The sequence below is a fragment of the Adiantum capillus-veneris genome, chromosome 13 (genome assembly GCF_014529385.1).
Source record: "Adiantum capillus-veneris isolate H3 chromosome 13, ASM1452938v2, whole genome shotgun sequence".
Classification (NCBI taxonomy): Eukaryota; Viridiplantae; Streptophyta; class Polypodiopsida; order Polypodiales; family Pteridaceae; genus Adiantum; species Adiantum capillus-veneris.
This window is the reverse complement of record NC_140943.1, coordinates 98,592,593-98,729,991: the sequence shown is the minus strand read 5'-3', so window position 1 is coordinate 98,729,991 and position 137,399 is coordinate 98,592,593. Positions and strand designations below refer to the sequence as shown.

At 42.5% G+C, this 137,399-nt stretch overlaps 2 protein-coding genes and 1 non-coding gene across 4 annotated transcripts; 2 read left to right on the top strand and 1 right to left on the bottom strand.

Annotated features, from left to right (window-relative positions):
• Positions 1 to 43,907: 43,907 nt before the first annotated feature.
• On the top strand, positions 43,908 to 99,793 carry LOC147444506 (protein TIC 22, chloroplastic-like). 2 transcript variants are annotated; one of them, XM_086527100.1, is made up of 9 exons: positions 43,908 to 44,452; positions 44,543 to 44,605; positions 45,076 to 45,150; positions 45,725 to 45,781; positions 94,848 to 94,907; positions 95,034 to 95,117; positions 96,063 to 96,098; positions 96,183 to 96,268; positions 99,751 to 99,793. In XM_086527100.1, exons 1-9 carry the CDS (start codon positions 43,973 to 43,975, stop codon positions 99,776 to 99,778), a joined length of 969 nt encoding a protein of 322 aa, XP_086383226.1. In that variant the 5' UTR covers positions 43,908 to 43,972; the 3' UTR covers positions 99,779 to 99,793. The 2 variants fall into 2 exon arrangements, with proteins under 2 accessions (XP_086383226.1, XP_086383225.1); XM_086527099.1 differs by lacking the exon at positions 99,751 to 99,793 and adding an exon at positions 96,375 to 96,638.
• A 3,238-nt stretch (positions 99,794 to 103,031) lies between these two features.
• Positions 103,032 to 103,103, top strand: TRNAT-CGU (transfer RNA threonine (anticodon CGU)). Its single transcript has one exon. It is a non-coding gene; the product is annotated as a tRNA-Thr (tRNA).
• Positions 103,104 to 105,441: 2,338 nt separating this feature from the next.
• Positions 105,442 to 108,923, bottom strand: LOC147444504 (pentatricopeptide repeat-containing protein At1g03540-like). The gene is made up of 2 exons (XM_086527098.1): positions 106,585 to 108,923; positions 105,442 to 106,490 (listed from the first exon to the last, which is right to left on the bottom strand). The coding sequence occupies exon 1, from the start codon at positions 108,690 to 108,692 to the stop codon at positions 107,355 to 107,357; it is 1,338 nt and encodes a 445-aa protein (XP_086383224.1). The 5' UTR covers positions 108,693 to 108,923; the 3' UTR covers positions 105,442 to 106,490; positions 106,585 to 107,354.
• Positions 108,924 to 137,399: the final 28,476 nt, after the last annotated feature.

The window sequence follows — 137,399 nt, the reverse complement described above, 5'->3', positions numbered from 1 at the left end:
AAGAGACCAAAACCAAAGATGACAAAATTGGAATGGAAAACAAAATATAAGGAATTGAAAGAGGTTTGGATGACAAAGATGGAAGAAGATTCAAAGTCCAATCAGATAAGCGTTCCATCTCATTAAAAGAAAAAACACTCCAAGATTAAAGGATTATGATACAACAACCGATGAGAGATCTTAAAGAATAAGAAATATCTTATGATGGACATGAGAAATAAAGAAAAGAGTGACCTAGAAAAACCTAGAAAAGAAGTAGTATCTGCATATATTGCTTATGATTTGACACTGAAGGGAAAGAAACCCTTATAGAAATGCTCAAGGAGTATAGATACGGCCTTTCTTGGTAGATACGCATACAGAGTTATGTCATTTGGCTTCACTAATGAACCATTTACCTTTGAGAAACTAATGAGCCACATGTTTAGAGAATACATGCAAATATTTTTTGAGATTTACATGGGTGTCCTATGAATTCACTTCTTGTTGAGAGAAGATCACATAGAGCATATACAAAAAGTGTTTGAGAAGTGTAAAACCTACAAAATTTGTGTAAATCTTGAGAAATGTGTCTTCATCGTAAAACAAGACAAGATTCTTAGTCACAAAGTACCTAAGAATAGCATTTTCCCGGATTTGGAGAAAATCTAGGTGATTGTAGAATTACCTAGACCTACGATAGTGAAAGAGGAACAAACCTTTATGGGCCATTGTCTCAGGGTATTCACTAAATGTCACCACATGGCGGCCAATGAGTGTACAATAGGGGGGTTAAAGGCAAAAAAGATAGATTTCACAAAAGAAGGAACCGTGTATAGAGGTAAATAAGGCAATTTTAGTACATGCATGGGACGTCTCCCTATTTCTAATAGTGAATTCCTTGGGGCCATTATCGATATTATCAACAATTCATCTACATATATGCAATAGTTACAAAACCTCTTCACCAATGATTACAAATTTTGCTTGGATAGAAGAATGAAAAAAAAAATGTCGACTTAAAAGCTTCTTGATTTCTTTTATGATTTTGAAAAAAAAAATTGTCAACTTAAAAGCTTCTTGATTTCCTTTCCAATCATAAAAGCTCCTAATTGGACAAAGATTTTTCATATCAACATCAATGCATCAGCCTTTGCTATTGGATGCATACTAGACTAGCCAAGTGATGGTAACATGGATCTCCCCATTTGCTACGTTAGTTGACAATTGAATAGTGTTGAGCAAAACTGCACCACTACAAAATGAAAAGGACTATGTATGATATATGTTGTTAAGAAGTTTTGATACTACTTACTAGCTAGTTGATTCATATTTTTTTGGATCATCAAGCTTTGCTTTATTTGGTGAACAAACACTACAACATAGGACATGTAAGGGCCTTCTCCTAGCCCTTACGCAAGGCCAACACATCTAAGCCACCGACCTAAAAGAGGAAAAACAAAAAGAAAATTGAAGAAAAAAAAATGTTCGAAAAAAATTTGGGTTCAATTTAAGCACCAAAGTATACTCACGAGACACTTCCGGCTTATGCGATGGGAACATGGACATAACCAATGCATAAGAAATTAGCTTTTCATTTTGAGAAAATTAGCATAAAGGAAAAGATAAGATAAGAAAAAAGAAAAAAGAAAAAGTTAAAGAAGAAAAGAGAAGATAAAGATAAGGTGAGTAAGTAAATTGTTGAGAAAGTTTTGATAAGTAAGATAAGTTATCAAAGAAGGATAAGTTATCAAGATAAGAAAGATAAGTGAAAGAACTTATCAAAAATGTGCATAAAAAGAGGGCTTTTCTTCTCATTTTTCACTTCTCTCCTTCATTTTCTCAAGGTGCAAACTTGAGAAATCCATAGCCAAACCTCTTTCACACACACACCTTCTACACACGCACACATCTCTCCAAGAGAAGCCATGGGCAAAACCCTAATCAAGTTTGTCAAAAACTTGATCTTTTTCTTCCACTACCCTCTCCCTCTCCTCTCTCTTAATTCTCAAGATTTCCATAGCTTGAATCCCCTTTGCCTCTTACCATTCTCTCCGTCCAAGTAGCCAAATTGGTGATCTTCAAGCGAAGTGATAACTTGAAACTTACGTCAAGACAAAAGCTTAAACTCCCAAGAAACTCGTTGTATTTCTTAAGGTCTTGTTTGATTAAAGATTAAAATGAACTAAGAACCGAGAGATTATAGCTCAAGGAACTGAATCTAAATTTAAACTAGGATTAAAACTTTACCGAGAAGATTTGACGTGGATAGCCCTACCATAGCATAGAGGATTTAAGTGTGAACTTTGTTTTACATGCTTGGAAAAGGCCGACGCAGGTGTTTACCTGTGGGATACAACGGGAGATAGTCCTTTTCGGCTAGGACTGATAACCTTTGGTTTATGTTTTGAGCTCGGGTTCATTCACTGTCCTAGAAATGGGATTGAATGGGAGTGAGTCTCGGTCGAGTGATAGAGACCCGCAGATGCGTCTGGAAATCGGCCTAGTCCGGGTAGGCCTGACGCCAATGGGAAAAAGAGGAAGGAAAATGGATCAATGAAGGGATCAGGATAAGGGAGGAGGATGTGATTTAATTAAGGAACTCTTCTAATTGTTTGGTTATAAGAAACCTTGGAAAGGCTAGGAAGCTAAGTGGGCTATTCCGCAATTGTCCTCATCACCCGGACCTTTGCTCTGCTTCTTGGATTATTGATTTAAAAAGAACTAGAGTAGACTATTTTTGTAAGCCTTTCCCACACAAGGTAAAGAAAAATAAAAATTGAAAATTGTGTCAAGGCGCCGCCTCCACACATGGCGAGACAGGATACCCAAGTCCTAGGACGAGGATAGGGACATGCCTAGAGGAGTATATGTGATTGCTTGAAAGATAACTAGATAATTTTACTAATACTAAAGGAAAAAAGAAGTAAAATATTCTAAAAAAGAAAAAGGTGGGAACGACTTGATAAATGCACACTTGCAAGGATATGCAAGAGTTTGCATGCTGCTTTCAAATGCTTGAAATGTATTCTTGGTTTTACATGATTGGAATATTGTTTTCTAGTATCATAGTACTACCTTGGGAAGGTGCATTTATCAAACTGTTCGGTGGATGGGTGGATTTTGGAGGGTTAATTTGTTGACCGGAAAGTTGAACCCAATTTTATGTTGTCCATTAAGTTAAGATCTGGGGAAAAGGATCCTAATCTACGGAGTGGTAATCAAACTCGGGAACAAGGATTTGTGTACTTAGTATATACACTCATCTAGGGGAACGTATTGACGGCTGTGCTCGGTCATAGATAGGAAAAAAGCGTCAGTGACCTTGAACCAAGGATGAATTAGAGGACTCCCACCAGCTGACCCTGGAAGGTTGAGTTCACATTTAGTATGATGACTTCGAATAGGAATTTCAAAGTAATAAGGAAAGATATTTTGAGGTTAAGGGTTTTGTAAGAGAAAAGTGAATGTCATTACCCCCTTGAGTTGGCATCGAAGAGCAGGAGGAGTCCTGTCTTGGTGTCGATCTCAAGCAGGAGGGATGTCAAGAATTGTGGTGTATCTATTTGGAGATGGTGCAGGCACAACGGTCCCTGGCATGGCCCTCACATGATATATTGTTTGATGGTATATAATATTGCTTGAATTTGGATTTATAATTAGAAATAACGCACCAAAGGGTTGTTCACCTTTCATGAATGTTGCATGGAGAAGGACCCATTGGATGGATGAGGATCTATCAAATTCATTCCTTTTTAACAAAGAAACGGTGTTGAAATGGAGTGAAGATATTAATACTCTTCTCACCATAGGACATTGGTGCATGCAAAGTTGGTTGGAGCTAAAAGTGGTACCAAGTGGTGCAAAGAGTGCCTACAGGTGTAGGGCCGAGTGTTTAAGCTAGTATACAAGGCCTAGGAAGGCAAAGGCTAGTGGAAATGTATGCATAATGTGGTTTTTTGGGCCAAGAAGACTTGGGAAAATCAGGTCCAAGTGTTTGAAGGGCCACTCTAATGCCCAAGAATGTAATGTTCAAAGTGCTCTAGAAGCCCGTCAAAACAGCTCGTCAAACGGAGTCCTGGTGTGAAAGATATCAAAATTTAAAGTTAGAAGGCTTTGCAGATCCCCGACGGGTAGCACAAATGAGAAAAAATGGCCAAAGATAATGACAACAGATAGGGTTGAAGAGCTCGAGTTATGGAGTGTGCCGGTCTTCTCGGATTATCAATCAAAGCTCCAGGGAGAAAGTTATGGCCAATTGAATATTTGTCGGGGGCCAATTATGGACCAAATTGCTTGCCTTGGAAAGCATGCCTACTAGGATATTTTGACCTTGTCCAGGATCCCGAATGTTATATGCATGGTATGGGGTTAGCTAAAATTGATGGCTCGTCAAACGGGATCACGAGGGCCAAGATATGGCTTGTTGAAGTTTGGTCTAGTTGGCGGCAATGTGATGCCATATTGCTTTTTCAATTTTTTATCGGCCTGGTTGGAAGACTCAAGAAAGTTGGAGGGTAGTCGAGATGGAGGGGCTCAATGCTGGCAACATAGTTTTTAGGGGTGCTTTTCGGCTCAATGATTGGAGTTGCAGGCAAGGTATGGCAAACAGTGGAAGTTGGTGGACCTCCCTAAAGGCCATCCAATAGCATGCAGGCACACCATGAGGGCAGCATGGGTAGGGTCTTGACATCTGGCCTTATTTCCTCTTGAGTCTTGGGCTTGCCTTGAGTGTGTGTGTGTGTGTGTGTGTGTGTGTGTGTGTGTGTGTGTGTGTGTGTGTGTGTGTGTGTGTGTGTGTGTGTGTGTGTGTGTGTGTGTGTGTGTGCGCGCGCGCGCGCGTTATCTCTCATGCCCCTACCTTTAGGGCTCGCCCCCTCCTTTGTGGGGATTCTTTTTTACTTGTGCACCACAAGCACCTTGGTCATCAAGCACCTCAAGCACGTTAGTCATCAAGCACGACAAGCACCTCAAGCACTTGCCTAGCTTGCCTAAGGTCTAAAGTACCTAAAGGTCTTAGGTCTAAGAACTTTTAACACTAACCTTTGGATGTCTTTAATGAAGCTAACCCTGAGGTCTTTTAAGCTCCATTACCTGCTCATTGCTCTTTGGTAGACTATCTCTCTTTTGGACCCTTCATGAAATGTAGCCTTCTCTCCCTTTGGTCCCATGCTGAGATAGGTCTAAAAGCACATCTCTATATTCTAACTCTTGTTCCCATTTAGTTTCCCACATTAAATGATCAGTTCAATATGAGAAAATCATTTGGGATAGCTAGATATTAGATTTTATGACATGTTTTCCCATTCTGGCTTGCTCTCCCCCTTCCGTGCACACACAAAGCATGGGTCGTAGCCCTCACAACTAAAATTAGAGCACTCTCTGACTACGAGCCCGCCTCTCCCCCCCCCCCCCATGCATGTGCAACTCCCCTTGGAGCTTGGGAGAATTAGATCAGCAAGAGAATCGAGGAGGATTGAATTGAGGAGAAGAATCAAAAGCGAACATAGCAAGTTGAATTGAGCAGGGTTGAATCAGCAAGAGAATTGAGGAGGGTTGAATCGAGTAGGAGAATGAGAAGCGAACAGAGCAAGGTGAATCGGCTACCGAAAGAGACTCTAAGCTGAGATTTGAAAAGAGTAGAGAAAAATCAAGGGTTGTGTGGTTGTGTGTGTACACACGCACACACGTGCACACACACACACACATTGGAAAATTCTACAGTGGTGGAATCTACAGCAAGTCCGAAGGCAAGTAAAATTAAGCAGAGGGCAGTGTTGGAATCGAAAGGGGTTGGAGCCATTGAACCCCTACAACAAATCGAGGGTTGTGTGTACACACACACACACACACACACACAATGCCACAAAACCCTGTAGCATTGAATCTTGCAGAAATCGGGCATTGTGGCACTCCTTAAAAAGCTTGGCAAACACAAAATAAAAATAAAATTAAGGTAGCATTTCATTGAACCTATACAATCAAGGAAAATTGGCCAAGGAAAGGAGGCAGCAGCTTACATGCCATAGCGCCCATTGACTGAAAACTTGGCACCCGCACACACATAGACACCTCTAGGTACACGTTTCCAGTCAACATCTTTGAGCATTGCCGAGCTCAACCTTGGCATCAAGAATTTACCCTTGGCAATAAGGATAGTCAAGTTACACTAGATCATGCATATTTCTTCGGCATCCTCAAACATCGGAGGCCTCTTCATCAGTTGCATCTAGGCCATCCCTAGCCTCCACACACACACACATACACACACACACACACACACACAGGGATTTGACCTCTCTTCGACACTCACCATTGATACCGTCTCCTAGCATCACGGCTTCCCACGACCTCGAATTGAGAGAGAGTGGCATCAGCTCTCCTCTAGTCCACATTCGGAGCACCCCCTAGCTCCGTCGTACTCTCCTTGGTGACTACCTCTACATTGACACTCAGGCATGGCATAGACTACCCTCAACATTTTCACGGCATCCCACATACTAGGTGGTGGATTTTCGACATCCATCCCCCTACATCGTCTAGTGTACTTGCATATGCACACACACATAGGTACCCTATTTTTCAGAGAGTGTGCTTTCATATGTGTGCACACATAGGTACCCTATTTTTTAGCTACATATTGGCTTCGAGCATTGGCATTTTTTGGCACTCTCGTCCGATGACAAAATTCGGCATCAAATTCCAATCTACATTGACATGCTAACTTTCTCACAACAGGTTTACATGGGGGCTTTTGAGCTCACAAGCACCTACTCTCCTTGTGGCTCGACACACATTGATGGGTTTTCATGTGCATACATCTCTCTCTAGGTTTTAGACACACACAGGTACAATGCCTTCACATGCATTCTTGATCGTGGTTCTAGCAGTAATTTTCACTAGGGGACATTATGCATTGACAATGTGTTTTTTCATGAGCACTCAAGAGTGCCATTGAACTCTTTTGAGAGAATATATACCCGGAAGGATTTTGTCTACTATTTGCATCAATTTTTGGCACATATTTGTGCACAGTTTCTTAGTCATGTATGTTGAATTCTAGATATTGCCCATTGTACACTATGTGGAGCCATTTCTTGGCATTTTTTGGAAGCTTCCTAGCCCTTTCTAATACTTGGATTGGAAGAGCCCTTTCTAAGATTGTGGCTAGTGTTTTGTGTCTACTTAGCGTTTTGGAGGCTCCTGTGTCGTGAGGTTTCATTCAGCTGAGGTATTCTCGAATGTTGAGATACCTTTGGTGATACAAATTGCTAGAGTTCCCCATTTCGGTATCCTCGTCATAGGTTATGTATCTGATGTGATATTTTGCTTGATGTCATGTATGGCAATCGTTTATAAGTGATAGTTGATAGTTTAGGCACATAATTACTATTTTGAGTTGATTTTATGCGATTTAAGCATCATTTAAGTGAGATTTCACTCCTCGTACAAAGGAGACTTCATCGAATTTTTTAGCGAGTCTATCTATTTGAGCACCATTTTAACTTGAGATTTCACCCTTGTTACAAAGGAGATTTTGTCAAAATCTCACTAAGTTTTCTCGTCATAACTTTTGGCATTCTCGACATAGTGCTCAAGTCTTGTAAAAATGGCATCTTTTGCTAATAAGGACATTTACAATATTACAAAATTCAATGGCACAAATTTTTCTTGTGAAAATAGCAAATCCAAAAGGGTCAATTGGAGCCAATCTTTGAGCGTGCAAAGGGAGATGGCTATACAAAAGCAAAATGGAAGAGGCTAGATGCAGAAGCTAGGTCCACTATAGGCTTATGCTTAGTTGAATATGTGGATTTCACCATCATGGATAAAGCTACTGTTAAATACTACAACACCAAGTCTAGCAAGTGCAGATACAGATAAAAGATTCTTCTTGATCCTAGGTACATAAAGTGCATCAACAAGTGTGAAAGAACTGCCATTTGCAGCAGTAAGCACAATATTTCCAACTCCTTGAACCAGACAAGATGCATTGTTGGCACGTGACTGAATTCCCATGAGGGACACACTCGAGAGAGGTGAACAATTCATGATGTGAGGTAATGTGCTTTGTAGCACCACTGTCAAAATACCACACATGTGAATCTGCAGCAACTGACATGCATGCATCATGGACATCAAGATTGTAAGTGCACTCTGCACTAAAAGCCCATTCTGCATCAACATCAGCATCACAGTCTCCTTTCACAAAAGACTCAACAATGGCTGCATTTGTAGTGGAACCAACATTTGCAATGGAACCACGCTCTTTCTTCTTAGCCTCTTTGGCCTTAACTTAGGACACTGCTTGATTAAGTGATCATTAGCTTTACAATAATGGCAACACATCTTCTTTTTGCCCTTATCACCAGAATTTCTAGACGAACTGTTGCCAGCAAAAGCATTAGTAATATGTGATTTTCCTCGCAGAAGAACCATAAGAAGTGGCTGCATTGTTGTTACCAACCTTTCTTTGAGCAGCAATAAAAGTCTGCTCAATTGCACGTTGTCTAGTCCTAGGTTTTTTGGAAAGTGACTCTTGCAACAGCAATGTGCACAATGCATCAAACTTGACAACTTCAAGATTTCCTTGGGTCATGAGTCTCCAAGTACTAGCAAAAGTCTAGTAAGAGTTTGGCAAAGCATCAAGAACATTTTGCACAAGAGAACTATCTGAAATGACTTCACCTACAGAAATAAGTTGCTCATTGATATCCTTGACACCAGCAAGAAAATTGTCCATATCATCTTCCTCATGCATAATCTTCAACTCCCGCTCTATAAGCAGCATTGCAATTTTTGCTCATTGCGGCTTGCATAAAGACCAACCATAATATCCCAAGCATGTTTTACAGATTTTGCTAAACGAATGTGAGGAGTAATGGTGCGCTTCACTAACAACGCAATCAGCACATGAGCCCGCGCATCCTTTACATCCCAAGGAGCTTGTTCTGTCGTAGGCAAAACAACTCTATCAGTAGCAATCCTTGCAGCAAGACCTGCAACATCCTCAACATCGTCTACATCCTCAGAACCAGGACGTACATCAATGCTCTGCACAATATCCAGATGCCCTTTGACACAAGAACATGCTGCATCATGTAAGCCCACATAGGATAATTGTTCCCATCCAATCTGTCCTCAGCAACAAACATCTTGAACACATCTGTGTTGTTGTCAGCCATGGTAAATGTTGCACTTGATGTGAAAACTGTCCAAAAAGAGGAGAAACAAAGCAAGAACAACACGTGCTATATAACACAAACTATAGAAGACTGTAAGGGACCTGTTATGCACTAATAAAAATTCTGCACAAAATGATGAAATAGCTTGTGTAGTACTGAATGTAGTGGAAATGGAGGCCAAAATGAGTCCGAATCAAAAATCTGAGGAGACTCTACTCTACGAGCCATCCCGAAATTTTTGCCGACCTGTGAACGCTTGCCAAAGCTCACTAAAATCTAAGAAGGTGAGCAGGCGTATGCTGGAGCAGCTAGCGACTAAGCCCGAGAGGACACAACCTACTCTGATACCAATTGTTGGAATTAGGGTTGCAAGAAAACACACACAGCTTGGAGAAGACGAAGAAAGCTCAAGGCACACAATAGAGAGTGTATTACTTAGTGTGAAATGGAAAGATAGATAGCCCTAGAGTGATGGGCGTATGTACAATGCACGGGGGGGGAAACCTCCTAAAGAGGGGGAAAATTCCCCGGATGTCCTAAGTGTGTTCACACACATCACTACCACATGTACATGGTAACATTTATGGGATATATTTTGCAAAATGATTAGCAACTCTAGGCTTGAGGAAAATTTCGCCTACGATGTTGTAGTTTCCAATCTACTCAGTGAAGAGATACATAGGAAGTCTATGGAGTTTGCAAAGCAAGGTGATGCATATGTTGCTAGTGGCAAAGGTCAGAGAGGTTGCACTCATAACCATACCAAAAGAAAAGATCATGAAAATTCTAGAAGCAAATCTAGAGGTTCTTTGTGCAATGTCGAGTGCTGCCATTGCCACAAGAAAGGACATTTAAACAAAGATTGTTGTACATGGCAAAGAAAGAAGAAAAAGTCTAAAGACAAAAAAAAGTCGATGACGGCAAGGGAAAAGCTAAGATTGAGGAGCTCAATGTGTTGGAGTCTCCTTAGATTGCACGTGTGCCTGAGGTCCATAGCTCCTCATATGTTCTAGTCTTCATAGCATATCTTAGTCAGATGCTCTTATTGCATAAGATGTTAGCTTTGATCATAATTGGCTCATAAATTATGGAGCCAATTTCCATGTGACACCTTGTAGAGAATGGTTCTCTATGTGTGAAAATACTCGTGGAAAATTAAAGCTCGGTGATGCCAATGAGCTTGAGATACATGGTGTTGAAGACATCGAGCTAGTCATGCACAATCACATGGAATTCATAGTCAAGAATGTCATACATGTTCCCAAGTTAGCAAAGAGTATGATATCTACTGGTCAGCTTGATGACTTGGGTTACATAACCATGTTTGAAATGGTTCATGGTCAATCAGAAAGGTAAATCTTATGATTCTCAAGGCATGGAACGCTTTACTTCATGTTTTGTGTGTAAAGAGGATTGTATATCCATAGCTTAGCTATTGTCTACTGAGTTGTGGCATAGCTGGCTAGGCCATATGAGCCAAAAGGAGATGAAAACACTAGATCTTTTTGGTTACTTGGCTGTGTTAAATAATTTTGATTTTTCTATGTGTGAGCATTGCATCTATGAAACAAACTAGTACCACCTCATCACCATTGAATAAGAAGCATTTGCAGCCACTAGAGCTTGTCTGTAGTGATGTTTGCAGGTCTATGCTGACCACATCTCTAGGGGGAGCTACTATTTTATGACCTTTACGATCCACTAGGAACGTGTGGGCTTATCCTTTGCATCAGAAGGATCAAGTTTTCTCTGCTTTTTAGCACTGGTAGAAAATCAATCTAGCAAGAAGACCAAAATCTGGAGGATTGATAATGGTGGAGAATATATCTCCAAGGAGTTTGAGAATTTCTATAGCAAGAGAGGTATTAAGAGGTTGCTTACTACACCTTACACAACTAATCATAATGAATTGTAGAAAAGATGAATCAAACAATTCAAGAACAAGTCACAACCATGATATCCATGGAAAATCTGACTCAAGGATTTTGGGCAGAGGCAATAGTGATAACAGTACATATCATCGACTAGTACGCCATTGACGTACTAGATTTCAGAGGAGCTGTGGTCCAAAAATAAGCCACATTATGATCATTTGTGTGTCTTTGGATGTGAGACATGTGCAGGTGTCCAAAGAGCTTCAAAAAAAGTAGACCCAAAGTCACACAAATGTGTTTTCCTTGGTTATAGTGGAGATGGAGAGATGGGATATCATCTTTGGCACCCAAAATCTAGCAAAGTAATTTTCCATTCATAATTTATCTTCAACGAATCAAAGATGCACAAGAAACTTATCAAAGAGGTTGAGGACATTGTCTCATAATTTATGAAAACTCAAAAGACTAGTGATGTACCTTCCACTAGTAGGGCTCCACTTGACAAGGCAGAGAGTAGTAGTCAAGCTTTGAGACGATCTACTAGATCATCATTGTCATAATAATCAATATCTAATTCTCCTAAATGATTTTCTCATATTAAACTGATCATTTAATGTGGGGAAGGCCAGGGGAGAAAAAGCTAGAATATTGGTTAAGCTAGCAGACCGACCACAGTAGGGATCCAAAGGAGGGAAAATAGGGATCCAAAGGGGGGGCCATCTGCAAAAGAGCCATGTGCAACAATGGGCTAAAAAGACCCTAAGGTTCAGCCCATTAAGACTTCCAAAATGCTAAGGTTCCAAAATTCAAAGGTTGTGTCCAAAAGGTCAACCCTAGGGAAAATTGGATGCTTAGTGTGTGTACAAAAGTCTTCTTCAAAGCCTACAAAGGAGGGGGCGAGCCCATTTAGTAGGGGATGAGAGAGAAAGCCACACACACACACACAGGCTCCCTTTACACAAAGGGAATTAGGGACACATGTCAGCTCCCTAGGCCAGATGCCCACAAGGTGTGCCTGATTCCTATTGGCCAAGAGGCAAAGGGGTCCAATGAGAGTTTAGTTTAATTATTTAATTACCTAAAGCTCTCACAAAAGGGGAAAGGGGGACACATGTCAGAAGGCTATCTCTTATGCTACTTAACACCCATTGGCTTGACTTGGGGAGGTCCAATGAGGCAAAAGCCAGACCAATTTAGCAGGAAGGGCTCGCCCAAGAGAGAGGGGGGGCTGATTTTTGCTTGGTATTGACACACACACAATCACACTTGACCATGTGTGAAGAAAGAATACTCTATCTTCTCCCAAGCTTTAATGGAGAGCTCATCACCTACTCCAAGCTTGTGAGATAGAAGCCTACATCAACACTCTCTTGGCATGTGGATGCAAATCCAACCAAGAGCCAAGCTTCAATGCATGCTCATCTTCTCTACCAAGCTAATTACTAAGCTAAGCTATGTTAATATGAGTGATTATGTGAGGAGATGTACATCTTTCTCGTAAGATACTCCTTCTTCCTCTCAATCTACTCTCATACCCTGCTAGCTCTCACCATCTTCGAAGGTGTGTGAGGTCTTGGGTCTGAGAACGGGGATAATTCAAGTTGTGTTTGATTAAGTGTTTTACTTAGTGCATGAAGCTTCCATCTTCATTGCACTAGCTAGTCTTGAAGGAACACAAGGAATTGTATTGTACAATGTCTCTCTTGATGGGAGAAACCATAATACAAAGCCTTTTGGAGGGGGGACCGGCTCCATGCAAATCCGGTCCTCAAATGTTGTCAATAGCTTAATTTCTCTCTCTTTTGAAAGTATTGTTGATGCTATCTAACTAGGTGTTATGCTTTTTGTTGCTCTCTCCACCCAAGCACTCTTGTAATTCTCATTAGGAATCTATTCTAATGAAATGCCCACTATGTTCATGCTAATTTCCGTTACACATAAGTTATTAGGCCATTAAATGTTACATTGGTATCAGAGCTCAAGGTTTCTCTTTTCTTGGTCAAGAAGGGAGGTCCTCAAGCTAGCTACAAATGGTTGGTATTATTAATTGCCTGTGAGTAAGTAGAATAGGGATTTTTCAGCCTTGCAGTGCGCCTGCCTTCGTGCAGTTAACGGGGCATCACTGTCGAGAGCTATGGTCTTAATAGTGGAGTCCTACGGGGCTTGCCTACGGCTTAACCACTATTGAGCTATTAGAAGCTTGACAGGAGCCGGTGCTGTTTTGGTGTCGAAAGACCCTCTCTTCTATTCCTTGCAATTAATGGTATTCGAGCCGCGGGTACAGTAGGTTGAGTGCTTTTTCTAAAGGGGTAAAGAGGAGTAGCAACTGGGGCTTGAAGTGCCAAAGTACACCTAAAAAGTTTACACCTAAAAGTTGTTAGAATGGCTGACAATAGTAAAGAGAGTGAAATTAATGTTGATAACTTTGATTTTGCTCATGAGCAAGCTACTAATGATGCTTCAATGCTTGTTAACTATCTTGTTTCTAGGCTTCAACAAGCCATGGGCAATCCATCTCTCCAAAGTGAAGTGCAACGGCAGCTCCGTGCTCACGGGATTCTCCAAGCTAATCACCATGACGAGAGAACACCTATGAAGCCTCCTTGTGAGACTACCAAAAGAGGTCTCTCTCTGATTCGGGAAGAAGAAGAGAATCCTTATGAAGGGATCAAGAATTTACTTCTTGATGATGTATCTCCTTCCCAAAGGAGAACTCAAGAGCCTCCACTGAAGGAACGAGAAAGAAGCGAATCTCTCGCCACCTCAGCGGAGATGGCTCCACAAAGACGGCGGGCTAAACGCTCTCCATCACCACCAAAGCGGAGAAGACCATCATATTCTTCTCCCCACCACAATTCAAAGAGGGATGATAAAAAGCAAGAGAAGAAAAAGGCGAGAAAGAGGACACCCTCTTCTCCATCTTCTTCATCCTCTTCCTCTTATGAAAACTATGGTGAAGATGACAAAGATCAAGACAAGAAAAAGGTGAGAAAGAGGTCACCCTCTTCTCCACCTTCTTCAAATTCTTCACCCTCTGAAGAAAGTGATGGTGCAACCTTTGAACCATCAAAAAGAAGAGGCCATAGGAAATCCTATGCCGCATCGAAGAGGTCGTCCAAGTTGAAGAAATTCAAAGAGGGAGGGAAGAGCATCTCTTTCCTTACCTATGATGGTACCTTTGGTGCTACAGACAAAGTCTTGGCCTTTATCCAGCAATTCGATGCAGCGTTTGGAGATGAGGGCTTCACGGAGTCCTCTAAGCTACGCCATGTAGCTATGCACTTTCAAAAGTCCGCCAGACAATGGTGGTCTAGCCTACGAGCCAATGGTGAAGCTCCACGAACATGGAAGGCTTTAAGAGCTTCCATTATGAAGCAATTTTTGGCCACCGATGCCAAAGAAAAAGTACTCACCGAATGGCGAAGCTTAAAGCTCTCTCCCAATGAATCCATCCACAAATATGTAGACAAGTTTCGGGACCTACAACTCAAAGCCATTGTCTTCAAAAGGTTGGATTTTAGAGAGCAAAAGCAACAATTTTGTGCGGGCTTAACCGAAGAAATGGCGGAGTATGTCAACTCCCAAAGACCACGTACCATATCGGCGGTAATACACCACACTATGGTCGCCTCTCGAATCAATTTCCAAACGGGGGCAAAAAGAAATAATAAGCCCCCGGAAAACAAGGGTTCCAATGAGCCTAAGGGGAAGGACAATGTCCAAAAGTCTCCTAAGGGCAACTCCAACAAAGCTAAAGAGAAGGGAGTTTACAAAGGTAAGAATAAACTCTCTCCTGAAGAGCTTGAGCGTTATCGTAAGGATAACCGGTGTTTCAAGTGCGGCGAACAAGGGCATGCGTACCACGCTTGTCCCCAAAAGAACAACCGCCAAGACCCTCCTAGAGCTTCCTTGGTTGAAATCCAAGAGGATGAGACTCACCAAACTCACCACAAAGGATCTCCTCTATGCCATGCTTGGGGAAAGGTAAGAGAACATGATGCTTTTATTTTCTTTGACCCTGGTTCTACTCACAATTTTATATCTATGGAGTTAGCCACCAAGCTAGGCATACAATCCTACGAGATGGCAGATGTCCTACCCGCAGACAGTGCCTTCAAGGGGCAAGAAGCTTCAGTCACTCCCTTAATTGGGAAATTGAGGCTTCATGTCCAAGGCTATGTGGACAAAGAGGACTTCTTTATCTCTCCTCTCAAGCATGAGGATGTAATCCTAGGGGCACCATGGTTTGACCGCCTGGCTGCCGATGTTAAATTTCCTGAAAGGAGAATCTCCTTTAAGTTCAGGGAAAAAGACATGTATATAGATGCTAAGGAAATGGGTAACACCATCCCCATTGTACATACACCAGCTTTCAACAAGTCAATAAAGAGCTCTATTTCTGTGTACATGATTTTTGTTAAAGATTCTCAAAATGAACCTAATGCTTTAACAAACGAAAATAAAAGCAACCAAAAGGAATTAGAGTTATCCAATTTTCTCAAGGGGTTTCAAGATGTTTTTATTGACGACATCCCTTGTGAGCTACCTCCTAAACGAGGTAATGATGACCATGCAATTGAACTTCTTCCAGGAAGTTCACCACCTAATAAACCTCCTTATAGAGTTTCTCAAGCTCAACAAGAGGAGATTATGCGGCAAGTGCATGAGTTAGTTGAGAAGGGCATGGTTAGGCCTAGCTCATCTCCATTTTGCTCACCTGTGCTATTAGTGCAAAAGAAAGACGGCACATATCGTATGTGTGTCGACTATAGAGCACTAAATAGGATCACTATCAAGAATAGGTTTCCCGTTCCACGGGTAGAAGACCTATTTGATAAGCTACAAGGATCGACCTACTTCAGTAGGGTTGACCTAAAGAGTGGCTATCATCAAATAAGGATAGTTGATCAAGACATTGTAAAGACCTCGTTTCGCACTACATTTGGTCTTTACGAATACATTGTCATGCCTTTTGGCTTGACCAATGCACCAGCCACATTCAACCGCTTGATGGAGAAGCTGTTCAGGCCTCATCGAACCTTCACTGGAGTGTTCTTTGATGATATTATCATCTACTCTAATTCATTGGAGGAACACAAGCAACACCTCCAGGTAATATTTCAAGTTTTAAGAGAGAATAAACTTTATGTTAATCGAAAGAAAAGTGAATTTTTCTTGCAAGAGATTCAGTATTTAGGTCACATTATCTCTCAAGATGGCATCCAAATGGATCCATCCAAGTTAGAGGTAATAAAAGGATGGCCTAAACCAAGGAATCTTCATGAACTAAGAAGCTTTATAGGTATGTGTGCATACTATAGACGCTTCATAGAAAAGTTCTCACAAATTGCGGGACCATTACATGACCTAACAAAGAAAAGCGTTAGGTATACATGGTCTGCTAAGGAGAACAATGCTTTTGAAAAGCTTAAAGAAAAGCTTATCTCTCAACCTGTGCTTACACTACCGGATCTCTCAAAACCATTTGAGGTCCAATGTGATGTTTGTGGTGATTGCCTTGGAGCTGTTTTGCTCCAAGAAGGGCACACCATAGGCTATGAGAGCCGAAGGCTCGACCCTGTTGAGCAAGCTCTATGCATATACGAAAAGGAACTCCTTGCAGTTCTACATGCCTTAGACTCATGGAAGCACTATTTATTGGGGACTCCTTTCATTCTGCGAACGGATCACCAAAGTCTTAAGTACTTCATGACGCAGACCAAGCTCTCTGACAAACAAATGAGGTGGGCAAATTTTCTTTCGCAATTTCATTTTCATATTGCTCACATTGCTGGCAAGCATAATCAAGTAGCCGATGCACTCTCAAGACGGCCGAGAGTGAATGCGGTTTCCATAGCAACTCACAATGATCTATCTTCAATGATAGATGAGTATGCTATTGATCCCGATTTTAGAGATGTGATTTCAGCCCTTACATTAGGGAAGAAAGAAGAACCATTTACTTTACAAGATGGTTATCTTCTCTATGGCAATAGACTATGCGTTACTAACTCTCTGCGTGAGAAAGTAATGTATGAATCTCATGCTCCCCCGTATGCGGGGCATAGAGGGATTCAGTCTACCTTAAAGGGAATTGAAACATATTTCTATTGGCCTACCATGAAAGTGAACATACAAGAGTATGTTTCCAAATGTGTGGTATGTCAAAAGACAAAATTTGATAGAGGGAAGCAACCTGGATTGCTTCAACCCTTGCCAATCCCTAATTCACCATGGGAGAGCATATCCATGGATTTTATCTTTGGATTGCCTAAGTCTATTTATGGGAATACGGGAATATGGACGATAGTAGACAGGTTCAGTAAACAAGCTCATTTTATACCTGTCAAAAAGACTATCAAAGCCCATCAAATGGCAACCCTCTTCATTTCACAAATTTTCAAATACCATTTCACAAATTTTCAAATACCATGGCTTGCCAATGTCCATAGTGTCGGATAGAGATCCTAGAATGACCAGTAATTTCTGGAAGGGTCTCTTTGAGAATTTAGGGACAAGGCTAAATTTCTCTTCGGCCTATCATCCAAAAACGAATGGCCAAAGTGAAATAGCTAACCTAACAATTCTCGATCTACTAAAAGCCTATGTAACGGAAGTAGATCAAAGATCCCAATGGGAGAAGTACTTACCCTTAGTGGAGTATGCTTACAATAACAGTGTACATACTTCCACGGGAAAAGCACCTTTCGAGGTAATTGAGGGAAGATCAAAAAGTCCCTTGCTACTTAAGGTACATGGGAAGATCTTCGCTGCAGATGAGTATAGCCGAGACCTACAAGAATCTTTTCAAAAGATTAAAGATGTTATCTCTATCTCACAGCAAAGGCAAAAGGCTGCTGCTGACAAGCACAGAAGAGCCCAAGCCTTTAAAGAAAACGATTGGGTCTTGTTAAAGTTTCCCAAGGCTCGATTAAGGCACACGACGGGCAAGAATCCTACGGGCCACCAAAAGTACTCTGCTAAATTAGCAAAAAGGTACTATGGTCCCTTCCAGATTCTTAGGCCAATCAATGACATGGCCTATCAACTTAAGTTGCCCAATCATTGGCTCATACACAATGCTTTTCATGTGAGCCTATTAAAGCCTTACAAAGGAGAGCCACCTCAAGAACCAACTATTGAAGACCCACCGGAGATCGAGGACCAAGAGGAGGTGCTGCAACCCGAGTCCATTCTCCGACATGAAGACAAGGTATTAAGAGGCGGTAAGACTATCCGACGATATCTTATTAAATTTAAGAATTATCCTTTTGAAGATGCTAGATGGATGCAAGGCATACAATTAAAGGATAACCTAAACCTTGTCAATGCTTACAATGCTTCCCAAGAGTAAGCAAATGTACAAAATGTTAAAAATGAACAAAATTTTTGTCTTATAAGACTCTCTTTTTCTTTATTTGTGCACAAAAATGAAGTAGTATGCATGCTTAGATCAAGTTTGTGGAGACGACGTCTCCCAAACACCAAGTAGAGCTTGTCACTCTACTATGGAAGACTGATGTGCAGACATGCTTGCGGCAGCCTCAGGCTCTCAAGCGCTGTTAAGGCGGTTACGCCGCTAGCGGAAGCTAAATAGCGAGAACTCAACCAACAACAGAATTTGTCAGACGAGGACGGAGCTTGACCCGCAGGCGCATGGAAACAACTAGGTGGGTGTCAAATCACCTACTCGACCTTCTAATGACAATCACTACTAAGGAAATCAAATCTAAGTTCTAAAATACGCAAGTGACTGAAATCCGTACTACGAACGAATGCTATACGAAACAGGATCTAGAATCATTGAATCAATCTCAAACTCAAGGGGAAGTCTATGCACTAGGTAAGAACAACACCCTAAAGACTTGAACTGCAAAATCAACCTATAACCACTCCGTGCGGTAAACGCGTATAAAGACAGGCCGAAAAATACAGGTGACCAAAACTTGACCCCGATGGTACTAATGTGTAGCTCTACTCGTTGTGGTTCTATAGATATGTTGCATGCTCTATTCCGACACACGAGTTGGAAGAAAACTCACACCGAAGCTCGTAGGAACTTACCACACATAGAAGCCGATAGTGCGCACTCTTGGTATCAGTGCGTAGCTCTCGCCGTTGCTAACACAATGGCGGTGTCGCTTCTCCAATGGCGGCTCCGTAGCTCGCGTAGCAAGTAGATAAGACTCTCTCTCTCTCTCTCTCTCTCTCTCTCTCTCTCTCTCTCTCTCTCTCTCTCTCTCTCTCTCTCTCTCTCTCTCTCTCTCTCTGACACAGTCACGGCGCTCAAAAACTCACCTTGATTAATAATCTGAATCTCTTTTTAGGTTACAAAACTTTGGCTTATATACATCAGCCTTGGAGGTGAGAACATCTCTAACTAATTACATCAGCGAGTGAAATTACTTCGGGATTACAAGTTGGAAACTCAATTGAGTCCCGTTACTTAATGAATGGCTCAATTCAAAATCAATGTCGGAAAGACATTTATTACAATCAATGGTTACAAAAATGATGAGTGTGAGCAAAAATGTGGGTGTGATCCTCTGTTGGCTCAACACTCCCCCCCTCCGCGTTCATGTCGTCCCTGACATGACTTTTATGCTTGGTCAATAAAGTCCTGTCGTCTTGAGCATCTGCAAATGTGATTCGTATCGTAGGTTGCCGATGGTCAAGGTTGGGCCGAATATTTTACTTTTGTGGGTGAAAAAGCCGGTGTAGAAAGCTTCTTCGAATGTTTGCATGTGGAAGCTAGGCAAAAACATAATCCTCTGGTATAGGAGGTGCAACACTTTTGGAGAAGGCTGCAATGAAAGATCATACATCATATCAGTCACTGTGTCTGCCATCGATAGTAGACTCGAGGTCGTGGTTTTATCTGGCGCGAACACTTCAATGCAAGCTAAGAGAGTCCTGCAAATTTTCTTGAGCATCTGACACGAAAGGTCAGGAGAGCCAGTAAAGAGCTTGATGGTGCCCGTTAGGGTTTTCACCATGTAGGCTTTACCTATTCTCTCTCCTGCCTTTGGTCCTGGCATCCTGGGGTAATTAAGCCAATTTGGCTTCTTTTCTGCAATCCTGCCATGCTCTTTCCAGCTTCTGACTCTTGGCACCGGGCAGAAGGTTGCATCCTCCCGAATCTCCTTTGGTGCCTCTACCAAGTAGATGAGGTAGGCTGGGTATTTGTTCAGCCAACCTTTCCTCCATCTAGGCTGCGAATCTACAATCTTCTTTGATTGTTCCTCTTTTGTGATGTCGCCTTCGTAAAGAGCGACATACTGCTCCTCCTCTATTCTCTTTTTCGTTTTTATCACTTCAAACTTCATCAAAGGGAAAGGCAGGCTGGGTTGCATCCACTCTTCATGGAGCACTTTTGTGTCTAATCCCTGAAGTCTAATGGAGATTAAGAGTCTCCTCTCCCATTCCATTTCCGCCTTGGCACTCTCCTCTGTTGACTTTGCTATTTGGTCATGGAGCCTTTGTTCTTCTTCTTCAGAGATTCCTGAAGTCGAGGCCACCTCGTGAACTGGGGCTGGATCTTCAATTGTGGTTGCCTCTCCAGTTTCTGGTAGCTCTATGGCTGCTCCACCTGATTCTTCTTGTGGTGTCTCTGTCTCTCTTCTTTATTGCTCTTGTAGATCTTGGAGCTGTTTGCGGAGGGTCTCATTCTCTGTTCTTAGTTTTGATTTTCTAAAGTGAGCCTCTCCTCTGCTGCCAATGATCCCTCCGCAATGTGCAACCTTTGCAATTGCTCTAATCTTAGCTCTCTTTGTAAGCTTCGGACCTGGTCTTCCAGAGCTGGTACAAGAGCTCCCTCTTGTTCGGTTCCTGCTCTGCTAGCTCTAGGGGTAGTCCTGAGTCTAGTGATTGTTCTTTCTTGGAGCTCGACTCTTTCCCTTAGCTCAATGAGCTCATCTTTAGCCGCCTCCAAGTCGTCTTCCATCCGCTCCCTTGCTTCCTGTGCACTTGTTACTTCTCTTGAAGCCTCGGCTAGCTAGAGTATCAAGCCGTCTCTCTCGTTTTCCGCGTCGTAGAGTGATGCTTTATGACTTTCAGATTCAGTCATAGCATCCTCTAATTTCCTCTGCAACTCGGCTTCCCTTTGTTTGGATGTCTCAATCTCCACTTCCTTTGCCTTGGATCTTTCTTTGATCTTGTTGAGCAGTTCATGCACCATGTGCATGTCTTTTTCATCTTCATCTGTCAACTCTAAAGCCTTTTCTGCCACAACCTCCACTGGCTTCGGCTCTTCTAGTACGTTCTGCTCGTCCAGTTTCTCTTCACTCTCTTTTGTACTCTTTATTTTTTCCTCTGTCCCTCTCCGATCATCTTGTTTTTGTAGGTGGATCCCATAGACCGCCTCAAGGGCCTCTTCTTCAGTGTACCCTATCGCTACCAGATCCTCATAATCGTTTTTCTTTTGCTGAATTGGATCTATCTCCTTTTCCTTGGTCCCGGCCTCCGGCTTTTCCATACCAGCCGTGTCCATCTCTACTGTGGTCTCTTCCACAATGATTTCCGTCTTCTTCGAGCTTGGTACATCAGTAAAGGAGGGCTGATTTTCCTCAGTCATCTTGGCTTTCCCTTTGTTTGCTTGCCCGTCTTTCTCTTGAGGTTCAGTAGACTCATCTACTTTCTTCTTCCCCTTGTCGTCCTTTTTCAGCTCAGCTTTTAAAAGCTGTACTTCCTCTTCAGTGTATGGCTCGACAAGTTGCTGCTCCAGTATAGCCTCTGACTCCTCATAAGCTCTAATATATTGATCATATTGATCAACATGTGGCCTGGCTGAGCTAGTTCCAACTTTAGTGGGGTCTGGAACCCACTTTTCTTCAAAGTCCCCTTTTAGAGCTCTTTCCGCTCTAAACTGTTCCACCAGTCTTTCCATTCTTGCCGCTTTCTGACTTTTGGTTTGCTTGGGAGCAACCTTCTTCTTTGCTTTCTTCATAAGTGGCTCGTCCACATCCTCTTCAGGTTCTGAAACTATTTCTAGTTTCCTGCGTGCTCTTGTGGACGCCCTCTTGGATACTTCAGGCTGTTCTTCCTTCTCATCGGCTTCTCTGAGCCACTCATTCTGGGAGGGAACCTTTGGCCATTGATCTCTGGCTCCAATAGCTTCATAAGCTATTCTTGTCAGAACTTCAGCTCCTCCTATATACTTTGGCTTCTCGTTGTGCATGGCAATTACTTGCTCGTGGATGTGTTGAGCCTAATTCACCTCCTTTGGCATATTGCTCTTCAATGCCCATGTGATGGTAGTTGCAATGGCATGGGGTGGTGTCGTATACTTTTGCGGTCTTTTACTGCAAATATGGAGAAACTGGTTGTACAGTCGGCAAAGGGTTGCTGCTCTTTGGTCTGCCATATCTCCATAGGTTGCATTCTGTTTCTTGGACCCATAAACCTCTATAGCCTCCCTTCTTTCCCTGACAGAGCTCCCTTTGTTGTGCAGCTTCAATGCATCTGCAATGAGCTGTGGAGTGATCTGTACCTCTACTTTCTCTCCATCTATTGCTGTCAATGTGGCTTTCCCATCCTTCTAAATGGAGGTTGCTAACTCATACACTCTTCTTGTATCTACACCTGATGGTCTCGAGGTAAAGAATCTGTGCAAGTCTGCCCTTTCCAGGTACCTGTTGATGTTCTCTGACCTGCTATAATCCACCAATTCTTGTGGGATCATCGGTATATCCACTGCTTGCCCTTGAGGATCTCTGAAAGTCCCCTGGTAGATCTTTATTCCCTCTTGTTCCAAAACTGCTTGCTCCACCCAAGTTTTGGTTGGCTTGAGGGTTTCTGTTGGAATGTCAAAGGGTTCTGCTTCTGCAAGAGCATCTTTGATTGTCGGTCTTTTTCTCTTTGTTGCTGATGACTTGGCAGAATCCATGGATCCTGTAACTCCAATTTCAGAAGTTAGCGTCTTTTTAGTACTGAAAGCCAAAATGAAGCTTTTAACTATTCAAATGACTTGAAAATTGAAACATGAGCTATTCAGGGCCTAAGGATGCAGGGTAGGTGAAAAAAATATGCAAACTGGGCTCAAAATCATGCTGGAGACATCATACGCGTATGATGTCTTTTGTGTCAAAATGACTTCATATTGGTTGTGCTTGTAGCTGATAGTGTATACATGAGTATCATATGCTTGGATTTGAGTTTGGATCCCATTTGGTCAAGTTTTGGCCAGTTTAGTCCAATTCAGGCTCCTGGCAAAATTTTGAAAGGGAATTGGATTTTATGATCCAAATTGGATAAAACTTGGTGGTTCACCTTCAAATGGCATGTAGATCACTTCTGTTTGGTGGTTGAAGCCCTGAGGTGCCAAAATCACATAGTGAGACATTATACGCGTATGATGTCTTTTAGTGTATTTTTGGACCAAATTTCTCTATAAGTTTGGATTTGGCTTTAGATAGGCTTATTCAGTGGATTTATGAAGTTTGGATAGATTTTGGGCTAAAAATGGCTCTGGAGACATCATACGCGTATGATGTCTTTTTCATCAATTTTTCATGGGATTGGTTATGTGGACTCCCCATGTACTAGTGAAGGACTATATCTACTCAAATCTTGGTTTGGACTTGAGTATGTTGGATTTGGGCTAAAATAGGCTTTGGATGAAGGATTTTCCCTCAATTGGGCTATTGGGGTGATCCACTTGACCAAATGGTTCCAAACTTCATATGTAGCATGTATTAGATATATATAATGGATGTATGATGACAAATGAGCAGTTTTGGCTCTGTAAGTGCAAATAGACATCATACGCGTATGATGTCTTTTGTGTCAAAATGGTGCTTTTTGGTTCCAGATAGCTTGTAGATGTGTTAATCAACAATCCTACAAAGTTTCATTGAGTTTGGAGTTATTTTGACAAAATTAGGACCAAAAATCAATTTTATGGCCTAATTTGCGTCTTTTTGGTTTTCCTTGGGTTTTCTAACTCCAATTCTCATGATACTTGGTTCATAGGATGTGATTAACATGTGGAATGAGGCTATGCACTCAAATGTTGAAATGGATGTGAAATTCATGCTGTGAGACATCATATGCGTATGATGTCTTTTCTTGAAATGTTGGTCTTTTTGTGCAAAGAATGCTTTGTGCTAGTGCCCTAAGCCCTGCTAACTAGTTTTCAACTTAAAAAAATCATCAGTTTAGCTAAAAAGCCCCCTTATAGGCATTTCAGTCTCCGAAGTCGTCTTTTTGCCTTGTAGTTGAATTTCTTCAACTTTTCTTCTCGAAAGTTGCATTTCCAGCTCATTGGATATGTTGTGAAGCCACCTATTTGGTTGAACTTGACTTTGGCTCCCCATTCTCCATCTTTCTCTATTTGGTTGTCCGAAAGCGTCTTTTTCACCATCGGTAAGTGAATCAGCTTTCTTTTGGGTTTTTCTTGCAAACATAAGTCATCCATGTATATTTGAAGCTGCTTGTGAAGTTTCATGTCATTTGGTCGTCAATTTTAGCCGTTATGCCAAAATGACGCTTTGTGTGTCCGCAACCGAATCGGTTGTTCCGACCTACTTTTGGTGATCCAAACCTGGAGATACTCCATGGTTGCATTGTCCTAAAAACTACAATGAGTCTACCTCTCATGTCTGGTGTCCTCTAAGCTCTCGTAGCAGTCGTAGAAGACCGTAGAAGGTTGGATGCTCCTGTGTGCTCTTTGCTCTCTCTAAGAAGGTAATAGTGGAAATGAGCTTGAAAGTGAAGTGAAAAATACTTAACTTCGGACTTCCCGGATCACTTGTTACCAAATTTGACATGTGCTCCTATCTCGTCGTGAAATGCACTTTAGGATTTGAAATTTCTCAATTTGGACTCCGTTTGACCTGTTTCTGAGAAATCTGTCCACTTTGCCAAAATTCTGTCATTTCGGGCTTTCCGCAACTTTTTCAGAATTGTACCCAATTTTTACCATGGGTTGCCCTTGTCATTAGGACCATCACCGTCTATTCTTTTCTTTTTTCCGATCTCATTGTACCTGCTATTTTATTTTTCTTTTACTTTTATTAAGAAAATCATAAAAAATAAAGAAAAATAGCAAATTGAAGCCAAAAAATTCCAAACAAACATGATAAATAGCTGGTAACCCTGTGTATATGAATATACACTTATTTGTGATTTCTGGATTTGGATTACCACTTTTTTCCACTTTTTAGCTCCAAAAACACTCTTATTTAGTGATATTTACACGTCTAGAGACCCAAATTCATCATTTGATCTCTTCTTGTTGCAAAACAAGGTATATAAGGGCATAAATATTATCAATATCCGCAATCAAACATAAAAATTGCAAAATCATGTAAGACACTGTCCTTATAATATAATTTTTGTTTTTCTTTGTTTTTGGCGCTTGTAGCTGCTTTGTAACTCCTGTATACCTGTATACCTCCCCCCCTCCTAGTCTGAGTCCTCCCGGACGACTATGAAGTGTCTGTGGGCGAAGCATTGTAGTTGTTTTGGTCATAAGTTCCCAATGCAATTGCAGAGCGATGATACAACAGTCTTTCCAATAAAGCTGCTCTTTGTTTGATTGAAAGATTGTTGGTCGGGTTTTGGGTTGGTTTTGGCACTTCGGTAGTAGAATCAGTAGATGGATTCTTCTTTACCTTGTTGTTCTTTTTCACAATCCAAATCTGCTTCCGCTTTGCTTGTGCTTGCCACAAACTCTTTGCGACCCAAACTTGCTTTGTTTTTTGTGTTGATTTCCTCGCCTTGAAATACCTAGGAGTTTCCGTTGATTGTACCGAAGGGAGTTCCTGTTTACAAATCTTTGGGATCCAAATTTGCTTGCTATGGCTTTGTGTCGTCATGAATTTCTTTGGAATCCAGATCTGTTTCACTGTCCTTGATTGTCTGGAATCACTCTGTTGTCGGGTATTGAAGACTCTGTTTTTCACCTTTGTTTTCTCTGGCACCACCTTTTTTGGTCTCCATATCAACTTTGATTCCTTTTTTTTCCAAGGTTGAGCTGTTATATTATTGCTTATCTTCCTTATCCAATGTTGAGAGTTCCTCGTCGAAGAGCAATCCAGTTGTGTAGAAACTTTTGGTTGCCATTGCTTCTTCTTTTTCTCTGGTTGTTGTTTGCTCTTGTTCGTGGATTCTTCCTTTGGAGTTGGCTCTGCTCCTTTGGTGAACTTAACTGATTGACTTTCACCTTCGTATTTGATAAGCACTGATTCAGAACTCCAGTCAATCATTGCATTGTATTGCTTCTGCCATGGTTGTCCTAGCAATAATGGATGTTGTGTAGCTTGGTCTTCAACCACGTAAAACATATTAGGATACACATACTGGTTAATCTATATATGTAAAACTGTGCATCCGACAGTTTTGATTGAATTCTCAGAGTAACTCTTTAACTCTTGCTTGGCAGTTTGTAGTTTAGTGTCATTTGTCAATTGTCTATACAAACTGAGTGAAAGTAGGTTAGCTTGAGCTCCTGAATCCAATAGTGCTCTGGCTTTGATTTGGTTGGTTCCTACTTTGCATTCAATGATGGGTTCTTCTTTGTCATTATCCATTTCTGTTATACTGACTGCGTTTATTCGTATTGCTCCTTCATTGCGCTATTTCTGATGTAGTAGTCTTCTTTTCTCCATTCTTTCCTTCACCTCGGCTTGCGCTTCCTCCAAAATCATTTTCTTTTTCTGGACACGCAGCTTTTCTTGATGTATTTTGAGAAGCATGTCTTGGGTTAGCGGCAAAAGATACTTTTTCACTCTGCATCCACTAATCCAATTGGGCATTTCTTCTCCGTCTAATGTAGCAAGCTTGACGGCTCCACTTGGTGATAGATCTTTAATCACCAGAGGGCCCATCCCTCGCTTTTTAAGCTTCTTAGCATGCTGTTTCAGAGTGTAAACTAGGACATAGTCCCCAACCTTAAACTCTTTAGTCCGCACATGCTTATCAAAAAATTCTTTTTGTCGCCTTTTTTGAGCGTAGATAGAAGCTACTGCTTTTAGGCGAAGCTCGTCTAGCTTTTCCAGGTCAACTATTCTATCAGAAAGCTCGTGCCCTGTCCACTCTAGATCCTTAGCCACCCTTAAGGTTGAAATCAAGAATTCTATTGGTAAGATAGCATTTAGCCCAAAAACCATGTTATATGGGGTCGTTCCTATTGATGTTTTATATGCTACCCTATATGCCCATAATGTTGAATGCAACTTCTGGTCCCAGTCAGTTCTCGACTTAGATACAATCTTCGTAAGGACCGTGCATATGGTTTTGTTTGTTGCCTCAGCTTGTCCGTTTGCTTGTGGATGATACGAGGCTGATTTCCTATGGATTACCATGAATTCATTTAGAAGGATCTCTATCACTTCATTTATAAAATGTGTGCCTCGATCACTCACAATTTCTTTTGGCAATCCATATCGTACAAAGACGTATTCATATAGAAATTGTGCCGTGGTCCTGGCATCTGCTTTTTGAGTTGCCTTTGCTTCGACCCACTTTGTTAGATAGTCTGTAGCCACAACGATGTATTGTGCATGAGTCTTAAATGCAGGAGGTGAAATGGGTCCGACATAATCAATCCCCCATTTTGCAAAAGCTCTTGCCCCCATCATTGGTCTAAGCGGCATATCATCTCTTTTAAGTGGTACTTTGGTCCGCTGACAGTCATCACACCGTTTAACGTATTCCTCAGCGTCCATATGTAATGTTGGCCACCATATTCCTGCGGCTAAGACAAGTTTTGTTGTCTTATCACCTGAGAAATGGCCTCCACCTACTCCTCCATGAGCTTGCTCTAGGATTATCACATACTCAGACTCTGATGCGCAAATCCTAAGCTGGTTGTCTTTACATCTCTTATAGAGTTGATCTCCTATTAAAGCGTAATCTCTAGCTTCTGTCTCTACAGATTTCTGACGAGCTTTTGACGTTCCTTCTGGGAAAGTTCTATTTGTGAGATATTCAACAATATACTGACTCCATTCTGGAGCGATCATTATCTGATATAATGTCGAATACTCTGCTGGCGGTTTTGATGAACATACAATACATACAGTGACATATTCATGTACGCTTTCTTTCATTCCTGGCCAATAGACTCCCAATTGTAACAAATTCCTATATGTGTTCCTTCTTGAACAATGAAATGCACATTCCTGAACATGTGCTTCGCGCAGATATATATTATATTCCTCAGGATTGATGCATAGTCGTAAAACATGATCATTTCCAATTGATACAACCTTCCTGCAACCAATTGAAGATTCTTGGATTGCTGAATAGCAATATGTTTCTGGTTGTATTCTCTTCTATCGAACTCTCCTCCATAGGTTAATAGGTTAACGACATTTTGAGACCACTTCGGTATCATTTCTATGTTGAACAAGTACGCGTTGGCATGTCGTCATCTACTCCTATAGGGTCTTCTCCATTCGTCAATCGCGAAAGATGATCAGCTCTAAGATGTGTTTTTCCTTTCTTTACTACTACCGTGAAGTCGAATTCCAGTAAGATAATGAACCATCTCACTATTCTCCCGGTATTGCATGGTTTATTCACTAGGTAGAGCAAGGCTTGGTGATCCGTAAAAAACACAAACTTGTTGGCTAGAAGATAATGCCAAATTTCTTCACAGCATATATCATTCCTAATCCTTCTCGCTCTGTTGTGGTGTAATTCTTCTCTGCATTGTTGAGCTGTCGACTGGCGTAACAGATAGGAAAATCCATGTTTCCTTCTTCTGGCTGAGCCAGAATGCATCCTATTGCATATGCCGAAGCATCTATATGCACATGGAATATCTTCTCCCAATCTGGTGATTTCAAGACTGGAGCAGTAATGAGTGCCTCTTTCAATTTCTTGAACGATTCCTCACACTCCTCTGTCCATTCAAAGTTCACTATTAGCCTGTAAAGTGGTTGGCCTATTATAGCGTACATGTAAATGAATCGTCTATAATATCCGCAATGTCCCATAAAGCTCTGTACTTGTTTCGCATTGGTTGGTCTAGGCATATCCACTATAACTTTTATCTTCTCTAAATCCGTGGATATTCCGTTTTGTGAGACAATATGTCCCAGAATTCTGCCCTGTCGGACCATAAACACACATTTCTCAGGATTGAGACAAATGCGATATGTCCTACATTTCTCAAATACTTTTCTTAGGTGTTCTAGATGCTCATCTCTCAGAAGAGAATGTACACATAAGTCATCCATGTATATTTCTAGAAACAACCTTAAGTATTCTTTGAAAGCATGCGTCATCAGCCTCTGGAAGGTTGCGGGAGCATTGGTTAGACCAAAAGGCATAACCCGATAAGCATAAATTCCCCACTCCGTTGCAAAAGCTGTTTTATGTTGATCTTCCAGTGCTATGGCTAGCTGGTTATATCCTGAAAAACCATCAAGAAAAGAGTATGTTGTTTTCCCTGATACACGCTCTAGAACATGATCAGTTATCGGCAGGGGATAATTGTCCCTGATTGTTGCAGCATTCACTTTCTTTAAGTTGACACACACTCGGAGTTTTCCGTTCTTCTTGGGTACTACCACAATCGGAGATACCCAATCGGTGTGTTCAATCTCGTATATGAATTCAGCTTCCATTAGCTTATCTATCTCTTCTTTGATTCGCTTAGCAAATGTATCATTATATGTGTATGGTCTCTGTCTGCTAGGCTTTGCGTCTTGTTTCAGTGGGATTGTGTGTTGGCATATCGATGGGTCAACTCCCTTTAAGTCCTTATAAGACCATGCAAACACATCCCTATACTCTCTGAGAAGACTCAAAAGTCTCTCTTCCTCGCCTGGAGACAAATCTGTGGCTATGTACACCGGTCTAGGTGTCTCACCTGGAGCTGCTAAATCAACTTTTTTTGCATCCTCCGGTCCGTCATAAGATTCGTTCTCCCTTCTCTCTCGAATAGGTTGAGTTAATACCACCTTCCTATCCTCTATTGTGAATTTCCTATAGTGAGAGGGAACATCCATGTTTTCTTTGATTTTGGCATTTTCGTCCTCGCCACTCTCAAATTCTGTCATCCAAACTTCTTTCAGAGTTTTCTTGAGCTCTCTGTACTTGTTTCTACGTTCTAACTTGGACTCCGTGTGTTCTCTGTTGCGCTTGTTCTTTTCTGATTTTTCTGTTTCTGTTTTCGTTCCATTCCTTTGAACTTGATTTCTTGAGCCTCTTTTGTCTTTTCGTAAGCTCTTTTGATCATTGCCTCTCATTCTTCCAGAAATCTTGTCTTTAACACAATCTTCCGCCTTTACTAGCATTAGGAATTGATTTTTTCTTCTTATTCTAGGCATCGGATTGGTTCTAACCCCCTTTGTTTTTCTCTTTGCTCTATAGCGTTCCTGGCGTTGTTTAGTTTGGTTCGGAAAATCATAAAATCGGACATCCGTTATAGTTTCTTCGTTTCCACTTGAATTGTCCGTTGACTCGTTGTCTGCTTCATTTCCCCACTCTGGATGATCGGGAATGTCATGAAACACCTCTTCTTCATCTTCCTTTTCCAGTGTATCGTTCTTTTCAGTTTCTTTTTCGAGTATAGTTCTCAACATGAAGTACGAAACCACGTCGTACCCGTCCTTGTCGCAAAATTTCGTTGTGGGACCATCCGGAATTGCACAAACATCTAGGGTTGCTAGAATGTGTGTCCATTCTAATGGTTCAAGCGTGTCCTCTGGAAAGGGTTCTCCTATATAAGTTTCGTCTTCGATAGCCCTTTTTAAAACACATTCTTCTCGTTTCAGACTTCCACATTTCGAAGCTCCACACATCCATAACTCCTTGGGTTTACCTAACCAAGCTGGAAATTCGGATCCCGCCAAAGTAGCTGAATCAAACTCCTCCACCGGTGTTCGGTTCACATCTTTGTAGCTATGGTCTTTCAGGTTCACACGTGTAGTGGTTTCCATATTTCTCAGGTATATGTGATCGTAGCCCCAATCCTGGACCATTTTCAACTGTCTCATGAATGGTCTTCCCAGTATGATATCATAGTTATTCTCCTTGCCAAAATCGACAATAGCAAAAGTATGTTCGTATTCAATGCCGCAAGAAGTCACTACGACTTTCTCTAATAACCCCATAGGTTTCTCCATGTGTCCATCTGCTAATTGGAGTTTCAACCTAGTCTTCCTTATTGCTGGTTTCCCCCATTTTTTCCAGATTTCTTTTGTAGCAATGGCTACCCCAGCTCCGCTGTCTAGTATTGCCATCGTGTTCACTCCTTGGAATTCAACTGGTAAGGTTGTATTCCCCTCTTCACCTTCGCAATACTCTCCGACCTTGTTTAAGGGTACAGGCTTAGCGTTCTTTTGTGGTTTGCTCAGCTCTTGTATACCCTCTTGCAGTCTCGATGTTGGGTCTTTTATCCCAAATTTCTCCAAGCATTTTCCTACAGTGGTCCACATATGTGGTCTTAGCCTCAAAAGCTCAGCTAGAGTGATAGTGCATGTCACTGGTGTTGACAAGATCTCTATCAATCCTTGCGAGTCCATGACTTTTCTGATGAGATTCTTCGTGAGGGAAGTGCTCTAATCTCGGATTTTGCTTCATACTCTCCTAAGTATGAAGGTAAGGTTTTCAGTGAGTGAGGTTTGCTCTCCATTGTTCTAACAGAGCCCCCATCTCCCCAGTAAGATTGCAGATCCAAGTCCACTTGAGATCCTGCCTCAAATTCCACTATGGGAGGATTCCTGATGTCCTTTTCCCAATTTGTCTGATTAGCTTGGCAACTTAGCTCGTTTGCAAAGTTTGCCTCTCTCACTTGTTTCCAAAATTCATTGTAATCCTCATCTCTTCGTAAGACCTCTGTATGACTGGATGAAAACTCTCTATCTCCTGATCGGTTGTGTTCAACACTATGCGGTCATCCTTGTGTGTATTTTCAGGCTTTTGTGCACTGGGAGTCTTTTCAGCTACCCGTGAAACGATAGTCTCTTGCTGAATTGGGTTTTCCGTTCCACAATTCATTGTTTCTCTTGGTGGTTCTAATAAGGCTTGTGCAGTCTCGATCATTCTCTGGCACATTTCAAGTCTCTGCTTTTCCAATTCCGTGTTTGGGTATGTCATCCACCTCTGTTCTTGTGTTTGGTTGTTCTTTAACCTAGCTTCGTAAGCTCTCATCAGTGCGTCCAATGGTTCGTGTACTTTGTCGACTAGCACTGATCCCCCTGAGCTTAAGCTCGTTGTTTCTTTGATACTCTTTTGTTTCGTTCTTTCCGGGCTCATCTCTCGTTTCCCGTTTTGACTCTCAAGTTTTTCTAATCTATCTTTAGTTCGCTTTAGTTCCTCAGCTAAATAGCGTCTTCACGTTCTTTTCTCAACTTCATGCGTGCTTTTCTAGCTTTCCATGTGTTTTTCTGACTCCGCGGTCCTTGACTAACCATTTCAGTCGCTAACTTTCCATTCTCAGGTTCTCTAGTGGTTTTCTTAGCTTGAGCTCTAGTAACAACTTGCGTTGGTATCAGAGTTTCATTTTCAGACCCACTGCTGGTAGGAATAGTTTCTAGCATATTCAATGTCGTCTTTTGCACTTTGTTTGGATTCTTTGAACAATCCTCAATGAAGTGAGTAACCCCACACTCAGTGCAATAAGCGTTAATTCTAATGATTTCCGTATGTGGACAAACATTCATCAGATGGTCACCTCCACACTTGTAACAGGGTCCTAGTGTTGGTCTTGGTCCCATTTGATTCGTCCTTTGTGGATAGGATGGTCTTTGTCCTGTTAACCCTCCATGAGCTATGAACATCAATGTTCTTGCGTCCAAATTGTATCTCTCTTCATCAGAAGCACTTGTAACTGTTGGTGTTCCAACATTCCCAATCATGTCCCATGGTTCTGGTTGTTTGGGTTCTTCTGGTGGGTAATACACAGTTGGAGACATGTGTGCACCAGATTCTTCGTAATAGGCTTGAACAGGCACTAGGGCTTGTTCTTCCTGATTCTCTAAGGTTGGTGCATATCTAATGCCCACTGGTCTTGCTCTTGGTAAAGGTGGTTGTTGTCCCAATACCGGTTGCGGTCTTTCTATCCCCATAGGTCCTGGTATATTTCCCGTTGGGTATCGAGGTACTGGATGTACTTGAGGTGGTGCTAATTGAGCAGGAGGTGCATACTGACACTCCCTTACATACCCTTTGTTGTAATAGCACTCCTCTGTTGGATGGTTTGTCCATTTTTGTTCAATAGCACACCATTTCAGTGTTTTTGGCAATGGTTTTTGGTATGGTGCCATCCTTTTTAGAGCATCTTCTATCATTTGCTCTACATTTGGCATGGTTGTTGTTTGAACATTCTTTTTAGTGGTAGTCTTACTCGCTACGGAGGAAGAGCTACTGGATGCAAAATCTGTATCTGCTGACACCTCAATGTACAGTTATCCACTAAGTACAATGCTTCTCTCGTTACTTGCTCGAGTGTCAAGTTTCTCAGTCCCTCAATAAAGAGAACAAATAGTCTGTCATCTTGTGGTCGTTCACGTACTGGACATCTCTCAATGTATTGTTTGAAGCGAAGTGAAGCTTCCTTCACTTTTTCGTGTTCTCTCTGTTTAAAAGCATATATTTGTGAGACCGTATTGTGCTTAATCCCTCGTTTTGAGAATTCCTCAGCAAACTCTCTTAGCAAATGGTCAATGTCATGGAATCCCCCTATGTTCAGTGGTTGAAACCATGTCAATGCCGTACCTTCTAGAGTAAGACCAAATCCCTCGTATTGTGTATGGAAATCTGTTATCTGCTCAGCTCTTAAGACTTGCTTAAAGAGTGACACATGTGCATACGGATCTCCTGAACCACCATACTTCTTTGGCATACACTTCGCTACTTGAGATGGTCTCATACGTCTATGTTCTGCTACCAATCTCATTGCTCCTGTGTCCCGACTAAAGCTTTCTCTAGCATCATGGACTTCATGGGTTACCCTTGTCGGTTCCCCTGCCCTGCTCTAATCTGTGATGGTTCCGCTTCGAACCTTAGACCTGGAGTGGTATACGTGGGGATTGGAACTGCACTACCTAGATTCGTATCCATTGACTCTCTGGAATGTAATGATCCCATTGGTCCGGGTTTCGAGTACTGAGGTTGACTGAAAGAGTCAGCAGCCTGAGTTCTTTGTCCTCCTGTCGTCATTGGGTTTTGCACTCTATTTGTTGGTGCTGGTCTTTGTGAGCTAGAAGTAACATAATACTGATGTAGTGGTCCCCCAAAGTATGTATATCCTTCTAATTCTTTCTTGCCCATTGTTGAGTATTGCCTCCCATACTTGTCGTAAGCGGCAATTTTCACTTCCGATCCCTTTGTGTAGGTAAAGACATAAAGTCTTTTTCGGTCTGTCAACTCTCCAGTGTAGGGTTCTTCACATCTATAATAGAGATCCTGCTCCCCATTATTATATTTGTATAGCCCCACATAGATGTTATCACTGTTGATCCTTGTAGTTTCATTTTCTCTTCTTAACCTCGCATCAGGGAAGTTCATTATTGGTGCTTTCTCCTCAAGTTCTTCATCTACTTTGGCTTTGGTACCCATCAAACCCCACTTGTCCACAATGTTAGGGTTTAGGACTACCAAGTACATGGTACCCTCGTCATCTAGATATCTATCTCCGCTATAGCTCACAGGCACTAAGTCCTTGAACTCACTAGGTCTATCTTCTATCTTCACACAATAGCGGTCCATTCCATCCTTGTAGATCTTGGCACCTTGCTCATTGTCGTACTGATATTTTATGAACAATAGCTTCATTGTGGCGGAAGGGTTTGATGATCCTGCTGCCATATTTTCTCAGTTGTTCAGGTTCAAGTGTTCCAAGTGTTCGGTGAAAATCTCGTAAGAGATCTCCGAAGAAGTATCAGAGACACTTCCTTCAAAGATCGGCTCTAATGGTTGCACCCAACTTTGGTTTACACTTCCCTCGGTTGATATGACACTTGTTGGTTCCCCTTGTTTTGGTTGGTTATTCTGGAGGTTCCTGCCCGATCTCAAATTCATCAATTCCCCTAAAGGACTTTAACTTTTCCATCTCGGCAATTTGTTTTCCTCAAGTTTTTGTGGTCAGAATTGATCCAAACTGATTGATACTTTGTCAATTGTTTAATCTTGTCAGTTGGACAACTTCTGTTTCATCAAGTGAGAATTTTATTGCAGTTATGCTGAAAAAGACATTATACGCGTATGATGTCTTTTTTCACAGATTTAGACTATTTTGGTTATGCTCACTCTCAGTAGCTCCCTTATGCTCTTTCCACTCACAAAATTTAGTTTGAACTCTGTTTGAGCAAGTTATGGGTAATTTAGGCTTTTCTTGGCAATTTTCCGCTTTTGACTTGTTTTTTTGGGTCAATTGTGATCCAAATGGGATGAAACTTGAAATATAACCTCTAGACAGCTATTACAATGGATCTATGTTGGCAAAGTATCAAAATATGTCCAAAATTAGGTCAAAGACATTATACGCGTATGATGTCTTTTTCATCAATTTGGGTCAAAACTTGATATTTATGCTTCCTACAATGCTTGCAACAATCTTGTCAGGTCAGATATAAAAAATAAGCAGTGGATGTGCTAAAAAACATTATACGCGTATGATGTCTTTTGTCCCAGATTTTGACTATTCTTGGTTTTAAGCCTTCTTCAATGTTTATAATTGAGCTTCAAGTGTTTTTGTTAGGTTTGAATGTAAAAACAAGATCTGAATCCAAAATTTCCTCTTCTTTGCGTTTCTTGGACTCCGACTTGTCTTTTTGGGTTTCTTTGAGTGTTAATGCTCTTGTTTTAAGTTGAAATTAGGGTATAACCCCCCTTTTGAACACTCTGGTAAAGTCAAAATTTTTGTTTTGGTCTCTGTTTGGTCATTTAGACATCATACGGGTATGATGTCTAAAGTTGCAGATCTCTAGTTTTTTGGCACAGAATCCTTCCTAAAGCTGTCTCTAGTGCTCAACAACTCCCAGATACACAGAAAATTTCTCTGACTTTTGTTTATTGCAAGTTTCACTACTAACTTGACGGTTTAGTGATCTAACATGCAATCAACCATATCAAGCAAATACTCCAATGATTACTAGCTCTAGATCATGATCAAATGAAGTCCTACCTAAGCTATTCCTAATCATAAAATGGGTTTGGTAATTGTGATTTTAAAGATATCCACTGTCACTCACGGACTAGCAAATTCTTCTTCTATCAACAACTACACAACACCAACAAAACAACAAACAAATCTAAGCTAAACTAAAAATACTGTCAACACGGAAGACCCAGGAATACCCCACTTCCTAGTATCTCTCAATATCTTCGGAGTCCACCACTCCTAGATCTTTTCTAACTAAAGTATACAAAGTAGTTTATACGACTCACCTCGTAGGATTAGTCTAAGGTCACCTACTTAGGGCTCTCGTCCCCGACAGCGGCGCCAAATGTTAAGGCGGTTACGCCGCTAGCGGAAGCTAAATAGCGAGAACTCAACCAACAACAGAATTTGTCAGACGAGGACGGAGCTTGACCCGCAGGCGCATGGAAACAACTAGGTGGGTGTCAAATCACCTACTCGACCTTCTAATGACAATCACTACTAAGGAAATCAAATCTAAGTTCTAAAATACGCAAGTGACTGAAATCCGTACTACGAACGAATGCTATACGAAACAGGATCTAGAATCATTGAATCAATCTCAAACTCAAGGGGAAGTCTATGCACTAGGTAAGAACAACACCCTAAAGACTTGAACTGCAAAATCAACCTATAACCACTCCGTGCGGTAAACGCATATGAAGACAGGCCGAAAAATACAGGTGACCGAAACTTGACCCCGATGGTACTAATGTGTAGCTCTACTCGTTGTGGTTCTATAGATATGCTGCATGCTCTATTCCGACACACGAGTTGGAAGAAAACTCACACCGAAGCTCGTAGGAACTTACCACACATAGAAGCCGATAGCACGCACTCTTGGTATCAGTGCGTAGCTCTCGCCGTTGCTAACACAATGGCGGTGTCGCTTCTCCAATGGCGGCTCCGTAGCTCGCGTAGCAAGTAGATAAGACTCTCTCTCTCTCTCTCTCTCTCTCTCTCTCTCTCTCTCTCTCTCTCTCTCTCTCTCTCAGACACAGTCACGGCGCTCAAAAACTCACCTTGATTAATAATCTGAATCTCTTTTTAGGTTACAAAACTTTGGCTTATATACATTAGCCTTGGAGGTGAGAACATCTCTAACTAATTACATCAGCGAGTGAAATTACTTCGGGATTACAAGCTGGAAACTCAATTGAGTCCCGTTACTTAATGAATGGCTCAATTCAAAATCAATGTCGGAAAGACATTTATTACAATCAATGGTTACAAAAATGATGAGTGTGAGCAAAAATGTGGGTGTGATCCTCTGCTGGCTCTGCTGGCTCAACAAGCGCCAAATGGACTAGTCATCCATTATGGAATGATGTCGTAGGGTAACATAGGGATCCTCTACCCGCTAAGAAAAGGACTCATGAACATGCTTTATCTTCTCTACACCATAGTCGAGGACGACTATGATTTCAAGAGAGAGGTAATGTCATAATAATCAATATCTAATTCTCTTAAATGATTTTCTCATATTAAACTGATCATTTAATGTGGGGAAGGCCAGGGGAGAAAAAGCTAGAATATTGGTTAAGCTAGCAGACCGACCACAGTAGGGATCCAAAGGAGAGAAAATAGGGATCCAAAGGGGGGGCCATCTACAAAAGAGCCATGTGCAACAATGGGCTAAAAAGACCTTAAGGTTCAGCCCATTAAGACTTCCAAAATGCTAAGGTTCCAAAATTCAAAGGTTGTGTCCAAAAGGTCAACCCTAGGGAAAATTGGATGCTTAGTTTGTGTACAAAAGTCTTCTTCAAAGCCTACAAAGGAGGGGGCGAGCCCATTTAGTAGGGGATGAGAGAGAAAGCCACACACACACACACAGGCTCCCTTTACACAAAGGGAATTAGGGACACATGTCAGCTCCCTAGGCCATATGCCCACAAGGTGTGCCTGATTCCTATTGGCCAGGAGGCAAAGGGGTCCAATGAGAGTTTAGTTTAATTATTTAATTACCTAAAGCTCTCACAAAAGGGGAAAGGGGGACACATGTCAGAAGGCTATCTCTTATGCTGCTTAACACCCATTGGCTTGACTTGGGGAGGTCCAATGAGGCAAAAGCCAGACCAATTTAGCAGGAAGGGCTCGCCCAAGAGAGAGGGGGGGCTGATTTTTGCTTGGTATTGACACACACACAATCACACTTGACCATGTGTGAAGAAAGAATACTCTATCTCCTCCCAAGCTTTAATGGAGAGCTCATCACCTACTCCAAGCTTGTGAGATAGAAGCCTACATCAACACTCTCTTGGCATGTGGATGCAAATCCAACCAAGAGCCAAGCTTCAATGCATGCTCATCTTCTCTACCAAGCTAATTACTAAGCTAAGCTATGTTAATATGAGTGATTATGTGAGGAGATGTACATCTTTCTCGTAAGATACTGCTTCTTCCTCTCAATCTACTCTCATACCCTGCTAGCTCTCACCATCTTCGAAGGTGTGTGAGGTCTTGGGTCTGAGAACGGGGATAATTCAAGTTGTGTTTGATTAAGTGTTTTGCTTAGTGCATGAAGCTTCCATCTTCATTGCACTAGCTAGTCTTGAAGAAACACAAAGAATTGTATTGTACAATGTCTCTCTTGATGGGAGAAACCATAATACAAAGCCTTTTGGAGGGGGGACCGGCTCCATCCAAATCCGGTCCTCAAATGTTGTCAATAGCTTAATTTCTCTCTCTTTTGAAAGTATTGTTGATGCTATCTAACTAGGTGTTATGCTTTTTGTTGCTCTCCCCACCCAAGCACTCTTGTAATTCTCATTAGGAATCTATTCTAATGAAATGCCCACTATGTTCATGCTAATTTCCGCTACACATAAGTTATTAGGCCATTAAATGTTACAATCATACACACCTGAGCAGTTTCAACCAGGGTTGGGGACTATGTTATGTTGATCGACTGCGGCAAGCCATATTGTTATAAAGAAGCCATGCAAATGGATGACAAGGTCAAGTGGGAGCACTAGGCCATGCAAACTGAGTACAACTCGATCGTTAACAATGAGACATGGGACTTGGTTAAATTTCCAGAAGGCAAGCAATCCTTACCTTGCAAATGGGATTAAAAGAAGAAGTTTACATCGATGATCCCAAACCTAAGTACATGGCTAGATTGGTTGCTAAGGGAGATAAGCAGTAGATGGAAGTTGATTTCGATGAAATCTTCTCACTTGTAGTCAAGATGACTACACTGCACACAATGCTTAGTTTAATAGCCATTGAGGACATGGAACTCATCCGAATGGATACGAAGACATCTTTTCTTCATGAGGATCTAGAAGAAGATGTTTACACGGAGCAAACTGAAGATTTTGAACAACCTAGCAGAGAGAAGCTTGTATGCAAACTCAAAAAAGTACTTTATGGCTTAAAATAGGGTTCAAGGTAGTGGTATCAAAAGCTTGACACTTTTATGTAGTCCCAGGGTTTTAGAAGGAATCAATAATATCACTATTTGTATATAAAGAAACTTAGTGATGGTTCTTTAGTCATTCTCATTTTATAGATAGATGACATGCTCATTACAGGAAAGTGCACTAAGAAGATTTCCAAATTGAAGTAAATGTTGAGCAAAAACTTTGCTATGAAGAATTTGGACAAAGCAAATCATTTTCTTGGTATGCATATCAAGAGAGACAAGAAAAAGGGAATTCTTGAGTTGTCTCAAAAATCCTATATTCACAAGATCTTGCAATGTTTTAATATGTAGGGGGGGAAGGCAGTGAGTACCCCACTTTCATCATATTTGAAACTTAGCAAGGAAGATTCTCCCAAATCAGATGTTGAGAGAGCAAAAATGGCAAGTGTGCCATTTTCTTTAGTTGTAGGCAATCTTTATGTATGCTTTGGTAGCTATGAGGCAAAACATTGCTTTTGCAGTGGGAGTGGTTAGTCGGTATATGGCTAATACTGGCAAGCAACATTGGATAGCGGTGAAACTTAATCCTTGGATACTTGAAGGGGTACAATGAGTAGATGTTTATGCTTTGGTAATAGTGATGCATCAATTGTTGCTTACACAAACATAGATTATGCAAGTTGCACAGACAGTAGGAGATCTACATATGGCTACATTTTTATATTTGCAGGAAGAGCCATTTCATGGAGACCATCTTTCCAAGATTATCTGTCTTCTTCCACTACAGACGTTGAGTATTCTACAACGCCAGATGCCAACAAGGAAGCTATATGGTTGGCATGTTTAGTGGAAGTTTTAGACATTCAACAAGTTTCAATTTTGCATTGTGATAGTCAGAGTGCCATTACTTTGCCAAGGAATCTCGTGTTTCACTTCAAGTCAAACACATTGAGGTGGCACACTAATGACAACCCAACAGATGCTCTTAAAAAGAGAATGGCTATGGAGAAATTTACATGCTACATTGAGTTAATGGGTGTAGTGTAAACATATTTGTACAAGGGTGAAGCGAACATACTTTCACGTTTGTACATACTAGTTTTAGTCATCGCCATTTACGACCACATTGGCCTAAGTAGGAGATTGTTGGGTAAAGGCTCGTGGCCACCCGATTTGACTAGCCCTAATCACATCAACCCCTTTACTAACCCTTGTACATTGTACAAAAGCAATAAAGGTTCTCAAGTGTGGTGTTTCCCCCTTCTTACTTGCTCTTCCCCTTCCCTGCACACACGAGCAGAGTTCATAGCCCTCACATAGAATGGATACAAATTTAGAGCATGAAATGCTATGGGTAGATGAGTTGGGGCTTGAGTGGGCACTGTTGGTTGACTGGGCTGCTCTGCAGCCTACATGAATTGTGCATTAAACTGAGGGTAGTGCTAGTTTGAGGGAGCTAGTACAACGGTCCTGCATCATGAACGCCTCACTTTGCATCGTAAAGGCACCAACTCAATAGGGCGTCACTATTTGTGGTTGATACATGCATTTGTCCAAACTCCCCACATCCACATCTATAAAAAAAAGTAAGGGATTTCCATATTTCTATTTTTACTTTTGGTGATTGATTTTCCATATTGAGATTTTTAATAGTGGCCCTTATTGGACTTGTTGTGATATATATATATATATATATATATATATATATATATATATATATATATATATATATATATATATATATATATATATATATATATATATATATATATATATATATATATATTATAGGGCTTTACTAGAAAGCCATGACAAACCAATAAGTACCAAATTTAAGCATTGATTTTATCAACAAAATAGCACAGAATTGGGTTCCTTGAAGAAGAGTTGAAATATAACAAAAAATGGGTTCAAGCATAGTTACACTTGAATATTGTAGAGCATAAATTCACTCAAATTTATTATAGATTGTGCTTGTTAGTTGTCTCGATGCAATTTTAAGTACATTAAGACCTTAGATGCTGTGAAGCTTCGAAGATACCATCATGTATTAGTCATTCAAGCTAATATCATTGTTTTAACAGATTTGTAGGACCTTATAGATTTGGACAACTTCAATAACTTTCATGTCCTATCGTAATTTCATAGGAGAAAGACGGTTATGTTTGTTGTTTTTAGTTGTGAAGTTTTTACTATATAGCTTTATATACAAGAAAGGCGGTAATTCAATCAACACCCAATTAAAAATGCACAAAATCTTTCAGGTTATACTCCTCCTGGTGACACAACTAGGTAGGGTTACTCCAAACTCAAGTGGATAGGTGATTTGAACCAAAAAGATCATGTACATCTCTAATCTCATACATCTTGATAAGTTCTTCTAGATTCATCTATTCCATTTAGTTGATTTATTGCATAATGTTCATCTTAGCTAGTCCATTCTCAAGCTATAATGTTTGCAAGTAAAGTCGTGCCATAGAGATAAGTAGTCATGAATTGGAACATTGGATACTAAGGTTGTAAGTTTTTCCTTGCTGAAGATTGCTCAAATTTTCAAGTCAATTAAGAAATAAATACGTTGTAGCTTATGCCATGCCGTGTCCATTGGTCATGTGTACGTAGATTTGCCGATTTAAGCAGTGTAAATTTTCCTTTTGATTTTCCATTTTGGCAGCACTAACTAGAAATGCAGAGATGCTGGTTTAAGCCACACAAGCTCAATGCAGATTTGTCGGTTTAGATAGCACGGACATATTTGTTGGTTTCAATGGCATGACCTCGATGCATATTTGCGATTTAGGCAGCATGCTCATTTGGTGTCGATTCGCTGTTTTAACCGGCACCAATTATAAAATCATACTATAATGGCTAGCCACCAATGCTAATAGTGTGATTTTATTAACTTGAGTATATAATGGAAATCATACTGGTGGGCTAGCCACCCATGCTAATAGTGTGATTTTGTTAGCCTCGATGCATATTTGCTGTTTAGGCAGCATGCCCATTTGGTGTCGTTTCGCCGTTTTAACTAACTCCAGTTATAAAATCATACGGTAGTGGCTAGCCACCAATGCTGATAGTGTGATTTGAGGTTTATGTTGATGTGGATTTGGACTTGTTCTATCTTGTTGAAGAATTTATGATGATGACATCGATATGGTATTTGTTGTTGGATGCAGACTTGTGACCAATGATATCCTGGAGTGTCAAGATATAATATATACTGCGTTTGCTAGTTGTATTGAGACATTAGAATATGCAGTATGTAGATGACTCAAGGCATAAGCAAATCTTGTTTAAGTTTGTAAGTTTTTGTGTTGATATATTATGTCCAAGATGCTTAATTTTAACTACAGTTTTTGATAAATTATGACTTGCCAATTGATAACATAACAACTAAGGACAATTGATTTCTTAACAACGAACGAGTATGTAATGTTATTTATTTATAGCACATCAACATATATTTACTGTAGGACTGACATGTGGAAAACATCTTTCATTATCTAATGATGACGTGAGATGCTCACATATAAGGCTCTACTATTGTCTCTATTTATTAACCCTCTCTCTATTGTTGTAACATTTATGGAATTTATAAATAGGCTCACATGAGTTCATTGAGGGACCCATGTAGGGGGAATAGCTTTTGCCCTAGTGTTGGTGTCACTTATCTTCTCCCTCCTCTTCTATTTCTTCGTGCATACATAGCAGTCTTGTCTAACTGGTGCGCATGTCGCATACTCTCTTCTCTCTTGGTCTCTCCTTCTTTCTTTCCATTTGTATGCTTCCCAGATAGCGTGCCTCGCCAGGGATCATGGTTGCAAGTATATGTGTAGATTTCCTTGTGTATGTGATGTTTTTCATGTATTTGCAGGGCCATAGTACCTCCAACTGTTGTGATATGGGAAGCAAGCCCATCATTAAGACCTTACTAGTATGGCCGGTCGCCTTCGACGGCCTCTCTCTCCCCCCTTCTCTCCCTCTTTATCGCATGTGAACGGGCTTTTTTTTAGTTTTGGACTTTAGCCTTCAAGTTGCAGATTACGACACGTGTAAAGGGCTCCCCCTTCCGCCATATTATGTTAGTAGATTTGCTTGGTCATAAAGAGGTTGAGAAGGTGGGATGGAGATGGAAAGTCAATTAGCTAACCTGCAACGAGGTTGCATGGAGTCTTGGATGCGTAAAGGGCGTGCAAACACATGCAAAATATCGTACATAGAAGAGAGCTAGGAACCGCACATTCAAACTTTGTATATATTAATGATTAATGATTAATGATTGGACTCGAACGAAATCAAACACACAACCAAGTTTTGAACTCGTATCGCAGGTACAAAAATAAGCCGAATAGTCGTATTGCATTTTGATTTGTGGGATCAAAGAAAGTTGTGAACTCGTATCGCTAGACAAAAATAAGCCGAATATTACATTTGCCTTTTGCTTGTTGCATGTTGATAAGCAGCAGCTATGGCTGGACGAGGAAGCCCTTGTAGTCATGGACAGCTCTCACGTATTCCTTTCCATCTTCCAGACATGGGTCAGCTCCTGCAGAAGCATTTGACAGGTCTTGGCGATGCTATCGTGGGCGCTGCAAAGCCGTTATTTCGTTTTCAAGAAGAAATCACGCAACGAGCAGTTTCTGCGGCAGCAGGACCCACATGGAATCAATGGAGTCCACGTCCGAAGAGTCGTTATAACCCTTCATTTATGCCGTGCTTTGCAAGCCTCTCTTCGTCCCCCCCCTGCAGCGAGGATGCAGGCGAGTCTCGCCACCTATTTGACGTTGCCCTCAGTCAAGAGCAGGTGTCCAAAACCCTTGAAGGTGTGCCTGTTTACACCGTGAGCAATTCTGGCAATGAGTTCGTGCTCGTCTCTGACCCGGAAGGCTCCAAGTCGCTCAGCCTTCTTTGTTTTAGGCAGCAGGATGCAGAGGCTCTTCTGACTCAGGTGTGTATACTCTTGTCCTATTGTGAAACTTTGTTCTATCTTTTCTTCCCCCCTGCCATTCTCGAACTGTGATGTCTCATAGCTGGACAGGTCAGAGATCGGGAACCAGTACTCGGACGGGAAGCCAGGGTTGTGTCTGTCCCCCTTGAGAAGGTATGGCTCTTTTTGCTTTCATCTCATGGAAGAGGCTCAGCTTGCTTAGGCTTCTAACTATATGGACTTCTGAGTCTGTTTTGTGTATATGCAAGTGTATGTGCCACATCCAATGTGTAAGTATCTGGGTTTATGTTGTTCTTGTGTTCTGTTTTACTTTATCACATCCCAATCCAATGTGCTCACTATATTTCCTATGAAATTTGTAAAGGTGTTAAGAAACATTATGAACCCAGTGTTCTAGGAGTGCTTCTCTCAGACACACAAAGATGGATTCACCCTGGCCATAATTTAGCATGTGCTCATTGATAGCTCAACATTGCTCATGAAAATAAGATCGACATACCAGAAATTGGTGTGGCAACAATTGAATGTATAAGTGTGTGTATACCCATCCATTCATAGTAGTTTGTATACCCATTCATAATAACAGTTTTTAAGACCCTTCTACTTTCCCTTACCATTGTTAGGTTTACAAACTCTCTGCGGAGGGGATCGCCTTCAGGTTTTTACCCGATCCTGTTCAAGTAAAGAACGCTATTGAGGTGAGCTTTCGTGTTGAAGTAGTGATATGACTTCAGTATGCAACTTTTTTGTCTGCTTCCCATTAAGCTTTCAGTTGAATAAATTATCTGATTTTGGGTGCAACTCGATGCTTTATTTGCGTTCCTCCTTTAAAGGAGATGGAAAGAGTCTTCACACTCAAATTCACGTGAAATTTGCTTCCGTCTATGGAACTCTCAAGGTAAACAGTTGTAAATTGAGGCACTTCTTAAGTACAATGTAGAAACAGTTTAGGCATTCATAAAAAACCCGTGGGTGCAAACCTTAGGCTTTATCAAGCCACTTGGTACTTCAATTGCGAGTCAAAATGGTGTGCATTTAAATACAGAAGATGTGTGAGTTACAACTTTTTATCATATCTTATGTTAACTTTGTCCTAGCTCTGAGGGAGATTGAGGTGTACAAAGCTGTTTGAATGTTGTCAACATAAGGTACACAATTGAAGAACATAATCACAATCTTCATGAGCTCATGTTTTTGAATAAAATGGGAAGTTAGTATTAATGTATAGTCTTATTTCTTTTTTAATAAGGTGTTTGTGTTTCTGCCTTGTAGACAAAAGTAAAGTCGGGAGACAAAACAAAAGCATTTGATGGTGTTCCTGTTTTCCAGGTACCCTTTTTTCTTGCCTGCTATTAATGCTTTTTCTTGGGTATTTTGATGCGAGTGCTATGCATGTACTTAGTGGTCAAGCTTATGTTATTTTCAAATCTCTTTGGAGATATCTCTTGAATACACAAAACATTTGAATCATAGGGCCATGCATGATGCTGTTTAAAGTGTTCAGTGCTGATGTCTATTTGCCTATGTATGGCCTTTAGATCAGCAATATTGGGCTGCTGGCTCACTAGACTTTGCACTTGTTTGAGTGTTGACGCTCTTCTCTCTTGCTTTTTTTGCATCTACATACATTTCTTCTCTCCTCTCTTCTGCATCTTTAGAGAGTGGTACGTTGCCACTCTTGTGTCGCTTAGGCTTCAATGTATTGTCAAGTTCAAGTTTGTTGTTTTCGGTATTGTTGTAGAGTAGCCTTGTTAGGTGACTCACCGGTTCACAAAGTGTTTAACATTGATTTTCTTAGAAGTCCATGCAAAGATATCTCCTTTCTTCTTCAAGTATGCTATGGAGAGCGAAGATATATCCTTTCTTCTTCAAGTTATGCTATGGAGAGGCGATAGCGGCAAAGTGCTTGATAATCTATAAAAAATAGGAACAAGCTCAAGGAAATTGCTTACTTCATGTACATTGTCAATATGGGCCACTCTTGAACATCCTTAACTATTCTTGGGCCATGTGCACACCATTTGTAGATATGATATGTTCAAGGTAAACCAAGGCAAGGTGGCATCAAGCTCTTTTTTACTATTGGGAAAGATGATGAAGTCGTCAAAGAATGTGCCAATAAAATATGCTCAATTGTGTGATTGAATGTAACCAGTCACCATTGTGTTTGTAAGTCCAATAGGCATAATAAAGAACTCATGGAGACCAAAAGCTGACATAAAGGCGGTGTTGGAACATCTTCAGGCTTAATGTGAACTTGATGATACCCACTCTTTAGATCAATTCAAATTTCGGATAAAGCAAGAAGATCCATGAAATCAATCCAAGACATTGTTGATATGAGGAATGGGAGAATGGTTTTTGATGGTGATTCAGTTAAGGCATGGTACCATGATGTCACGTGCCCATGGCTCTATGTGTCGGGACATGCTACTACTATGTCTTCAGAGCTAAGGTTCTCTACGTAGTAGACAAGATTTTGTATAGACAAGATTTTGTATCGACAATATTGTGAGCTTGTTTGCTGGAGTCGCATACCCAAACAAGACCATTAGATAAGGTGTTTTAATTTTGAAACTCTCTTAGATAAATAGTTTGTACAAACATTTTGACAGATATTACTACACTTTGGTAGGCATCTGGCATCATGAGCACAGAGATTTAGGTCAATTCCCATGACGATCGGCAATCTAAAGCAAATAGCACATCGGTATCAGTGAGGGTGCCCTTGAGAGGGTTGATTGGGATCCCATTGGTGCGTCTCTCTCTCTCTCTCTCTCTCTCTCTCTCTCTCTCGTATTTGGAAGGAATCATCGGTAATGCAAAGTTGCATTAATCAATGCATGGAAAGAACAAACGATTGGTGGAATTATGAATTCTCGATTCTATCTACTCTCTCAGTTCCATTCCATCTAACATTCGTATCAGAGTTTGGTTTTGCACTAATCCTCTAATCCTTGAGTTTTTCTTTTCTTGTGTTGGAGTGAGTGTGAGCGTTTTGCCCAAGGAGGCATTACAGGCTTAGGGAATCGCAGGATCTACCATTGCACGAAGGACCGTGTGCCTTGAGCATATGAAATGCAAACATTGTATACCGGGGGTTGTAGTTGTGGTGCATCTCCAAGAAGGTAGTTGCCTTGGTGGGAGCGCTAGACCACCTTTGACATAATGAGGCCTTGCATGGATATTTACAGTCGGAAATATGGGTCGAACCAACCATCCCACTGTAATCACTTTCGGCGAGGGATCGAATAGAAACATAAAGATGACCACAATCTAGAAAGCTCTGCAACACTTTATCACTTAAAACAACTTGAATAATTGATAGAGAGAGAGAGAGAGAGAGAGAGAGAGAGAGAGAGAGTTGCAGTGTTCCACTCCTAGATCTCATTGGCTCCAAAGATTGGCTCCCCTTTTAGTATTTCTTTATTATTGCTTTGCAAAGGTACAACTTTGGGACCGTGCTTTGCTTCTCCATGCGGTAGAATGCCAGCGAGAGAGCTTGACATAGATATTTAAAGGCCCCTTCGCCTGTACAAAAGCTAAACATGAAAAGCTTCTCTTGTAAAAGTTTTAGGTCCAAAAGCATGCGCCCATAGGGCTATCCGTACAATCTGCCATGAAATCTGCAGCCTTCTCAATTTTCAGAGGAGTTCGTACAGTGCTGCCATGTCAGCATGTCTCTATGCAATATCTTGTGAGAGTGTGTTCTGCTTTATTTTAAGTTAGGCCCTCTTGGACAAAATTTTGTAAGTTGTTAGGGTTAGGATGTTTTAATCCTAATCCACTTGACTTTTAGGCCACTCGACCAATGTTCTATAAGTTTGTAGATCTTCTGTTTTCCTTGTCTTCTGCTAGGGTTTAGGCCCCTTGGTTGGCATCTGCAAAACTCAATCAAGTTAGTTCAAAACCCGAGGGTCATATCGAGTCACTCAGTGTTTCTCGTTTCAGAGATCATCACAAATGCTAGTACAGGTGAAGCAAATTCGACAGAGGGTCTTCACATAGGAGAGGTGGACGCGGCGACAAGTGCTGATATGCGCGTCAACGGGCGAATGATGTGTTGAAGGGGTGGCAATGGAGAGAAATGGCAGCTACGTGCGCGTAAGGGGGTGCAAGTTGAGATGCAAAGCTTTGAGCTGGAAAGGGGCGTCAGAGAGGGTGAGAGCCCAACGGGATTGAGTGATGGGGGATTAGAGCTACAAGTTGAAAGAAGCTTGAGATAATGGGGGCGTTTCTACAGAATCCCAAACGGTGTTTATGGCGATTCAGAGCGAGGACTAGGGGTGAAAGATAACACCTTAGAAAGCTTGATGCTTCCTTCTCCAACCACCGCGCGAGTAGGTTGGGAAACGCTTGTCTACATGTCACAGGACTGGCACCATGTGCCAATAGAAAAGAACAGACTAAATAGACTTTTAACACTTCAATAACAAAACTGAACTGAAAGAGAGAGACGACACGTGACACTGAGTGGCGGAATTCCACCCCAGAGAGTATTGGCCCCAAACCTTGGTGCCCCTTACGGTATTTTTTTATATTGCATCAACACAGTACAAGTTGGTACTCCAGACTCTGCAAGGAAGCATGCCAGAGAATGGGCCCTAACCTCATATTTAAAGGCCCTTGGCCTAAAAAGCAATTACAGTGAAAAGCCTTCAAATTCAAAAGCTTCTGGTCTAAAAGCAATGCCAAAAAGCTGCCAGTGTAAATCACGGAAATCCGTACAACCTGCCACGTCATAAGCCAGCGTGATTTTCAGAAATCTGCCATGTCATCAGTAGCTACGCAATTTCTGGGGTGTGCGTCTGTGTGGGTCCTGCTTTATTTCCTATATGTCACTTGGGGCCCCATCAGACGGGGTCCCCATAAGTTGGTAGGACTTCTTCTTTTGTTACTTGTTCTTCTTAGGGTTTAGGCCCCTCGGCCGACATCTGCAAGTTGGCTTCCTTCTTCAGGGCTTTGACACGTTAGCAGTTTGTGACATCTCCCCTTCTTGAAAGAGAGTAATTGTCCGCGATTACAGTATATCTGCAAAACAACTCAAGTTAGCTCAAAAATTTCCGAGGGTCATTCGGAGGGACAATTAGGAGTTAGCTTCTCCTTTCGGCTCTTTTGATCAAGGAGTTAGCTTCTCCTTTCGTCTTGATCGGAACTCTCGATATTCCGGCGTAGTAAAATTAGCCATCACACCCAGACTGTACTATCTTCCACGGGTGTCTTGATGCACTAAAATTACATACCCAGGCAATCTCATCCAATTAGGAATATTTAGTGGTTGGCACATCACAATGCAACACAAATGCTCACATATGCATGTTACAAGACATAGAAACATAAAGCTGCCGATGAACACTCCTCCCGCATAACCTAACAAGGTTCGGGCCGGAAGATATTCAACCACTCCCTCATCACTCCTCCCGCATAACCTAAAAAGGTTCGGGCTGGGAGATATAGAAGCCTTTTACAATCAAACGCCCCCCAGACCGCAGCCTGCGTCGTTTGGAGGTGTTGATAGTAACTACTGAAGGAGTAAGAGCGGAAGTGTGACGCGAGAGAGAGTGCGAGAAGAAGAGCACGACGATATGGTGAACTCGCTCTACTGTAATGTGTAGAGCATAGTGAGTTCTTATTAGGTTTTTACAAAAGAATATGTGTACATACCTGGCATCCCGCCCACTTACCTGGGCGACCACATTGGGCTTTATACCCCAACAACCTCCCACTTAAAGTCCAATGTGGTACTTTAAGTGTGAGAGAAGCTACTATACAAGCTAATATACAAGAGATGTAGAGAAGTGATGTACTACCCTACACCTAACTGCTTGCGAAAATGCGCAAAGCTCTCTGAGGGAAGTCCTTTTGTAAGTAGATCAGCAGGATTTTCTGTGGTGTGAACTTTCACAAGCTGAAGTTGCTTATCCTCGAGCATTTCCCTGATGAAATGATACTTCACATCCACATGCTTTGTCTTTGAGTGATAAACTGGATTGCGAGCCAATTGTATAGCACTTTGACTATCACAATATAACACAGGCATCTCTTCTTTGATTCCCAAATCTGTTACTAGTCGATTAAGCCAAATTGATTCTTTGCATGCCTCTGATGCTGCAACATATTCAGCCTCTGTAGTAGACTGAGTAACACAATCTTGTAATCAAGAACGCCATGATACTGCTCCACCAGCCAATGTAAAGACATACCCTGACGTAGACCTTCGGTTGTCTAAGTCACCTGCATAATCTGAGTCTGTAAAACCCTTTACACTTAGCTCCTGACTCCCATAGCATATACGCATACTCTTTGTAGCTTTCAGGTATCTCAATATTCCTTTCACTGCCTCCCAATGTTTCTTGCCTGGGTTTGACATGTATCGACTTACTACTCCCAGTGCAAATGCAATGTCTGGGCGAGTAGCAATCATTGCATACATCAAACTACCCACTGCAGACGCATATGGAATCTTATCCATTTCAGCCTGTTCTTCCTCAGACACAGGACAATCTTGTTTGCGAAGTTTCACATATGGTGGCAATGGAACACTTAGTGCCTTTCCCTTCTCCATATTGAAACGTTGCAAAACCTTGTCAATATACTCTATTTGAGATAACCAAATCAACTTCTTTGATCTGTCTCTCTCAATGCGCATACCAAGTATATGACTTGCCTCACCCATGTCTTTCATGTCAAACGATTTTGCCATCTTTGACTTCAAAGCTGAAATTTCTTCCAAGTGCTTGCCAGCAATCAACATGTCATCCACATACAAAATAAGGATCAGCCAACTACCATCCTTAGCCTTCTTTGTATATAGACAGTGATCGAACTCACTACGTTTGTAGGCTTGAGAAAGCATAAACTTGTGGAATTTATGGTACCATGCCCTCGGTGATTGTTTTAAGCCATAAAGACTCTTTAACAACTGGCATACCCAATCTTCCTTGCCTTTCTCAATAAACCCTTCTGGTTGCTGCATGTAAATTTCCACATCTAAATCACCATGCAAGAACGCTGTCTTGACATCCATTTGGTGCAACACCAAATCTAATATGGCAACCAATGCAAGAAAGCATCTCAATGTAGTCATCTTGACCACCGGAGAGAAGACTTCATCAAAGTCAATGCCTTGTTCTTGCTTAAAGCCCTTGGCAACAAGCCTTGCTTTGTACTTTGGCTGACTATCATGAGCGGTGATCTTATACCTGTAAACCCATTTACAGGGTAGAGCCTTTTTGTCCCGTGGTAATTTAATTAGCTTCCATGTCTGGTTTTTATGCAGAGCTGTCATCTCTGACTGCATGGCCAATTGCCAATTCCCGGAGTCCTTCATTTGCACTGCTTCCGTGTAACATGAAGGCTCATTGCAATCAATCAACATGACATAGTTCATAGATGGAACAAACCTATCAGGAGGTCGCGTGACACGTCCAGATCTACGCACAATAGGTGGCTCAGGCTCAGCCACAACTTGTGGTTCCAATTTATCCTGTCCTTGCTCCTCTTGAGCCCTGACATTTTGTCTTGCACGTGCAGGTCCATCTTCTTGGAAGACAACTCTTCTAATCTCCTCAATCCTCTCTGGTTTAGAATGATATTTGGATTCATTAAAGTGAACATCATTGCTGCGGACAACCTTTCTGGATTCGAGATCCCAAAGTCTGTACCCCATCTCACTAGAATTACCATCGCCTAGAAAGATGCACTTTCTACTCTTTGGCTCAAGTTTGTTCCTAAATTCCTTTGGAACGTGAGTATATGCCTCACAGCCAAAGACTCTGAGATGCTTGTATGAGGGCATTTTGCCCGACCATACCATCTCTGGCACTGAATCCTTCTGCAAAACCTTGCTAGGAAATCTATTTACAAGATGAACAGCTGTTGATACAGCTTCAGCCCAAAACCCATTTGGCAGCTGTGCATTAGACAACATACTTCTGACCTTCTCTTGTATGGTCCTATTCATCCTCTCAGCAACACCATTTTGAGGAGGATTGTAAGGAGCAGTAAGTTCACGTTTTATACCTTTTGACTCACAAAAGTCCTGAAAGGCCTTTGAAACATACTCTCCACCATTGTCAGTGCGTAAGCATTTAAGCTTCTTGCCACTCTGATTCTCCACAAGTGTCACAAACGTTTTGAAAACACTAAACGCTTCATCCTTGTGCTTGAGAAAGTAAACCCATACTTTCCTCGAGTAATCATCTATAAATGTCATAAAGTAAGAAGCTCCCCCTAGAGATAGGTTAGGCATAGGTCCACACAAATCACTATGAACAAGTGCCAACTGTGTATCTCTTCTACTGCTTCTATGCTTATGTGGCTGCTGTGTTTGCTTACCATATAGACAATGTTCACAGAATTCAAAATCATTAAATGAAAAGCCAGGCAAATAACCAGAACGAGACAAGATTTCCATTCCCTTCTTGGACATATGTCCTAACCGGCTATGCCACAAAGAAACGTTCGACTGCTCGGTTACATTGATTACATTTTTAGAGACATTTGATACATAAATCATGTAAAGTCCTCCAGACTTTACTCCATGTGCTACTGTCATAGAACCCTTGGATATCTTCCACATGTTTTGTCCAAAAGTGGTGACGTAGCCAGCATCATCAAGTAAACCTGTGCTGATCAAGCTCTTTGTAATTGCGGGAACATGTCTCACATTCTTCAGCGTGAAAGAAGAGCCATTCTGAAACTTCAATTGTACATCTCCAATACCTAAGATCTCACATGTCTGCCCATTGCCTAGCCGAACATGATCTTTAGTGGTCACATAAGAGGTAAACCACTCCTTGTTTGGAGACACATGAAGTGATGCCCCTGAGTCTATGATCCAGTCACTCAGTGCATTTCCATCAGATGCTGTAAGAAGAGCTGAGTCCATTGTATTCTTCAAGAAGTAGATGTCTCCTGACACTAGACTGTCATCCTCTGCAACAGTGTTTGTCACATTTATTTCTTGAATCTTCACTGAGGACTTGTTCTTCTCACCATGGTCTTCAGCTTTCTCTTTGCCTTTTTCTGCGTTCCATTCTCTGCAGTCTCTTTTCATGTGACCCTTCTTGCCACAATGGTAGCATTCTATGTCACTCTTGCCTTTAGCACTGCGGGACTTGCTACGAGACTGATTCCTCTTTCCACCTTTGTACTTTTCTTTGGTCCTTCCCCTGACAACTAAGGCTGTTCCTTTGCCTTTGTCCATTGTCTTTCTATTGGTTTCTTCAGTAAGCAGACTTCCTTCTACACCTGCTATGTTCAAACCATCTGGAAGTGCAGAATTACTCAAAGCTGTGCGAAAAGTGTCCCAACTTTCCGGCAATGTGATCAATAGGAACATAGCTCTAACAGGTTCATCAAACTTGACACCTTGAGCTGACAACTGACTATAGATTGTGTTGAATTCATTCAGATGATTGGACATAGGTGTCCCTTCTTTCATCTTCAAGTCAACAAGCTTCTTAAGCCAGTATACGTGTGAAGCTGCACTCTGCTTCTCATAAAGATCATTCAGCTTTAACCATGCTTGATAAGCCGACATCTCGTCTGCTACATTGAAGTAAACGCTTTCTGCCAAAGTCAGCATAATGGTAGAAAGTGCCAATGCATCCATTTCGCTCCATTCATCTTCGTCCATATCTTCTGGTTTTATCTCCTTGAGCTTTATAGGTTTTATGTGCTTCTTTTGTACCAACACGTGCCAAATCTGCTGCTTCCACAATGGAAAATTGGTTCCATCCAGCTTCTTGATATTGTAAAGAGCAGTGTCCTGTGATCCAGCCATAGCTACGCTTCACAGTAGTTTACATTCCTGGGAAAAATTCGGTAGAGTTTCCCCTGTAAACTGACCTCTGAACCAATATCAACCTGTCAAATGAACCAAGAAATCTTCAGATTCTGCATAAATTTCGGCAGTGTCTCCTTTGTAAAATGGCTCTGGTGTACTAAAAACAGACCAAATACAGCTCAAAAAACCACTGTCTCTCTAACACTGTAAGCTGTGGGTAAACCTGTCCTGCACCTGTACTGTCTCTAACTGTCCTGTAAGCATAGACTGCGACAATGACTCAACGGCAGTAAAGCAAAGATGCAATCCCAACTGTGTAACTCACAGTCAATACATCCTAGCTGTCTATCTAAGGGTGCTCGAGGGATCACTCCAAGACCTGTATCACCGAAAGGATCTCAACATTCGAGAATCCCCCAGCTCAATAAAACCTCACTCGACCCTCAACAAAGGCTGCAGTAAATCTGACAGTACATAGACTTCCCACAAAGTCATACATCCACAAATTTCCTAGTATATGCTGTAACCGCTGCGGCGGTTGTTTGTTGCGTGACTCACAGCCAGCAAACCCTCAACAGACATACATCATCTCTGACAATACATCCCATGTGGAAGTACCTGCAATGTCAGGATGAAATCTGGAATATCAAGTAGCAGACACAAGCTACTTGATGAACTAGTGGATGTCGCCTACAGTCTGTGTGTAGATGCGCCCGTGTCGTATGTGACACGCCTCCAAGAACTGTGAGCAGTCCTTCGATGTGTTGACAACCACAAATCAACACTCTGGGAGTGTCGATATCCTCAGCACCTACAGTCGTAGGCCGAAAACCCCAAATTTGCAGAGTCGGATCTGCACCCGTCGAGACCACGTAGTCGAAAATGGCCTGCGTAGACCTTTGTCGAAGCCGAACGGTGGCGGAGATGACCTCAGAATGAAATTCTGACAACACCTAGCCCTTCGGGCTATCCCATGAGATTTGGGGCCGTGTCTTCGCCTGTCGAATTTCACTCCAATCTGAGTTGGTGACTCTAGCCTCCTGCAGTGCTGTCCCGAGCCTCGATCTGATACCAGTTGAAGGAGTACGACCGGAAGTGCGACGCGAGAGAGAGAGAGTGCGAGAAGAAGAGCACGAGGATATGGTGAACTCGCTCTACTGTAATGTGTAGAGCATAGTGAGTTCTTATTAGGTTTTTACAAAAGAATATGTGTACATACCTGGCGGCCCGTCCACTTACTTGGGCGACCACATTGGGCTTTATACCCCAACAACTACTGCTCAGACTTCTTAATACTCCTCCTGCATAACCATCCAAGTCCGGGCCGGGAGTACAACAACAATTATTTTGCAAGTATACAACCAAACGGTCCCCAGGCATTGGGCGTGCGTCGTTCGGAGGTTTTCTAGCATACAACATAACGCTCCCCAGGCATCGGCCTGCGTCGTTACGAGGTTCAAACATGTCACGTGACACATCCAACCCTATGTGTCTGTGGACAAGCTACACCATAGCAGGGTTCCCGTCAGTCAAGTCAATTTAGATTAATAGTGATTTGGCACTTTTGTGAGTCTATTCGTAGACCGTGCATGCCCAGGCACTTAAGAGTAGATGCATAACCTCTGGTTGTATAAGCATAAGCATAAGCATTTCCAACAGATTTCATCAGAGACAGTTTGGGGATTTTTCAAGTGACTTTAGCCTATTTTTCCCTATATTTAACATTCTTCACTTATTTATTAAGTGACTTTTGTTGGGTACTCAGTAGGGCAAATTGGGTAAGTTAATATATAAGCAAACCCAAGTTAGCACAAATTGGTAGATGAGCCAAGGAGCACAGCAGGCTACCAAGCAACAGGTGTTCCCTCCCTCTTTGAGCAAGACCCTCTCCAAGCCAACTTGGTGAGGCCCCTTCCACCCGCAGCCATCAGCGTTTTGCTTCTTGCATACCTGGTCCTTCCTTCCCCAACAACCATCGCCATCACTCTCATGCTACTGGCGTTTTTCCCCCTACTACCAAAGGCAGCGATCTCAGCCATTCACTAACGCTAGCAGGACAAACTCATCAGCGTTTTTGATCATCATTGGGACCTCTTCCAGACCTAAAGTCTTCATCGACATAGACCCCGTTTGCATCAGTCCATTGCATACGCATTGTACGCCTTTTCCAATCAAAGTAGACCACTCTCGTCTCGCTGACGAGAGTGGGGCCTTCGGAGGAGGGTTTTACAACCTCTCGGTGTCGTATCTCTTTTCTCTCCTTCTTTCAGTCTCATTCACTTGCACACACAATATCCACTCACTTCGTTCGTGATCATAGCACTCTCCATAAGACGGAAAGCTCTCTCTTTCCCTAAGAACTAAAAGGAACCTTGAGCAGTAAAGATCACTAAATTTGAGAAAATACAACATTCATTCCGCTGCACTTTACATTTGTATCAGAGCTTTGGAAGTGTTCTGCATTACTCAAGGAAAGAACCACAAGAACCACAAGAATTTTTTTTGCTTGTTACGGTCGCACGAACCTTTTTGTATGGTAGAGAGTTTACAGTGCGCACAAGCCCTCAAGTGGCTCCAGTCTATGCTTAGTGCACATTGGAGTGATCGCCAAGCGCGGTGGTCACAATTTTTTGAGCAATTTGGAGGTTTGATTGAGTATGTGCCTGGAAAAGCTAACCCTGTTGCAGATGCATTGAGTCGCAAAGGACATATTTTGGCTCTTGAGTCAAGAACCACATTTTCTATACAGAGTGAGTCTTTTGACAGCATGAAGAATCAATATGCAGATTCGGAGTTTGGTAAGTATTGGTTGCAGGCTCTTGCTTCTCAAGGACCCAGCAACTATCTCATTTGTGATGGATTGTTATTTTTTTGTCAGCGTCTATGTGTGTTGCCCTCTCTGAGGCCAACCATGCGCATGATTCTCTCACGGGTGGACCGGAAAGCTCTCTCTTTCCCTAAGAACCAAAAGGAACCTTGAGCAGTAAAGATCACTAATCTTGAGAAAATACGACATTCATTCCGCTGCACTTTACATTGGTTCGTACGATTGCAACAAGCAAAAAAAATTCTTGTGGTTCTTTCCTTGAGTAATGCATAATACTTCCAAAGCTCTGATATCAATGTAAGGTGCAGCGGAATGAATGTTGTATTTTTTCAAGATTAGTGATCTTTATTGCTCAAGGTTCCTTTTAGTTCTTAGGGAAAAAGAGAGAGAGAGCTTTCTCTCTTATGGAGAGTGCTATGATCACGAACAAAGCGAGTGGATATTGTGCGTGCAAGTGAATGAGACTGATGTAAGGTGCAGCGGAATGAATGTTGTATTTTCTCAAGATTAGTGATCTTTATTGCTCAAGGTTCCTTTTAGTTCTTAGGGAAAGAGAGAGCTTTCCGTCTTATGGAGAGTGCTATGATCACGAACAAAGTGAGTGGATATTGTGCGTGCAAGTGAATGAGACTGAGAGAAGGAGAGAGAGGAGATACGACACCGAGAGGTTGTAAAACCCTCCTCGGAAGGCCCCACTCGTCGGCGAGAGTGGTCTATTTTGATTGCACAAAGGCGTACTATGCGAATGCAATGGACTGATGCAATGAGACTATGCCGATGACGACGATGGTGATGATGACGATGACTTCGTGGTTGAAAGTTGGGATCTTCTATCTACCGATTTCCATGGACTGTTTCGGACTGTTTCTACTGCTGACAACGTTAGTGGAGATGTCGTGGTATTTAGTCAATACTATGCATGATGGAGCTGATGGTTATATTGTCTTGTGGGTGACTACCATGGGTCTATACCTTGCACTTTCCTTCAAGGGTGAATCTGGGCTTATCCTGGATTCATCTAGGTATATGTTTCGGGCTGTTTCTACTGCTGTTTAAGGCTGAAAATGACTGCTTGTGTCGGGGCTGAAGTGATGATAAAAAACGCTGGATTACCTGCACTTTAGGCTGCGTTTTTGGAAAGATTCTTTGGCTGAAAAAATGCTGCCTCAGCAGGCGGGTTCTGGCTGAAAAACGCTGCCACAGCAGGTCCTATAATGCTGAAATCGCTGGTCTTGGAAGGGGTCCCAATGATGATCAAAAACGCCGATGAGTTGTTCTGCTAGCGTTAGTGAATGGCTGGAATCGCTGCCTTTGGTAGTGGGGAGAAAAACGCCAATAGCATGAGAGGGATGGCGATGGTTGCTGGGGATGGAAGGACCAGGTATACAAGAAGAAAAACGCTGATGGCTGCGGGTGGAAGGGGCCTCACCAAGTTGGCTTGGAGAGGGTCTTGCTGAGAGAGAGAGGGAACACCTGTTGCTTGGTAGCTTATGTGCTCCTTGGCTCATCTGCCAATTTGTGCTAACTTGGGTTTGCTTATATATTAACTTACCCAATTTGCCCTACTGAGTACCCAACAAAAGTCATTTAATAAATAAGTGAAAAATGTTAAATATAGGGAAAAATAGGATAAAGTCATCTGAAAAATCCCCAAAGTGACTCTGATGGAAATACAGTGTGCAACCAGAAGATATGCATCTACACTAAGTGACTGGGCATACACGGTCTATGAATAGACTCACAAAAGTGCCAGATCACTTCTAATCTAACTTGACTGGACTCGACGGAAACCCTACTATGGTGTAGCTTGGCCATGGACACATAGGGTTGGGATGTGTCACGTGACATCCCCTCCTTTTTAAAGTGAGGTATTGGTACCGAGCTGCATGGCTTCCTTGTAGTCTGCCAACAACTCTGGATAATCCTTGAAGAACTCTTCGTCTATCCACACCGCTTCGTGGGTTCCTCTATCTTTGAACTTCAAAAAATATTGTCGTACTTGTTTCTTCGAACCATGGCGAAACCGATGCAACAAAACTTGCTCCGGCTCCATGACTTCTGCTTCATCTATGATCTCTGGTTCTTCTTCTTCCGAAACCTCCTTTGGAGGTGTTCCCTGAAACACTTTCAACCAAGAAACATGGAAAACGTTGTGCATAGACCATGAGTTAGGTAATGTCAATTTCATTGAAACCTCATTAAGCTTTTTGATGACTGGAAATGGACCATACATACGAAAAGATAACTTAGGACATTTCTTTCCAACTTGCTTAAGACGCTGTTTCATGATTCGTAGATACACCCAATCTTCTTCCTTGATCGAGACCTCCTGACGATGCTTGTTAGCGTGTCTAGAATAAGATTCCTGAGCCTTGCTTAGCCGAAGCTTCACACTCTCAGAAATCTCATCCGATGACCGACTCTCAGCATTGACATCAGGCATTTGATTGACCGATCGAGTCAACAGTGACTGGAATCGGCGGCCAAAAGCTGCCTCATACGGAGTTCGACCAATAGTAGAAGAGAAGGAATCATTGAGAATAGCCTGAACCAATGGGAGATAGAGCTCCCATTGAGACTGTTGATCATGAACATAAGATTTTAACACATCAAAAACCAATTGATCATAAATTTCTGTTTGACCATCTGACTGTGGATGAAAAGCTGATGAAAAATTCGACTTTGTGCCAAAATTTTCAAAGAGTGCACGCCAAAAGTTGGACATAAACTTAACATCCCTATCTGAAACAATGGACTTTGGCAAACCACAGAGGGGGTACCAATGCTTTATGAACAATCGTGCAACATCTTGTGCAGTAACTGTGGCCTTACAACGAATCAACATGCAGAATTTGCTTAAACGATGAACAATAGTTAAACATTGAGTGTTCCTTGAATGCTGACTTGGTGGTAAGTTAGTCACAAAATCCATAGAGATATCCTGAAAAGGTCCCTCGGGAATAGGCAGCGGAAGCAAGAGGCCTTGCTGCTTACCTCGAGGAGCTTTTACTTTTTGACATATAGTGCAATGTGTGACATAACTAAACACACCTTTTCGTATTTTAGGCCAATAGAAAAATCGTTCAATCTTTTCCAATGTGGTGTTCATACCCCTGTGCCTACCTGTGAGAGAGTCATGTGCATCATGAAATATGGCTGGCCTGGGAGAGGGCAACACACATAGACGCTGACGAAAAAATAACAATCCATCACGAATGAGATAGTTGCTGGGCCCTTGGGAAGCAAGAGGCTGCAACCAATACTTACCAAACTCCGAATGTGCATTTTAATATTCATGCTGTCGAAAGACTCACCTTGTATAGAAAATGTGGTTCTTGACTCTAGAGCCAAAATCTGTCCTTTACAACTCAACCCCTCTGCAACAGGGTTAGCTTTTCCAGGCACATACTCAATCAAACCTCCAAATTGCTCAAAAAATTGTGACCACCGCGCTTGGCGATCACTCCAATGTGCACTAGGCATAGACTGGAGCCACTTGAGGGCTTGATGATCTGTGTGCACTGTAAACTCTCTACCATACAAAAAATGCTTCCAATGCTTAAAAGAGTGAATGACAGACAAAATTTCTTTATCATAAACTGAATAATTCTTTTCCGCACTATTGAGCTTCCGGCTAAGAAAAGCTAGGGCGACCATGCTGCTGGAGCACAGCGGCTATGGCGACATTGCTCGCATCTGTCCATACCTCAAAGGGATTATCCCAAGAGGCAAGGATAAGACACGGTGCTTCCGTCACCGCAACCTTGAGAGCTGCGAAAGCCTCAACGGCTGCCTCGGGCAAGTCTACGCGCTTACGGCGAGTCTTTACCCCTTTCAAAACATCAGTCATAGGTGCAGCAATGCGTGCAAAATTCTCTATGTGCGAACTATATGCTTGTCATAAACCAAGAAAAGAACGCACATCATATGCAGTTTTGGGCAAATCCCAATTACAAACCTGTTCCACCTTCGTAGGGTCTAGCTTCACGCCTTCTGCAGAAATGATATAACCTAGATAAGTGACTTCAGTAAGAAAAAATTCCGACTTCTTAGCTGCAATATACAACTGACACTCATCCAAACGAGTTAGTACCCTTTCAACATCTAATTAATGTTGCTCCTACGATGCAGAAAAAATGAGAATATCATCTAAAAAGATGAACACACATACACTGACCATATCGTCGGAACGACCTACCATGAGACGATTAAACGTACCCACGGCTCCTGTCAATCCAAAAGGCATAACAATATACTCCCATTGCCCTCGCTCGGTGCGAAAGGCGGTCTTGAAAATGCCGCCTTTGAATACCCGTACTTGATGGTATCCACTTTTGAGATCGACCTTGCTGAAAACCTTTGCCCCCGTTGAGCCTATTCAAGATATACTCAATGCAAGGCATCGGAAACTTGTTCTTGACGGTCATCTTGTTTAATGCCCTGTAATCAACACACAAACGACACGAACCATTCTTCTTGCGAACAAACAAAATAGAAGCAGCAAAAGGACTTACACTAGGACGTATGAATCCTCTAGCCACCAACTCCGTGAGTTGTCGTTCTAATTCTTCCTCCTGTGACTTGTTCAAACGGTAGGGAGCCTTACTGACCGGCTTCGCTCTCTCCATAAGCTCGATACGATGGTCCTCCGGCCCCTCTGGTGGGAGACGAGGTGGGAGATCATCCTGCAAAAAGAGATGTTTAAATTTCGTAAACAACTCCGAATACTTACCTGGAGCCTGCATACTCTGGGGAACTGGGGCAGCATAGATGAATGCCGCTTGTGCTCCTCGTCGTAATTCACGCTTTACCTGCACATGCGAGATGAGAGGCAAAGCTGCAAAACACGATTAGAGAAAGACATAACCGGCAGCTTGAGAGCTCGCCAATCGTCCTTCAATCGTGCAAGGTATTGAGGCGGCATAAACCGCGCCTTGAGCTTGTCTTGGAAATCAGTCCAACTAAAAGAGAGGGGCGTGAAATCGTCGGCTGCCTCTAGGTGCGCGGCTGGCTGTGCCTCTTGCCATGCCTGGTACCAATTTATGGCATCAGTGGCAAGGTACATAGCTGTCGTCAAAACTTTGCTATTGCCTGTTTTCTTAGTTGTCTCAAAATAAGCATTAAATTGATGCAACCAAGAATGAATAACAGTAGCATCAATCTTACGGTCATACTTACTGAAGGTCAACTTCTTTGTGACTGGATTGTGTGAATCCGCATCGTGGCTTGGGCCACTAGACGAACTCCCACGATCTTTGGGTGGTTCGGTCTTCGAGGTTAGGACTTGGGCAAGCAATTCTTGAGTGCGTAGCTCTCGTCGAGCTTCACGCTCGGTCTCCAAAGCCAATCTATGAGTGGCACGATCGGCCTCCAATGCTGCGTTTCTTGCTGCCGCTTCTTCCTTCCTTAGTTCTTTTCTTTCTTTTCTTGCGTCGCGCTCGCGTTCTAAAGCAAGGTGCTTGTCTTCCTGTCTATCCATCATGGCCATCATTTGCTTCATCATTGCCTCCATAGGGTCTGGTGCACTTGGTGGCGTAGATGGCGAAGGGGGAGGGTTGAAGAAATCATCTCCGGGTGGGGACGAGTCTCCGTCGCCTCTCTCATGCTCATCACCTGTATGCGAAGTATCCATTCCGCTTCGGGTGACGACCATGCACTATGATCTTGGGGTCTTAAGCTCGCGAGGAACTTGGGTTCTTGAGGGTCTTGAGGTTCTTGAGGGTCTTGAGGTTCTTGAGGTCCGTGATTCGTGAGAATCTAGGGTTCTTGAGGTTCTTGAGGGGTTTTTTCCCTTGCAAATCGCATTGGAGAAGGATCTTCTCTTCACCTGAGTTCTACTCCTTTCTGCGGGCGCACCCCTTGGCGGCCTTGCGCTCACACCAAGGTTGCTTTTTCCCACCTAACGTCGATTGGCCGGCCGTTAAGTGCACGGTCCGCTCTTAATGAGTGAAAAGAGACACAAGGGGAGGCTGGACAAGCCCTTCTTTCTTGGGATTCCTGTCACTCTTCAACAAAACACGATTAGGAATCGCCACGTCCAAGTAAACTTGTGTTCGTGCGACCGCAACAAGCAAAAAAAAATTCTTGTGGTTCTTTCCTTGAGTAATGCAGAACACTTCCAAAGCTCAGATACCATTGTAAGGTGCAGCGGAATGAATGCTGTATTTTCTCAAGATTAGTGATCTTTATTGCTCAAGGTTCCTTTTAGTTCTTAGGGAAAGAGAGCTTTCCGTCTTATGGAGAGTGCTATGATCACGAACAAAGTGAGTGGATATTGTGCGTGCAAGTGAATGAGACTGAGAGAAGGAGAGAGAAGAGATACGACACCGAGAGGTTGTAAACCCCTCCTCCGAAGGCCCCACTCTCGTCTGCGAGAGTGGTCTACTTTGATTGCACAAAGGCGTACAATGCGAATGCAATGGACTGATGCAATGGGACTATGCCGATGACGACGACGGTGATGACGACGACGACTTCGTGGCTGAAAATTGGGATCTTCTATCTGCTGATTTTCATGGACTGTTTCGGGCTGAAATGGGCTGTTTCTACTGCTGTTTAAGGCTGAAAGTGACTGCTTGTGTCGGGGCTGAAATGATGATAAAAAACGCTGGATTACCTGCACTTTAGGCTGCGTTTTTGGAAAGGTTCTTTGGCTGAAAAAATGCTGCCTCAGCAGGTGGGTTCTGGCTGAAAAACGCTGCCACAGCAGGTCCTATAATGCTGAAATCGCTGGTCTTGGAAGGGGTCCCAATGATGATCAAAAACGTCGATGAGTTGTCCTGCTAGCGTTAGTGAATGGCGGGGATCGCTGCCTTTGGTAGTGGGGAGAAAAACGCCAATAGCATGAGAGGGATGGCGATGGTTGCTGGGGATGGAAGGACCAGGTATGCAAGAAGCAAAACGCTGATGGCTGCGGGTGGAAGGGGCCTCACCAAGTTGGCTTGGAGAGGGTCTTGCTGAGAGAGGGAGGGAACACCTGTTGCTTGGTAGCTTATGTGCTCCTTGGCTCATCTGCCAATTTGTGCTAACTTGGGTTTGCTTATATATTAACTTACCCAATTTGCCCTACTGAGTACCCAACAAAAGTCACTTAATAAATAAGCGAAAAATGTTAAATATAGGGAAAAATAGGATAAAGTCATCCGAAAAATCCCCAAACTGACTCTGATGGAATCTGATGGAAATGCTTATGCTTATGCAGTGTGCAACCAGAGGATATGCATCTACACTGAGTGACTGGGTATGCACGGTCTACGAATAGACTCACAAAAGTGCCAGATCACTTCTAATCTAACTTGACTGGACTTGACGAAAACCCTCCTATGGTGTAGCTTGTCCACGGACACATAGGGTTGGGATGTGTCACGTGACAACTGAGAGAAGGAGAGAGAAGAGATATGACACCCGAGAGGTTGTAAAACCCTCCTCCGAAGGCCCCACTCTCGTCGGCGAGAGTGGTCTAACTTTGATTGCACAAAGGTGTACAATGCGAATGCAATGGGACTATGCTGATGATGAAGACGGCGATGACGACGGCTAAGGATGGAATCTGTGATCTTCTAGGGATGAATTCGGGGCTGTTTTCATGGCTGATAATGATTGTTTTGTTCGGGGGTCATGCTGAGAGTAAAAACGCTGGACTGCTATACCTTCTTGGCTGTGTTTTCTTCTGATGTTGAAGGCTGAAAAACGCTGATTGCTGCAGGCTTTTCCCTTGCCAAAAACGCTGTTCTTGAAGGCCTATTCCATGCTGAAAATCGCTGCTATGGCTGAGGTAACCATGCGGAGAAACATGCTACAAAATGTTGAAACCTGTTGCTTATGCTAGGCTGAAATCGCTGATGATTATCAGGAGGAAAAACGTTGATCTGTTGTGGATGCCTAGCGTTAGTGAAGGGCTGAAATCGCTGATGACGGTGCTAGGGGAAAAACGCCAACTAATGGAAGAAGCTGGCGATGGCTAGTGGTAATGGTGGCGACTCTGCCGTGGAAGGAGGTGCCAAGTGCTGAGAACTGCCCGTGAGGATGGATGTCCAAAAACGCTGGGGGTGTCGGGGGGGGGGGGGGGGGGGGGGGGGTGGGAAGTTGCCTATTGAGCGGGAAGCTCCTGCTGCCTCTTCTGCCAGAAAGTGCTAACTTGGGTTTGCTTATATATTAACTTAGCAAATTTGCCCTACCTACTTTTGTTGGAAAGTCACTTGAAAATAATAAGTGAAAATAACCAAAAATAGAAAAATAGGCTAAATGCACTGAAAAATTCCCCTAACTGATGCTAATGGATTCTGATGGGAATTCCGATGATCATGCTGTGTGCAACCGGAGGATATGCATCTATGCTAAGTGACTGGGCATGCACGGTCTACGAATAGACTCACAAAAGTGCCAGATCACTGCTAATCTAAACTGACTTGCCTGACGGGAATCCTGCTATGGTGTAGCTTGTCCACGGACACATAGGGTTGGGATGTGTTGTCGTGACATCCCCTCCTTTTCAAAGTGAGGTACTGGTATTGAACTATATGGCGTCGAGGGAGATCGCCAACAGCATTCGAAATCCTGGAAGGGACTCTTCGCCGGCCCTCTCTGCTGTGTGGGTCGAGCAGTACTTGAACTTCATAAAGGTCTGCAACGCTTGCTTCTTTGGGCTGTACCGAAAGCGACTCAAAGTCTTTGGTAGCTCCTTCCTTGCTTCAACTTCGTCTAGATACCTGCTTCTTTTGTCTTCAAGAATCTCCATGGTTGAACATTCCTGAAACCATCTCCAACGCAAAACCATGAACATACCCATTCCATGTAAAGTGAAGGGAAATCTGTCTTCTCTAAAGACTGTGTATGCAATGTAGATGAACATAGAGACGGAGTGACAACCCATTCATGAAACACATGCAAACAATGAGGTCGAATCTTTTCTGTTTGATCGAAATCAATCAACTGTGGCAAATCACAATGGAAATGCCCATGCTTGGTGCTCATAATATCATGTGATCTTTCGGAAACTGTGTCATGCCAAGGAAGAGACATGTAATGCGACTTCCTCTCATACAAACTTTTCAGCTTTTCACGAAAAATCCGCATAGGTTCGTGCTCATCCATGAGAGAAACGTGCCCAATATACAATATGTCATGCCTAGGAAAAGGGATCACATAACGATGCTGACTAAAATACAAGAAACCTTCACGAATGAAACACTCGAACAATGCGTGACTATCAATCATGTAAACACATAATACTTCCTGTGAGGGTTCTTTGGACCAAGGCTCGAGAGCCAAGATCGGTTTTTCTTGAAGGGGTTCTTGGGACCTAGGCTTGAGAGCCAAGATCGATCCTTCGTGATCGATCGAATCTGCAACGAGGTTAGCTTCGCTAGAAAAAGCATCCACTAACACCTCATCCTGGTGAACAATCACATCTTCTTCATGCAACTCATCATGCTTGTGAGAAATCTCATCTTGATCATGAAAATCATCATGCTTGTCATTGTCATCCAAATCATCATGCAAATCATTATCCTTCAAATCATCATGCTTCTCATAATTATGCAAATCCTGTGTGTCATGCTGTGGAGAAAAAGAGAATGACAGAGTCTGCTTCTCCTGAATCCTTTCAACCTTGTCTTGCATATTAGCAATGAGAGATGGAGAAGGAGAAGTATCCACTCCATGAAAGACAGTAGGAGAATCACTTTTGGCATTGAGAGTTAAAGTGTTAGCCTCCCAATCAACGAGAGGGTTTATTTCATGAAACCATTTCATGCCTAAAATCATATCACATTCTGAGAGAGAAGAAACAACAAATCTTCTAGTGAAGGCAATCTGTTGAATTGCAAACAACACATCAAGGCACTCCTTCGTGATGAGAGCGTCCATACCAGGACGAAAGCCAGAGACCTCGATAGGAGATCTCGGACTAACTTCGAGGCGGGCTCTCTCAAGAAGAGAGGGACTGATCACATCATGCATACTACCTGGGTCAAACAATATGACAAAACGGTGCCTCGACGCACAACCATAACATTTAATGAGAGAATCATCAATGGGAGGGTCTTGAGAAACTTTGGGCACAATCGTGTTATCATTCATTGCATTGACAGATGTAGTGGGTGCTGTGGGTTCTTTAGATTCATTCGATTCAAGCTTAGGACATGTTCTTTTTATGTGACCCTTAATGTGACAAGGAAAACAACGACCTTCCTTAGAATTAGTGCTTTGTTCTTCCGACGTGATGTATCCTCCTACAATTCCTTGTGCTACCTTTTCATCTGGAGTAAGCTTAGGTTTAGCAATTGCTTTAGCTTTACCCTTAGATTCATTGTTAGAGTTCTTTTCCGAGGAATTAGAGGAAGAAGGGCTAGAAGAATTTCTATTCTTACCATTCTTACCGTTCTTACCATTCTGTGTGTTCTGAGAATTCTGAGATGTCCCTTGAGAAGACTTGTTCTCCTTAGGCTTTCCCTTGTTGTGCTTCATCTCTTGGGCGAGAGCGATTGCTACCGCCTTGTTGATATCCGCGGGGTCAAAGACTTCAACATCAAACTTGATGTATTCGTCTAACCCAAAGAGAAAAGCCTCTTTGCACTCATCATCTGACTTGCGTAATTGAGTGCCTATCTGCAAAACACGGTTAGAAAAAGACATGACTGGCATACCATGTTGCTTGTGTTGCTTGAGATTACGCCAATCCTCTTTCAAGCGTGCGAGGTACTGAGGTGGCATAAACCACGCCTTGAGCTTGTCTTGGAAATCAGCCCAACTAAAAGAGAGGGGCGTGAAATCGTCGGCTGCCTCTAGGTGCGCGGCTAGCTGTGCCTCTTGCCATGCATGGTACCAATTGATGGCATCAGTGGCAAGGTACATAGCTGCCGTCAAAACTTTGCTATTTCCTGTTTTCTTAGTTGTCGCAAAATAAGCATTAAATTGATGCAACCAAGAATGAATCACCGTAGCATCCATCTTACCGTCATACTTACTGAAAGTCAACTTTTCTGTGACGGGATGATTGGAATGCGCATCGTGGCTTGCGCCACTTGATGAACTTCCACGATCTTTGGTTCGGTCTTCGAGGCTAGCATATGGGAAATGAATTCTTGATGACGAATCTCTCTTTGAGCTTCTCGTTCATCGCGCTCGCGTTTGAAAGCAAGTCGATTTTCTTCTTGTTTTGCGGCAAGAGCAATGCGCTCACGTTCCTGAGCAAGGCGCTCACGGTCCTGAGCAAGGCGATTTGCTTCTTGTCTATCCATCATGGCCATCATCTGCTTGACCACTGCCTCCATAGGGTTGGCGTAGATGGCGAAGGGGGAGGGTTGAAGAACTCATCTCCGGGTGGGGACGAGTCGTCGTCGCCTCTCTCATGCTCATCACCTGTATGCGAAGTATCGATTCCGCTTTGGGTGACGACCATGCACTATGATCTTGGGTTCTTAAGCTCGCGAGGAACTTGGGTTCTTGAGGTTCCTGAGGTCCTTGATTCGGGAGAATCTTGGGTTCTTGAGAAGCTTGAGGTTCTTGAGGTGTTCTTTCGCTTGCAAATCGCGTTGGAGAAGGATCTTCTCTTCACCCGAGTTCTACTCCTTTCTGCGGGCGCACCCCTTGGCGGCCTTGCGCTCACACCAAGGTTGCTTTTTCCCACCTCACGTCGATTGGCCGGCCGCTAAGTGCACGGTCCGCTCTCAATGAGTGAAAAAAGACACAAGGAGAGGTTGGACAAGCCCTTCTTTCTTGGGATTCCTGTCACTCTTCAACAAAACATGATTAGGAATCGCCACGCCCAAGTAACCTTGGGTTCGTGCGATCGCAACAAGCAAAAAAAATTCTTGTGGTTCTTTCCTTGAGTAATACAGAACACTTCCAAAGCTCTGATACCTATGTAAGGTGCACCGGAATAAATGTTGTATTTTCTCAAGATTAGTGATCTTTATTTGCTCAAGGTTCCTTTTAGTTCTTAGGGAAAGAGAGAGCTTTCCGTCTTATGGAGAGTGCTATGATCACGAACAAAGTGAGTGGATATTGTGCGTACAAGTGAACGAGACTGAGAGAAGGAGAGAGAAGAGATACGACACCCGAGAGGTTGTAAAACCCTCCTCCGAAGGCCCCACTCTCGTCGGTGAGAGTGGTCTACTTTGATTGCACAAAAGTGTACAGTGCGAATGCAATGGACTGATGCAATTTGGATTATGCCGATGACGACGATGGTGATGACTTTAGGGCTGATCTTGATGCTTCTTTATCTGCTATCCACAAAGGGGCAAGGCTGAGAATCGCTGCTACTTTGGGGGCTGAATTGATTGCTTTACCCTGTTGACTTGTGGCTGGAATTGACTGTTCTTGTAGGGGCTGAAATGATGATAAAAAACGCTGATGTGTCTAGGGTACTGCTGCGTTTTTGAAGGAACTGCTGCCGGCTGAAAATGCTGAGTGTCTGTTGCGTTTTTAATGGCTGAATCGCTGAGGATAAATGCTGGTTTCTATACAGATTGAAGGGCTGAATCTTGCTGCGTTTTGATGCTAAAATCGATGAGGATCTGCAACTGTTGGCTAGCGTTATTAGGACTTTGGAGCTGCTGCCCGTGAAGGTAAAAACGCTAGGGCAAGTGAGAACTTGGGATGGCGATGGCTGGTTCTGAAAACGCCAACGGATGGTGAAACCGGCATGTTCAATCCAAAAAGGGCGGTAGACTTTACTTTAAACCTTGATTTAGCTTTCACCCATTTAATTTGTCGTCCACTTTACCTGTACTTTCAAGACACAACAAAGGGGAGAGGGATACTGGTTGCTAGATTGCACCTGTATGAGTAGACCGACACCAGATTGGCCCCTAATTTAGGCGCCCCTTTCGATATTTCTTTATTGTTCAAAAGAGGGAATAAACGCTGTGGATCCCTAAAAGCTGCCCCGCACACACTTGGCTGAATTTCAACTGTTCAGGCCCGATTTCGGCAGCATAACTGTACTAGGACCCTTCACAGTCAGTATTCCCACGCATTGACTGACTTTCCCGCCGCATACGGGCACTTTGCAAAACCTGGCTAGAATCTGCAGCACGCTGAATTCGCTGTTTTCAGCCCCGAAAATGCACCAGATCGCTTGTACAGTGGTCCCCTTGCGTCCCCGAACCTCCTGGGGGTATTAGGGTCCGTTTAGGGCGAAAACCCTAAACCTGCCAAAATACACAGCAGGCTGTAATTTACTGTTTCGGGCTCCGTTTCACGTGCCGGTCACATCCGTAGCAAGTCCTCGAGCTCCCGCACCTGTAGGGCTACTTGCCCTTTGAATCGGACGAGATTTTGAGCGTGAAGCCTCTCCGAATCACCTGTACCTGCGGGGGATTAGCCGCTAGCTAATCCAATACCTGTGCAAGAGGCTCTTGCCTCGGCAATCGCGGATGAACCCACACAACTGTACATTAGTCAAATGAAAAGCCCACTAGTGGGGCATAACATACTGCCATAGAGGAGAGAGAGGGCATTGCGTAGCGTGCAGGGCATCACTCCTAGCACCGCACTGTGCATAAGAGGGAAAGCAAGCACTCCATAGCTCTTAACCTGTGACAGGCTGAAAATGAGCCTCTTTGCTCTTCAAATTCAGCGCCCCCTTCTCTTGCATGAGGAAAGTGCACAAGAAGGTGCCACTTGGCACATTTATAAGCATTTTTCTGTTTCGGGGTTGTCGCCTAAAAATCTCCCAACCGGTTGCCCAGTTGAGTTCACGGCAGAGTAAGAAAATGTTCCCCTTGTCATTCCCGAGGTAATGACGCAAACACATTTTCAGGTTCCAAAATAGTGAGGCGGTCTGTGGCGGGCAACAAGAAGAGCGGCCTCTAAACACCCTTCGAGGCTCCCGTGCTGCTCAATTGGGGCTGTGGCAAGCACAATCAGAGACACAACAGCCCACAGCCAGAAACCAAACAAGAAAAGGGGCACCACCTAGTTGTAGATGCGAACTAGGACGCACGTGAAATGTCCTTGTACTCAAATGCACAAAGAGAGGGGAATGCAAGATAGCCACACACACCAAACAGAAACATTCACCACGCCAGAGAGAGGTAAAGCGCACAAATCAACTTGAGCAACTCAGTCTTAGCCTTAAAGACTAGATGCATACAAAGCTTGATGAGAAATAGAGAGACAACACAAAACGTGACCTTGTTGCCAATACACAAATTGTCTTAGGGTCACGGGAGCCCTCTCACCAAGCACCCTCTTACAATTGAAAGTTTTGGCAAACAATTCAACAAGCCCTCAAACCACCAAGCATGAAATGGCACAACAAACTTCAAGGACAATATACCTTCAACCCCCGGATGAGCCAACCTATCAAGTCAATTTGGAGAGAAGAGTCGTAGTTGCAGCATACAATTGCACCCAAAACTATGAATCTTAATTATGGACAAGAGTAGGCTACAAGTGTGATTGCAGAGTATAGTATCACTCCACTCCTCTAGATGGCATGACTAACTTCAAGCTTCTCCATGCACCTATGTGTAGTGATGGAATAGAGCACTCACAATGCACACACTCTACACAACTAGGCTTGAAGAGTGGTGTGTTATGTGTTGAGAATGGTGTGGTGTAGTGTGATCATATGATAATTTACAAGGGAGAGAAGGGCTCTATTTATAGGTTTTAGAAGCCCTCATTAGGATTAGGCCTAATCAAGTTTATTTGAAGGAATAAAAGATTATGCATATTTTTATTTTTTTTAATGAGGGTGGGTCTCTCTTGTCCTTTGAGTCACATGGATGTGGGCTCAAGGGAAGAGAATTATTGAGGATGAAAGGAGAGAGGATTGAGTGAATAATTTGGGAGTGCTTACTCTAGTAGAGGGTGCATTTTACAATAAGGTTAGTGGTTAGTAGTTAGTAATTATCACTAAAAAGTATTTACAAAATCATTCACCAAATGGTGAGATATATGATGAGAAAAGTTAGAGAAGGGATTAGCTTGTAAAGAGAGGTTGAAGCTTGGAGAAGTTGACATTCACCTCTTTACAGCACCGAGTTGACATTCACCTCTTTACAGCACCGGTAGAAGAAGCAGTCAGCATGGCGAAGCAGTGCGTGTCGATGAAGCTATGTTATTTCAAACCTTGGAAAATTCATGATAAAAGCCTTCATTTGTAGAGGTTATCTTTGGATTTTTGCTGATTTTTTTGAAGTTCTTTACAAAGTTGAAGAGAGTATGGTAATATGGACATATATGTAGAGAGAAAGGGGGACACATAGGGTGTAGAAATAGGATGAAGGCTATGGAGGTGTGAGAGATGTGGCAATGGTGAAGAGGGTGAATTAGGACATGGGAGTTGCAGGTTTGGGAGTGGGAAGGAGAGGGAGGAGTGTGTGAAAGAGGAAAATGATAAAGTGGAAGAGGGAGTGTGGCTGCATAGCATGGGCAAACTGGGGTCCATCAATAAAATCATAGCTCACAGCTCCTAGCTTAAAAAAATATGAAAAAATTTGAGGTGAAAGTTCAGCTCACGAGCTACAACTTTTGTTTGTATCACCTTTCCAAATTCGGGGAGCATGTGATCTTTAAAAATTCAGCAAAACCGACTGTTTTTTCCACTGCACAAGGTCCTTGTGAGTTTCTTCTTTGGATGATTCTTTTGAATACCTCCAAGAGTGAGCTCCCCATTGTGTATGCATGCATGCCACATACCCTTGACCTTATTTGGTAGGTCTATAATTGAAGATATTGTTGAGATCATGATATAAGTGAATAGTATAACTAAGAAAATCAAATATTGAGGAGTCTAAAAAAATATGTACATGTCAAACATAAATAATATAGGTGGAAAAAATATAAAGGGGTCAAAATAAATCTCTCTCATTATAAGTCTACCATAAAAAGATGAATATTTTTGGTGTTCTAATTTATGAGAGTAAAAGAGAATAGATGTAGGAAGAAAAAATCACAATAGTGAAAAAATATACACATAAATAAAACTAGTTTTTTTGGATTTTTGTTGGGATAGAGTTATACAAAAAATAAGAGAAGCTTGCATGAAATTATTTTTATATGGAATAAAGAGTATGCAAAATAGTAAGAAAAAAATATGGTAATGGTGAGTCAATGTACATAGCATAAATAACACACACCTAAGTATAAATATTTAAATAAATACCAAAATAATTATGAAAAATCCTTATATTTAGGCTCTATATACAATGAAATATTTACACACAAATGGGTCATAATATACTTATATTTTTTATTTTTTTGGCTCAACTAGCCCAATGACTAGCTAATTGAGGGTTTTTAAGAAGATATGGGAAAAGTCCTTTAACTCACACACACCTATGTACAGTGAAATGGTAGGGATAACCAAAATGTTTGAGTGATTTGATGGTAGCTTACTATGGTAATTATGGAAAGCTGAAAAACGGCTATCAATAGCAGTTCCCTAAATTTTAGGAGATATTGCCATTGTATCTTTCTAGGTCATCCGACCCTCTTTGTACACTGCAGCCACACCCAGAACTGAAATGTAGGCTCTGTAACAAAGGATTCCAGTTTGGCTAGTCAATGACCCCACTTTGGCTAACCATAGTTCTTGTCCAACCTTAGTGCTCTCTTGCCCTCAGGCCTGGACTCCCTCTGGACAGTTCCACACTAGCTATGCAATGCAGGGTAGTTAGATTTCCCGAGGGGTGTTTCCAAAAAGTGAAAGTAAATAGATAAGAAGAAAGAAATCAACAAAAAGGATAGATAGTAGTCACACGCTGGTGACATACCCCGCTCTTGAAATCTCAAACGTCCTCGTTTGCATCTATGTCGTACATGCTCCTAGTCAACACTGATGTATTCAACACTTGTCGACATATGTACGACACATACCTGCTCATTGTCAACCCTGGTGTATTCAACACCTCGTCGACACATGTATTGCCTGCGTGTGAACCCTGTCCCAATGACATAGTGGTAGTTGCGCACTCTGCCATTGCTTTGAGTCACTAACTTTCCAATGACAAAATGGTAGCTGCACATTTTGCCACTGTCTTATAGTACATGCTGGATCCCGGAACACTTTCGAGCATACCCAAACCGACAGTTTAAGAATGCAGTTACACATGTACTCTTTAATAGAAGCAATTACTGTATCCTTGACAAACTGACAAGAAATACTCACTTCTATAGCACTAACTAAACTTTTGGACATTCCATAAGAGCAATTGCCAAACTGACAATCTGTACAACTCTAACATTCATGTAACAGGTATTTCATTTGAGCTCACTTTAAATACCATGTACATCATTTGTTTCAGAAGCCATTGTCACACTGACAATCCATGTAGCTTTGAAACTCAAGGGGTCGAGGTAGGTTGCAAACATAAACATTAACAAGGGAACATGGACTGACTAACATGGCATGAAAAGACTTTTTACTCCCCCGAGGGGGAAACTTGCTTCCATTCCCCGTTGACATGCCACGATACGGCATGGAAGCGCTTTTCCCTCTGTCGGCAAGTCCGCAAGGTAATTTGTCTTTGACTCGTTTGCGTGCACGCGAAGCAAAGGCAGTTCCTTGCTGGCTTGCCGGCTCTAGTCCAAAAAAGTAAAAAAGTAGGTTGCAAATCGAAGGCTTCAAGGTAAAGTGATAACACAGTTGGTGACTCTGCAAGTTCACCTTCTTCCATCCACTTAGCATCCATTGGTGGATAGTTTTTGAACTTTACCAAGTAACGCCTAGCAACCTTGCCTTTCACTTTCCTTTCTTTGTGTGCCAAAATCTGTTCAGGGACCAAGATCTCGTCAAGTTCCTCGACTTCCGGCTGATCTTCAGCTGGCATATCTTCTGGCACATCACCCACATAGGGTCTGAGAAGACTCACATGAAACGCATTGTGAATCTTCCAACTGTCATGCAATTTCAGCCTATATGCAACATCACTGATTATGTCGCACACTTGAAAAGGTCCATAGTAACGCATGCTGAGCTTTGGAAACAGTCTTTCCTTGCCCTTCATCTTCTTTAACCTTGCCTTTTCAAAGCGTAAAAGCACCCAATCACCAAGTGAATATACCACTTCATGACGGTGACGATCAACTGCTTTCTTTTGCTTTGCCTGAGTCTTCTCTAAGGCCACTTTGACCTTCTTGTACATTTCATCCATGTCATGAACATACTTATCTGCTTCAAATATCTTGTCCTTTGTGTGCAGTATGGGAGGAACTTTCTTGCCACCTTCAACTATCTCAAAAGGTGCCTTGCCAGTTGATGAATGCACTGTATTATTGTATGCATACTCCACCAATGGCAAATACTACTCCCACTTTCCTTTATGCTCTGACACATAGCACTTCAGCAGATCTAGGACAGTAGAATTGGCATCTTCTGACTGCCCATCTGTTTGAGGATGAAATGACGAAGAGAATTTGAGCGTGGTGCCCATATTCTCAAACAAGCCTCTCCAGAAGAAACTTGTCATGCGTAGATCACGATCGCTAACAATCGACTGTGGCATGCCATGATACTTGAAAATATTGCTCATAAACAAGCGTGCCATCTGATTTGACTTTATCTTCTTCCCGACAGGAATAAAATGAGCCTATTTGCTGAATCTGCAAATGATGGTTCAAATACCATTGTTTCCTGTTTGCGTTCTCGGAAGATCAAAGATAAAATCCATAGCAATACTATCCCATGGTTTGTCTGGAATAGGTAGTGGTTGCAATAACCCTGGTGCCTTTTGCTTGTCAAACTTGACCTTTTGGCAAATTAGGCATGTTGGGGTATAGGCGTCTCTGCCTTGCCCAGCCGCCCAGAGTTTGGGCGTCCATTGACTTGTATACCTTATACATAGCATAAGTGTATAGGGGGCTACTCATTCTTTTGAGTCTCCCCACCCATATCTGTGTGTCGTGTGTCTCCTTCTCTCCGTCTGTGGTGTGCTCCCCTATCCCCTTTAATTGGTATCAGAGCTATGATGACAGCGGAGAGCACGACGGCTTTGAGAACTTCGAGGCGATAGCTCGCTCTCTCTCGACGGTAGAGAGAGTAAGAAAGCAGAAGACTTGCTGTGAGAATGCAATGGGAGCTTGTGAGCTCAGTTGAGAGTGATGTATGCTCTTGTGGAAGCTCAGAAAGGAGTGTGGAAGATTGTGTGTAAGTGAAGGTGCTGCCCTAAAACTGTGTGCGCAGCAGCACTGTTTTCAGATTCGTTTTTCTCCTTGTAGAATGCAGATCTGAGAATTTTGTCCGTTATCCATCCGTTTCGACGTGGTCTACAACTTTGCAGAAGAAACTTTTTGCAAATTCCTCACCGTTTTGCTGATATTCAGCTCAGATTGACTGTATACAGAAATTCCAAATTTTCTGTTGTCGCATTGTGTGCGAGTTTGATGCACTTTTGGAAGCACGGGAGATGCTTGAAGTTGAGTGCATAAATTCTGAGCTGAAGATGCAATTGCAGCTTGTGTTAAGCTGTGGTTTGAGGGTTTTTTGGTAGACTTGGGCAACGAAGTACGGAGGCGTTTACACACCACCGAAGCGGTCTCTTGAGAGACGCAGGTTTTTGGAGTTCATAGGTGGAGCTTCTTTCACTGGTTTTCACAGGATACTTTGGCAGTGATTTTGTGCTTGGATTCATGGTCTTTGTGGATGGTTTGCATATGGTTATGGCGCATGGTTGATGTCCATTATACATGCATTTTGACGAGCACTTTCAAGTGCCGGTGAGCTCTCTTGAGAGCATTGTTTTCGCATTGATCAAGTTTCCGGATTGCAAATCTTTTGGCACTTGCTTATGCGCGGTCACTCCGGTGATGTATGTTGAGTGCAGATTGCCATTGTATGTGAAAATGTGGAGCCATTTTGACATTTCTACTCATTGGCATTGAGTAGTGTTATGGTTTATGGTAGAGATTGTACTTGAGTATTTTGCTCAGTTTTTAGGGGAAATTCTGCCGAATTTTTCCCAAATTCTCGCCATAGTTTGTGATCGAGTGTTTACTCTCACTTTGATAGGTTTTGTCAGTTTGGACACAGTTTTGTGTTTTTGTATCCACTCTCGCAAGAGTGAGGAGTTGTGTATCTTTCTTTGCTTGAGACAGTGGTTTGCTCTCGGGTGGGAGAGTCTTGTGATCTCGAGCATTGTTTGCCATAGTTTTGCAGAGCTTATGCATGTATGTTGAGTGTAGTTTGATGCGCATTGATTGCTCATTGTATTGAGCTTGTAGGACAATGGTTATTTTGTGTTGATAGCCATTGTGCGTTGAAACTCTGGCGAAATTTTCCCTGGAGTTTTATGCGTATCATTTATGCGATCTAGGTAGAGATTGCAGGTTGCACTCAACATTTGCGTGCGGTGTTCTCTGCAGGTGGGAGATTTGTGCGTGTGTGCATCGATACCGCACAGTGTGGGCTTGGTGATTAGCTCACAGATTGCAGTGTGATACTAGAGCATGCGAGGCTTGTATTGACATTGCGGGAGCTCTATTTTGGAGTGTGTCTCACAGGTTTTACATTGTGTTTCTGGCCATATTTGTAGACAATTTCCAGGTGTTGTTGGTGAGGTGGTTTTGCTTTCTAGTTTGCTACATTGTGCTCATGGCAGAGACATGTGATCGCTCAGATTATGATCTCTCCGAAATGTGCATGTTTGATGGGTCAGACTTTGCAGCATGGAGAGAGTGTATGCTTGATGCATTGACACAGCGAGGGTTGCATCGACCATTGAGTGGTGATGCAGGTAGACCTTCAAACATGTCTGACGATCAGTGGCAAGAGCTAGAGGAGATGGCACTATCTACACTCTCTTTGCACCTTGCGGAATCTGTATATGCTCTTGTTATGTATGAGACTACTTCGAGAGCACTTTGGCGCAGATTACATGATATGTATGATAGATCTGAGTCATCACGGACTCGTGTGAGACATGTACATTCACGAGCACGCCGACAGGTGACATGTTGGTATTGTGGTCATTCTGGACACGTTAGACGGCGTTGTTTTCGTCGTATGCGACATCGTAGGAGACATGGCAGTCTCAGAGATGTATGTAGTGATACCATGGACTCAGTTGCTTTGACAGTTGAGGCAGATGCAGTGTCAGAGTATACTAGTGACGGGGATGTCACTTTTACCTCGAGCTATGCACGAGATGCTATACATGTGGATAGTGCACTCCCTTCGCAGTGGTTGCTAGACGCAGATGCTATGTTTCATGTCATGCCGCATCGTGCATGGTTTTGTAGCTATTCTAGCGGGATGCTTGGCAGTGTATGTTTGACCAATAGATTGGTGCATGCGATAGCAGGTGCAGGAGATGTGAGACTGTCATTACCGAGTGGTGTATCTTACTTGTTACGACATGTGCGCTATGTACTAGATTTGACAGTGAGTTTGATCTCAATTGGTCAGCTTAGAGATTGTGGATGTCAGATTTCGCTACGAGAGCGAGATTTTGTGATGCATTTGGGTTCGCTAGTGATTGCGAGAGGTGCCAGGAGTGGTACAGGTTACCCATTGCATGTGGATCACAGGAGAGACGGTGTTGTCTCTGTGATCATGCAGCCAGGTAGAGAGCGAGAGAGCAGGCGAGTCTCTTTTGCTCATGGGTTGCAGGGTACTTTGCATGGAGTGCAGAGTAGTGAGCTCGTTGTGCACACAGTTGGGGCACGACTTGAGCAGTCACACAGAGAGGTGACAGAGTCAGACATGCATGCTTTGCTAGTGACTGAGCAAAGCAGAGAGTCAGCTGTGCGAGATACTTCTATGCAGGATAGACAGGTAGAGCGGTCTTGCTCTAGTGAGTCACGACAGGAGGACGTTGTGCAAGAGTCTATGCATACGGAGTTAGAGCATGAGAGCTCTAGTGAGTCACAGCAGATTGAGTGGTCATGTTTGCAGTGGATGATTGCAGAGGAGACTGAGATGTCAGCGATTATGTAGTCATTCCTTTCTATGCTCGACAGTGAGCATGGGGATATAGTTGTGCAGGATATGTCTTCCAGCAGACACCTAGAGCAGTTGGTTTGCTCTGAGGTTGCACGACAGGTTGATGCGTCTTTTGCGGAAAGTCAAGAGATGCATGTGGCTGACACGCCTTGTCAGTCAGAGATACCTATTGCCAGGGATATATATGTTGATGCATGCTCCGTAGAGCTAGCAGGGCCCGCTAGCATTGCATCGGCATTCGGTGGTCTCATGTATGAGATGTTGATCTTGAGACCGGATATCGCAGCTGCAGTGGGAGCATTTGCAGTTGGGGTTGTCAGTCTTTTGTTGACTGATGATGGCATAGTGCACGAGGGAGATATGCAGGTATTGCGTACATACTTGCAGTACGTGTGCGGTACGTCTGGTGGTGTATGGACTTACACGGGAGCAGGACAGCTGGATGCACACGATCACAGCCAGCCAGTGGGCATCGGTGGGTTGAGAGCGGTTTTCTCTCGCCTTTTGTAGTCTTTAGACTGATTCTCTTGCTTAAAGGCACAGTCACCTTTAAGTGGAAGGTTGTTGGGGTATAGGTGCCTGTGCCTTGCCGAGCCGCCCAGAGTCTAGGCGCCCACTGACTTGTATACCTTATACATAGCATAAGTGTATAGGGGGCTGCTCACTCTTTTGAGTCTCCCCACCCATATCTGTGTGTCGTGTGTCTCCTTCTCTCTCTCACTCTCCGTCTGTGGTGTGCTCCCCGATCCCCTTCAAGGCATTCTCGTACAAAGGCATCCACATCTCTTCTCAATGTAGGCCAATAGAAGAATGTCTCAACCGCTTTAACTATAGCATCAATACCACCATGCCCTGCATACGGTGGGACATGACTCTCTTCCATAACTTTGCGTCGCAATGGCTTTGTGACACACAATCTACCATGCATCATCATGAACCCGTCTTTAAGAAGATAGTGTTCATGACGTTGTCTATCTATTAGCTGCTCGAAGACCCTTGCAAAATCTTCATCATTTACATACTGTTCTCTCATATCATCAAGTTCATGATGATAAGGAATTGACACAGCTGAAATTTGTGGCTTCCTTGACAAGGCATCAGCCACAATGTTCTTCTTGCCTTCCACATGCACAATCTGAAAATGGAACATGGACAAGATATTTGCCCATCGCATATGCTTCTCAGATAACTTTGTCTGTGTCAAGAAGTATCGCTAGGTCTGATGGTCCGTTTGGACAACGAAATCTGCACCTAGCAGGTAGTGTTTCCAACTTAAGAGCGCATGAATCACAGCCAGTAACTCTTTCTCATAGACCTGCATGGTCATCTCTGGCCCTTGCAAAATTATGCTCTCATAGGCTACTACCCTGCCATCTTGCATTAGCACTGCACCAATGCTACTACCACAGGCGTCACACTGGACCACAAATGACTTCCTAAGATCTGGCAACACAATGACTGGATCTGAAGTCATCTTTTCCTTTAAGAGATTAAAAGCTGAAATCTCTTTCTGTGTCCATCTAAAGGCGACTGCCTTCTTTTGAAGAGCATGTAAGGTGAAGCAATCTCAACGAAATTTCGGATAAACCTTCTGTAATAGGAGCATAGTCCCAAGAAACTTCGGACATCGTGCACCGTCTTCAAATTTGGCCATGACTTGATCGCTTCAACTTTTGCAGGATCCATTCTGACACGATCCTTTGAGACAATGTATCCCAGAAAGTGAATCTCTTCCAGAAAAAATTCACTTTTCTTTGCATTGATGAGCAACCTATGACTGTGTAGCTCTTTGAATACAATGGCCAAGTGATGCCTATGCTCCTCTTCATTCTTTGAGTAGACTATCATGTCATCAAAGAATGTACCAACAAACTGCTGGTGTGGACGGAAAATTCTGTCCATCATCCTATTGAACGTAGCAGGAGCATTTGTGAGACCAAAGGGCATCACTAAAAATTCGTAAAGGCCAAACGTCGTTCTAAAAGCAGTCTTGTGCCCATCCTCTGATCTAATGCGGATCTGATGGTACCCACTCTTTAGATCTATCCTGCTAAACATAGCTGCTCCTTCTAATTTGTCCATAATATCATCAATTCTAGGTATAGGGAACCTATTCTTGATGGTATTCTTGTTCAGTGCACGGTAGTCGATGCACATACGCCATGAGCCATCCTTTTTCTGCACCAACAACATTGGAGAACAGAATGGAGATGAATTGGGCTGAATCAGCCCCTTTTCTAACAGCTCCTGTACTTGGCCCATTATCTCTTTCTGCTGAGCCGCACTAACCCTGTACGGAGGCTTATTTGGTGGGCTACTTCCTGGCACCAAATCTATCGCATGGTCCTCGGGTCTCTCTGGCGGTAATTGAGACGGTAATGAATCGGAACAACAGTCACTATACTGTTGTAAAAACATTGACCTTTCTTTATCTAGCACAGATAAATTTGATTCATCACAATCTGACACTTCACGTGCAAAAACCAAGTACGCAGAAAGATGCTTTTTCATTACAGAAGTAATAGCAGAAGCTGATACAGTGGGAATAGACTCCCCTTTAAGCTTTACATCCAGAATGTGAGCCTTTCCCCTGCTCTGTACAGTGATCTTTTTGTTGTAGGCATCCATGATTCCCTGTACACGAAACAACCAAGGAATACCTAACAACACATCACATCCGTCCAGTGGCATGATGTAAAATTCTTCAGCATCTACATAGGATTGGATATGTAGGTGCAACTTTCCAATGATGGGTGTCATAGCCTCTGTATGGCCAGGACATGCCAAACCTGCCTCTGCTGTATACCCCATCTCTTCAGGTCTGATTCCCAACTTTGAAGCCAATCTGGGGAAATGAAGTTGGCTTTGGCACCTGGATCAAAGAAGATAAGCACTGTTTGATCCCTGACCTTTCCCCATGCTCTGCAAAGCTCACTTGCATCTGAATTTGGCTTGTCGCCCACCATATCTGGCACTAGACCAGCCATGGGCTTCTTTCCTTTCTTGTCTTCCTTGTCATCAGAATCAGCTGGCCTTTTCTTTGTAGGACAATTGTAAGCAATGTGGCCAGGCTGCTCAAGTATAAAGCATTTGTTCTCTGTCCTCAGGACCTTATTTGCTCTTCTGACTTGCGAGGAAAACGTCTTTTCCATTTCTTTACTGGTCCCTTTTCTGATTCAGCCGTAGCTTTATCTTTCCCTGCGTTGGGTGGCTCCTGAGTCCCTTTGGGAGCCTCATTGGGAACGTGCTTCTTGGCTGAATTTTTCTTGCCTGATCCTGCCTTGACGCCAGTGTTAAATTCACAATCTTCTCCCTTGAGCAAACCATTGCCAGTGTTTGCTACCTCGATGAGCTGCGTCAAAGTAGTGACCTTTGTCTTCGTACAGTACTTTCTCAATCCTTTAGGTAGGCCATAACAGTATTTTTCAATCTGTTCTGTCAATGGCACAAACCTATAGGAAGTTACTGGAAGTAGAGCTTTCCAAAACTTCCGATTGTAATCATCTAGATTTTTGCAAGTGGCAGCATTAAGTTGGTGCCATTCTGTCATGACATCTGCTTCAAAGTCATCAGATAACCATGCTGCTGCAAAAATCTGCTTGAAGTAAATCCATGTGGACGGAGCTTGCCCTTGAAGCAATAAAGTTACCATTGTCCCGCATTCCCTGTCAAGAAAGTGGCTGCCTTGCGGACCTTTGAAGCCTCTGTAAAGTTTCCCCTTGCATAGGCCTTGTCAAACTGCTGGAGGAATGAGAGAGCTTTCTTCCTATCATCAAACCCTGTAAAGGTCGTGAAAGACACACCTTTGCCACCTTCTTTGTACGGAGTTGGCCTCTCCAGCGGCATTAAATTGTCATATGGAAGTGACTGAAACATGGGAACACTGTTAGGGTTCATTTGTGTTCCCTGACCGCAATTAAGTTGACCTGGAAACGCCATATTTGGCTGCTGATTTGTAATTCCAGCCATACCAAAATTTGCCTGTGGCATCCCAAATTGGCCCTGAGTGCTTTGAAACCTTGGTAGCATGCCTGTGACACCATACATGGGGTTAGGCATCATCGTTTGAGCACCCCCAAACACTGTTCCTATCGTGTAAAACTAATTTCTAGGTGCATGACCAGCCATGCTCTGGAATACCGATCCACCTCCAAAATAGCCAGGGTGTACTGAAGGTGGTGGGAAGACCTGTTGCATAGCCTGTAGGTTGCTTCCCTGCCCATTAGAACTAGCTATAGGCTGCTGAAAGGTGGCTGGCTGAACTGGTACAGCTTGAAAGACTGGCATCTCAGCCACCCGTTCTTGCACCTTAGGCACAAGTTGTGGAGATTGCATGTTCTCCGTCAAGTGTACAGGTGTTTCCATTGACTGTGCAGTATGAATCACCTGTGCTTGAGCCTTAACAGGCTTTTGAATATGATCCAGTGACCCAACTTGCTGAGACGGAAGAGGAGGTTGCAGAAAGGCTAAAAACCTCGGATTCTGCATTACTTGTGTGAACATAGCCACATCAATAGCCAACTGGGTCCTGAATATATCATCATCCGTCTGTGGTGGTCTTGAGGACTCACCCACTTCATGTGTCTGTTGACCCTGTGAAGAGGAAACCTCTTCAGTCACATCATCTGGTCTGTCAGCCATAATTGCTATTTCCTGTGTCTGGTCTATGATCCCCTGTGTCTTCAAGCCCAAATTGACCAAGGCTCACTTCTATGGGAAAAAGTGATTTATCCCGTCGATGGAACCATGAAACCGGCCTGTTCAATCCAAAAAGGGCGGTAGACTTTACTTTAAACCTTGATTTAGCTTTCACCCATTTAATTTGTCGTCCACTTTACCTGTACTTTCAAGACACAACAAAGGAGAGAGGGATACAGGCTGCTAGATTGCACCTGTATGAGTAGATCGACACCAGATTGGCCCCTAATTTAGGCGCCCCTTTCGGTATTTCTTTATTGTTCAAAAGAGGGAATAAACGCTGTGGATCCCTACAAGTTGCCCCCACACACTTGGCTGAATTTCAACTGTTCCGGCCCGATTTCGGCAGCATAACTGTACTAGGACCCTTCACAGTCAGTATTCCCACGCATTGACTGACTTTCCCGACGCATACGGGCACTTTGCAAAACCTGGCTAGATTCTGCAGCACGCTGAATTCTCTGTTTTCAGCCCCGAAAATGCGCCAGATCGCTTGTATAGGGGTTCCCTTGCGTCCCCGAACCTCCTGGGGGTATTAGGGTCTGTTTAGGGCCAAAACCCTAAAGCTGCAAAAATACACAGCAGGCTGTAATTTACTGTTTCGGGCTCCGTTTCGCGTGCCGGTCACATCCGTAGCAAGTCCTCGAGCTCCCGCACCTGTAGGGCTACTTGCCCTTTGAATCGGACGAGATTTTGAGCGTGAAGCCTCTCCGAATCACCTGTACCTGCGGGGGATTAGCCGCTAGCTAATCCAGTACCTGTGCAAGAGGCTCTTGTCTCGGCAATCGCGCATGAACCCACACAACTGTACATTGGTCAAATGAAAAGCCCACTAGTGGGGCATAACATACTGCCATAGAGGAGAGAGAGGGCAGTGCGTAGCGTGCAGGGCGTCACTCCTAGCACCGCACTGTGCATAAGAGGGAAAGCAAGCACTCCATAGCTCTTAACCTGTGACAGGTTGAAAATGAGCCTCTTTGCTCTTCAAATTCAGCGCCCCCTTCTCTTGCATGAGGAAAGTGCACCAAAAGGTGCCACTTGGCACATTTATAAGCATTTTCCCGTTTCGGGGTTGCCGCCTAAAAATCTTCCAACGGGTTACCCAGTTGACTTCACGGTAGAGTAAGAAAATGTTCCCCTTGTCATTCCCGAGGTAATGACGCAAACACATTTTCAGGTCCCAAAATAGCAGTTCCCTAAATTTTAGGAGATGCTGCCATTGTATCTTTCTAGGTCATCCGACCCTCTTTGTACACTGCAGCCACACCCAGAACTGAAATGTAGCCTCTGTAACAAAGGATTCCAGTTTGGCTAGTCAATGACCCCACTTTGGCTAACCATAGTCCTTGTCCAACCTTAGTGCTCTCTTGCCCTCAGGCCTGGACTCCCTCTGGACAGTTCCACACTAGCTATGCAATGTAGGGCAATTAGATTTCCCGAGGGGTGTTTCCAAAGAGTGAAAGTAAATAGATAATAAGAAAGAAATCAACAAAAAGGATAGATAGTAGTCACACGCTGGTGACAGATGGAGTAGCCTCGCCAAGGATATTGGGGAGGGTCTTGCTGAGAGAGGGAGGGAGACCTGTTGTTTGGGGAAGCCTGCTGTGCCTTTGCTCATCTGCCAATAAGTGCTAACTTGGGTTCGCATGATTGATACGCACGCATTGTTCGAGTGTTTCATTCGTGAAGGTTTCCTGTATTTTAGTCACCATCGTTATGTGATCCCTTTTCCTAGGCATGGCATATTGTATGTTGAGCACGTTTCTATCATGGATGAGCATGAATGTATGCGGATTGTTCATGAACAATTGAAAAGTTTATATGTAAGGAAGTCACATTCCATGTCTCTTCCTTGGCATGACACAGTTGTAGGAAGAGCACATGATAGTATGAGCTCCAAACATGGGCATTTCCATTGTGATTTGCCACAGTTGATTGATTTCGATCAAACAGACAAGATTCGAGCGCATTGTTTGCATGTGTTTGATGAACGGGTTGTCACCCCGTCTCTATGTTCATCTACATTGCATACACAGTCTTTAGAGAAGACAAGAAATTTTTCCTCACTTTACATGGAATGGGTATGTTCATGTTTTTGTGTTGGAGTTGGTTTCAGGAATTTTCAGCCATGGAGATTCTTGAAGACGAAAGAAGCAGATCTCTAGCCGAAGTTGAAGCATCAAAGGAGCCATAGAAGACTTTGAGTCGCTTTCGGCGTGGCCCAAAGAAGCAAGCGTTGTAGACCTTATGAAGTTCAAGTACCGCGCGACCCACACATCAGAGTGGGCAGGCCAAGAGTCCCTTCTAGGATTCCGGATGGTGTTGGCGATCTCCTTCGACGCCATACAGTTCGGTACCAATATCTCACTTTAAAAAGGAGGGGATGTCACGTGACACATCCCAACCCTATGTGTCCGTGGACAAGCTACACCGCAGCAGGATTCAGTTAGTTCAGTCAAGTCTAGATTAGCAGTGATCTGGCACTTTTTGTTGGGTTAAAGGCCTAAATAACCCCTTTTTGTACATTTTTATACTTTGTCCATGTCGAGGTTCATATTGAACCTGGACACATTTTTTAAAGGTCACTTATAATAAAAGTCGGAAAACCCAAAACTCACTTATTGAGTTTTCCCCAAAAACGTGAGCCCTCTCTCTTCTGCTAGCGCTTCCTCTCCTGTTGGCCTTCGCCTCCCCTCTTTGCACACACACTGCACTTCCTCGCGTGCTCTTTCACTTGCACACACCGCCGCGCGCTCATCAACTGGTATCAGAGCCCGATTAGGGTTTGCCCCCAAACTTGCAAATGCCGAATTTCAACCAAGAAGGTCAACTTTTACGCGAGATTTTGTAATTTCGTCGCCAAAGGACTCGTCCCCGGACACTAGAGAGCTCCCGGCAACCAAAATTGACCTAAAACAGGCTGAAATTAGGTCAAAAACAGGAAATTACAGGTTATGACAGCAAAATACAGGTTTTGTAAATGATGTATTAAGGTGTGGGAATACTTTTGCTAAGTCCCCGCTACCCGAAAACCCTGAAATTGCCGAAAAACAAGCCCTAAAACAGGCGTTTTAGGCGAATTTCAGATTTACGCAGGTCTTTGCAAGTGTTTTTATGGTGCGATTACATTGGGGAAAGTGCAAAGTGATGCAATCTACGCACATTTGACAAATTTTGTCGATGTATGACCATCTGTGGCTCGATTTCATATAATTTTGATGCTACAAATTGTGGCTTTTGTGCTTACATGCCTATAAAGGCTGTCTATTAGCCTTATGTATGTCTTCTGAAGCTAAAAACAACTAAATTTGTTGTTTTCGAGCACAAATTCGTTCGCTGAAATTTCCTGCGCATAAATTTCAGAAATTGAATTTTGTGCCCAAATCGACCTATTTTGCCCCAAATTGCTTCTGTGACCATTTGAAGCTGTAGTGCACATCTCGGTGAGGCTATACTCCGATTTTTGTGCATTTTGCCCAAAAATTCAACGTATTTTTCCTCTTATTTCGTGCAACTATGGCCTCTTCTTCTTCGGATGTGAAGAACCTCTTCGAGATTAGGAGGTTCAATGGAACAGGTTTTGATCTTTGGAAAGATAGGATTCAGGGAATCCTATTTCTTAAGGATTGCGAAGGGGCACTTGAACAGGTGAAGCCACAGAATATGACAGACGAAGCATGGGTTAGCATGAACAAGAAGGCCGTTACATACATAAAAATGGCCATGACAGATGAGACCGTCATTGATGTGAAAGGTCTCATGACTGCTTTTGATGTGTGGGAGAAGTTCAAGGGAATGTATGAAAATACAACGCCTGTCAACCAGGTGCACTTGATGCGAAAACTTGTTGGCATGCAACTAGATGAGTCCAAGAGTGTGGCAGAGCACTTGTCATTGTTCGCAGGTACTTTGTCGCAGTTACAGGACTCTGGCTTGCCCCCTTTTGATGATAAGCTGAAAGCTATCTTCTTGCTTATGACCTTACCTGAGTCATGGGAAACTTTGGTGGTTTCGTTGTCCAATAACCCCAATTTGACCTTTGATGGTGTTAGGGGTTCTATCTTGAATGAAGAAATCAGGAGGAAAGCAAGTGGAGAGGGAGGCAGCTCTGTCAACATGGTTAGTGGCAGGACAGAAAAGAAGAATGCTTATGCACAAAGGAGTAAGAGTAAGAGTAAAGAAAGAGGAAATGCAAGCGAAGGCAAGGGTGATGTGACTTGCTATGAAAGGTCACAAGAAACCCGATTGCAGGTACTATAAAGCTGAGTTAGAAAGGAAAAAGAATGGCGGAGACAAAAAGAAAGAGAAGAAGGAAGTCAAGGTAGATGCACATGATAGCTCAAAGGACAAAGAGAAAGCCAATGTGGCTTCTAGTGTCGTGATTGAGGAGCTGTCATATGTAGAGGACATCTTGTGTGCCACTTTGTCAGATTTTGATGCTTATGACTTTGATGCCTCTCTGAATGTTCATTCACAGGACATGCAGATCACCAAGAGTGATCTTATTGATGCTTTGTTAACTGCCAATGATGCATTGTCCCAGACTTGGATTGTTGATTCCGGTGCTTCATTTCATGTGACTCCTATCAAGGAGTGTTTCTCTACTTTTGACGTAGGCAAGGGTGGCCATGTATACCTTGGAAACGATCATGCATGTTTCATTGAGGGTATTGGCACTGTGCATCTCTCCATAGATGGCACAAATGAGCTTGTCTTGCATGATGTTAGATATGTGTTGGGAATCAAGAAGAGTCTGCTTTTTGTTGGTCAGATGGATATGCATGGTTACAGCATCTTGTTTGAGAGGATCATGAAAAATGGCCAAAGGCTCAAGGCTGATTGTAAAGGGCACAAAGAAAGGGACACTTTATTGCATGCATGGAAAGGCCGTGTTGGGCAAGTTTATTGCATTGGCTGAAATTAACTCTCACATGGAGTTGTGGCACAAGAGGCTTGGCCATATGAGTCAAAAGGGCCTTTCTAAGCTTTGTACTTTGAACAAGCTTGATGCTAAAGGCACAAAGCTTGACTTTTGTAATGAATGTCAATATGGCAAGCAAGTAAAGCGTTCTTATTACTCTGGTGTCTCTCGTAAATCTTGTGTGCTTGATCTTGTACATTCTGATGTATGTAGCATGCCTACTAGGTCTATGGGTGGTGCATGTTATTTCGTCTCCTTTGTTGATGATCATTCTAGGAAAATTTGGGTTTATTTGCTTAAGTCTAAGGATGAAGCCTTTGCTGCGTTTAAGAGATTTCATGCATTTGTGACCACCCAAATAGGTAGAACCCTGATCATGTTGTAGCTCGTCCACTGACACATAGGGCTGGATGTGTCACGTGACACAACTCCCCTCTTGTGTATACCCACTGCACTAGATTCCGTCCAAGCTGAGTTCGGGGTTCCATTTAGAATAGACTATGCTAATCCAAATGCTTCAAGGTAAAGATTCACAATTTGAGGAGTATCTGCTAGGTCCTCCTCCTCCATCCACTTCGCATCCAATGCAGGATAGTTCTTGAATTTAACCAAGAATCGCCTTATCACTTTATCCTTAATCTTTCTGTCTTTATGTGCCAATATATGTTCTTTCCACTTCGGGTTGCTCATTAAGCTCCGCTCCCCATCTTTGGGCACATCACCTTTAAAAGGCTTCAAGAGACTCACATGAAAAGCATTGTGAATTCTCCAAGTGTCGGGCAGCTTCAATCTAAAGGAGACATCATTTATCTTTTTGGAAATCTGGAAAGGTCTGTAGTATCACATACTAAGCTTTGGGAAAAGCCTCTCCTTTCCCTATTTCTTTCTCATGCGTGCCTTCTCAAAACGTAAGAGCACCCAATCGTTCTTCTTAAATTTCAAATCGCGACGATGATGATCTGCTGCCTTTTTCTGTCTTTCTTGAGATTTTTGCAAAGCCTCGCGAACCTTGGCAGAAGCTGTGTCCAAGTCACGCGTGTACTCGTCGGCTTCAAAAATCTTATCTTTCGTGCTTAGGAAGGGTGGAACCTTCGTAGCACCTTCAATAATCTTAAATGGCGCCTTCCCCGTCGAAGAGTGTATTGTGTTATTGTTCAATAAATCTAGTACCACTGAATTGACAATCTCAGCATTGCCCGTCAGTGTGCGGGTGGAATGATGACGAGAACTGCAACCACGTGCTAATGTTCTTCGAAATAGCCTTCCAAAACAAACTCGTGAATTTAGGGTCCGTGTCGGAGACAATCGTCTCAGGCATGCCATGTAATTTGAAGATCTGGGCCACAAACAGTCTCACTAAGTGATCCGGCTTGACTGTTTTCTTCACTGGAATGAAATGAGCTTGCTTGTTAAATCTGCCAATAACAGTCCAAATACCATCGTGACCAAATTCTTCTATCCTTGCACATGGACAATCTGGAAGTGAAAATGTGACAAGATGTTCGCCCATCGTATCTGCTTTTCCGATAGCTACTTTTGTGACAAGAAGTAGCATAAACTCTGATGGTTTGTGAAGACAGTCAAATCTGCTCCGAGTTGGTAATGTCGCCACTGAGTAAGAACATGGATAACCGCCAAAAGCTCTCTCATAAATCTATGCTGTCAATTCCGGCCTTGAGAACAATCGGCTCTCGTAGGCAATGACATGGCCTTCTTGCATTAAGACCGCACCCAGACTACGACCACAAGCATCACAATATACTTCGAATGACTTCTGCAAATCCGGCAAAGTCAAAATTGGTCCTGTAGTCAATTTCTCTTTCAATGTCCGAAAGGCAGTCACCTCTGTGGGTCCCCACGAGAAAGGGACTCCTTTCTGCGTCAACATATGCAAAGGGGAAGCAACCTCTGCAAACTTTCTAATGAACCGCCTGTAGTACGAGCACAAGCCCAAGAAGCTTCTAACTTCATGGACATTCTTCAAATCGGATCAATCACGGAAAGTCTCTATCTTGGCCCGGTCTATCTGCAATCCTGCTGCTGAGACAATGTGTCCCAGAAAGTGTATCTCGGGTAGGAAAAATTCACTTTTCTTCGCATTAATCACCAACTTGTGATCTCGTAATGCCTGAAAGACCCGTAGCAGATGTTCTTTATGTTCTGTCTCATCCTTGGAGAAAACAATGATGTCGTCAAAGAAAGTGTCAACAAATAGTCTGTGCTCTCGAAAATCCCTGTCCATCATCCGGTTAAATGTCGCAAGAGCATTGGTTAGGCCAAAAGGCATCACCAAAAATTCAAATAACCCAAAAGTCGTCCGAAAAGCTATCTTGTAGACATCTCTTGGCGCGATTTGGATTTGATGATATCCGCTCTTCAAGTCGATCCTGCTAAAACACGAGGATCCCTGTAGTCAGTCAAGAATATCATTGATCCTAGGAATCGGAAATCTGTTCTTGATGGTGATTTTGTTGAGAGCTCTATAATCGATGCACATTCTCCAAGATTTATCTTTCTTCAAAACCAACAACACTGAAGAGCAATACGGTGAAGTACTAGGTTGGACAAGACCCTTTTCCAAGAGGTCTTTCACTTGGTTCATAATCTCTTCATTCTGTGCTTGGCTCACACGATAAGGTGGCCGGTTCGGTGGTGTGCTTCCAGGTATCAGCTCAATGGTATGATCCTTAGGACGAGCTGGTGGTAACTCGCCTGGTAGGCCCTCCGAAAAGCAATCGGCATGAGTGTGGAGAAAATCTTGGCGTTCTTTATCAAGTTCAGACATATTTGTCCTATTCTCATCATTCAACTCTTTCAAAAAGATTGAGTAAACAAACAGACTGGATTTCATTAATTTGGAAACGGCTGAAGTCGATACAATAGGGACAGACTTGCCCTTAAGTTTCACATCAAGTACAATAGTTCAGCCCTTTTCTATAGTCAAAGTCTCTTTTCTCGCCTGATAGTTGACCACGACATTGTTCTTATGGTACCAGGGAATTCCCAGGAGGACATCACAACCTTCCAAGGGCATTATGTAGAAGTCCTCGTGCCCCAAATACCCTTGACAATGCAACTGAAGTTTGCCAATGACAGGTGTAATGGCTACGTCCCTGCCAGGTGCCGCGAGAACTGCCTCTGCTAGTGGTCCCATCCGATCGGGTGTGATCTTGAGCCGCACCGCCAATTCAGGTGAAATGAAGTTGGCCTTGGCTTCTCCATCAAAGAAAATCAGGGCTTCTTGGTCTTTCACTTTGCGCCAAGCTCGGCAAAGTTCTGTACTCTCGTCAATCGTGCTTGGGTCAGTACCCATGCAATCTGGAACCAGTCTTGCTTTCATCTTGCCTTTTTGTCCATGTTCCTCAGCTGCTTTTGAACCCTCAAGCCTGTCTTCATCTTTGTCGTTCTGTTCTTTCGGTGCCTTTTTAGGGCACTTCCCGGAGATGTGCCCTGTTTCCCCGCATCCAAAGCACTTCCCCTCTTTGATGTAGAGAGCTCTCACTCGGAGAGAGAGCTTGAGTCGTGCATCCTTTTCTTTCTTTTCAGGGTTGCTCTTCTTCTTTCTACTTTCATTGTTCTAAGTCTGTTCGGTCCTTTGCGTCATGATTTCATCTGTGGGGTAGGTCAAACTGCCTGAATGTATGGCAAAACCCCGTTTCGCATGACTCATCAGTTCCTGAATGGAATCTGACTTTTGCTCTAAGCAGTGATCTCGGATCTCTGCAGGAAGTCCCAAGGTAAACAACTCAATCTGTTCTTTGAACGAGATCTTCTTAAATGAAGAGGTTGGTAGAAAAGAGCTCTAGAATCTCTCGCAATATGCATCCCATGAATCTTTCTTGGTCATCCGAAGATGGTTCCAAGCAGTTCGTATGTCGCGTTCGTACTCGTAAGTCAACCAAGAAGAAATAAAAAGCCTTTTAAATTTCAGCCATTTACCTGGCCCTTTCTTGTTCAACAGAAGAGTGGACCACCAAGTTCGAGTATTTCCCTTGAAGTAAGAGGTAGCCCTCCGAATCTTGGAGTGCTCTGAGTAATGTGAAATCTATGTCAAACTGCTGTATGAAGGCCAAATCCTTCGAAGCATCTCGAAATCCAGAAAACGTGTCAAATTTAATTGATTGTCCACCTTCTTTAAACTCTTAGACTTTCTTGCTTTTATCCTCTAAAAAGTCATCGGAGTCCGAACTGTTTGAAGACGAGTCCTCTGTAAAACTGTCAGAAATTGGGCGAAATCTAGGTTTCTTTGCCTTTTTCTTGCCCTTTCTGAAGCTTTGCTTTTTGCTTCGCTTTTTCCCTTTTCTGTCTTTTTCACTCGAGTCGAAAGAGCTAGAAGAACTATCAGAAGAAGAAGAAGAAGAAGAACTCGATACTCCTTCAGATTTGACATGCTTTTTTTGCTTTCTTGCCAAGGCAAAAGCAGATTGACAACCCAAATAACCCGGGAAGTCAGTTCCTTTCTTCTGCATTTTGTCGTGCTTTTCAACTTTGTTCTGCGCGTCAAAAAGCTGAGAAATCCGTGTATCAACCACCTCTTCTAATTCTTGCTCTGTAAACATCCTTGGAGTAGGAGGTTTCTTGAGTGCCGGTTTGAGGGGTGTTTGCCGCCAATGTGAGTGCACCTCGTCAAAGGAGGTCTGGGTCATAAATTTTGCAAATTTCGGGTCCTTCGCAAAACTTATCATCATCTTTGTTGCATTGTCAATCAATCGTTGACGCTCCATCTCTTCAATCTCCGCCTGAGTAGGCTGAGGCGGGCCTTCTTGTGAGAATCTTCTTCGTGATCTCTTCCGGCATCTCCAGATGCAGAGGAAGTCGACTAATCTCTGCCTGAACCCATAAGTGCCGCGTAAAAAGGATCGGATTTCCCGGCAGAAGAGAAATCGGCTGTGCTATGATACCACTGTAACAAACTTGGACACTCGCAAGTCAAGATTCTACCGCGACACGACGTGAATTCACTTCAAAACAGTTTACAGTTCACAATTGATTCGCACGGCCCGACGGAGTTCCGTGCCTAGAGATATTGGCCCCAAAGACTGGCGCCCCTTTCCGTATTTCTTTTTGTATTAATTTGCAACTCGAAGTACAAGGGAGTGGGAGGGTCTCACTCTCAGACTCTGCGTCCAGATGCTCTAAGAAGTGGGAGCCCTGCCCACACTTATAAAGGTTTTACAAGGGATGCCAAAAGTAGAGCCCCAAAAGCTGCCATATTTTAAAAACATTAAAAATAAAGCAGTTCATCTCACAAGCCTTGCTTGGGAATTAAAGCAATCATCCAAAAGCTTTTGTGTAGAAATTTTTCAGCCTGCTGCGTAGGAAAAGCCCTGTCATACAGCCTGCCGTACGGAATCTGCCACGTCAGTTCTGCAGTGCTTTTCCAGCGTGATTTGCAGGGCTGCTGTATGGGCCTGCCACGTCAGCAAGACAGCGTGAATTTCGGAAGTCTGCCACGTCATTGCCTGCCAGCATTTCGCAGGGTGTGTGTGGATGTGTTCTAGCTGCCACGTCACTGGTTTGTGACACGTCATCAGCCTTTTACGCAATTTGAGTGTGGGTGTGTGAGTCTTTGGCGGTGGTGGTGCTTATTCTGCTCGGATACGCCGTTGCTTGCAGCCTTGGAGACCTGGAGTTGGCAATTGGAGATTCTTGGTTGGAGTTTTTTGCCTCCTTGTCGAAATCTGGTTGTCTTGCTTCTGCTACAGCTCTCTACTTCCTGTTTCCTTTACACCCTGCTCCTAGCTTTTGTCGTACCACCCATCTTTTGGAACTCTGTATCACTGGTGGTGCTTATTCTGCTCGGATACGCTGTTGCTTGCAGCCTTGGAGACCTGGAGTTGGCAATTGGAGATTCTTGGTTGGAGTTTTTTGCCTCCTTGTCGAAGTCTGGTTGTCTTGCTTCTGATACAGCTCTCTACTTCCTGTTTCCTTTACTCCCCTGCTCCTAGCTTTTGTCGTATCACCCATCTTTTGGAACTCTGTATCACTGGTAGTTTTTCCCCTATGGTTTGTGGCCGTTGAAGAAATTTTTGACCTTATGAAGTTGTATACATGTGTCTTTGTTTGTTATGTATTGCATTTAAGAGTTTCTCTTCAATATTTTTGAAGGATTATACCTATCATAGCTAGTACAACACGAATCGCTGTGGGCTTTACACATATAGTACTTCATTGAGTGTGCTAGGCTTCATTGTGGCCGAGTCTGCTCTGCATTTGTTTGCTTGTAAATTTATCATCCTCAGCTGGTTTCTTGTTATTTGACAGTCAGAAAATTTGATCCTCAAGAGCAGCAATCGGCGATATATTCCCATTTTTTTCCAAAAGGTATGACATGTTTGCTTTACTTTGATGTGTGGGTTTGGAATTTCGACCCATTCTGCGATTTTAGTTTTTGGAGAGGTGGTGGGTGCAGCAGAAGCTGTTTATTTATCATGTTCCGGGATTTTGCAGGAGGACCTTGAGAAGGCATTGACAAAAGCTTCTAAAGAAGTTTACAGGTCAAACCCTGCTTTTCGAGCTGGCATAAATATTCAGGTATGATCACAGCCTCAACAACTCCAGAAAAGTGCTCTCGTTGTTAGTCCCTTAAGCTGAGTGGTTCTTCAGGTTTCAGAAAAGTGCTCTCGTTGTTAGTCCCTTAAGCTGAGTGGTTCTTCTCTCCTCTCCTAAAGGATCTACATTTTCGAGTATCATTGTTTGTGGTTTTTTCTTTTGGATAGCTTTTCTTTTCTGGTATGTAGCTCTTTGTGTGTGCTTGCTGGCTTAAATCTGTAGGCTTGTGAAATGAAGGAAGCTTTTCTTTTCTGGTGATGTAGCTCTTTGTATGTGCTTGCTGGCTAAAGTTTCTAGGCTTGTGAATGAAGGAAACTGTATGCTAGGCCATGAGGACAACCCTTGGCAACTTTTAGAAATGAACTACTGCTGCATGTTTTGCTTTTGAGGAGATTTCCAGCATGTAAATCCTTTCTAATTTGGTCCTTGTGAGAAAAAGAGCGCTCTAATGAAACTCTCCTTACAGGGGAACGGGACCATTAGGGGGATGGGGTCCGATTCTTGGACAAAATCAACTTAATCCAAACTTATCTTTGCCATAATTTGGAGGAATAATGGGGTAGCCTCTGGTACTAGGAGAGCTTGAAATTACCTTGCTTCTGTCATACTTTTGAAAAATTATAGTGAAGTCATAAGAGGAGATGGAGTTCCTACGATTTTTCTTTTCTAGAACTGGCTTCTACAAATGAATTTTACCTGAATTTACTCCTCTTCCCCATTTACTCCTACTTATGAGAGCTACAATCCTAAAAGCAAGGTAAGAGGAAATTTTAGAATCTAAAGGAAGGCCCCCCTTTAGTGCGGCTCAACAGAACAGTGTCACGCACGAATTGTATATTTCTGGCTAATCATTTCTATATGTGAAGTGAAAACTGGACATTTGCATCATCTGATACATGTTACCATTCTGTTTTGGTGTTTTGTTAGGTAGGAAGCCTAGAAGATGTGTTGAAAAGGTTGGAGGTGAGATCTCTTGCTCACTGCTTGCCATTTTAGTTTAGGTTTGTTTATATGCTCAAATGTGAATAATCTTTTTTTGTTTGGCAGGTCAATGACGAAAATTCTGGTTGGAATGACTTTGTATTTGTCCCTCCAGGGAGGGATGCTGTGAAACACCTAGGCAAAGCATTAGGGTGAGCGTTTTCAATATAACAACTATCTTTTGGTGTTTTCCTCAAAAGCTAAGAATTTTGGGTGCTGGTTTTTCTTCGATCTCTCGATATCATTTTTCGCTACTAGCGTTGGCAACGGAGGTAATAACGAAGTCATGTAGGCAAGAACCACAAATATTTTGAGATTGGCCATATGGAAGAGGAATTGCCATTTGTGTATGAGAATGCAATATAGAAGCTCCCAAGTCCTCGGTTCGTTTGAAGATTTTGAAAGGTTTACTTCTATTCATTACTTCAATTGAGGTTTTACTAGACTCTAGCTTTGTTATAACGAATATTTGCCACGTGGACAAAGAGAATCGAGGCTCGTACTGCGTGCCACTTTGGCGTCGATCATTGAGTGATGTGTATATATATTAGCTTATCTTTGTGTTTTAATAGAGTTCACTCTCTTTAGTGTAGTGGTATTCTATCAATGGTAAGGCTTGAATTCACGTCATTAATGTTTTTCATTCATTTGAGACTATTTACTCCCTTTGAAGGTGGGTCAATGTCTTTCAAATAAGACCAAGCACACAGTTTACTTGGCCATCCTAGCACTTCAATGTAAGGGTAACAAAATTGCAAGATACTCTTCCCAGCTTGTGCACACGTAGACTCCAAAGTTGATTAGAAGACTTTATTTCCCGCCTTCCCTGCACCCTCACAACACCTTCTTTCACTAAGATCTCATTGTCAGACCTGCGTTGAGAGAGAGAGAGAGAGAGCGGGTTGTGGAGTGCACCCACAGAGACGGAGGTACTTGAGAGAGTGACTCTCAACTGTCAATTGTGCCCAAAGAGATGGAGGGAACTCATCCCTCCTTTTGGCTCATTTGCCATCCCTTCCTCTACTTCCCTCGCCAATGTTTGTGCACACCCACATTCCGACCAACATTTGGCACCTCCCGCGTCTAAGAGCAACAAAGGCAGTCTTGGGCTCCACACCTGCCTCTTGAGGCAGCGTTCTCCTCATTGGCCACAACTATGTATGCTCGAGCTTTTGCTTGTGCACACAGCCACAAGCTTTGCCCCATACTCATGCTTCACAGCAGGGAGAGAGAGACAGAGAGAGAGAGAGAGAGAGAGAGAGAGAGAGAGAGAGAGAGAGAGAGAGAGAGGCAACCGCCCATTGCCTAGACAAGGTTTGCATGGTGACGCGCCACTTGCCACAGGCTTCTCTCTCCCGCTTGCCTCGTTGCCAACCCCTTTCCTTTGCATTAGTGAACACGTCGTCTGGAGATTCACATTTTTAACGACTTTTTAAATATAGTATTTGGCAATATACGAATTTGGCTTTTAAAAAAAAGGAACATATAATGCACTAGAGAAATGGACTTTCTCAATGTATCTTCAAAAACTCACGATCGATTGAGAAGATTGCATTTATTGGGATGCCCTCCATGGCTATGGGAATTGACACCAAGGTGTGGCGGGGCAGGGGGAGTTTAGCATAGTAGGAACAATCCAAGAGAACTCGAAGAGAGTACCACACTTGGGGGTGATTGAAAGGTTATTTTGATCTCTCTCTCTCTCTCTCTCTCTCTCTCTCTCTCTCTCTCTCTCTCACACACACACACACACACACACACGCACACACACAAGAGTTCTTTAACTTCGTAGGAACAATCCCAAGAGACCTCAAAGATGTTTCCGACAAGTCTTGAACTCGAGACTTGCTACCTCAAAGGGAATTGACACAACCAATCTACCACACTAGGGTGATAGAAAGGTTCTTCCCATTCTCTCTCTCTCTCTCTCTCTCTCTCTCTCTCTCTCTCTCTCTCTCTCTCTGTGTGATGATGTTGGACACAGGCAACAGGCCATTAGAAATGAAAGCACTGCAGAGAATGTACAAATACATTATGAAAGTGAAGAAGATGTCTCCCAATAGAATACCACAAGTGGCATGGGGAGTCGGTTGTGCACCACAAAAAACCAACAAGAGAAAAATCCTCTCAAGTCTGGTACAAGACATCAAGAGATGGTTTGCAAGATGGAACGTGGATGCATATGTAGACATGCCTATCGAAGAAGGAAAAGAAGGAGATTATATGCTGAATTTTGAGTTGATAGCACTAGACAGTCTCCACAACAAATGGAAGACGGCTACACACAGATCTAAATTTGAATACTACTGCAAACATGTACACACAAAGTAATGGGAGGCGTACAAAATGTCAGAAACACAAGTTCACATATGAACTCCTATGTGTCACCGAGCAAGAAGAGCCATCACTATGATGCGTATGAGAGCTCACAGGCTAAAAGTAGAGACAGGAGGATGGCTGAAAATTGATGCAAGCCAAAGAGAATGCACCCAATGCAGTTTACAAAAGATTGAGGATGAGACACATGTGACTCTAGAATGCCCAGCATACACCAACATACGCGCTGATTTTCAGCAGCTTACAAGGGGATGCACTACTCTTGAGGAATTGCTCTCTAAAACCGACCCATCTCCTACAGCTCTAGGCATATACCTAGCTAGTATTCTAGAACATCACACACTACTCATGGAAAAGGCAAAGGGTGCTACACACCACACCCCCCCCCCGCAAGGGGAGTTTGCTTAGAGTTTTCGAGGGTCCCATGGGTCATTTTGGCCCCCCGAGGACGTAAATATCAAATCAAATCTCTCTCTCTCTCTCTCTCTCTCTCTCTCTCTCACACACACACACACACACACACACACACACACACACACACACACACACACACACACACACACACGTCTCTTGAGATTGTTCTTAAAACATTAAAAAAATTGAGGCTTCAAAGGAGGATTTAAATTGTATTTGTGAATGTTTTTGCTATAAAAACTCCTCACTCATCTCATATGTTCTTGTTGAGAAAAGGTGGTTTTCAAGGGCCCGGCCTCCTCGAGCAAAACATTGTTCTCTTTAGTGCCTATGCTATGAGGGGGTGAAGGAAGGTCCTTTGGTAACCTTCCCATTTAATGCATGTGAGTAGGCTGGTGATTGTCCAAAGTTAGCATGTGAGCAACATTGCAAGAAAAGGTCGCCAAGGGACCTTTCCCTTCATCAAGAGTTGGAGGGAGGGGACAAAAGGGTGACAATGCAATGGGTGCACATTCCCAATGTTGATATGAGATTGTTAGTACACATGTTCTTTATTTCATGGTGTTGACATGTTTGGGGCTAATGCATTTTAAGTAAACGTGTCGATGCTAGCGTCCATGGTGTTCTTTTTTATACCTCATACTGACGTGAGAGGGTGGATATATTTTTCCCCTTGACCTTCAATCTCGATGAACTTGCTATGGAAATACTGGATATTTTAGCCCAAGGAATCCCTTTATTTGAGACAAACCAAGCACCTATTTACTCTCACGTTGTAGTTTTATGTGGCTTTGTATCTTGTTTACTTTTTTCTTGGAATTAACCAGCAAAAACTACCCAAAATTCTCTTGTTATGGATCAAAACACTGTTCTTATTTTTCAGGAGCTTCAAGATGAACGCAACAGTGTAAGCTGGTCGAGTAGATCAATGATCAAGCATAATTGGCGAGAGGGTAATTTCCCAAGGCCAAGCTTGAGGGTTATTCCCACAAGAGACCAAAAAAGGCATGTACAAGGAGAATTAACTGGTAAGGTATGAACAAGAAGGCCAAGAAACTGTCAAAAGGGTGGTGAGTCTAACTTATGCCATTGAGTAGTTTCTAAAAAACTGATGAACATAGCTTTTTTGGGGAAAAATGGTAAGTGTTCTAGATTTTGAAGCGTGGACACAGGAAAGAGGGCGAAAAAACTAGAAAGGGAACCAACATTGAGAGGAAGAGATTTCTTAAGCTTGCAACAATGGTATCAAAGAGTGGGAAGGTGGTAACGCGCGTGTAGAGAAACACTTGATGCTGTAGGGAATGGTCATCCATTGACCATAACCTGAAAGAAAGGGCGATCACATGGCGACATGCTCGAAGCCATAGTGGGAGCACTTTTTGAAAGGAATGGTCATTGGATGACCATTCCTAGCCGTTAAATATCGAGGGGAGGGGGGCAAGTGTACACGAAGGGAGACAGAGAGTGTACCCTGACAAGGCGGCTACAACAGCAGAGAAAAAGCTTGCGCATGCGAGTGCAAATTACGAGTGTTGATGTGGCAACACCTCATCACATTCCCTGTGTTGAGTTGCCTGCAGAGTGGGTGAATTTTGGGTGCTAACATGGCGTGCATCTAAGAGTTTCAACACTCCATTTTGCACAAATGTTGAGTAGATGGGCGACTGTGGCGCGCAACTCCTCGACTCACGACTTTGACGGTCATGGATAGTAGCACTGGTGGAAGAGGAGCCATCGTGCTTTGTAATTGTAGACGATTGTGCATAAGGACTACATGCACAAGCCTCTTCACATTTGGTGTTCACTTTCTTCTACCTGTGTTGGTTGCTTTTGAAAAACCACAGAACCTTGCAATTTAATAATTTTCTTGTTTTTGACTCTAGAAAAGACAATTCTGCAATTTTGTTGAATTTTGCGAGACAGATACCCAAACATTTTCTCTCTTTTTTCTCTTCGCTCGAGTCATCCTCTTTAGGTGACTGATTTCAAGTGAAAAAAATTCTGAGCAAGACAAAATAAAACATGTGATACAAATTTGGTGTTCAAATGGGCTTCTCTTAAATTGAACGTGACTAATAAATTACACAAACAACTTAAAACTCAAAAGAAATTCCAAAGAGAAACTTATTACAACAATATGTAGACAAGTTTTGGCAAATCCTACTTTAAAAGGTATTCCTAATGGCTTTAAAAAAATTAAAAGGTGCTCCTAATTTAAAGATTCGACTCAAAAACCAAGAAAAATGATGCGTTAAACTATAGCACGTAATGACAGGCAATGACGAAGCACATAGATTTGCAAAAATATTATCTAAGAAAGATGAATACAACATTGTGTGTGTGTGTGTGTGTGTGTGTGAGAGAGAGAGAGAGAGAGAGAGAGAGAGAGAGAGCAAAGAAAACGCTAAAGAGAACTTATAATAAGACACTAAAAAAAAAAAAAAAGAGCATAGAAACACCTATTTATATGGACACAAAATGTCTTTTGACTTTCCATCTTCATTTGTCTTTTGACTTTCCACTCTCATTCGTCTTTTGACTTTCCACCTCCATTTGTCTTTTCATTTCCTAAACTCACCCTTCACTTATACACTTAATATGTTTTGAAATAATTTTTTATTTTTCTGAGATTGGGGAGACCTAATTGTACTACTTTCAATTGCAACAAGTATAACATGAGCCTAGAGTATATTGTGTGCATTGAAGTCAACAACATTCATCCATATACATTGGAACAACCTAGTCCTTTAGCTCGCTGTTTTTTTTTGTGGAGAATAACCTACAACTTTGAAATTACACCCCCAAACCCTGTAGGTGGAGGCTGCCTGACTCTTAAGGTGAGTCTTCCCAGTCGAATAAGGTTGAACAACCCATCGTTTGGACTAGGGGAACAATCCCTAAGGGCTTCATGTCACACGAGCTTTCAAGGGGGCATGAACCTAAAACTTTAGACACAAGGGGCTCTTGCTCTACCAACTGAGCCAGCACTTGTTGACCTTAGCTCGATGTTGAAGCAACAAAGGGAAAATTACTAGTAATGGTAAAGAAAACTCCTCTTGTGCCATGATGTTTATTACAAGTATTTTCTAACCATTGATCGATCGCATCAACGGCTGACCACAAAACAATGTTACAAATCAATCTCAACAACTAAGAAACTCTAGAAACAATTTATCAAAACCATATGGTCAATGCCAACAATCACAAAAATAAGCACAATGGGAACCTGATTAGAAACCTATATTATTGAGCATATAGCTACTAAGTGCCACTATATAGAGGGATTCAAAGGTAGTAGCATAGTTCAAGTGCACAACCTGAAGAATTACAATGCCAATAGTTTTGTTGGTAGCAACATAACACAAGTACTTTTTTTCAGATGAAAACTTCTCAAAAAGTATTCAAATTGTTTCAACATGGTTTTGGTCCTCATCCTACTTTTGGCTAAGTACTTGGCTTTTGTGTTGGTTTGAAGCACATTTTTGCTCCTGATGGGTATTTTAAGGACTTTTTTGAAGCACATTTTAAGTATAACGGGGATGAGGTGAGGGTTGCTCAAACACTCCCACTTTAACAATTTGTCCCTGATTATTTTGGCAACACATTGGCCCTTCCCCTTTGTTCTCTCTCCTTGTAACATGTGGCATCCCAAAATGTCTCTTTTAATATGTAGGAAGAAATAAAAAAGTGAAAACATATTATAGTAGAGGTCATAAAGTCATGACAAGATAATACATGGAGAAAGTGCCACTCTACATTTTTTTTTGTTAAGAAGCTCTTGGTACTTATTCCTTGCAATGCTTCAGGGCTTAATGTCATTGCCTATTGGTAAGTAATAGAAACAAATGATGACTCTTCAAATAAGAGAAGTTCCAAACATGTGAAATAACGATAAATTTAATAGGATTATGGGTGATAGCTTAACCTTTACCAACTTTATAAATTAAATTGTGCTAATACTATGCTCATCTCTTGTTCGCTGGGGTAACCCGCTGCCTGTGATGGCTGAGTGTGCATGGGACTGGAAACAAGAGAATTTGCTAACATTGCACAAGGTTTTCTATTTGTAAAATCACTGAGATCAATCAGGCTTTATTATTATGGCGAAATATTATTACGAAAATAAGTTATTAAAAGATTTTTTGATTGGCGTGGAGCACGTCCGCTTTCATAGCACAGTGGTAGTGCGTTCGCTTCGTAAGCGAAAGGTCGCGAGTTCGATCCTCGCTGGAAGCTTATCGCTGGAGCCTCTGCGCAACATCTTCGGCTGTATATCGTTTGAAGCTCTCTTTTGTCTTTTTGTTTTATACGGTCTCAGTTTTTTAGTTCCTCCTTTGCGTCTTCGCTTCCCTGTCGAGTCTTCACAAAAGAAATTTTCGCTAACTAGTTTTTATAAAGTGTCTGTCTCAAAGTTTCGCAGCGGCTTCTATACTTTATACTATGGATCTCCTAATGGCTCCACTACTACTGGGCAGGTTCAACGGTTTATTCATTAGTTGCTAGATTCCTACCTTCCACCTTGACAATCCTATCCTTTTAAAAAGGTGACCCAAGAATTGAACTCAACTCCGAAGGTGTCCCCGTAGTCAGTCGAGCACACATGTGATGTGTCGATCCAATATTTAAAAAAAAGCGCCTACCTCTTGTTGCCATCACCCGTCGATGTCACCTAACGCCCTCATAGCACTTGCCTTGTTGCCGCGTTGTCTGGTGTAGTTTGCCTACCTCGCCTTGCCCCTCCTGTTGGTCACCATGTGCCTGTGAGCCTCGCCCAGAGGCACCCTTCGCTTTCGTTTCTGTCTGCCAGAGGAGATATTCGCCGATTCTCCTTAATAAAATCTTTAAAATGATTGAGTACCACATACTGACTCTATAGAAAACAAGTGAAAGGGTCACGACGGCTTTAAAAAACAATAAGAAAATGATAAAATTGTTAGGTTGAATTAAACTGGTATTAGTGTTTAGGAAAGGATTGTCTCAGCTTAGTCTTGAGCCGAATGAAAATTGAGACTAGCTAATTGCAAACCATGGTAAACGGAAGAAAAACCGATGAAATATGTGAGAAAGTCGTCTAAAATTTTTGCAAATCTCAAAATTTTTGCTAGTATTTTTTATTTTCTTCTTTGTGAGGAAGAAACTCGTTCAACAGTCGCTTAAGAAAAGAGACTTTTTCGAACGTTAACACTGATTGGAATCAAGCTATAAAATGCAAGAAATGTAAAGCCATGTGAAGTTGTGAAATGAAAGGTGAAATAAAAAGAACTAATTAATATATATGTGTGAAGTTGTGAAATGAAAGGTGAAATAAAAAGAACTAATTAATATATATGTGTGTGTATAGAATTTATTAGAATTATGCAAAGTGAAGCTTCACTTTAACATTCTAAAACAATAGAATGCAAAAAAAACATGTGTGTGTGTGTAAAATTTACTAAAATTTATGCAAGGTGAAGCTTCACTTTGACATTCTAAAATAATAGAATTCAAGAAAAGTAAAAACATGTCACGATGTGAAATAAAAGATAAGTCTCCATCATGTGAGGATGTGAAATGAAAGGAGTCTCCCTAACCCAACACAACACTAAGGGTTTCAATGAATAGGAGGAGAAAACCACCAAGGCCATGCGAGAGATTAAATGAATGCAAGAGAAAAGTGAGTACACAACCTTTCTTATATAGGTGAGAAGAAGACTTTTGACTTTGTAGTCTCAATATGTCATTTCCAATATCATTCTAGATCTCTTTAAGGTTAAAGTCGTCAATTTATGTATCCTTTTTTTAATATCCCTATCATGTAACCATTTTTTATTTTCCCCAAATTGTGGGGACCTAATTGAATGTGTAAAAATTTGCTCTTTTCCTAAAGACACGCTTGAAATTTAGAAGGGCCTTTGGAACTTTAGCCTTACCGAAGGTTGGTTTTCCATGAGCACTGCTCAAAATCCATATTTTGATAGACGCTTAAGAACTAGTTATGCTAGAAGGTACAAAACTAGTCTTGCTTGGTGGACGTTGCTCTTTGTCGTACATGTTCTTATAGATTTTGAAGTGCAGTTGGTTACTTCGTTAGTTGGAACAATTGGAGAGAGCAAGACGTCTTAGATACCGATCACATAACCTAGTGCAAAACGTAAATGAAGAAGAAAACGCTTGGATAAAGGGTTGCCCTTATGCTACAGTACGGTTATGCAAAGGAGAACAATGGGCTTCAATATGTAAGATGCATTGCCAAATATGTAGCTAAACTAAACTTAAGGAAGCATTGACATACTCAAAAAATATATAAAGCATCAACAGACTATAAAATTTGAATTGCACTATCGACCTGATAATTGTGTATGAGTGTCGTCCAATTGTGCAAGCTAGAGGACAATGTTTATATCCGGCTACATAAAAACAATGTCAATAGTTAAACATTTCATATTATAGTGAAGCGTCACGGAGTGAAAATGCTAAATATACAATGCATGTCATGAAAAAGTGCCATACTATCCGGTTACATAAAAACAATGTGAATAGTTAAACATTTCGTATTACAATGAAGCGTCATGCAATGAAAATGCTAAATATAAAGTGCACGTCATTAAAAAGTGCCATACTTTTATACAAATGTATGGTGGAGAGTTGGCATTCTGGTCTTTCCAAAAATCACAAGAAATGGAATCCGTGCCCTGCCCGACAGGCTTTATGTGTTGAACCAAGCAAATGCATAGGCATAGGGAATTGAATGCAAATAACAAATTGATCGCAAGGCCAAACAATGCACATGAGGCCTTTGGAGGCAGAAATCAAGCACCTATCATCGAGAGGATACAATGTGCAATCTTTTGTTTTCTGGGTGGGGCAGGATTCAATCGGGGCACAGAAGAAGAGAACCAGAGCTCGAGTTCTGAATGGCCGGAGTAAGTGACGCCCAACAGTTGAGATCTTCCTGCTATGAAGACGACGAGGATGACCTTGATGATGGCGGCAAGTTTCCGCATGGCAGTGGGCAAGCCGAACTTCATCGTGGGGGGGGGGGGGGGGGGGGGGGGGGGGGGTCCAGGAGAGCATGACAAGCCAAGGCCTGCTCTTGAACCGTTTCTGGCACGCAATCAAGGACCAGACAGAACCCTTCAACAGGAGGGCGGACCATGATTTGGAGAGCAGGGGCAAGTGCCTGAGATCGGGGAGCTCCAGGACCAGTAGAACTTTGTTCGCTATGAGGTCGTTTGGAATTGCTTCAAAAAACCTGCGCAATGCCTCATCTTCTTCTTAATCAAAGTCATCAAGAGCAAAGCAAAGCGCACACATTTCTTCTTCTTCTTCTCTTTCCCCTAAGTAATTAATTGGAGCAAGAGTGGTTACCATTAGCCTTATGCCTACGAACTCTTTCGATAGATCTTTGAGGTCTCTTGGGATTCTTCGTATGACATAAGAGTTCTCTTCTCATGGGTGTGTGAATAAACTCGAATGCCCTTTCTATCGCCCAAGCATAGGCCAATGAAGAGAGCAAGAGATCACGCATGGATGTAGACTGACCACCTCATATACCACAAGAAGTTTTGGACAAATTCTCACAATATTTCCCACATTGTGACTTACCTCAACATCATGAGCTTCTGTGAGGGAGGCGCCGCATACCTAGCTAGGTACAATTGGGGGCAGGGGACCGCCAGCCCGGTGGGGGGGCCAATGGTCCCCTGGCCCCAATCGTACCTAGCTAGGTATGCGGTACCTCTCGAGCAGAAGCTCATGATGTTATGCATTGTATGAAAAACACTGAGAAAGACTCCGTTTTTCTACATGAGAAAATTTCTAAATCTTCTTGTGATATACACGACAGGTACCCCCTTAGTTGCCTTATTCTGCAGTAGAGTACTATTAGAGGGATTACCAACAAGTAGACTAGGCACACCATTGTGCCTAGCCAATCTTTATGGAGCAATGCTGGAGGCAGAGTTGAGCTCATATGTAGAGGGCGAGGGCCTGCAAGCCCCATGTTGGGCCAATTTCAAACAATGATTTAACTTGAACAAATGAGGTGCATCTGCTGCAAAACATTTATCGCACGTGAATGGACCACTGGTTATTCAAGCATGTAGCTCATTTGTAGACAAAATTGAGTTGCACAGGTCCATGCTGGGGCCAGGTCCATTCTCTTAAACAATTTCTGTATATTAAATGCAATGTCGCATCAGGACAAAACAATCGTCTCAAGTAAATCAGAGATTTAATCAATTTGGAGTTTGATTTGGAAGAAGGATACATTTCGACTTGTATACATGCTCTTCAGTTATGGCACAAGGAAGATGTAAGTGACGTCTTTCCGATCTTCCCTTCCTTCCGCATTTCAAGACGCATCTAGCACTAACCAAAAGAATTGTCTAGACTCACTAGACCATTGTAGTGTTGTAGTGAGTCGTGCCCACCTAGACACACTCCGAATGCATTTTCAGTTTGATGCCCCAACTGGATACATTAATGTCAAGCACACCATGCAATCATTCACAAAAGCTCTATCTCTTCATGCAATTGTACTGCATGCTCAAATGCTTCTCTTGCAAGCTTCACGTTGCCCAACTTCTGACACGTGCTTATCAAAGCAGACCATGCTGGCAGACGGTCGGGCAATGGTGACCTTTTAATCACAGACATCGCCTTGTCTAAGTATCCTGCAAATCCGAAAAGACTAACCATACAGATACGGTGCTTGAAAGTAGGAAGAATGCCATGGCTTGTACTCATGCTCTCAAAGTAGGATTGAGCCTCATTCACTAATCCTAATCGACGGCAAGCATTCAGCACAATCACATATGTGACCAAGTTTGGTTTTACATTTTCACTCACCATTCTGTTGAACGAGCCGAAGATGTGATCGTGCCTTCCCTCTTCTGCGTACCCTGCAATGAGAGCAGTCCACGACACTACATTTCTTGCGGGAAGCACATCGAAGACTTTTTGTGCCTTTGCAAGTGCTCCACATTTTATGTACATGTCCACCAATGCAGTGCCAACGACACTATTTTTTCCTAGCAGCTCCCTTCTCATGATTTCACCGTGTAATTCTTCACCCCTCTCTATGGCTATGGTGCTGCCGCACGCCTTCAAGGCACAAGCAAAGGTCACTGCAGTAGGGGAGAGGCCCTCATGTTGCATTCTGTCAAGACAATCCAGCGCTCTCTCGCCCTGCCCATGTTGTAAATATCCTGCAATTAAACCATTCCAGCAAATTTCACTTCGAAATGGAAGTTTTTCCAACACTTGTTGTGCCTTCACAAATTCTCCACACTTCGCATACATGTCAACTACTGCATTGCATAACACGACATTCGTTTCAAGTAAATTCCTCTCAGACATCTCTTCATGTATTCTCTCTCCCTCTTCCAGATCTCCGATGTTGCCGCACGCTTTCAGAGTGCAAGCAAAAGTCTGGCCATCTGGCGAGAGGCCATGACATTTCATCTCTTTGAAGCATTTCAGTGCTTCACGACCAAGCCTGTGCTGGGCATATCCGTCAATCAAGGCGGTCCACGAGACGACACTCTTAATGGAAAGCTCATCAAAAACCTGTCTTGCTCTTGCAAGAGCCCCACATTTGGCATACATACTGAGTAGCGTGTTGCCGATGAAGATGTTTGCCGAAATGAGTCCGTTTTTGAGAACATAAGCATGCAATGTGTGGCCCTTGGGCAGATCGTTTTGTTTGGCACAGGCTCTGATAAGGGTGACAAGTGTAGCAGGCGGTGGCAACCGCTGGAGGTAGCCATTGCTGGCAAGGGATGTGTCGTGAGATGTGGGCTGTGTGTTGTGGTGCGCATTCGTCACCCTTTTCTCAAGTCCCATGCATGGTTATCTTCTCTCAGCCTAGCTACTGAAGCTTGAGTACAGCTAGGGCTTTGAGTGCTCTGCAAGCGCAGTCTGCTACATCACAAAATTTAAGCACATGCCGCGCTTGATTAGATTGATCAGAGATCAAAGAGAAAATAGATCGACAGTGACTTAACACGATACTCTCTCTCTCCCTCTTTATGGCGTGCTCAGGGCCTTCTCTAGTTTAGCTTTCATGTCACAGATTTTGACACGCGTGAAGGGCCTACCTTTCCGCCATATATATATATATATAGTGTAGATTGAGTACAACTAGAGCTTTGAGTGCTCTGCAGCGCAGTTTTCTACATCACAAAATTTAAGCACATGCCGCACTTGATTAGATTGATCAGAGATCAAAGAAAAAATAGATCGACAGTGAATTAACACGATACTCTTTCTCTCTCCCTCTTTATCGCGTGCACAGGGCCTTCTCTCTGTTTTGGAGTTTAGCCTTCATGTCGCAGATTTCGACCCGCATAAAGGTTGAGACCTCGGTCATTATGACATAGGATATATGATAGACAAAGAGGCTCGGGTGTCACGCTGCATCAGGAGTTCAACCCGAGATGGCACCCACAAGTCCTCATGGAACTTGACTTGTTCAAGGACCTCCCCGAAGATCCTCGTTCCACTCAATGGTGGCTATAACTTTCTCCAACCGCTAAGCTACAAGCACAAACCATATTCATGCTTTCAATGTGGTCTTCAAGGGCACATCATCAAGGATTGTCCCAACAAAAAAGGCGGCAAGTCCACCTCCCAGTCTTCCCCCGAAGCTCACCAAGAGGATCTCCCTCAAGCTCCATTGCCTCCACCAATCACTCAGAACCAAACGAATCCCCCTAATTTGGTAGCAAAGCGCCCGCCCAAGACTTCCTCAAACAAAGGAAAGAAGAAGGTCAACTCCTTTGCCCTTCTTGACTCCTTGGGTGAGGAAGAAGATGAAGTTAACCTTCAACTTTCACTAGTGGAGCAAGTCAATGCTCTTGACAGATATCTTATTGAGTCAGAAACTGGAGAGCCCTTGAGTAGCCAGTGACCTACCCCTATGGAAGTGCAAAACTCCAAGGGAGCCCCCGATCCCGACATACCCCCCAAAGCCTCTAGGTATAAGCCCAATGTTACCATATACATGTGGTAGTGATGTGTGTGAACACACTAGGACCGCCGGGGCATTTTTTCCCTCTTTAGGAGGTTTTTTCCCCCGTGCATTGTATATACGTCCATCACTCTAGGGCTATCTATCTTTTCATTGCACACTAAGTAACACACTCTCTATTGTGTGCCTTGAGCTTCCTTCGTCTTCTCCAAGCTGTGTGTGTTTCTCTGCAACCCTAATTCCAACAATTGGTATCAGAGCAGGTCACGTCCTCCCGGGCTTAGTCGCCAGCTGCTCCAGCACACGCCTGCTCACTTTCTCCGATTTCAGTGAGCTTTGGAAAGCGTTTGCAGGTCGACAAATATTTTGGGCGAGCTCGAAGAGCTCGGTCTGCTCAGAATTTTGATTTGGGCTCATTTCGGCCTCCGTTTCCACTACGGGCAGTACTGCACAGGTTATTTCGTCATTTTGTGCAGATTTTCTGTCAGTGCCGTTTTCTGCATAACAGGTGCCTTATAGTCTTCTACGGTTTGTGCTATATAGCACAAGTTGTTCCCGCTCCATTTCTCCTATTTTCGGGCAGTTTTCACATCAGGTGCAGCATTTACCATGGCTGACAACAACAACACAGATGTGTTCAAGATGTTTGCTGCTGAGGACAGGTTGGATGGGGACAACTACCCTATGTGGGCTTATATGATGCAACACGTTCTTGTGTCAAAAGGTGTCTGGAACATTGTGCAGGGCATTGATGTACGTCCTGGTTCTGAAGATGTAGGCGATATTGAGGATGTTGCAGGTCTTGCTGCAAGGATTGCAGCTGTTAGAGTTGTTTTGCCTACAGCAGAACAAGCTCGTTGGGATGTTAAGGATGCGCAGGCTCATGCATTGATTGCGTTGTCTGTGAAGCGCACCATTATTCCTCACATCCGTTTAGCAAAATCTGCAAAACAGGCTTGGGATATTCTAGCAGGTCTTTATGCAAGCCGCAATGAGGCTAAAATTGCTTTGCTGCGTAAAGAGCTAGAGTCGAAGATTATGCATGAGGAAGATGATATGGACACTTTCCTTGCTAGTGTCAAGGATATCAATGAGCAACGCATTTCTGCAGGTGAAGTCATTTCTGACAGTTCCCTTGTGCAGACTGTTCTTGATGCCTTACCAGATTCCTACCAGACTTTTGCTAGTACTTGGAGACTGATGACCCAAGGAAATCCTGAAGTTGTCAAGTTTGATGCATTATGCACATTGCTGTTGCAAGAGTCACTTTCTAGAAAAAACAGGACTAGGCAGCGTGCAGTTGAACAGGCTTTTATTGCTTCTCAAAGAAAGGGTGGTAACAGTAATGCAGCCACTTCTTATGGTTCTGCTGCGAGTGGCAAAATTTCTGTTCCTAATGCTTCTGCTGGCAGCACTTCGTCTGGCAATTCTGGTGATAAGGGCAAAAAGAAGATGCGTTGCCATTATTGTAAAGCCAATGATCACTTGATCAAGTCGTGTCCTAAGTTGAAGGCCAAAGAGGCTAAGAAGAAAGAGGGTGGTTCCACTGCAAATGCTGGTTCCACTACAAATGCAGCCATTGTTGAGTCTTCTGTGAAAGGAGATTGTGATGCTGATGTTGATGCAGAATGGGCTTTTAGCGCAGAGTGCACTTACAATCCTGCTGTCCATGATGCATTCTTGTCAGTTGCTGCAGATTCACATGTGTGGTATTTCGACAGTGGTGCTACAAAGCACATTACCTCACATCGTGAATTGTTTACCTCTCTCGAGTCTGTCCCTCATGGGAATTCAGTCACTTGTGCCAACAACGCCTCTTATCCAGTTCAGGGAGTTGGAAAGATTGTGCTCACTGCTGCTAATGGCAGTTCCTTCACACTTGTTGATGCACTTTATGTACCTGGGATCAAGAAGAATCTCTTGTCTGTATCCGCACTTGCTAGACTTGGACTTGTAGTCAAATTTGTGGATGACAGATGTACAGTTCATGATCTCAGTTTTGGTGATGAAATTGTTGCATCTGGGCTTTTGTGCCGTGGGCTGTATAAGCTCACTTTGTATGACAAGTGTGGACAAAATTTTGCAAATGCTGTTGCAGATTCAAGGGCTATTTCAGATGCAAAACTTTGGCATGCACGTTTTGGTCATCTGAATTTTGCCAGTTTGCTGCGTTTGCAGAAATCTGATATGGTTGCTTCTTTGCCGCCTCTTGAAGCACCTATCAAACATGTTTGTGAAGGTTGTATTCTGGGTAAAATGCAGCGTTCTAAGTTTCCAAAGGATGGTTCAGTTAGGGCCACATGCAGGTTGCAGCTTGTGCATAGTGACGTTTGTGGGCCCATGCAAACTCCGTCCTTGGGCAATTACCTGTACTTCGTGACTTTCATTGATGATTACTCCAGGCATGCGTGGGTATTTCCGCTTAAAGCGAAGTCCGAAGTTTTTATGTGCTTCAAACAATTTTTGGCTATGGCTGAAAATGTCTCAAAATGTACTATGGGCACCCTCCGTTCCGATCGAGGGGGGGAGTATATGTCTCATGAATTTAATGCATTTCTGGCTAGTCGTGGGATAAAACACCAATGTACAGTGCCTTATACACCTCAGCAAAATGGTGTTGCTGAGAGGAAAAACAGGTCACTAACGGAAATGGCACGATGTATGGTCAAAAGTCAAGCTTTGCCGCATTCTTTTTGGCTTGAGGCCATCATGTGTGCCACTTATGTACTTAACAGGTGTCCTACGAAAGCTTTGCAGTCTATTACTCCATATGAAGCATGGCATGATAGAAAACCTTCTATTGAGCACATGCGTGTTTTTGGCTGTTTGGCATATGCTTTGGTGCCACAAGTGCAGCACAGAAAATTGGATGATAAGGCTGTCAAATGTATTTTTGTTGGTTATAGTGCTGAAAGCAAAGGTTACAGGTTGTATCATCCGCAAACAAAACGTATTCTGGTTTCACGGGATGTAGTGTTTGTGGAAGATTCTGTTCAACCCTTGCTGTCATGTACTAGAGACAGTAATGTAAGCTCACAGGACATTTATGACACTTTGTTGCCTCTTTTCAGTGGTGGAAATACGAATGTAAGTTCCAATGAGGCAAATGTACAGCCTATGGGGATTTCTGAAAATGTTTTAGAACAGCCTATTACTGATGCAGATGTACATGATGTACTTGATGAGGAAAGGGCTGAAAATGAGCAGGCTAGAGGTATGCCAAAATGGCTGGTGCACACTTTGCGTGACAGTAAATTGGATGCACCTTTATCTAGTCGTACTCGTTCAGGCTCTCACCATGCATCTTATGCATTAGATTGTTATGCTTTGGCTGTGTCTAGTTTACATGATGTTGAGGAGCCTCTGTCCTTTGATGAAGCACAGAATTCAGAAAATTGGATTGCTGCCATGAAATCAGAATATGATGCACTTATAGAGAATGACACATGGACTTTATGTGATTTGCCTCCTGGAAAAAAGGCCATTGGTACGAAGTGGGTTTACAAGTTGAAACGCAAGCCGGATGGTGAGATCGATCGCCATAAGGCTCGACTTGTTGCAAAGGGTTATGCACAACAAAAAGGCATAGATTATGAAGAGACTTTTGCTCCCACTTGTCGTATGACTACTGTGCGTTTTCTATGTGCATTGGCAGCTCATTTTGGTTGGGATGTACATCAATCAGACATTGTTACTGCTTTCTTGAATGGTGACATATTTGAGGAAGTTTATGTAACGCAGCCTCGCGGTTTTGTCATAAAAGGACAAGAGGACAAAGTGTGCAAATGTAAGAAGGCTTTGTATGGGTTGAAGCAATCTCCTCGTGCTTGGTATGAGAAAGCTGACACTCATTTGGTTAAACGAGGCTTTCGTAACAGTCCAACAGAAAGCACATTGTATGTAAAGCGTGAGGATGATGTATTTCTCATTGTGGTTCTTTATGTTGATGATTTGCTGATCACTGGACCAAATGAGAGACATATTGCTGAATTTAAGGCTGATTTGAATGCTACTTTCAAGATGAAAGATTTGGGGCTGTTGCATCATTACTTGGGTATACAGTTTAAGCAGTGTGATGGTGGTATTGCCTTGTGTCAGAAAAGTTACATAGAGACATTGATATGTAAGTTTGGACTTGAGGATTGCAAACCTATTGCCACTCCCATGGAAACAGGTTTGAAGTTGAGTCTACATGATGCTGGCGATCCTGCTGATGTCACTCTTTACCAAACTGCTGTTGGCTGCCTCATTTATGTATGCAACACGAGGCCAGATATTCAGTTTGCAGTCTCGCAGGTCAGCAGATTTATGCATAGCCCAGGGTCTAAGCATTGGCAGGCTGTCAAGAGGATTTTCCGCTACCTTAGTGGCACTTTACATCTTGGCTTGTTTTATCCCAAGGGGGGATCATTGCCGCCAGACTTACATGCTTTTTCGGACTCAGATTGGGCTGGTTGTTTTGACACGCGAGTGTCCACAAGTGGTTTTTGTTTCATGCTTGGCAGTTCATGTATATCATGGTTGAGCAAGAAGCAACCTACTATGGCCACTTCGAGTTGTGAGGCTGAGTACAGGGCAGTCTTCACAGCTACGGTTGAGTGTGTATGGCTCAGACGCCTTATGGCTGACTTGGGTGTTGGACAGGACACTGCCAACACCATCTACACTGACAGTCAGAGCGCATTGGCAGTTGCGAGGAACCCAGTTTTTCATGCTCGCACAAAGCACATTGAGGTGCATTACCACTATGTCAGGGAGAGGCTCTCAGCAGCAGAGATCAGCTTGGCTTATGTGCCAACACAGGACAACCTTGCAGATCTTTTCACAAAGGCATTGTCTCGTGAGAAGCTTGAAGCTTTCCGCAAAGCTTTGGGCTTACTCCCCTTTGTGGACTGATCCTGTCCTCAGGGCATGGCACTTCCCTTTACTCATGTGCCAGCTCTCGTTCACCGCATCACTCCAGGGGGGATTTGTTACCATATACATGTGGTAGTGATGTGTGTGAACACACTAGGACCGCCGGGGCATTTTTTCCCTCTTTAGGAGGTTTTTTCCCCCGTGCATTGTATATACGCCCATCACTCTAGGGCTATCTATCTTTCCATTGCACACTAAGTAACACACTCTCTATTGTGTGCCTTGAGCTTCCTTCGTCTTCTCCAAGCTGTGTGTGTTTCTCTGCAACCCTAATTCCAACACCCAAACCCAAAAAATAAGTTGTCCTTTTTGGGATTCTAATTGTATCTATTTGTATCAAGACTCTCCTGCCTTTCTTTTGTGATGTTCTCTTTCTTAATATAAATTCACACGCTTTTCTCATAAAAATAAAAGCTACGCTCCCGGTGGGGGGGGGGGGGGGGGGGGGGAGATAGGAGTTCGCGACAAAGTGCTAGCACCACCCTGGGCTCACGTGAAGCTTGGCGACAACACGGATGAGCTGGTGGGCAAATGTGCTAAAGCACCAGATGCACTAGAATGGGGGGAGACAACCAAAGACTTCAAGAACTCCATCACTCACTGGTCCCCCTGGCTTTCTAAGATTGAAGGTGATGCAATAAGGCCCTCTTGGAGAGAAATTACTAGAAGGATCAACAACAAAGGATTAATACATCTAACTCAGTTTTGGAATAGAAGCATCTTGAGCTGGAAAGAAGCACATGAGCTAGCTACCCAATACACCCTCAACAGAAAGGAAATTATATTGGTGGAAGGACCGAGTAATGTTCTAGCGTCTATTTGTGAGAAAAAATTTGATTGGAAAGTCTGGCATTGGTCCAAAAACAAGATTTTTTCTCTACCACAAAAAAGGGGAACATACATCAAGCTTATTTATAAAGCAGATTGGTTCTCTCTGCCAAACAGTGGAGGCTACAATGGCATGAGTTAAAGTGGGTGGTAGTTGCATATAACATCTAGGATCCTCCATGGCCTATCATAATGAAATTCTTTGGAAGGTGCTATGGGGGACAATACCAATGGGGATCAAGGTAAAAGCCGAAGGAATAGGCATAGACCTGTGCTAGGGATGTAAATCGGCAATTGGAGACCCCCTCCATCTATTCAAAGATTACTTGGCCACGAGAGATTTGATGAGTGGAAGAAATCATATAGGAAAGTAGGGATTGGATTCTTGCGTGTGATGCAACATGGGAGAGCTAAATAGATTGACAAACATAAATTTGATAGAGGTGCATATTAGGTAGGACAAAATAGAGAATCTATATTGATGTATGATGATTACAAAAAGAGCTTAGCTCGTATTATAACCTCCCAACCACCCCTGAGATATCTCACTCTCAATCACGTCTCACTCTCACTTCCAATCCCAATCTCACACACACTCTCATAATCACAATCTCTATCGCATTGTCAAGACCACAATACAACACTAAAAATATCCAGTATGTGCGAATCTAGAAAAATAACAATGTCTTTTTATTTTTATTTTTAAAGTGCACAATTTTTTGTCATATTCAACGATCCATAGCTTCGAATCAATCTATGATGCAAAATAGGCATTTTCACTTTTTCCTTAATCTACGCTTCAATGAGCATCAAGATGATGGAATTTGAAATACTCAAGGAACCAATATTTTTCCTTAAGGGTTGCGTTTCCTACTTACAAAACTTTTCCAAAATCTCGCTCCATCACCCTCAAAAGTGGCTCCCAAAGTGTGCCCCATGTCAAAATTTGAAATTGAACAAAAACAATTAGAATGAACTCCTAGACCAAAATTTCCTTTAAAAAAATGTTATTGCTAAAAATTTGAAAATAAGTTCTATTACACTCTACTAGAAAACATAAAGACTCTGATGAGTGGAAGCACACACTTGGCATTAGATACTCAGAAAGTGTTAGCAACTACCAATCTAAACACACCTTGAATCGACATTGTGTAAGAGGCTAGGAAAAGGTAAATACCTCCACCCTTTTGTATATTTTGATTCCTCGAGGCATGGATAGTTCTTGAGGCCTATTGTACATTCATTTCGAAGATAATTTAACTGTACCACTCAAAGTTGTGAGTATGAAAAAAAAGGACTTTGAGTCGAATTCACAAGAATTGTGCTATTGTGATGGGCCCAAAGCCCAAGGCCCTAGGGCAAGGCCTGCCTACATGGCACTGCACCGACGTTAATCAAGGGTAGAAGACAATCATTAGTCCACACGGTCTTCTCAATCACAGTCTCACCTCTCCTACTTGTTCACACACACCCTCATCTCATCCACACTCTTGCAAGGTTTCTTTTTATCCTCTCCCACTTCCCCTTCTCACTCACACATTTCCCTCCTCTACTTGCTCACACAATCCCTCCCGCTCACTCACACTTGAGCACAATCTCTTCTCACCCCCTCAAACTCTCCCTTATCACTCAAACCCTCCTTCAATCTTTTCCCTACATCTTTTCATTGATATGCCCTTCCTTAATAAAAATTCCCCGCCCACTTTCCCCTCTCATGTAGCCCCCTACCCCCATCACACTTTCTTCATTTACCTCTCTCTATCTCCACCTCCTTTTACCCCTCACAACTCTCTTCAACCCTAAATCAAGGGCATTCTCACAAGAAATCAACAAGAATTCACAGAAGATGGAGAAGATGAAGGAGAAGCTCAAGAGTACACAACTTAGGAAGTAGCATTACTGAGGGGAAAGAGGGAACGTGACCTATCTATAACCCAAGATACATACTACACCTCAATCCACTAACAAATGCCCATAGAACCACACAATCTCCTCACCTAATACCTAAACCTTGCATTCAAGTATCCACCCCACACTTCAAAGGCTGGGATCACCCATACATTAGGAAGTGAATGGGGTATAGGAAGGCCTCTTTATTTGGCAGTTTAAGGGAATGCTTAAAGCTTAAGCCAAGTTTGACCAAGCCTAAAAGTGAGACCAAAAAGGCCTATGCTGAGATTTAAAAAAATTCATTTTCATATTTTGTATTTGAATTTTAAAATGTCATTTTTCCACCCCTCTTCTCTCTTTAACATATAAAACACACACTCTCTCTCTCTCACTTATATCTCATTCAAGGAGGTACTTTTCAGCCCCCTGCCAGAAAAGCAAATTTTCCACATTCTCTCACTTCATTATCTCTCTAAAACATGAGCCAACTCTCTCTCTCTCTCTCTCTCTCTCTCTCTCTCTCTCTCTCTCTCTCTCTCTCTCTCCCCCCCCCCCCTTTTCTCTCTTGTCAGTTCCCCTCCCAATCATTAAGGAACATTCTTTGTTGCCTACTTTTGACAGAGTGCAGATATTCAAAGGTTGCAGATCTTCCCTCTCTCCCACTCTCTTCCTTATTGGCTTTCTATCTCTCACTCCCTCTCTCTCTCTCTCTCTCTCTCCCCCCCCCCCCCCAAATCATTCTCCCACTTCACCTCTAGCTGAGAGCAATGTAGATTCTCTCTCTCTCTCTCTCTCTCTCTCTCTCCCCCCCCCCCCCAATGCTTCTCCCACTTAGCTCTAGCTGAGAGCAACAAAAATCTCCATTACCTCTGTGCGCAATATCATTTCTCTCTCTACACTCAGGATCAACAATTTGAATTCAAAGTAGATTGAGCTGCACTCCCTCTCTTTCTTCCCTCCATAACATAATCTTTTTCTCCTATCTCTGAGTACTCCCCATATCTTTCCTCCATAGCTACCTTCATCTGCTTGTAGCAGTCACCATTACACATTCTCTCTCTAATTTGCTTGATTAGCTAACAAAAATGTCATTCAATCCCCTACCACTGCAAGACATTACTAAACAAGACAAAATGATATCGATTAAACGTTGATTTAGAGCAAGAGTATGCTACTGTGCGACTTGGTACATCTAATCCCAATACTAGAGATCAACTACGGAACCTTGGGTGCAAGGCAATCAACTTATGGGTTGATGGACATATTTACCTTGGCGATCCAATGACCAATGCATCACTTCCCTTTTGTAATGTCACTGAGCTATTGCGTTTTACTAAAGATGGGAGAGATGGATTTTTTGGCTACTACTGGAGATTATATTGAGCTTTCATCAATGAAAGGGCAGCAAGAAAACATCTATGTGCTACCTATTCATCATTGCAAGAGAAATACGTGAAATACATTTAGAAAGTCAGAGAGGAAGCCAACAAGAAGACGAAGCAGTGAAACAATGACATGTCAAAGCTTAATAAAAAAGTAGAGCATCAAAATATGGAGCAAGAGCACCGTCTATACAATTATGTTCAGCTACAACACACTGCACGTAATATGTACTGGTGAATCGATCATCACACACACATTCCATTGGGCTACCACATTTGCAAGTACAAGAGACATGCAATGTCTATGTTATCTTCAAGCGGTGGAGCTCGAAAGAAACGTATTCGTCAAACTTGATAGGGATGCAAATGCAAGCCTTTTAATTTCTTACATTTTTTGCAGCTTGCTGTAATATTATTTCAATATGCAGGAACTTGGCTCGGATGATGATGGGAATCGATTCTGATGCTCAAACGACTGAACACACTCTACTGTAGCATATCATCAAGCCAAAGGAGTTGGTGGAGCTATTGGATGATCCATCCAATGCTGTCATTGCTAATGTTTTGTGCCAGAAGTATTTCAGTGAGCTAAAGAGAATTGTGTCGCCTCAGGAGATGATAGAGGTGTGTGACAGCGCAGGAATAAGTTTCAAGGCCTACGAAGCTTTGTATAGAATTGTCACACTAGGTCACACAGCAAAAGGTTTATTTAGGTTGCTGCCAACACCTTACAGTGTCAGCGTTGCAAAAAAGGTGCACCAATAATTATGTTGCAAGCTTGTTGGGTGGATTTTAATATGTGGAGGATGCCTTGCCATTGAAAGAGAGAAAATACTTCCGTTACAATGAGTTCAATAATGTCAATGTTGACTTGTTGAAGCTCTAGGAGTCAATGATCAGATTTTATGGGTTGACACAGGAGAGTGTGATGACAAAGTTATATTTGTGATGAAGCTTGATGAGTGTCAGATTTTCAAAGGTCAACGGCTTTAAAGGGTAAGCGTTACGCTTATGAATAGAGCCTTGATGAGTCTCTCTGTTGAGCTAAATGCCAATGAGAAGGAAAACACCTGTTTAGGTGTTCAATCAAAGAAGAATATTTGGTGGCTGATAGCTTTTCATCTCCCACACGAGACACATGAGTCCCTCAAATGATATTTTAATCACACCCCAATCGTTGGTGTCATTCGGCAACAGCAAGAAGGACAACGATTGTAGGTTTCAAGTCTGGGTATGTTCTAAAAGGAGTGGCATTTGGCAGGAGACTTGAAAACTTTCAAGTGTATGTTAGTGTGCAAGCAAGGTGCAATGACCCTCTTTCCATGCATTTATTGCTGCCACAATAAAGTCTCATTAGAAACTGAGGGCAAGGGTGTAAAGGCCAACAAGTTAGAGGGCGGTAAGGGTAAGGGTGGCAAAGCTGCAGTCAAGCTGCAGTCAACTCTGCAAAAGGTGTGTCGGTAAAGCAATTCAACAATGGTTTCAAGGTATCCTCAGTTGTAACAGAGTGTACCCCCTAATCGAGACATGGACGATTCAAATTGGGATCCTATTCTATCGATTCCTCTGATAAATGTGCATGTGTGCACTCTTCATGTCTGTCTACAAATTCTTGACAAGTTGTTTATGCTCCATATTAATTATGCTTGGATATGGAGACTGCAAAAAGAAGAGAAGAGTGTATCAGAGTACTCAAATCTATTCTATCAAGTGTTGGTCTACATGGGGGGTGCAATTGAGTTATCAAAGGACAAAAAGGCATTTGGAAGTACACATGATCGTCCTAATAAAATATGTATGGGTGGTAGTAAAGCTAGGCATTTTCTTTTGTACTATTCTGACTCTCAAAGTCCCAATGAGTTCCAATTGTGGAAAAAGGTGTGTGACATTACCACCTACAGAGGTAATGAAGCAACCCTAGGAATTAAGCGTGCTCATGTGTGGCAATCTCTAGATAATATTTTATGTTTGCTTGAAAAGGCAAAGCTAACCTGTGCTGAGATATCCACCTTCAAGTTTGTAAAATCAGTAGTTTCACAGTGCAAATGGTGGATTCCTGGGGGGAGACGCACATAACACATTACAAGGTGGGTTGAACACTTTGTCTTTGCAATTTTAAAAAACATCAGTGTTTGAACTAAAGTTTTATTATTTTTTCAATGCATTCTTTTTGCTCACAGCTCAACTTTTCTTGACATATTTGGTTCATTGGGCATCTGGAGTCACCAAGGAATAGAGCACTCACACTATCAAGCAAAGGTAGTGTATTTTAAAAATACATGGCATGGAGGTGGGAGGAAAAAGAGCAATGCCCTACACGAAATGTTCAATTGGTTCTACAGAGTTTTAGCGGGGAGAGAAAGGAAGAAGACTAGAGTGCAAAGAAGTTTGAAATGCAGAATAGAGAAAGTGGTTAGCCTGAGATGATCACAATCATATCATTCTTCTAGTGCAAAATATCGATTCCAAATTCTCCCATCCTCAGCTTCCATCTTATATAGGGAAAGACCATCGACAAGCTTTGCTTCACAATATGGTATCTGAACACCACATTGTCAACAACTACAGAGCACTTGATTCTATCTCCCTTGTGGTTGACCACCTTAGTCTCCCATCCAGCTGTAAGAAATCCATTGATCGCACTTCCCCCTTAGCAAGTCCACATTGTTGGTGTCCTGTGAACACTCTAAAGTCGAAAGATAAACACAAACACATGAAGAGACATAAACCATGTTACCGTGGCTTTGTGGGAACCATAGGTGCACTTCATTGCTACTTGCACATCTACCTCTATTCTCCTTTTGGTTGTTGCGATCCATGCACTATCTGACTTAGGCCATTCCAAACTCTCCAAGGTTGGCAAGTAAACCGGAGAAAGATTACCATACCCATTTCGCCTAGGTGTGACATAAGTATGATTATAAAAAAAAATGTCACGTGAGGCAAGCTCAGAGGATGGACAACCAGCATAGAGCAACTTGCCAAGCTCAGTGTGGATATCCTCAAAAGTTCTTATGAAGGACTCTATTGGCTCCCACTCTACAAAATCGGATGGAAAAACATCTGCAAACATGAACAAGCAATGGAAATCTTACAATCATCAAAAGCAACTTACAAGGCAAAAATATTAAATAGACAACCTAAAAACTTTAAAGAGGAGCATAGAGCAACTTGCCAAGCTCAGTGTGGATATCCTCAAAAGTTCTTATGAAGGACTCTATTGGCTCCCACTCTACAAAATCGGATGGAAAAACATCTGCAAACATGAACAAGCAATGGAAATCTTACAATCATCAAAAGCAACTTACAAGGCAAAAATATTAAATAGAAAACCTAAAAACTTTAAAGAGGAGTAAAATTACAATTTGCAGGAAACCTCGATGGAGCCACTGCTGTCTCTAGCATCAGTTGTGAAGCAACATACGCATGCTATAGCTTAGCAAGCCTCTTACCGTCTTGTGTTTGCTTGAGCTCCATGATTCTTCCCTTCCAATGGTGTGCTCAAGAAGCCATGTGTCTCCTTGAGACCTTGGGTGCACCTCTTGAGCTGGGATGCATTGTCACCCACATCATTCGTTTGAACTCCATCGTCGCCCAATATCCACAGCCATCTTGTACATTGCTACATGAAATGGAGTCAATGACACTCCTAGGTCGTCGAGTACCTAATGATGCCATGGGGAATAGTGGCACAACTTGTAGACAAACACTTATGATTATACATTGCACATCCATGCTCTTAGCTGTATAAAGAGCAAGATTCTTGATGGTACACAAAGGTAAGGATGCCACTTACTGCTATACTGCTCCACCTGCTTGTTGGCTTAATGGGGAAAGATAATGTTGCAAATCTTGAGGGAAGTAGATCCTCTCTAGAGAGCTTAATGGAGAAGGATCAGGAAACCTGTTGAGGAAAGAAAGAGGGATGATCTAGCAGAAGGATATGCTACAGATCTTCACCTTTATGTAGAGGTGTTTAGTGAGGCTCATGGAGAAATGGAGAACTTTAGCTTGAGGAGAATGCAACAAGCTTGAGGAGGGAAAGGAGGTTCAAATTTTTGCTACACTTGATCTTTGATATCACCATTGAAGAGTGGTGTTGGCTCCTCTACCTGTATGCACTTTTTCATCGTCATCACTTCATCCTTGAGTAGAGGGTAGGGAAGGGATGGCTTCATCCATTCCTCTCTGATCACATTTGCATCAAGCTTTTTGACACCCACTGAGTGTAGCATCCCCATTCTATGGCAGCTTTTGCACTCTCTTCTATGGTTTTCTCTATTAGAGTGCAAAGGTGAGCCTCCTCTTCAACCGTTAAAATGTGTTCTTTACCTTGGATCTGTGGAGGTATCTCCACCAATAAAGGTTCTTCTGAACTTTTAGGAAGTTCTAGAGATTCGTGTTGGGCACTGACTCCAAAGTCACTTGGAACCGGATCTGTAGTTTGGCCTATTGCCCTCTCCACTTCCTGTCTCAACTCTGTCATGTGCTGTTGAGCTAGTTTGTCTCTTCTCGTAGCCTCTTCTACTTGATTGAGAGGTAGCTCCTGCATCATCTCTAATTGTTTCTTTAGCTTGTCATTCTCATTCTAGAGCTCTTGCTATTGTTTCCTTAATCTTTCTTTTGCAACCAAAGATCCTTCGGCCATGTGGATCCTTTGTCTTTGTTCTAACCTTAATTCCCGTTGGAGGGACGCAATCTGAGCCTCCAAGGTTTGTACAGCTTGGTTGTCAGTTTTTGTGCTTGCTCTAGCCGTCCTTGGGGTCCCTCTAAGACTCTATATGGTGAGTTCTTGGAGTGCTAATTTGTCCTTTAGCTCCATGATTTCATCTCTGGCTAATTCTAGCTCATTTTCCACCTTGTCTTTATTCTCATGTAGCTTTGTGATCTCCTTGGCTATTTGCAGAGTCAGTGTGTCTCTTCAGCCTCAGCTTCTTGTAACACTTTTCTTTGTGTCTCTTGCACTCGTTTAGTGTTCTCTGCTCTCTGCATATATCCTTGCCACTCTCTTTTAAGAGTGTCTTGCTCTCTCATTATATTCTCTTCTCGTGTTTTGAGCATGATGTTCTCTTTCACCACAGAGAGAGATCGTTATTTGATTCAATCTAAAATTTGGTCTGCAGCTCTAACATCTTCTTTGTTGGCTGCCACCACACTTTTGGTAGTAGACTATGGAAATGGTCCAACTAAGGGGACTTGGTGACCCATACTAAAAGCAGTACTCCCACTAAAGGGGGTCTCCATGGACTGGCCAAAGGTCTCCATTGTGGCACTGGGAGAATTTGCACCAACCCCAGTACTCCAGGTTGTGGTAACTATAGGTTTGGTGTCCTTCTTTGTGTATCTTGATCCCTGGGCTTTTCTTAAACTTTCTCTTCATTTTTTGTAGCCCATGGTGGGATAGAGGTGCCATATACAACCTCAAAATCATCCTGAGATGAATATCCAGCTATGAGGAGGTCATCATAGGTGCATATTTTGGAATTTTCTTTTTTCTTTGGCGTTGATTCGGCCTCTGGTTTCTTCTTTGGAAAATTCATATGTTGAGATGCTAGGGGTTTCGGGCTTGGGGATTGTTGGGTGTATCTTGGGGAAGAGGGTGGGGTTGTTCTGTTGTTGTAGCCTTTTGTATGTGACTCTGTTTCTTGCTCTCCTTGCTCTTTTGTCTATTCTTGTAGCTTTCTATTAATGTCCTATACTTCTTTAGCTATGAAAGCCTTTAGATTTTGTTGCTTGATCACTCTTGCAAATTATTCATAAGCTTGAATGTGGTGATCAAACTACTCCTCTACCGGCCTTGAGGACCTGCCCCCCATCTTTGTTGGATCTGGCACCCAGTACTCCTCAAAGTCTCCCTTAAGTGCTCGTTCAAACTTGAAGTGCTTGATCAATCTCTGGATTTGAGATGCCTCTTTGGTCATCGCATTTTTCCTTTTTTTTCTTTGGTGGCTCTTCAGAATTTTCCTCTTGTATTGTCTCTAGTTTTCTCCTGAGCTGTGTCGGGGCAGGTGCTGCAACTGGTGGTTCATCTTCTGTATCTTCTTTAAGTCTCAACCACTCATTTTGGGTTGGTGGGTCTGGCCACTATCCTCTTTCTCCAAGGGCTTTGTATGCAATCTTTGTTAAGACTTCTCCACCTCTAATGTACTTTGCCTTGTCCATTCCCATTCCGGTTATTTGCTCATGTAGGTACTAGGCATAATTGACTCCCTTGGGCATGTTGCTTCTCAATGCCCATGTGATGGTGGTAGACATTGCATGTGGTGGTGATGTATACTTTTGCAGCCACTTGCTGCATACATGCAAGTATTAATTATATAACTTGCGGATCTTTGTTGCCCTTGGATCCTCTAGGTCTTCGAAACTGGGGTTGGTTTTCTTGTAAGAATAGACCTTCACTTCATCTCTTCTTTCTCTGACTCAGCTACTAGCATTGTGTAGCCCCAAAGCATCTGCAATGATTTGAGGGGTGATTATCACCTTGGTCTTCTGGCCATCTAAAGCAATATTACTGCTTTGCCATCTTCTTGAATGGAGCTGTCTAGCTCATAAACTCTTTGTGTATCCACACCTGCTGGTTGCGCTGTGAAGAAGTTGTGCAAATCAGCTCTCTCCAGTTGAATACATGTATATAATCAATACATGAAAGTATTGATTTTATAACTTGTAGATCTTTTCTACCCTTGGATCCTCTAGGTCTTTGAAAGTGGGGTTGGTTTTCTTGTAAGAATAGACCTTCACTTCATCTCTTCTTTTTGACACTGAGGTACCCGCATTGTGTAGCCCCAAAGTATCTACAATGATTTGAGGGGTGATTATCACCTTGGTCTTCTGGCCTTCTAAAGTAGTAATTACCGCTTCCTTGAATGGAGCTGGCTAGCTCATAAACTCTTTGTGTATCCACACCCATTGGTTACGCTATGAAGAAGTTGTGCAAATCAGCTCTCTCCAGTTGGTTGAGGGTCTCTTCCTTATTGGCATAATCCATGATTTCTCGTGGATTCATGGGGATATCCACGGTGTTTCCCCGTGGGTCTCTAAATGTGCCTTGGTAAACTGTCAGTCCTTCATTTTCTAGAGTTCCTTCATCCACCCAAGCCTTTGCTGGCTTTAGTGTCTCATTGAGGATTGTAAAGGGCGTTGCTGCTGTAATTATGTCTCTCAAGGAAAGTCTCTTCTTCTTTGCTAGCAATTTGCTGGCTTCCAATGATCTTGAGCGCACTCCAATTCCACAAGTTAGCATCTTTCACAAAATTTGGCAATTGATCAGCTTCTAGCTATCCAAATGACTTCAGAATTTAAACATAAGCTAATTAGGGCATAAGGGTGCTATGCATGCGGTCAAAAGTGCATTTTGAGTGTAAATTTATGTTGTGAGATCATACGCGTATGATGTCCAGGTGCTCAGAATGAGGTGATTTTTCATATGTACATAGCTCATAGCATGTATATCATGGATATATGCTTGGACTTCAATTTAAATGTCATTTGGGCAAGTTGTGACCACTATACTCCTTTCAGGCTTTGAATTTATTATAGCTTAGTTTTGAGCAACAAGTGAGGTTCAATATGGGATGAAACTTGGTAAATGCTCTCACAATGATGTAATGAAGGCTTAGAATAGGTCACTTTAGCTCCCAGGTTCATCTTTAGGCTATGGAGACATCATACGCATATGATGTCTACTTTGTCAAAAGGGGCTCAAACTTATACTAGAGTTGGGTTTTAGGTTTTAGCTTGGCATAGACTCATGTGGTATCAGACTTTGATTTGGAAATGTTTTCATGTGCTTGAAGTCAAAAATCAACTATAGAGATTTTGAGTTCCAAAACTTGGGTTTGGATGGATATAAAGAGTTGCAACTTGATGGAACTTGACCTGTGGGCTAAGAATGATGTGATAAAGGCATTGAAAGTGAAAATTCCCCCAGATTGTTCATTTTGGCCTCTGGAGACATCATACACATATGATGTCTCGTTTGAAATTTTTGGCCCAAATTTGATCTGTAGGATCTCCAGGTGATAGGTAAGTCTCTCATCATCTCAAATTTTGATTTAGAGGTGGATTTATGTGGTTGAAGCTATAGGCTGTCTTAGGCCAAGATTTTTTGATTTTGGGGTCCAAGTGGTTACAAACTTGCTCAAACTGGCCCAGATTGAACATATGGACACTATGTGGTGATGATGAAAAATGTTGAGTTTGGCATTTGTAGGAGTGAATAGACATCATACGCGTTGTCGTGCTGTGACACGTACATAGAGGGAACAAATGCTACAAGATCTATTTCGTAACTTTTTAAATACATAAGTGTGTTTCCTATAATGTAGATATGAATATCTAAGTATAATAATAAGCTTTCTATCTTGTCCTATTATTTATCTCAAGGGTAACATATTCTTACTTTATCGTTAGAAAGTACTATGGGAAAAAGCGTCAATAGCCTCGCTTCTTTAACTTGGGGGCAAAAAGCATTGGTTCTTTCTTTCTACTATCTCATTATCATCTCACTCCCTAGACAAATCATATATCTAAGGTAACTTTCAGTATATATATTTTCTATGCGTTTTTCTTATATTTCTTTTTAAATAGCTACTAGGAAGGAATCAAATCCTAGTGGGACACTAGCTTGTATGATTTTCAAAGATGCACTCATTTTAATGCATTATTAAGAGGATGATTATGTCATGATTTCATATTGCATGAGATGTCCATTGGAATGAGGTGATAGTCTAAGCTAAGGCGACCACAAGAAGACTTTTGCTGCTAGAAAGATACCCTATTTTGATGATTTTTTAACACAAGTTTCCAATTTGAATTGAAAAAAGTATATAAAATGAGGTTCATAGCTTATGAGATGAATTTTTTGCCCCTATTTTTACTTTTTTTATTTAAAGCCACGATTGAGGAGATATGATCAAAATGGTGAAGCCCAGTCTGCCCACATCATGGAGAGACAACTCATTTTAAACTTTGCCAGTTCTTGTTCACACTGACTCTTCTCTTTCTTGTGTAACCCTTGGGGGTTCCTTTCACCTATAAAAGAGGATCTCTTCTTCCTTGAAAACCATTCATGAGAGAGTGAGAGGATTCATTCCAAATTAGCCTTTAGCCCTATACTTGCCTGTGAGGAAGGTTAGCTAAACTTAAAAGCCTCCTTGTAAACATCAACTCTGGTCAATCAAAGCCGAAGTCTTCTATCTCTTACCATCTTCATCAAATTGGAAAATAGTCTCGAAGGGGTTGATAAGTAAGGTGTTTTTTTGTTGATTTTTGTCTTTTTGTGTTTTTTTTTCATCTCCAAGCCCAACCTATACCTCCATGTCTTCTACTACTTCTACCTCTACTCCCATCTTCATCTCTCTTGAAAGCCTCCAAAGCGCGGCTTCAAACTAACCAAAACCAGGAATAAAAATGGATGATGTATCCTTACGCTGAGTTAGAAAAGCAAAGGTTGGAGATGTGCCAAAAATGATCCAAACTGCCCAAGCTTTACTAGAGTCATCGACAAGCAAGCCAAAGAGTTGGATAGAAGTTTCAACACCAACACCTACAATCCCAATGAGGCATGAAACTGAAGGAACAATCAAGAATCCCACAACTAAATTATAGAAGCCAAGGATAGTGATATATACCATAGATCAGGCATCCGAGGCTTCCATCCTATGATATCAGAGGCCTACAGAGAGAATGACGGCTTAGATAGGCTTTGGAGACAAATACAAAAAGCAAATGAGGAAAATGTGTTGAGACAGAGAGTTAACCAAACTAGTAAGAGGAGGGATGTCTTTCTTCCACCTATTGAGGAGTTCAAGGTAGGATCTCAAGCAAATCTAGATATTTTCTCATATTGGGGAAATAGAGGATCGGTACGATCTTTAGAGAGTCAACTCCAATCTTTGAGAACCTTACCTTCATACATGGGAGTCTATGAAGCCAAGTCTGATGTGAAGGTGGTGCCATCACAAAAACTCTCATCAAGAAAGGCTATGGACTCTAAAGGATTGATAGACATATTGTCTACGCCCATGACTTGCACTATTATGCTAGCAAAGCTCCTCTAAATAAGACCAAACATGTGGGCAACTGTTGGAAAATTCTTGGAGAAGTTTGGGGTAAAATATCCAAGATTACAGATTCAAAATGGAATCAGAGAAGTGAAAAAACCGCAATTGAACACAAGACCTGTACCATTAAACAAGGTAGGAGAGTAGTGCAAGGGTGAGATGGCAAATCTTGATTGTGGAGTTGGTGTTGCTATCGCCCATGGGAAAAACCAGCCTTGAGGGCTACAGGATGAAATTGCAACTAGAAGATGGGTATACAGAGAAACCCCTAGGGCTTCTAGAGAAAGTGATTGTTACTTCTTGTAGCATTGAGTATGAGCATACCTTTCCTATAGTGGATTTTGGCAAGAGGAATAGCTACGATATAATACTTGGACGACCATTCATGCGACAATTGAAGATGGTTCAAGATTGGGGAGATGATCATATATACCTCAAGCACATGGAAACCACGACGCGCATAAACCTTAAAGACCATAGTTACAAAGACATGAACCGAACCCGAGTTGAGGAGTTTTATTCAGCTACAATAGCAGGATCAAAACTTCTAGCTTGGTTAGATAGGCCGAAGGAGCTATGGATGTGCGGTGCATCAAATTGTGGAAGCTTGAAACGAGAAGAGTGTATTCTCAAAAGAGCTATCGAAGATAAGAAATACATTACTGAACCTTTTCTTGAAGAAGCTCTAGAGCCATTGGAATGGACTCATATTCTAGAAACCCCAGGTGTGTGTGCTATTACGGATGGCCCCACAAAAAAATTATTTGACAAGGATGGTTACAACGTGGTTCCATACTATATGGTCAATATAGTAAATGAGAATGATGAGAAATTAGTCTTGGAAAAACATGGAGATGATCAACTAGTGAGTGTCAAAGAAGAGGAGACGTATATGACTCCCCATAGCATTTTGAGAGAGTAGATGATGCAAAATAATGAATGCTCTGACAACCCAAGTGAGAAAAAAGGAATGATAGCAAATGTTCGGTTTTACAATTTTCCAAATCAAAAACCTAGACATCAAGAGCGCTACAAGAAAAAGAGGTATACAAACAAACCAAGAGATAACCTTATGCCTAGAATAACGGATAAAGTACAGTTTTTGATGCTTGTAAAGGCTGAAGATTGTGTAAAGGACAAGATATCTGGAAGCATCATTAGAGATCAAGATCCAAAAACTAGAAAACAAACCAAAAAGTTGGAATTTGAAACAAAACCCAAACCAACAAAAGAACCAATATTGAACAAGTCTGGAGAAACTAAATGGACCAAGGTGGAGAGAAAGAAGAAGTACCGAGAGCTTTAGATAACTCTCCGAAAAGTATGGACAACGGAAGTAGAAAGTGGGGAAGGAGAAGACAATAAAAATGAGGACAAAATGAGTGTGCTATCTGACTACAGAAAGTTCACTATCCAAGATAGATGAGAAGGTAGTGATGACGTAACCTCCGAGAGCGAAAGGACAAGGAGTCCTATGATGGGCCTGAGGATGCAAAGAAGAAGACTTGGTAGGACCCGGAGTAGAGCCTTGGCTAGCCTACATAGCAACATATCTAAATCTGGAAGAGAAGGAGAAGCTCATAAGTCTTCTCAAGGAGTACAATGACGTTTTTGCTTGGTCATATAAATACCTGGAAGGAGTAGATCCTACAATATTCCTTCACACGATCCCTATAAAACCCCATGCAAAGCCTAGTTGACAGACACCTTACACATGTAATGATACATTTTCTAAGCGCATCAAAGAGGAGATTGATAAATTAAGGAGGTCGAGTTTATCTATGAGATAGAACACATATACTGGGTATCTCCCATTGTGTAGTGCCTAAGAAGAATGGTAAACTACGAGTGTGTGTGAATCTAAAGAAGGTTAATGCCACCATAATAAGAGATAATTATGCCTTTAGCTATTACTGACCATGTTCTGGAATGAGTGGAAGGTAAGCGGACATACTCCTTCTTGGATGGGTTCTTGGGATATAAAACCGACTTGAAATTGCTCTAGAAGATCAATACAAGACAAGATTTTCCACAAAATGGAGAATATATACATATAGGGTGATGCCTTTTGGCCTGACCAATCTCCCAACAACCTTTTAGAGATTAATGGCACATATCTTAAAGGAATACTTGAGGATATTCTCCTACATGGATGACTTATGTGTGCACTCTGTCTTGAGAGATGAACATACAAAGCGCCTCAGGAAAGTATTCGAGAAGTCCAGAACTTATAGGATCTGTCTTAACCCAAAAAAAATTATATTTATGGTTAGACAAGGCAGAATCTTAGGACATATTGTCTCAGAAAATGACATATCTACTCATTTGAACAAGATAAAAGTAATTGTAGAGGTGCCTAGACCAAACAACACAAAGCAAGTACAATGATTTATGGGACACTATGGTTACTACAAGAGGTTTATACACATGTATGCAATTGTCACAAGAATCCGCATACAAGACATTATCACTGGATTTTTCCACATCTAAAAACATAGTACTCAGCTTGTGGTACACCACAAATAGCCTCTCAGGCTTATCTACATTCCTGCTAGTGGTTTCATAATGGTCTTTTTGCCTCCTATTTGAATAGTCACGTTCAAAGTGATCATGTCTTCCACAATCCCAACATATTACATTTTCGTGTTGACTTGCATTATTGTGTTGATCATTTCCACAACCTCTCAAACTCCCTTGGCCTCAAAAGTTTCCTTGACCATTTGTGTTCTGACCTTGATTGTTATTTTGTATTGTGCTCGGTGATTGTCTCTTCCTCAGCCTTGTCCATGACCCGTACCACGTCTTCTTCCTCGACCTTCAAAATTGTTTCCACCCTAGGTAGAGGAGTAAGTTCTTTTTCCCCCACAATCAATAAGGACACTCAAATTTGTAATGATGGAATGTTCTCTCAAAGATAGATGCCAATTTTAAAATGTTTGTACTCTGGACCCAAATCTTGCAGATAGACTTCTACTTTATCATCATTATTGATTGTAACACCAATCAATGCAAGTGACTCATATATGTTCTTTAGCTTTAGTGAATAGTCATTGATGGACATGTTTTTCTTCTGCACAGTATTCAACTCAGTCTTCAACTACAACTTCCTTACCTTTGTGTTGGTCACATCCAATGACAGTAAAGAAAGTGTCCCAATCATCCTTAGGGGTATGGGCATCTTATATATGCCCAATCATAGTGTCTTGAACACTCAGACAAAGCTAGTGCATGACCTCCCAAGCTCCCTCGTTCCAATCTTTAAATGTTTTATGTGTGTAACACTTGCACCTTCCTCTGGTAATGGTGGTGCTTTCAAGGTGTTTTCTCATGATCTCCATCAATGTAATCTCAATAACCTTTACCCATAAGGAAATTGTTCATTCTGAACTTCCAAGCATGGAAGTTGTTCTTGTCTAGCTTTTCACTAACAATCTAGTGAAGCCCATCATTGTTAAACGACATGTTTCCAACCCTTCATCAAGTCTCTGAGCAGCCTACTAAAAATAGTCGGTTACCACTTGTAACTACAATTTGCATACATACACATGTTTCACTATTCCAAACAATGTCTATGCACACTGCAACTGAATCGAAGCTTTCACCACCAACGATATGCAGATCTATAGAATCCCGAATCTTAGCGTTTTTGAATGTGAACATACTCTAACTCCAAAACGGGTGTCAAAACGTGTCCAAAAGGGAAATTTGGTTGCACAGTCTTAGTCCAAAGGATTGAATAGAACCCTAAAATGCACAATCTCCAAAAGAAATCACCTCAATTGGAGATCGTTGAAGACGATGGCTCCCTGGAATACCGAGGTTGCTACCTAAGCTGCTCGTGCTTGCTGCTCCAGACTCTTCAAACACAACCAAAATCCGATACCATGTCACGAGACACAGAAGGAGAGATCTTAAGCTCTTGCAAGCATGCATGCAAACACACACACACACACACACACACACACACACACACACACACACACACACACACACACACACACACACACACACACACACACACACACACACACACACACACAGTATTACTTAAGGGCCCCTAGCATATTTTGTCATTTAAATTCCTAAAAAAATTACTATATTTGGGTCCACACCATGGGACTTGGCCCGTCTGTAACACAAGTAATACGTTTTTTCTTATGGGGTGGTTTACTACCCTAAGGCAAAATTGGATGTGAAGGCGCTAGGGTAACTTCCTCTGCAACGTAGGCGGCCTCGCTGTCTCAGAAGGAGGGTCGCTCCACTCATGCTGATTCTGCTCATTACAAGGAATTGGCGGCCCACCCCCCTCCTCTATATAAAGAGGTGAGGGTGTATCTTTGCCCCTCACTTAGCTTTGGTTGTTGTTCGGCTTGAATAAAGTAGGATTGTCTGTCTGTTGTACACAAAAGAATGGAGCTCCCAACACAAACCACTTAGGTTTGCCACTCTGCTCTTGTGTAATGTCCTAGAGACCTACTTCTTATATAACAAATAATCATTGTAACAATGTTATTGTAGCAAGTTTTTTTTGATGTGGTTTTTTATAAGGATGTCGCTCAGTATAACATTACCTGGTTGTCGTTCCATGAGGCGGTGAATATTTATGGTGATGATATTTTTGCTTGGATTTGAACCCTACACTATGGTTCGGATTCCTGGCAACGCTGTGTAGGTACTAGTCTTAAAACAATTTATGATGAAAATATTGATACACAACACATCCTATTTTATGGTGATATTATTATTTTTCTGGCTTCGACCCCTACATTGTGGTTCGGATTACTGGTAATGCTATGTAGTTACTGGTCTCAAGCATTTTATGATGTTCTGGGTATGGTATACCAACTGTAACCGTTTGTTAATTTTTTGTAAAAACTGGTTTGATTGGGAGACTACTCTAAATTAACAATGGTTTGTTGTGGGGTTTGTTGTTGTGTAATTTAGCTTGGCATATCTTTTTCGATGGTAAGCAGTAACATTATGGGGGCTTACAGACGTTTTTTAGTACATAGAATTTGTAGCCCTGTTGGGTATAGGTACGGGGGTGGCGTTTTCTGTCCTACTATGCACTGGTTCTTAGAGGGGATTGAGCCCGGTTGCACCATTTTGCTGTACTTACTACGTTATGGATTGGGATAGGCTATACATTGCACTGCCTACAATCACATAGGTAGTTGGCTGGTGGTGATGTTCTCTGTCCAGCTGCGCAATGATTTTGAATGGTTTGAGTTGTTGGGCCCTATTGCGTACTGTTGCAATACTTGGTCTGTATTGTCATAATAATCAATATCTAATTCTCCTAAATGATTTTTTCATATTAAACTGATCATTTAATGTGGGGAAGTGCCAAGGGAGAAAAAGCTAGAATATTGGTTAAGTTAGCAGACCGGCCACAGTAGGGATCCAAAGGAGGGAAAATAGGGATCCAAAGGGGGGGCCATCTGCAAAAGAGCCATGTGAAACAACGGGCTAAAAAGACCCTAAGGTTCAGCCCATTAAGACTTCCAAAATGCTAAGGTTCCAAAATTCAAAGGTTGTGTCCAAAGGTCAACCTTAGGGAAAATTGGATGCTTAGTGTGTGTCCAAAAAGTCTTTCTACATCCCTACATGGGAGGGGGCGAGCCCCAAAGCTAGGGGATGAGAGAGAAAGCCACACACACACACACAGGCTCCCTTTACACAAAGGGAATGAGGGACCCATGTCAGCTCCCTAGGCCAGATGCCCACAAGGTATGCCCAATTCCTATTGGAAGACCCTTGAAGTGGACCAATGAGAATTATGCTAGAGTAAATCTAGTTTAATTAATTTAAAAACATTTAATAAAAGAACCCAATAAGAATTAAGTGTCCTAGAAGACTATTGGGCAGTCTCCCAAGGGGTCCAATGAGCATTCAGGAGCCCCATGGCTTGCCTGATTCCTATTGGCCAGGAGGCAAAGGGGTCCAATGAGAGTTTAGTTTAATTATTTAATTATCTAAAGCTCTCACAAAAGGGGAAAGGGGGACACATGTCAGAAGGCTATCACTTATGCTGCTTAATCCCTATTGGCTTGACCTGGGGAGGTCCAATGAGGCAAAAGCCAGACTAACATAGCAGCTAGGGCTCGCCCAAGAGAGAGAGGGGGCTGATTTTTGCTTGGCATTGACACACACACTCTCACACTTGACCATGTGTGAAGGGAAAACACTCTATCTCCTCCCAAGCTTTAATGGAGAGCTCATCACCTACTCCAAGCTTGTGAGATAGAAGCCTACATCAACACTCTCTTGGCATGTGGATGCAAATCCAACCAAGAGCCAAGCTTCAATGCATGCTCATCTTCTCTACCAAGCTAATTACTAAGCTAAGCTATGCTAATATGAGTGATTATGTGAGGAGATGTACTTCTTTCTCGTAAGATACTTCTTTTTCCTCTCAATCTACTCTCATACCCTGCTAGCTCTCACCATCTTCGAAGGTGTGTGAGGTCTTGGGTCTGAGAACGGGGATAATTCAAGTTGTGTTTGATTAAGTGTTTTGCTTGGTGTATGAAGCTTCCATCTTCATTGCACTAGCTAGTCTTGAAGGAACACAAAGAATTGTATTGTACAATGTCTCTCTTGATGGGAGAAACCATAATACAAAGCCTTTTGGAGGGGGGACCGGCTCCATGCAAATCCGGTCCTCAACTGTTGTCAATAGCTTAATCTCTCTCTCTTTTGAAAGTATTGTCGATGCTATCTAACTAGGTGTTATGCTTTTTGTTGCTCTCTCCACCCAAGCACTCTTGTAATTCTCATTAGGAATCAACTCTAATGAAATGCCCACTATGTTCATGCTAATTTCCGCTACACATAAGATTTTAGGCCATTAAATGTTACATTGGTATCAGAGCTCAAGGTTTCTCTTTTCTTGCTCAAGAAGGGAGGTCCTCAAGCTAGCTACAAATGGTTGGTATTATTAATTGCCTGTGAGTAAGTAGAATAGGGATTTTTCAGCCTTGCAGTGCGCCTGCCTTTGTGCAGTTAACGGGGCATCACCGTCGAGAGCTATGGTCTTAATAGTGGAGTCCTACGGGGCTTGCCTACGGCTTAACCACTATTGAGCTATTAGAAGCTTGACAGGAGCCGGTGCTGTTTTGGTGTCGAAAGACCCTCTCTTCTATTCCTTGCAATTAATGGTATTCGAGCCGCGGGTACAGTAGCTTGAGTGCTTTTTCTAAAGGGGTAAAGAGGAGTAGCAACTAGGGCTTGAAGTGCCAAAGTACACCTAAAAAGTTTACACCTAAAAGTTGTTAGAATGGCTGACAATAGTAAAGAGAGTGAAATTAATGTTGATAACTTTGATTTTGCTCATGAGCAAGCTACTAATGATGCTTCAATGCTTGTTAACTATCTTGTTTCTAGGCTTCAACAAGCCATGGGCAATCCATCTCTCCAAAGTGAAGTGCAACGGCAGCTCCGTGCTCACGGGATTCTCCAAGCTCATCACCATGACGAGAGAACACCTAGGAAGCCTCCTTGTGAGACTACCAAAAGAGGTCTCTCTCCGATTCGGGAAGAAGAAGAGAATCCATATGAAGGGCTCAAGAACTTACTTCTTGATGATGCATCTCCTTCCCAAAGGAGAACTCAAGAGCCTCCACCGAAGGAACGAGAAAGAAGCGAGTCTCCCGCCACCTCGGCGGAGATGGCTCCACGAAGACGGCGGGCTAAACGCTCTCCATCACCACCAAAGCGGAGAAGACCATCACACTCTTCTCCACGCCATAATTCAAAGAGGGATGATAAAAAGCAAGAGAAGAAAAAGGCGAGAAAGAGGACACCCTCTTCTCCATCTTCTTTATCCTCTTCCTCTTATGAAAGCTATGGTGAAGACGACAAAGATCAAGACAAGAAAAAGGCGAGAAAGAGGTCACCCTCTTCTCCACCTTCTTCAAATTCTTCATCTTCTGAAGAAAGTGATGGTGCAACTTTTGAACCATCAAAAAGAAGAGGCCATAGGAAATCCTATGCCGCATGGAAGAGGTCGTCCAAGCTGAAAAATTCAAAGAGGGAGGGAAGAGCATCTCTTTCCTTACCTATGATGGCACCTTCGGTGCTACAGACAAAGTTTTGGCCTTTATCCAGCAATTCGATGCGGCGTTTGGAGATGAGGGCTTCACGGAGTCCTCTAAGCTACGCCATGTAGCTATGCACTTTCAAAAGTCCGCCAGACAATGGTGGTCTAGCCTACGAGCCAACGGTGAAGCTCCACGAACATGGAAGGCTTTAAGAGCTTCCATTATGAAGCAGTTTTTGGCCACCGATGCCAAAGACAAAGTACTCACCGAATGGCGAAGCTTAAAGCTCTCTCCCAATGAATCCATCCACAAATATGTAGACAAGTTTTGGGACCTACAACTCAAAGCCACTGTCTTCAAAAAGTTGGATTTTGGAGAGCAAAAGCAACAATTTTGTGCGGGCTTAACCGAAGAAATGGCGGAGTATGTCAACTCCCAAAGGCCACGTACCATATCGG

Excerpts from the sequence above, each read along its gene's own strand:
- LOC147444504 (XM_086527098.1), bottom strand. The coding sequence starts at position 108,692 with ATGGGACTTGAGAAAAGGGTGACGAATGCGCACCACAACACACAGCCC.
- LOC147444506 (XM_086527099.1), top strand. The coding sequence starts at position 43,973 with ATGGCTGGACGAGGAAGCCCTTGTAGTCATGGACAGCTCTCACGTATT. Across the intron at positions 94,908-95,033 it reads TTCCCATTTTTTTCCAAAAG|GAGGACCTTGAGAAGGCATT; the intron begins GTATGACATGTT and ends GGGATTTTGCAG. Across the intron at positions 96,099-96,182 it reads ATGTGTTGAAAAGGTTGGAG|GTCAATGACGAAAATTCTGG; the intron begins GTGAGATCTCTT and ends TTTGTTTGGCAG.